Genomic DNA, 144,179 nt, shown 5'->3' on the forward strand with positions numbered 1-144,179 from the left:
ACAGAACCCTTGCACAATGTTGGTGGGGATATAAATTAGTACAGCCATTATGGAGAACAATACGGAGGTTCCTCAAAAAATTAAAAATAAAAACTACCATACCATCCAACAATCTCACTACCAGGTATATATCCAAAGGAAATAAAATCAGAATCTCAAAGAGATGTCTGCAATCCATGTTCACTGCAACATTATTCACAATAGCCAAGATATGGAATCAACCTAAGTGTTCATCAATGGCTGAATGGATTATATATATATATGAATATTATTCAGCCTTTTTAAAAAAAGAAGATTTTGTCATTTGCAACACATGAATGAATCTGCAGGACATCATGCTAAGTGAAATACACCAAACACAGACAGACAAACACTGCATGATCTCACTTATATGTGGAATCTAAAATAGTCTAACTTACAGAAACAGAGTAGGATAGTGGTTTTCAGGGGTTGAGGAAGTGGGAGAAATGGGGAGATATTGATCAATGGGTACAAAGTTTCAGTTATATGCAGGATGAATAAGTTTTGGAGATCTAATGCACAGCATCATGGCTGTAGTTAATAATACTCCATTATATGTTTGAAATTCACTAAGAGGGTAGATTTTAAGTGTTCTCAGCACACACACACACACACACACACGCACAAAGGTAACCATGTGAGGTGACGGACATGTTTATTAGGTTGATAGTGATAATCATTTCACAATGTATACATACATTGAAAACATCAGGTTATATACCTTAAATATATACAGTTTCTGTTTGTCAATTATACCCTGATAAAGCTAAAAATAAAACAAAATAAAATTGACATTTAAAATATTTTCCAAAGTTTAAATAGTGGCCAAAAATGCAATTTTTAGGGTTTAATGTTGACATCTAATAAAATGTTAAAGGCATCCAGTGAAAACTAAATATCATAATGATTTGATAACAGCCATTATTCTTTTTGAAAGTACAAACACAGGTTCCTTTTGAAATGTTACATCATTTTTTTTCTCTTTGAATTCCTACTGCCATTTCATGTTCCTACTAAGTTTTATCCTATTAACACATTTTTATGCTTGAAAATATTTTCTTGATCACAAATTATAGTTCTCTCTGATACAGATTTGTATATAAATTCAATTTTTTAGTTTTTATTTCTTGAGACCATAAAGTTCTAAGTGATTGATGGAAGGAAGGGAAGGAAGGAAGGAAGGAAGGAAGGAAGGAAGGAAGGAAGGAAGGAAGGAAGGAAGGTTGGTTCTGGATTGAGTTATTACAACTATTACTATACAATTAATAAAATAATATTTTGATAACTTTATTATTGAGAGTAAAATGTTATTGAGTGTGCATCTCTTCTTATTAAAGTGAATAGGCTCCCTCTCAAGTAGTTCATGTATAAATAAATAAATATTTCCAATAGTCATGTTTAGGTGATCCATAATCAAAATTATTAGTAATGTTCTAGTAGCTGACAATTTAGGATGATCTTCATTTTGACAAAGGCAAAGAATTGGAAACTATTTAATTTTCAAAAATATTTGTTACATAGTCACTAGTCAGTTTCTTTCTCAATTTCTGGGAAATATGCTAAAAAATTTTTTTACCAAGTCTTATTAAAGGAACTCTTAGTTATACCACTTTCTCTTCTACCTAGAAGACCTAAAGAATGAGTGTTGAGATTAACTGAAAAGAATTGCTTCAGTTTACCTACATAGAAGGAGAAAAAGTAATTCATTTAGGCATTCATAATTCTTTTTTTTTTTTTTTCACTTTAATTTTTATTTTAAGTTCTGGGGTACATGTGCAGGATGCACAGGTTTGTTACATAGGTAAATGTGTGCCATGGTGGTTTGCTGCACCTATCAACCCATCACATAGGTAAGACCTGCATGCATTAGCTATTTTCCCTTATGCTCTTCCTCCCGCAATGCCACACCCAACAGACCCCAGTGTGTGTTGTTCCCCTCTGGCATTCGCATTTCTGACTGAGGCTGTGTTTGCTTTGTTCTTACTGACTCTAGAGGATAGAGTCTTGGACATTTTGAAAATAGAAGAGATGAGGTTATTAAATGATCATCGCTATCATTCCCACCACCCCCTCTTCGATATTTCTAAATTTAGAACATTTGAATACCTTGTTTTCTAACCCATGTTTCATCCATAACAAAAATATGTGTAAAACGGGCATAAACAGGAAGCCAATGGTGAGATTATAGTTTCTCAATGATCATTAAGGAAGATTTTCCTGAAACCAAGTTTTAGAATTGTCCCTTTGGCATCCTGTAAGTTTCTGAGTCTGCAGATTTGGGATGGGGGAAGGGTATGGCTTCCCACCACTTTTATAATTAAGGGGAAAGGTTGCTTGCAAGCATAGCAGTGGGGAGGCTGAACTGGCAAGTCAAGAACTGCATACATGTGGTAATTCAACATCTGGAGATTGATACCTTTAAAACATCTGTATCCGTGTATACATCACCCTTGGAAAGCCTTAGTTAGAAACTCTAGTGAAGCCCATTCACAACATTCAGGGTGGACCAAACTCTGCTTCAATATCCTGTATCTCAGGGAACTCATCTTCTCGCCAAGAAGTTTGTTTCACTTTCAGGCTACTGTAATCATTGGAAAATATCACAGGAGCCTCTTACCAAGTGAAAAATCAATCAAATGATAAGTTAAATTTGAGTGTTAAATTTTTTTAAAGTGTGGACTTTATATTTGCCATTAAATTCTAGCTTTGCTTCATAACTGTTGGAAGATTTTGGATGAGTGTCATCATCTTGCATAATCTCAGTTTATTCATCTGTAAACAGAAATGATAACACCGACCTTTCAGAGTAACCATTCTTAAAGATTACAGATGATGTGTGAAAAGCCCCCAGCACAATGCGGGGCGTGATGCAAACACTAAATAAAGAATTATTGTCACTTAACTAATTCCTGAGCCTTCTAACTGTCCCATCATGCAGCTCACATTTCTTGTACTGTTCCAGGAAATGGTAAAACGCTTAGTCAAACGCCTCACAGCAGTGCAGATACACTATTCTGCAGTATCCTCCAATAGTCCAGCACAGTAAGCCTTCTCCAAAGGAATGGAGTTTGTAAGACATGGCTTATTCTTTGTGAACTCCTGTTAGCTGCTGGTTTTCATAACTTTTATTTATTATTTATTTGTTTGTTTGTTTTTGAGATAGGGTTTTGCTCTGTCACCCAGGCCGGAGTACAGTGGTGTGGTCATAACTCACTGCAGCCTTGAACCCTTGGGCTCAAGGGATCCTCCTGTTTCGGCCTCCACAGTAACTGGGACTACAGGTGCATGCCACCATATCCAGCTACTAGTTTTTTTGTTTTTTGTTTTTTGTTGTGGGGGTTGGTAGAGACAGGGTCTCACTATGTTGCCCAGGCTAATCTGAAACTCCTGAGCTCAAGCGATCCTGCCACCTTGGCGTCCCAAAGTATTTGGATTACAGGCGTGAGCCATCATGCCTGGGCACCACTTTTTTTTTAATACATGCTCCAGGTGACCATGTTTATAGTTCATCTTAAAACTTTGCCCTGTATTAACATTAAACTCATTGGTTAATAGTATAAAAAATTCATTTTCTCTTTCAAAAATTCATTCTTCCATTCATTTCAAATTCATTCCTTTCATGTTTCACTATTCCCCAAAATTATCAACACGGATATGACAATCCTGTGCACAAGCTTCTTCCATTTGCTTGGGTGTCACTTATTGGACTAAACATGCACTTCTCCACTGAGTGAGGAATAAGAAATAGTGAGACTTTTGAGGGTTGTTTTATTTTTACAATAATTGCTTTCAACCATATTCTGACAAATCTCCCTTTGCTTTCTCTTAATCTTGCCTTGGACAGACCAAAGAATTTCCTTGTCATTTTCCACAAACAAAAATTCAGTCTATTTAAAAATGTCAATCTCCTTTCTCATTTAAAACTTTCCCCATCCTGTCATCAGCTAAAATGTGGGAGGAGGACTTGGGGGTCGGGGGCAGTGGGAAGGAACATTGTCTACCCTTCAGCTCCTCTTCCTCCTCCTCCAGCACCTTGGAAGGTCTGGGTGGGGATTCATGTTTCAGGCCAGTTCTGAGTCTAGTATTCCTCCACGCCTTCCCTTCCCAATGTTAACTACGCTGGCATTGAGGACGGGAGAAGAGAGAAGAGGGAAGGAAACATCTTCCCACATAAGTTGGGGGAGGCTGCCAGGAACCCGCGTTCTCACTTTGGCTCTGTTTTTCATCTGCTGCGGGAGGCCTCTGCTGATGTGATGCTTTCGAAGTGGGTGATGTGCGTGGTATTTTAGGGGAGATGTTCAGTTTCATCCTAATCCCCTGCATTTCCAAGAACCACACCCTGCGAAGAGAAGGAGGTAGCTGTTTCCCTTCAGCTCTGACAGCAGCTCAAGCTTCAAATCCACTTTCTATAAATCCTGGAGCCTCATGCAGCCACTGCAATCCCTCATAAAACTTTCAACTCACCTACTCCGTGCCGGCAGGGGAGAAGCTAGGCCACTCCTCATCATGACCATGATCTCCTCATCATGACCATGATCTCCTTTCTCATCCCTTTCCCCATCTTCTTATGTGAGCTGGGATGAGGTTCAGCTATGGGGGCTATTGTTGAACATGGAAAGGATAGTTTAGGCTCCTATTAAAAAACCCTGTCAGAAATATTGGGTCCCAAGTGGATTTGGGTTCCTTAGAATGTGAGGTACTTACCGCTTCTGTGCACTCAGCTTATTACCGGACAACAGAAAAAGCTGTACTCAAAATCCTGTTACAAACCCATGGCTGCTTGATGGCCAGAACCACAGTCAGAATTACAGGCCCCTCCCCATCTCAACCCCACGGGTCTCTGCCCTGTGTGAGGATGTGGGTCTCCACCTGAGAACCTCTGGCCTCTGTTTTCATAAGACCCTCTCTTTACGTACGGAAACGAATAATTTTCTAGTCGCCCTTCAGCCTCCAACTTACCACAAACTGTATGTTAGTTTCTTTAATTTCTTCACGTTTAGTCTAAACGCTTCATCTGTGTTGCTGTCCTATAAACCCTGAGTGGTATGTACTCTGTTGTTGTAATAGAACTTCTGTCTTCTCTCCATTTTTATGAATACAGTTCACTGGGTGCGATGGCTCACGCCCGTAATTCCAGCACTTTGGGAGGCCGAGGCAGGTGGATCACCTGAGGTCAGGAGTTCAAGACTAGCCTGGCCAACATGACAAAACCCTGTCTCTACTAAAAATACAAAAATTAGCTGAGCGTGGTGGCACATGCCTGTAATCCCAGCTACTCAGGAAGCTGGAGCAGGAGAATTGTTTGAATCTGGGAGGCGGAAGTTCCAGTGAGCTGAGATTGTGCCATTGCACTCCAGCCTGGGCAACAGAACAACTGTCTCAAAAAATAAAATAAAATAAATAAAAATACAGTTGCTGTGCTCCCCCACCCCCATCTCAAAGGTTGTACTAAAATGGGGGAAGATCAAAAACACTGAGACACCCTAACTGGAGAGAAGGTGGAAGTGAAGATAAGTTGAAAGCCTGTGTCGTCATGAGAGTGGGGGCTTTTGTGGGGAATATAAGAAAGGTGGTTGGATGCAGTGGCTCACGCCTGTAATTTTAGCACTTTGGGAGGCTGAGGCAGGCGGATTGCCTGAGCTCAGGGGTTCAAGGCCACTCTGGGCAACACAGTGAAACCTCGTCTCTACTAAAAATACAAAAATTAGCCAGGCGTGGTGGTGGGTGCCTGTAGTCCCAGCGACTCAGAAGGCCGAGGCAGGAGAATTGCTTGAACCTGGGAGGCAGAGAGCGAGACTCCACCTCCAAAAAAAGAAAAAAAAAAGAAAAGTGACCAATATCCCTACATTCCCACTAGGCACACAGTGGGAATAAATAAGTAAATAAATAAATAAATAAATAAGGAAATAGACTTGAAGAATGATGTTTGAGTTTGCTTTTTTAAAAAGCAGAATTTTGGCTGGATGCAGTGGCTCACACCTGTAATCCCAACACTTTAGGAAGCCAAGGTGGGAGGATCGCTCGAGTCCAGAAGTTTGAGACTAGCCTGGGCAGCGTACCAAAACCCTGTCTCTATCTAAAAATAAAAATAAATTAAATTAAAATAAACAAATAAAAGCAGAATTTTATAATAGAGAAGAGGAAGTACTGAAGTGAAACATAAAATTACCTTCCCTGGGAGTACTGAAGGTGGGAGCTGGAGGATAAAGACCTGCCTGTCTGGATCTCTTCTGCTCTGCTTTTTTTTGTTTTTGTTTTGTTTTGTTTTGTTTTTTATGACAGAGTTTTGCTCAGGCTGGAGTGCAATGGTGCAATCTTGGCTCACCAGAACATCTGCCTCCCAGGTTCAAGCAATTCTCCAGTCAGCCTCCCGAGTAGCTGGGATTATAGGCATGTGCTACCACACTTGGCTAATTTTGTTTTTTTGTTTGTTTGTTTTGTTTTGTTGTTTTACTAGAGATGGATTTCTCCATGTTGGTCTGGCTGATCTCAAACTCCCGGCCTCAGCTGATCCACTGTCTCTGCCTCCCAAAAGTGCTGGGATTACAGGCAAGAGCCACCATGCCCGGCTGCTCTGCTTCTTAATGGAGACTGAGGGGGTGGGTAGGATTCATTCACTCATTCAACAAATACTTACTGAGAGCCTCTAATGTGCTAGACAATTTTAAGTGACAGAACTGTAGAAGTGAACAAACCAGGCAAAAACAGACAATAAACAAATAGTCAATGAAATATCTATTCTGTCAGATCATGCTGGGTACGGTGGAGATAAACAAAAGAAGAAAGGCAGGTGGGAGAGGCGAATGTGGGGATGAGAGAGTGACAGTGGGATGATTGCTTCAAATAGAGTTGTAAGGAAAGACCTGGTGGGAAGGTGACCTTTGAGCAGAGCCCCAAGTAGAGTAGAGATTACAGATAGGTTAGCAGACCACTGGGGGAAAAGCATTCCAGGCAGAGGGAATGGCCAATGCAAAGGCCTGGATATGCAAACATGTAGAGCACGTTCCCACAACAGCAGAGAGCAAGTGTGGCTGGAGCAGTGAGGAGGGGTGAGTGGCAGGAAATGAGGTCAAAGAGGATGACCAAAGTCTCAGATATGTCATTCTTTAATTTTATGATTCAATGCTGCATTTATGGAACATTCCTAAGCACCAGATACAAAACCATGCTTGGTGGAGGTATTTTAAAAAAACAAACAAAACTAAAAGTAGCTACAGAAACTGTTTAGGTATCAACTCTATCAGAGGTAACCGCTAGTCTCTTTCTGGCTAAAATATAACGTTTTCAAGTCTCTTCTGCTACATCAAGCCATAGATAACCTACCAACAATCTATGATTAAGAGTTTTCCAATTTACGCATGGTCTTTTAACTTGACAGTAACAAAAAATATCACCGTAGGAGTAAATTCAATGGGAAATTTTACAGCCAAACTATAAAGAAGCATAATGTGGCAGGAGGTAAACGCAAAATCCAGAAACCTGTCTGTGTTCCTCAGACCCATTTCTTAGGGACATTTGTTTACCGTGAATTTTGCTGGGATTTACAGGCTCGGGGGAACAGTTCTGTGGCAAGTGCCTGTCAATACCTACAGACAGCTCAAAAAGAAAGGCCTGGGTTTCTTTTTCCTTGGCTTTCTTCTCGCCTCTCCCCACCCCCACCCCAGAGCAGAACGCTGAAGGATCTGAGAGAAAAGCCCTGCAGCTCATCAAGATCAAGGCAGGCATTATATTTCAAGTTGAAGTTCAAAACAGCTTGCTTTTTGCTGAGACGTCTTACTTCCTGAAATCAGATGGCGCCTTTTAGTGCTTCAGTGTGCTGAGTCACAAACGAGCTACACACTCGCTCTTTCATTTCAGGCTGCCAGGCTGAGAACTCATCTTCTTCCTTGGTAAAGGGAACACAAGGACCCAGTCGAGAACACCTTTGGAAGAAGTTTCTGTGAAGCAGAAACCTTTCTGCTTGCTTTATTTTACCTTGAGGAAATTGCACAACCCAGAAGTAATTTTTTTAAAAACTCTGTACATAATCTTTACATAGTATCACCTACAGCTGCCTAATGACTACAGTGTTGATTTTATTTTAGCTTATGTTTACCCATTTATTGTAGCATATTCAAACATGGATGACAAAGATATTAGAAAATTCTAGCCCTCCAGAGAGTCATTCAGTTTAGAGCCCTGGAAGCTGAGAAATAGTTGTTGCCCATGGTTCAGTCTTGCTGGAAGACAGGTTTTGGTGAATTAATGACCCACCAATAAAAATTGGACAATTTCACATAAAAAATTCAAATTTGGAGATGCCCTTGGAAACTTGAGAGATCTGCTAACGCTGGGCTAAAATTTCTGCATAAGAACAATTGGCGAGACCCTTCAGCCAGACTTGGAGACAGAATGGGTGCTAGGAACATGTGATGTCCTCCCTGGGTCATCACTCACCTGATACCACTGCACTCCTCCCCGGTAGTGCCTGTCCCTGTCACATGCACCTGGAACCCTCACCCAGTCCAGCCACTTTATTTGACAGATGAGGAAAGTAGGGTTCAGAGAATCATAATGACTTATCCAGTGTCACCCAATTAGATAAAAGTAGGAGCCAAGATTCTGGTCCCCTTTCCAAGATGCTCTCATTCCCTGGGACTCCAGTTGTGAATGAAATTGGGCCACATTTGAAGCAGTATCTCAGATGATATTAGTTCTGAAGTGATTTTAATTATAAATCATCACTAGAAACTAATGAAGGCATCAAAGCTATGATACTGGTATAGATGGGAAGGACTGGGGAAAAGTATAACTAGGAGATAAAACATTTCCTGAGGGATTTCAAATTTAAGTAATCTATATTTAAAATATCATGATTTTTGTGAGTCACAGAGTAGAGCAATGAAAACCTGGATAAAAATCACATCCTAATTTAACTAGACTGAATAAATTGGAAACAATTATTTCTTGGATTTTTAGAGGCTTTTTTAAATACAAGAATTCTGCTCATCTATCTACTTCATCATATTAATTCACGGTAATACATTAAATGAAAATAAATCAGTAATTATTGAGGCCTTTCAAGATTCTTTATAACCAATTATTTATTTTCCTTATAAGGTAAACTTATGCATTCTCTGAAAAAAATCTTGTTTACACTGGTAGTTGTATTATAAATGTACATGTAATACAAAAAATACGCTGGCCCTGATAACCCTGGTGTTATTTTTTCCTTGTTGCATCAATTCCAAATAGAAATGTCAGTTTTCCTAGATTAATTTTTCTATACACTATTGGTACGTAGTCATACTCCATCCTGCTTCCTAGGAAGCTCACACTCCACCTGCACCATCCTCAGATACTTTTCACCTTGAAAGGGCTTGAAAAGAAACCAGAATATTTCCATGGAAAAGTATGTGATCTGGAAATGATCTGCCAGGCCTCCCGCTAAAAGAAAAAAGTACTAACCAGATATAGCTATCATTGATGAGACAAGTGGAACATGCTACATGTTTTACAGTCCCACAGCTCTTTCAGCATAGCCAGCAAACAAGAGGCTTCACTTCTTACCACATTAGCAGCCATCTAAACCTATGTAACAGTAAGAGATAGTCGAAGTACAATGCTGTTCAGTAATGCTGTAATGTCATTGGAAATTGCGGTTGCTAAAATTAAACTGACACTTGGCAGAAATTAGCATAACACTTTCCATCACAGCCTTATGACAGAAAGAGTGTCTGCGTGGCACAGGCAATGCTGAGAGCAGAGCTGTGCATCACCAGAGGGATCAACGTCTGAGGCCATGCAGAGAAAGCTTTGAAGGGATTGGAAACCCACAATCACAAAAATGCCACAGTCTCCCATCCCTTCACAGGGACACAGAAGTCGATGCTCAAATTCAAAGTCCAAACTTCTCTTTGCCTTTTGACTGCGTTTTTTCACCAGATGGGAGGAGGAGCTCCATGTTTGGGCAAAGAAAAGGAAGGCTTTATTTCATCATCTGCCAGCATGAGTTTTCTCCTTCTCCTCCCCACCGCCCTCAGGATCAAGGCGAACTCCTTAGGAACACTCCTTAATTGGCAGAGGGCTACTTTTAAGGCAATGGGAAGACACTCCTCTCCCCTGGGGCCCTGAATATGTCCTCCATGCTGGCAGTGTTTTGTTCTAACCTAAAGCATATGTCAGCTTCCTCACTACACAGCTCAGGAGTCCAGTGCAACTAAAGAGTTAAATTCCTTGGAAATAAGACCAGTGAAGACTCCTGGAACTGTGCAGGTGCAGAATTACAGCCTGCCACTGCTCATCAGACCACAGATTCCCAAGACCCTGCACAGGGTCTCAGGGATAGCAACATTTGGGTCTTCTTGTTTTGCCATTTAAAAAAATAAATAAAATAAAGAAATTTCCATCCTCTCGCATAGAAATGAGCACGCAGTAGGTACTCTGAGTAAATATTTGTCAAACAGTCAACACGGTTTTACAATATTTCACCCAAGCTCCTGTAAGTCTCAGTCTGATTTCAGCTTTCCTAATCCACAGATGGCCAGTTTAGGGCCAGCTCATCTGACGTAAGAGCAAAAGGGCTATGTCCCCTTGTGGGAGGCAGGGCAAAGCTCTGCATTGTAATGAAGTCACCTTATTCAATGGCACGAATTCACAGTTTAGAAGTCCAAGAATAATGAAACTGGTAAACATACAAACCAATCAGGCAAAATGAAAACCAAGGAAAGTTTATCTTTTCTTAGCCAAGAGGGGGAAAGGCCAAGGTATGTAAGACATACACCACAGAATACTTTGTTCTTTCTTTTTTATTTAGTCACGACACATCAGTACAACAGAGGTCAAACCCAGTTCAGTGGAGGTCGTTTAACTACACCTGCTAAAAGAATAAACCTGAAAAATGATATTTTATAGCCCAAATCAAATTAAATAAATCAAAGAGAAGGAGGCAGGAAAGCCCTTTTAAATACCTTGGCAACCACAGTTCCATGCACCAAAAGGAAAACTCACGTAAAAATTTCCAGTTAAAAGAAAACATGGCAGTTCCAGGAAAATTAGGTTATGCATTTAACAGGTTCCACTGTACTACTCAATTGACCACTTGCACACCATGATCACTTATCCATGTTAACATTTGTGAATTTGAGATCCGTGTGATTAAAAATTCATTGCATTGCTGGGGCTGGTAAATGCAGGCGTATTCTATTCAATTACCTTCAGTTTCCTTTCCACCAACACTCCAAATGAGACCTAACCTATCAGCGGCTCTCTCCTAACTAAATCAGAACTGCCAGTCCTGGCAGACACCAGCAGCTGGTCAGATGGATTCAGGGCCACGAATAGTTTGTACATTCACCTTTCTGCTATAGGAAGCAGAGAATTTATTAGTCTTCTTTCTTGGATAAAGCTGATCATCTGATTTGTCAACGCTTTGTTCAGAAATATAAAATTCAATATAGTTCCCCTCCCCCCAAAAGAATATTATTTATACAACACCTTAATCTGTCAAAATATTAACAAACAGAATCATGTTAACATTAAGCATAGTGGTTTGGAAAATTAATTCTAAAAACAGACCATAACTATACAAGGAGAAAAACAGACCAAAAATACTAAATGTTAAGATTCCCCAAATTTTGGGGCAAAAACGGAATCATTCTGGTTTACAAAGTAAATTAGGCACAGTAAAAACCTATCACAAAGTGTTGGCTTATACTCACTATTTCAATTTACTGTCTTGAACAAAATTTAACAACTAGTTTTTAAAAACTGCTAATACATGACATGATGAAAAAAACATTAAAAAAGAAAAAAGTAAACCAACAAACCTTTAGTCTTTAAAAAAAATTTATCTGAAAGTGTACCTTTTTCCTTTTTACTTTTACTGACGACTTTAAGGTGATGTTGGCAACAGTCCAGCCCAGCTGGGATTTTAAACTTTCCCCTCCCTCATTCTACATCAGTTCTTTAAAAAGCTCCAATCTCCGTCCCCCAAGGTCTATAGGGCTTGCCAAGGTTTGCAGCCTGCGTGGGTGCTGAAGGGCTCAATGCATTGGGAGATAGTAAGTGGAAGGAGCCGAAAGAGAAGGGGAAGGCCGACAGGGAGGCCACTGAGGAGAGCAGAGGCGGCGACAGTTTGGAGGCGGAGGTGACCACAGGGAGCACCGGTCCGAGGCTGCCGCTAGGGGGCGCTCGCAAAGCAGGCGCCTCCGGATGTGCTGAGCCCAGCCTGCCCTGGTGGTGCGGTTCCGTGGGTGAGGCAGTGGTGGCCGCGTTGCCGTGGCCGTTCTGGGGCAGTAACAGCGGGTGAGCGATGTGCGGGTGATGTCCAAAGGCGGTCCCCCAGGGAATGTGTCCGAGGCCCGCGTGGGCGCCGCTCGCGGCTTCCCGCTGGGAGGCGTAGTTGTTGAGATGTGAGACCAGTCGAACTCGAAGCGGGTCAGAGGCATCTAGTCCTTCAATGATGCTCAGATAACGGGCAACTTCTGCCAGGCATTCCCGAAATCCCAAACTCCGATAGTCCATAGCAAGGGCGTGCGCATCAAAGTAGCCTAAGGAAAAGAACAAAAGAAAAATCTCAGGGCTTTGCCCGTTTCCCGCATTTCTTCAGTCCCAGAGACAGCCCTTCCTGGCAGATACCTGCATCCCTTAAAACACGACAGTCAAGGGTTCTTCCGAAAGTCTAAATATTTTGGAGTCGACCAAAATCTTTGCATTAATCAACATAAGCAGAATGTGTTTGCTAATGCAAGTTCAAAGCCCAATTAGAAGCTGCAGAGCAGAAATTGGAATTATACCCTACCAGCAGATGAAACTATGCTCATTCCTTTAATGTTTTCCCTCAACAACAACAAAAAATACATCAAGGACAGAGAAACCACAGAGCAGTGAAATTCATTAGACACACAGATGTAAGTTATCATCGTGGAGCTTTTAGGCACTTGGACCTCAGTAAAGCATTTTCCTGCTGGAGACAGACACACAGACCTTGGTCTCCTGTTAGGTTTCCTCTACTTAACCGCAATACATTTCTTTCCTCAAGAGGCATGTGGCAGCGCATTTTTTTTTTAAATCCCATATACCAAAATAAGACCACATATTGTTTTTAAATGCTTTTTCTCAAAATAGCAATGGACAAATGTGAGAGCTACCTGATCTGAATCAGGGCTGTCACAACTTCGGAAGACCTCACAAGTAATAGGTATTTTCCAAAAGATGCACTAGTTCAATCTGCAGAGAGTTGGGGTGGTGAATTCACTGGAGAAGATTCTATGAGCATTTGAAAATGTACTGACAGGGAACTGCACACACCACACACTGTTGTCTCCCCACCCCCAAAGAAAAATCAGGCAGCTACTGCACCAATCCTGGCCTTCAGTCGCTGCTCACTCTATGCCAACCACTCAGAGCCCCCACTAGGTCTAGGAGATGTACCTTTCCCTCCTGCCGTATGCAGCATTTTCAGGTGATCCACGGTCATCTGCAGGATCTCGGCTTTTTCTAGCTTAGCAGATCCCTAAAGATGAGAATGGCAAAAAGATTGATTTGGCACAAGTTCCTTTGGAAAACAACTTAAAATATGCAAACATACATACAAAGATATATGCTTTGTAAAGCGTAAAGTATGGACTAAAGAAAAATCAGTTGTCTTCACAAAATACGCTGGCATCTGTACGAATTCATCTAGGCACAAGCAACACAGCTATTTTCCAAGGCGGATGAGATTAATGGAGGGAAGATTCAGAAGGTGCGGACAGCGACGCTGAGAGCTTTACCTACTTGCTCCATTACCTGCTTCTCAAAAGCACTGGGTACCAGCCTTCTCAGCTCAGACAAACTGTTATTGATCCGGTCTCGTCGGCGCTTCTCAATTATCTGCAGAAGGCAAGCAAAACAAAGAAAGGTATTACCATTACGACTGTAAATTTCAAATACAAAAAAAGGTGGCTATTTCCGTTAATTAATAACAAAAATAAAACGAGATTGTAAAGAGACTCACTCCTCTCCGTCTTTTTCTGGCCAAAATTTGGGAAGACGTAGTTGGGGACATGGAACCTAGAGCTGAACTCAAGTTTCTGAAAAGAGAAAAAGCACAAACAAAAACTGAAATCGCCGTTAAACGAGGACAGGTGACCTGAGAGGTCGCCCCCCACACCCTCCCCGCACTCAGACTTTTTTGCCACTTGGGCTGGAAGGCGCCCAGGGGTTCCCTGGCCGCGGACTGCCGGCAGCCGGCGACGCGCGGAGGTCAACGCAGAGCACCGGCGCGCCAAGGGTCCCCGCCCGCTGTCACCGCGGCGGGCCTGCACTCGCCTCCCGCTCTGGCTCCGCTCCGCCGCCGCCAGCTCACCCATTCTCGTCCGCACTCTCCTTCTCCACCTCGATAGTCTCGTCCAGCTCGCTGTCCGAGGAGCTGTACTCGGGGTGAGCTCGCTTCATGCTGGCTGCCCGGAGGATCCAGGGGAGGGTCGGCGCGGCAGGCAGGGAGGAGTTAACTACAGCAGCACGTCTCCGCGCTCGGCTGCTCGCGTTCAGCACACACTGATCCCGCTCACGCTTTGCCTCTGGTTAAAACTCAACCATCCTTTCCCACGCTGAGCCCCTTCCCAGGGCCCTGGGGAGGGCGGGGGAGCGGAGAAGGCGGGCGAGGGGGCGGAGAGGCGGGGCGGCAGCTCCAGGGCAACAGCCGCCCCCCAGCCAATCCGGTTTCTTCGCCGCTGACTGGCAGCCGCTCCGGGGAGGGGCGGGAGCTAGGCCGAGGGCGCGAGCGGACCGCGCCCCCGCCCTCGCGCCCTCCCCTGCCCGGCGGCGGTGCGTCGGCTCCGCGGGGGCTCTGCCCGGCCTGCACTCAGGGGAAGGAGGAGGTGCGGGAGGCCGGGCCGGGACACAAGCCCGCCGGCGGCCGCGGCTCCTCCCCGCCCCGCGCGCCCCGCGCGCCCCGATTGGCCTGGCCGCGCGCCAGGGCCGCGCCTGCAGCGCCTCCGGTGAGCCGCACGCGCCGCGGGCCGTGGGAAAGTGCCGGCGCCGCGGCCGCCAGCCAATCCGGGCGGCCGGCGACGGCGACGGCGGCGGCCGCGCTGGCGGCGGCGGCGGCGCTGGGCGTCCGCATGAATGGAGAAGAATGGGCAGGCGGGGAGCCGGGCCGCGCGAGGGCGCGCCGGCGGGGGCTGGGCGGCCGCGGGCCGGGCCCCCAGTGTGAACCTGTAATCGGAGCCTGGGCGCCGGCCGGCCTCGGAAGCCGCCGCCTAGCGCCACCGTAAATCTCGCCCGCGTGGCCGCCAGTTCCCGGCGGCTGGAGGCGCGCGCTGTTGGCGGGGCTGTGCCGGGTGCACCTGGCCAGGCCGCGCGCCTGCGGCTCCGCGGATCCCGCGGGGAGAGGGGGCGCCGGGCGCGTCCACAGTGGCCACCAGTCCAGGGGCGGTCACATGGAGGAGCAAGCTGTGGGCTCAGGGAACGCTCTTTTTGGATTTCTGGGACCGAGGCCGCACATGCAGCCAGACTCGTTTCCGCAGGGGCTTCCCAGCCGCGGGATGGAATGAATACCCCTGTGCATCTCATTTCCGGGGAAGTGGAGCACTTGTTTTCTCGGCTGACTTGGGGGGGAAAAAAAAACCAACGGTCCCTGGGGATAATCATTATGCTGGGGTTTTTTGTTGTCTCTGCACACGCCCCCCCCCCCCCCCCCCCCCGGCTTTGGCGGCCAGATCCTCTCAGCGGGCGACAGGGTGGCGGTGCTGGCGTTTGCGTCTGAGGCCGGCCTTGCTGAGGGAATGCACGTCTCTGGCCCCAGACACACACCTCTGGCTTCGGTGGCTTGACGTGGCGTGTACTGGCTGCTACGTGAAGTCGCCCCCGAGTCCACCAAGAAGACAGATTTTTTTTAAATACAGTTGTAAATCTCGAAACTGACTTCTGATTCCAGAAACAGAATGATTGTTTTAAATTTGAAAATCCGGTCTTCTGTCCCTTACAAACGTGCAGAGCAATTCGCATTCGTCTCAGATCCACTCTGGAGGTTGTAGTCCTGTCTGTGAGGGAAAGCTTAGTACCTACCGGTGAGGATAACAAAAGGCTTTTCTCTTTGCAAAATGCTTCCTGGTTTCTAGACTTCCTTATTGATCTCAATGCCATCTTTCTTTCTTTTCTTTTCTTTCTCTCTCTCTCTCTCTCTCTCTCTCTCCCCCTCCCCTCCCTCCCTCCCTCTCTCTCTCTCTCTCTTTCTTTCTCTCTTTCTCTGTTCCTTTTTCTGAGATAGAGTCTCGCTCTGTCTCCCAGGCTGGAGTGCAGTGCTGCGATCTCGGCTCACTGCAAGCGATTCAAGCGATTCTCCTGCCTCAGCCTCCCCAGAAGCTGGGATTACAGACGCGGGCCACCATGCTCAGCTAATTGTTTTTGGTAATTTTAGTAGAGACGAGGTTTCACCATGTTGGCCAGGCTGGTCTCAAACTCCTGACCACAGGTGATCCGCCTGCCTTGGCCTCCCAAAGTACTGGGATTACAGGCGTGAGCCACCGCACCCGGCCTCAATGCCATCTTAACACACCCTGGATGCCAAGCACTCTGAATGGCCGGCCTGGGCCTAATCCATAGTTCCTCTCTGGGTACCCCCACCCCTCCACCCCTCCACACACACTGGAAATACAACCTCCTGGCTCCCACTGAAGCTTATACCCCGTCACATCACCTCCAGCCCTCAGCCCTTCCATGCAGCCCCTCTGCTTCCCTGTCTAGGCTGGGCCCTTCCATCAGCCATCCTGGGTTTGTTGTTGCTGGCACCCCAGACCTCTGGCTTCCTGAAACTCCACCACATGCTGCCTGTCAGTTGTCAGTCCAAGGTCAATCCCACCACCCGGCTTTCTCTCTGAAGTGCAAATTTTAAGGCTCCTTCCTGGCCCTCCCAGTCTTCAGTCCAGGGCATCCATCACTGCTCCCTGCCTCTTCCCTCCCAGAACCTGATGGTTCAGGCATAGGAAACCACCTCACCTGCTCTCCTCTGCCTTCCAGAAGTCCCTCTGACCTTCAATTTATTTCCCCAAAGGGACAGGCCACCCTTCCCCAGAACCAGTGTGTCTCCTTCCCCTCTGGCTCTAAATTTTCCCTGCCTCTGGCACCTACAGTGAGTCAGCCTTTCCTGCTTTGGCCCATTTCTGCTGCTGTGGAGAGGCATAGACAAGCTGCAGATGTTGAGTGAGATGAGACCAGGTGGGGTTAGGGATGCTTAACTCTACATTGGCATCCAAATGAAATATTGCTCACATGTTCATGATTACTTTTCTGTCAAAAAGGAGGTTCTCTGTGGCCAGGCGCAGTGGCTCACACCTGTAATCCTAACACTTTGAGAGCCCAGGCAGGAGGATTGCTTGAGTCCAGGAGCTCCAGATCAGCCTGGGCAACATAGCAAGACCCCTATTTCTTAAAAAAGAAAATTAAAAATTACCCAGGCATGGCATGCACCTATAGTCCTAACTTCTTAGGGAGCTGAGGTGGGAGTTTTGCGTGAGGCCAGGAGTGCCAGGCCAGACTGGGCAACACGGCAAGATCCCCATCTCTAGAAAAAATTTAAAAATTTACCGGGCATGGTGGCCAGTGTCCTAGTTACTCTGGAGGCTGAGGCTTGAGCCCAGGAGGTTGAAGCTACAATGAGCTATGATCATGCCACAGCACTCCAGCCTGGGTAACAAAAGGAGACTCTGTCTCCAAAAAAATTAAAAATGAAGTTGTCCTGCTTCTTAACTTTGACTCTGATTTTTCAGTGCTTCCAATAAATACGTATTCTTCTATGTGCCATGTGCTGTGCTAGGGCCTGAAAATACAAAGGTGACCCAAAAGTCATCCAGCCTGCACTCCTAGAACTCACATCCTAGGGAGAAGACAGAGAATACACAATAAAATACTTATGGATGCTCCAATGCTTGGAAGCACTCCTTGGTAAGGAAAAACAAGGGGGTGAGGATTCTTTATGAGGTCTGGGAAGGCCTGTTCTGTGTTTGGAAGGGACTTAAGATCAAGAAGAGGTGAACTAGGTGGTTCAGTAATAACCAGGAAGGAAGGAGTGGAGACCCCTCCCATGAGTGGTAGGATCAGAGGAGAGAGTTACACTGAGGGCACCAGGCCCAATTTTCTCCCATCTGCTATGTAGAGGGGATTTACCCCTGGAGGCTTTGAGCAAAGAACGACTTTTAACGTCTTTGCTACCCTGAATGCAAGGTACCTCCTGCAAATTGACCCATTCTGAAGCTTACATGGGACTGCCCAGGCCTGGCCCCTCAAGAAAAGGACCTTTTTACCATTTGAGGGTGGAGAAGTGGGCAAGTGTTGCCTTTTATAATTCATCTGTCCTGAAGAATCACCCTTGTTTATTTCACTCAAAGGCCCATTTTCTTGCCTGGTTTGTAGAGTCTGGGTTCAGTTACTTAACTTACCACTCTGCAGGCTGCTTTTATCTGCATTCCCTTGCCGAAGAGATACTCCAGATGTCCTGGAGGAGAGAGACACTACTCCAGATTTAGGAATTCACTCGCAAGGCCAGGCCCAGGTGGAGGCCTCCCCAGAGGAAAAGTGGTAGAACCTCCAGGAAGAAACAGCTCATCCTCAAACTCCAGCTGCAGCGTTTCTCTGTGAACGAGGCTTAGGGTGGTCAGCTTGTTGGAAGGGGTGCAAGCAGTAGCTGTGTGTGAGACTGCCCTGGAGGAAACGCCAAATTGTCAATTATTCATTCATGAGAGCTTTGGCCACTGTGGAGGTCCCTACTTGGATACCCTTCATGAGGCCCTGTCTCTGTCAGTTTGCTGGCGGGTGCAGGTGATCTCAGTTGAACAGGCATGGGCCATGGTGCTCAGGAGGACCAAAGGCTACACCTGCAGCTCTGAGAAAGAAGGGGCTGCCTCTCTCTCTAACCTCTTAGTCTAATTGCTGTATCCATTCTGAGGCAAAGGTCTTTGTCAGAGCAACTTTAGGTAAAGCCAGCCAGGGGCTAGCTGAAACCTTTAGGGCTTGCTTGCTTATGTACTTGCTTGACAAACTTGTATAAAGCCCCTAGTCTGTGCTGGGCACTGAGCCAGGCCTAGAGCAATCAGGCTGAAAAGCCACAATCTCTATGAAGCTGCTCACAAGTTCTTAGCTACATGACATTTAAGCCTCAATAATCTTATCTGTAAAATGGTGATATTGGCTGGGCACAGTGGCTCACGCCTGTAATCCCAGTACTTTGGGAGGCTGAGGTGGTTGAATCACGAGGTCAGGAGTTCAAGACCAGCCTGACCAATATGGTGAAATTTAGTAGATATTTTTATCTACTAAAAAATACAAAAATTAGCCGGGCATGGTGGCGCACACCTGTAATCTCAGCTACTCGGGAGGCTGAGGTAGGGGAGTTGCTTGAACCTGGGAGGCGGAGGTTGCAGTGAGCCAAGATCACACCACTGCACTCCAGCCTGGGCAACAGAGCGAGACTCCATCTCACACACACACACAAAAATGGTGATATCAATAATAGTTACTTTCCAGTGTCACAAATTAAATATGACCAATTATATGAAGCACTTTACAACAATACTTGGCCACTAGTTAACACCAAATAAACAACATCTGTTATTATTGGCTTTTAATATACCTGCTCTGCACATGAGCATATAAACTCTGAGCACTAAGTTACTTCTATGTTTTCTTCTGATACTCTTTGTTATACATCTAATGAGGTTGAAAGGCAGTATAAATAATTATGTACCAATTGGATATATTAAAAGAGTCTCTAGAAAGTAATATCCTTTTAACATCAGGAGAAGGAAATAGTGCTTCTTGTTAAGAGCACTAGATTATTTTGAGTAATATAAGCATCTGCTATTCATTATTAGTGAAAGTTGTGCTTTTTGAATCTAAGAAACATCTCCTGAGCATGTAGTGCTATAAATACATGTATAAGTGAGGAGTGTACTCATGGTGTTCAGAGGTGGCTCCTTCTTGAGAACACAAGGAATTTTGACTAAGTGCCAGTTTTCCTTTGTTCCTGATGCTTGCTGCTTTCTCTAGATGCAGCATCTCAAATACCAGATTGCTTTGTGGCATGTCATGCTATGCAAAACTGCACTTCCACTATTAGCTTTCCTAATTGAGGTCAGATGTGAGGTGCCTTGGTGTTTGCCTTGAAGGAATTGTTTAATTGGAACCCTAACAGGCAGTGGTATGGTACAGTGAAAAAAGGGATTTCAAGTCACCTGCCTGGGTTCAAGTCACTCTTTATTAGCTGTGTGACCTTGAGCTTGTCACCACACCTTTACCCTCTGAACCTCAGTTTCCCCATCTATAAAATAATAGCTCAGCGTTCATTTTGTTTTTCAAAAGACAAAATGAGACAAAGCATTTTTTACAAGTGCCAAACAAATGTTATGCCTTATGCTTTTAAGTTATGGCGATGATGATGATGATAAGAATACGGGATGCTTCTTCCTGAGCCTTGCTGGACCATCAAGCTTGGAACTCCTGGCCTTCTCCCCTGAGCCTTCCTGAGCCTCTTGTGCCCACCAGTGAATTCCTTCACAATGAGCAACTCCATCTTTTAAATATATATATATATATATATATATATATATATATTTAAAATACCAACATACATTTCACAGAACATTAATTTCTCAAGATGCTTTGTAAATAAAAGAATCTGTTTCCAAATACATCTGGAAAACTACCTGTAAGATCTCAGTGCACATTACAGCATGAAAAGCTCAGAGACATTCTTAGTAAAGAAGCCTTATTTACATTTGTCTAACCCAGCACTTCCCAAACTCGCCACTTACAGCATCTTTTTTTTTTTTCATATAATGTGCTAACATTCCATTGAAATGGCATATCAAGGAACACACTTTGGGAAGTTGTCATAGTATAAGGGTGGATGCATTTTGCTTTTGGTTAAAGACGACTGACCCACAAACATTTAATCACAAGTGAAAACCAACTTAATACAAATTATTACTAAGTCAAGTGCTGAAATATAACTTTTGCTGAGTAATTTCTCATCACCCATTCCCCTCCCATCCCCTAACCCTTCTGAGTCGCCTATGTCTATCATTCCACACTCTGTGTCCATGTGTGCACATTATTTAGCTCCCACTTATAAGTGAGAGCAAGCATCTGACTTTGTATTTCTGAAAGTTCTTTGCTGATTAATCAAAGAGACCAATTACTTAAAAGTAATTTGTAATACCTTTTAAATACTTGTAATAACAAACACCTTCATAGCACTTCATGGCACCATATACCAGAAACGGTTTTAAGAACTTTACATATAACTGATTGAATTCTCACAGCAACCCAGGAAAAGGGAGGTATTATTTTCTCCAGTTTTAGAAAAGGAAACCTACGCAAAAGGAAGTAAGAGATTTGCCCAAAGTTGTATCTGAATCTCTGCCGTTGGTTTGATTCCATGACACCCTCTTTTCCTCAAAGAATAATTTACAGTGTATTCTTTTCTCAGTTAAAATGATACAAACATTAACATACAGCATACTTTTCTCAATTAAACTAATTAAAATAGTAATTTGCAGAATATTTTCATACTTTAAATAATTTAACTAGTTTTTATTTTTACACGTCCAAGACCGCTCTAGATATACATGAGATAAATCTTACAGTGTCACAAAAGCAAGCTGGGGAATATCACTCCCTGGACCTTGTACCAAGTTGCATTTAGTGGAAGTAAAGGCTTATTTCCTAGGTAGTCTGGATGCTGAGATAATGCTGCAACAGTTGGGGTATACGACTTCTTTGGATTTGGTTTTCAAGTATTTCATAATTTACTACTTTTTATGTTCTTAGATATTTATTATAAATAAATCCAAAATGATTTTAAATTATTAAAGTTTAAAGTATATGCCTTTGGCACCACTAGAAAAAAAAAAAAAAAAAACTTCAAAGTATAGCAGGAAGTTCCATGTGAGCCCCAAACTGGAATTCACAGAACCTACGTCTTTGAAACCAGAGGGCTGTTAATCCACTAAGTGATCTGTTTGCCTGAACTGATACACACTGGAGCTTTGGTTTTAAGTTGAAAAGGTTTTGTTGTTGTTGTTGTTGTTGTTAATATTTTTACCTTTTGATTCAGGAGCACAGGGCAGAAAGGAGGGAGAAAAGAATTGAGGGAACAGATTTTTTTCCCTTTTCTTTAAAGTGTATAAATTTAAGGGGTACAACTGCAATTCTGTTCCATGGCTATATTGTGTGGTGGTGAAGTCTTGACTTTTAGTGTATCCATCACTCAAGTAATGTACATTGTACCCAGTAAGTAGTTTCTCATCACCCATCCCCCTTCCATTCCCCTACTCTTCTGAGCCTCCTATGTCTATCATTCCACACCCCTTGTCCATGTGTACACATTATTTAGCTCCCATTTATAAGTGAGAACAAGCATCTGACTTTCTGTTTCTGAGTTGTTTCACTTAAAGAGAATGGCCTCCAGTTCCATCCTTATTGCTGCAAAAGACATGATTTCATTTTTTATGGATGAATAGTATTTCACTGTGTATATATACCACATTTTTTAATTCAGTCATCCATAGATGGACACTTAGGTTGATTCCATATTTTTGCTATTGTAAATAGTGCTGTGATAAATATATGTGTGCAGGTATCCTTTTGATATAATGATTTCTTTTCCTGAATATATACCTAATAGTGGGATTGCTGGATCAAATGGTCGTTACTTTTTAGTTCTTTGCGCAACCTCCATAGAGTTTTCCATAGTTGTACTAACTTACATTCCCACCAACAGCATATGAGTTCTCTTTTCTTTATATCCTCACCAACATCTGTTATTTTTTGACTTTTTAATAATAGCCATTCTGACTAGTGTAAGATGATATCTCATTGTGGCTTCAATTTGCATTTCTTTGATCATTAGTTATGTTGAGCATTATTTCATATGCCTGTTGTGCATTTGGATGTCTTCTTTGAAAAATGTTTATTCATGTCCCTTGCCTGCTTTTGAATAGGGTTATTTGTTTCTTCTTGTTGTTGTTGTTGAGTTCCATGTAAATTCTGGATATTAGTTCCTTGTTGGACGCATAGTTTGCAAATATTTTATCTTGAGAGGATGGATTTTTTAGTCACATTAGAGAAAAGGCTTAGGACCAAAAGCCAAAGGAGTTATTTATATGGGAGATAATTCTAGTAAAAAATAGCAATAATAATAATGTTACATCAGCACCCAGGTGACAGTATGCTACAGAGAACTGGGACAGGTTAATTCTGTGCCACCACCCCATGCCCCCCACACACACGTGCATACACACTGCCAAATGGCACTCTGAGGGTACATGGTGATGACTGGGACTTAGCTACAGAGGCAGTGCACAGGCCTTCAAGTTGAAGATGTCATTGACAAACAGCATTGAACATCAATGAGGCATTACCCAGGCGGGGCTGAAAACTTAGAAAGGGGCCAAAGTCGTATAGTCTGGCAGAAAGGGTTAAGAATCATTAGAATTTAGGCATTAATGTGACCTCATTTGTAGTCAAAGGCTAGTGGGGCCAGGTAACATTCTAGTTACAAGACATGAAAGAAGTGAAACATGTTTAGATATCATTCCTGAATTGTGTTACCCCAAAATTAATGTGTTGAAACACTAACCCCCAATGTAATAGCATTTGGAGTTGGGGCCTTTGGGAGATAATTAGGTTTAGATGAGGCCATGAGGCTGGGGTCTTTACAGTGGGACTAGTGCCCTTATAAGAAGAGACACCAGAGAGTTAATTCATTCTCTTCCAGTGCCATCTTTCCATCCCTCTCCCTCTGTCTTCCTTTCCCTCTCTCTCTCCCTCTCTGCCCCATGTGAGGACACAGTGAGAAGGCAGCCATCTGCAAGCTAGAAGGAGAGCCCTCACCAGAACCTGGCCATGCTGGAACCTTCATCTTGGACCTCCAGCCTCCAGACCTATGAGAAAATAAATTTCTATTGTTTCAACCACACAGTCGATAGCATTTTGTTATGGCAGCCTGAGCTAAGACAATTCCTACTTCAAAACTTGTATAAAATCTTAATGTGTCTTCGTAAGTAGGCATTTTTGTTATAGCTAAGTGTTCTGGTTCCCAGCTTTTAGAATGTATTCTATTTTACTTGCCAGTAACTGAAGGAGCAAAATAAAAAATACAAATTTTTGCCACTTAAAAAGCCCTATTTTTAGAGCATAAGAAAACAGGGCAGGAGTGGGATGGCCCGCTGGAAAGTGATTATGAAGCCCATGAGGACAAAGAATGTGAAATGGAATAAGACAATCTAGTTAGGTTTATAAACAGAAGGAGGAGACTTTGAACGTTCATCATACATAGTTGAGGTGATATAAAAAGAATACCCACATAGAGGGAAAAAGTCCTGGAGTTGGGAATCTGCTAGGAATGAACCTGGATTAAGCCTATGGCTTCAGGAATGGAAAGAATAAGGGAAAGGAATTATGAAAACATATTGAGCAATACTTGGCATATTATTGGATGGAGAAAATACTGCCCTGATAGGTAGTGAGTCAAAAATCATTCCCAGTTTTCTTGCTCTAAAACTGGTTCTCAACTTGTAGCAGCCATCAGAATCACCTGGAGGAGGAGACGCTGCTGCTGGTGGTGGCCCAGAGACCACACATTGAGAACCACTGCTCTAGAAAACCATCTGTCTTTGCTGATGGAGAAACCTGGCTCTAATAGAAAGCAACTGAGGAGGAAAGGAGTTGCTTGGCTTCAAGGCTATCCATCAAAAGATCATGATGAGTTATACAGTATTCAGCTATGTATCTCTGAATTCAGCCAAGCTCTTTTACATAAGAACTTTGCAATTTCCTAATTAATTCAGGATATATGTTAAATTCCTAAATTGAGCTATATGAATTTTTAGGTGGTTTTGTTGTTGATGGTAATGGTTTGATGTTTAAGACAGTTGCTGCTTATCTTGAGAAACCATGAACTCTCAAAATGTTTCCCAAGGGAAGGGCTCCAGAGAGAAGAAAGGAAGCCATTATTTCCCCTATGTCAAAATGAAATGCTCAGACCTCTGAAACCTAAATAAATGAACAAATAAAAGACAAAAGCATAGATGAGATCAGCCTTCAAATCTACAAAGGCAAAATAATCAAAACTAAGGTGTAAATTACAATGGTGATAAGAGAATTTAAGAATATAGAAAAATTATTTTAACAGAGAAACTGTGTTCCTCCAGGGCCTGTAGTTCAAAATTTTGTAATGCACAATGATCCACCCCCAAAAATTGAATATATATTCAGACCCTAGAACTGCAATATTTAAACCAGTGGTTCTCAACTATTAGTGAGCATTAGAATTACATGAAGAGTTTAATAATAAACACAGATTTGGGGGTCCCCCTCCCCCTTAGAGTGTGTGAATCAGATCTGGGTGGACTCAGGAATTTGTAGTTCACACAATTCCCAGATGATGCTGATGCTGGATATTTGGGACCATACTTTAGGAATTGCGGTTTTTGCTCTATGATTCACAACTTGGTCACATACTAGAATTATCTGGAGAGCTTGCTTTTTAAACTTCAATTCATAGGCCACACCTCAAAACAATTAAAATTATAATCTCTTGGGGTGTGAACCCAGGCATCAGTAGTTTTTGAAGTTCTCAAGTGTCTCCCATGTGCAGCCAAAGTGGAGAATTTCTACTTATATTAGTAGTTGTCAAATTTCAGCACACATTACCTGAAAGACTATTAAAACACAGATTCCTGGGCCCGTCTCATGGAGTTTCTGATTCTGTAAGTCTGGGTTGGGCCCAAGAATTTGCATTTCAACCAAGTTCCCAGATGATGCAGTCAGTCCTGGGATCATACTTGGAGAACCACTGGTAAGACCAACTTCAACCCTGGCTGTATTTGGAATCTACTGGAGAGCTGGCAAAAAAAAAAAAAAAAAAAAAAAATACGGAAGTTGGCTCCATTCTCAAAAACAAAAGAAAACCAGATTGGGATATAATTAGTTTGGGTTGGGGTCTGGCATAAATATGTTTTTAAAACTTCCCAGGTGAGTCTAATATGCAGCCGAGACCTGGAATCACTGCAAAACCAAGCAAGGTTTTGCAGTAAATGTATCACCTGTCATGTTTGCTTGTCATCTGAATTTAAAATGACCTATTCTAACCAGAATATATTTCAACCGCTATATGCAGTATCTTTATTGAAAAAATATACTACATTGAAATAAATGTAAGATCATGTTCATTTCTGAATTTAAGAAACAGGGCCAGGCACAGTGGCTCACGTCTGTAATCCCAGCTACTCAGGAGGCTGAGGAAGGAGGATCGCTTTAGTCCAAGGATTCAAGGTTATGGTGAGCTATGATTGTACCACTGCACTCCAGCCTGGGCAACAGAGCAAGACCTATCTCAGAAAGGAAAGGAAGGGAAAGGGAAGGAAAGGAAAAGGCTAGGTTAAGCCAGGAGGGGATTCTGCCCACCCCTTCTATTGCTATAAATGCAACATACTGTCTGAATTTTTTTAATGTTACATGGTAACCCACCGCTTTGGTGATCTGCAGCCAATCATGTAAACAGAAACATTGTAACTGTTATTATAAAAGCAGTTTCCTTTAAATGAGAAATTACACTTATATCTAAATAAACTTGAAATCTGATCAAACACCCTGGCCCCAAGAAAATAACTCTGGGTTTGGACAACACAACCTAGAGTAACGTTTTACTGCCACTTGATGTTTCTGAATATACAGGGTCATTTTAAATCACATAATATGGAAATAACTTGTCTGCTACGGACAGTAAAAGCTGAGATTTGGGAATGGAGTTGGGGTGTGGATGGGGAGAGTATCAAAAGGAGTCGTCTTTTAACTGGGGCTTATTCGGACAGCTTCATGATACCAGTTAGATACATATTTGTAAATAGTTACTTTCTACTTCAATTTTCACAGAAAATAGTGATACTATTGTGTTTTGGCAGCTGATTTAATAAGTTACCATTCACCACCCTGCTAGAATATACTATGCAAGGTCCACTTCTTGTGCCTCAGAAATTTAGCACTGGAAAATAGCTTAGAGCTCATTGAATCTCCTAATTTTATAGTTTAGGACTGACTTTACACCCGCTAGAGTGGCTATAACCAAAAAGACAAACAATAGCAAATATGGGTGGGAAGCTGGAGAAAAACTAAAACCTCACAGTTGGGAATTTATTGCCAATTTGGAGCAGTTTGGCAGTTTCCTTAGAAGTTAAATATAAATTTACCATCAACTGAGCAATTCTGCTCCTAAGTTATCTATTTACCCAAGAGAAATGAAAACATGTTCACACAAAGACCTGCATGTAAATGTTCATAGCAGCATTCTTCATAGTGGCCAAAAGGTGGAAACAATTCAAATGCCCATCAACTGATGAATGGATAAACAAAATGTGTTTATACCCAGCAATAAAAAGGGAAAACTGAGGATACATGCCACAACCTGGATGAACCTTGAAAACATGCTGAAAGAAACCAGACACAAACGATGACATATATGATTCCATTTATATGAAATGTCTAAAACAGGCAAATCCGAAAATAAATTAGTGGTTGCTTAGAACTAGGGAATGGGAGAGGTTAGCGTTATGGGGTGGATTAATAGCTAAAGGGGACGGGTTTGGGGGATTTGAGGACGAAAATGTTCTAAAATTGGTGATAGTTGCACTATCTGTAAATATGCTAAAAACTGTTGAATCATACACTTCTAAAAATATTTTTATTTTTATTTATGTATTTATTTATTTTTGAGACGGAGTCTCACTCTGTCACCGGGCTGGAGTGCAGTGGCGCAATCTCAGCTCACTGCAACCTCCATCTCCCGGGTTCAAGCAACTCTCCTGCCTCAGCCTCCCGAATAGCTGGAATTACGCATGCGCACCATCACGCCCGGCTAATTTTTGTATTTTAGTAGAGACGGGGTTTCACGATGTTGGTCAGGCTGGTCTCAAACTCCTGACCTCAAGTGATCCGCCTGCCTTGGTCTCCCAAAGCGCTGGGATTGCAGGCGTGGGCTACCACGCCCAGCCGAATTATACACTTTAAATAGGTAAATTGCGTGGCATGTGAATTCTAAATAAAGCTGTTATAAAAATATATATATATATCGGAGTGTAGCGTCCTGGGAAACTTCAGACGCAAATTTCCATCAGCCTATCTGTGAAATCACCTTGGCCGAGGCGACCGCTAGGCGCATGCGCACGGGGCAGCCACCAGCTAGTTAGGGTGAACCCAGGTTAGACGCACCCAGGCTAGAAGCGCCCGGCTCTTGGCCCTCGCTGTTCTGCCCGCTGTCGCCGCTGTTTGGCGCCCCGCAACAGCCCCCTCTCAGCAGGACGCGGAAAGGGCAGAGTCCATGTCTCTTGCATATACTATAAAGAAAGCGCGTTCTCCGCGGCGCCCCGACAGCCCTTAGGCAGACGTCCCGCAGAGTCCCAAGTCCCCACGGTGGGCCCGCGGGCTCCTGAGCTGTCCAGGCCCCTAAACTATCACAAGGAGGATATTTGATGACCGTCTTTCTTCCCTCGCTCTCTCCCAACAAAGGGTAACTGACCTCTCGCGTGACCTGGCCAGCGCTGAGGTTCCCTAAACATGCTTTCCCCTTATTGTGTGCAGACCCCCACAGGGCGGAGGCGAGAGGCGCGACCCACTGGACGGACGCGGCCCGGAGCCCCGGGCGCCCGGACCTGGCGGGCCCTCCCTGGGCGGGCGGGTGGCGCGTCGCCCGCGGCCGATCCGGGCGGGGGAGGGGGGCGCTGTAATTGCGGCGCAGCTCGGGTTCCCACGCTCCTATTGTTGGCGACTTTGTTTCCAATTCCCATCACGTGTGCTAATTAGTTAGAGCTGCTGGCTGGCTGGGAGGCGTGTGGCTGGCCTAAAAGCAGAAAGATCACTTCCTGTAGGGAGCCGGACAGGCTGAATACTACTGGGGCTTCTTTCTCTCTCCTCCTCCTCTGCGCCTCCTTCTCGGCCTCCCAGGAGGGTGGGAGAGGGAAGGGAAGGGGAAGAAATGCTGATTGCCGAACAAATGCCACTGAATTGCAATAGCAACCAAAAAGCCGGGGTTAGCGGGTGGGTTGGGGAATGGAAGGGGGAGAGTAAGAGCGGGGAATAGTGGAAGAAACAGGATTAAATGAGAAATTCACATTAGATCTCTAATGCTTTACAAAATGCCGTTCACAATTTTGATCAGTTAATCTCGTCAAGATTGGGTTAATGGAGGAATTTTTTTCATTTCCTCCATTCATGTTCAGTTTTTAAAAATCTGTGTTTACCCTCTGAATAAAGCAAGCACAGGCATCATTGTACACTAGGAAAAGAGAAAAAAAGTGAAGCAAGTCATGACTTTTGAGTCAGTGACTTGCCTCTGGACCTAAGCTTCTGAGTTCTATTCATTTTGGCACTACACTTTTAGAAGGGGTGCAGTGAGGTGTCAGAGACTAACGGAGGATGGTAGAAGTTTGAAAAATATACATGGGCCCATTACAAGACAATGGTGCTGTTTTTTGGCTTATTGTTGGGTTGCAAGATTTAGGAATGCTCTGATTCTCCTTATGGAAGTCTCTACTTTGAAAATACCATAATATCCATACTTCCCTATAAACGAGAGGAAAGTGGGCATTTGTAAGAACTCACCTTATATGTGGTAGTAATAAGGGAGGAGATTTTGTCCTTTCTTTTGGAAAGTAGTGGAGGAATGAGGTCAAGAGTAACTCCATTCAACACGCATTTAGCAAGGATGCTTTGAGCATCTCCTGTGTGCTAGGCACTGGGCTAGGTCTAGAGGCAGAGAGATAAAACATCCAGAACCTATCCTTAAGTAGCTTACAAATCTAGTTGAGGAGACAGATATGTATGTAGAGCAACAATTAAGGATGACTCAGAAATGGAGGTCTGTACTTGAGACTATGAGGCCAGAGAAGGGCCACGGACCCAGGCAGGGGAATTTGGGAAAACTTTCTGGAGAAGGGATGATTCATTTATCTGACACTTACATGACAAGTAACAATTGTCCAAGAGAAGAAGGGAGGAAAGGGCATTCCAAACAAAGAAGTAGCAGGGTGTACAAAAGGCCTCCAGGTCAGTGACGGAGTATGAGGCACTCTGCAAGCAGGTGTGCCCAGTGGCAGCACAGGGCTCCAGGGGTAGGCGTGGATGAGCCAGAGAGACAGGAACCATGAAAAGTCTTGTTGAGGAGTTTGGACTTTATCCTAATAGACCTAAAGCAAAGGAGCAAAATAATTAAATTTGTCTTTTAGAAAGATTACTTGGGCAGCAATTTAGAGACGGGATTGAAGGGTCTCAGGCTAGGGCAGGGAGAGGAGATTGGGGACGAACACAATGATCTAGCAATAAGAGATACCATAAGAGACTGAAATGAAGAATGAGGTGAGCCCGATTCAAGAGACACTTCGAAGGTGGAACTGACAGAGCATGGGGACCAACTTCACTTTGGCAGTCAGCAACTGGAAAAAATGCGAGATGATTCCAGGTTTCCAAGTTGTACACCTAGATGCATGATGGTGGCATTCACTGGGATAAGCAACCTGGAGGACAAAGAATAGGCTTGACATGGAGTGAAATGATGAGTTTAGTTTGGGCCATGTTGTGGTAGAAGTGACTGGAAGGTATCCAAATAGGGATATCCAAGAGGCATGTAGATATATGTATATGGAGCTCACATGGGAAGGGGTGGGACCAGAGATGGAATCAGTAGCAATAAGAGACAGGAAGGCGGTATAGTTTGCCTGTCCTTACCAAGCACCTGTGTGACCACCGCTTTGCAAATGCAGTAAGTCCTCACTTAACATAATCAATAGGTTCTTGGAAGCTGTGACTTCAAGTGAAATGCATAAAGAAGCCAATTTTACCATTGGCTAATTGATATAAGCAAGAGTTAAGTTCCTACAGCATGTTTCCGGTTACAAAAACATCAACAAATTTCTAAATAAAGACCCAAAGTACTTGTAATAGTAAACATCGAATAAATGTGAGCTATACATACATCTAAGAAAGATTAATATTATTCGCAATAAGGGAGAAAAAATAAAAAGAAAGATGGACAAAAACTAATAATTATTTACCCAATTATTCCAATTCAGTGTCACAGGCTACTGGAGCCCATCCAGGTAGGTAGTTCAAGACACCAAAAATACTGGGGAAAAATGAAGACATTAGATACATTTTTTTTTTTTTCTTTGAGAAGGAGTCTTACTCTGTCACCCAGGCTGGAGTGCAGTGGCTCGATCTCAGCTCGCTGCAACTTCCGCCTCCTGGGCTCAAGCGATTCTCCTGTCTCAGCCTCCTAAGTAGCTGGGATTACAGGCACCCGCCGCCACACCTGGCTAATTTTTTATTTTTAGTAGAGACAGGGTTTCACCATGTTGGCCAGGCTGGTCTCAAACTCCTGACCTCAAGTGATCTGCCCGCCTCAGCCTCCCAAAGTGCTAGGATTACAGGCCTGAGCCACTGCACCCGGCCTAGATATACTTTTAAAACTAAGTGTTCAATACTAGAAAAATAAATAATTAAATATAGTGAAATACCACAAAACTATTACAAATTTTTACCAAAAAAAAATGGATAGAAACATGGGAAATACTTATAAAGTTAAATGAAACAAAATTCAGAATACAAAATTGTATCTATACTTTGATTACAACTATGTCAAATATAGTCTATAAATACAATTTTAAAACCTGAAAGAAAATATTCTAAAATATTTATAGCAGATATTTCTGATTCCCTAGTATTATTTATTATATAAGTGATTTATAAATATATGAAAGGCAAAAGAGGGAGAAATAATCTTCCAGTAAACAATTTTAAAGGCTTTGAAGTTTCCTCCTCCATTCGAATCTCTGTTTCTTTTTGCTTTTCTTCTGTGGGAAAAAGGAAGCAGGGGATCTTAGCTTCAGGAAGTGATGTCAAACATCTTAGCCAATTCTAAGTGCTAGGAAGACAAATTAAGACCTTCTCTTTAATTGGATGTAATCGGTTAAACAAGGCCACCTGTGGCTGAGATGGAGCCAAGTCCTAAGGAGCCCCAGAGACGGCAGCTTTGGTGTTAAGCAGCCCTAAAGGTCAGCACCACCCTCTGGGATGGGCTTTTGATTCTATATCAAGTTACAGGGCTGTGCTAAAAGAAACATTCTAATCAAAACCTGAGCATGAGATTGGGTTTAGAAAGTGTTGATAAAAGGAAGAACGGTATAGAATTTTACCTTAAGGATTTATTTATTTAAAAATAATCAGCAACCTAGCTAGCAAAGAGTGCCTCCTGTGAGGCAGGTACGTTTTTAAGCATTTCACATATAATTAACTTGCTAATAAACCCGTGAAATAGATTCTACTGTTATCACAATCATCTTCACTTTGCAGATGAGGGAACTAAGGTACAGAGCGAGATTAAGCAATTGATTCAATGTCACACAGCTTATACAGGTAAAGCTGAGACTTGAACTCAGACAGTTTGACTCCATCATCTGTGTTCCTAACCACTACACTATGTTGCTTCTCAAGATCTAATATTATTCTTTGCTAGGTAATTGTGAATTCCAAACACACCTTAAATTAAACCTTGCATTTGGAGCAAATGTTTGCAGTGCATTGCGATCTCCTCATGATAGCATAATAATTGCACAAGCAGCATTTGGGAAGTGGGAAGGTCCAGTAAAGACTGAATTAGCAAAGCTGAAATTACCAAATGACAACAAATGTCACAGGCACTTTACACATTCAGTATTTCATCTGAGCTTCCAGCATAAGGTTGAGAAGATTTTGTAAGGAGTAATTGAGCATTCCCTTGGAAGCAGAAAACTGTTCACACATGGCTTTTTCACAGTGTGGCAGGACTGTCTTTGCCACATCTAGGATAGAATCCGGGTTGGCAATGGGAGAAGACTCCTAAAAGAGTGGATAGCCCATATTCTTTTTAGCCAAGAATTATGTCCTCAGAAATTCTCCAAAGGTACCAGTACCCTTTGAACTCCTGTATGAAGTGACAACAAACATCATGATGCAAGTCTAAAAATAAGCTCATCTTCTCCCCAAACAAATTCTTCATTCCAGATCCCTTTACTCAGTAAATGGCACTTCCCTTACCTAGTTGTCTAAGCTACCAGACATTGTGATTGCCTCTCCCAATATCCATCCTCCCCCAAGCCATGATTGTGAGTCCACCATGGTAATGTCATCTTCCTTGCTAGTGATTGGTTGAGGTGGGCAGCTCCAAGTCTGTCTAGCCAATGAAGCATGAGGAGAGACTTGCCCCAGACTTCTCAGAAAAAAGAGGCTAATTTCTCCCCCCATTCTATCTGAACAACATCAAAAAATGTCACTGGGGGTGGCCACAAATTGATTTGATGGAAAAACCAGCCTTAGGATGAAGCCAATGCTAGGGATGGCAGAGTAGAGACAAGGAATGTTGGGCTGATGAACCCATAAGCCCTGAAGCTGGTCCCAGTGGTAAATCTGTTATTTGAGATAATACATTTTCTTTGTTTTCGCCAGCACAAGAAAGGGTTTCAATTTTTTTTGCAACAGAAAGCACCCTCACTGATATATTTTGCACATTCAAATAATCATCAAGTCCAGTTGTATTAGTTCGTTTTTCACACTGCTATAAAGAATACTACCTGAGACTGGATAATTATAAAGGAAAGAGGTTTAATTGACCTACAGTTCCACAGGCTTAACAGGAAGCACGGCTAGACGGCCTCAGGAAACTTACCATCATGGCGGAAGGCGAAGGGGCACCTTCTCCACCAGGAAGCAGGAGGGAGTGAAGAGCAAGTGTGGGGGAACTGCCCTTTATAAAACCATCAGATCTTGTGAGACTTATTCACTATCACAAGACCAGCATGGGGAAAATCGCCCCCATGATCCAGTCAACTCCCACTGGGTTCCTCCCTTGACACGTGGGGATTATGGCGATTACAATTCAAGATGAGATTTGGGTGGGGACACAGAACCAAACCATATTACCAGTCTACTCTCCTTCCTAAGTATTTTGAAACCTATACACCTCTGTCCATCCCCATTACTAATAATGATCCTGATCAGGCTACCAATGAGGTCTCTCATCTGAATTACTCCAAAGTCTCCTAATTCCAAAATGCCTTCATTCATTTCAGTAGGCCTGAAGACAAAGTAAGAAAAAACATGGGCCAGATGTGGTGGCTCATGCCTGTAATCCCAACACTTTGGGAGGATGAGGCAGGTGGATCACCTGAGGTCAGGAATTCAAGACCAACCTAGCCAACATGGTGAAATCCCATCTCTACTAAAAATACAAAATGAGCCGGGCATTGGTGGCACATGCCTGTAATCCCAGCTACGGAGGAGGCTGAGGCAGGAGAATCGCTTGAACCTGGGAGGCAGAGGTTGCAGTGAGCCAAGATCACACCATTGTACTCCAGCCTGGGCAACAAGAGTGAAACTTCGTCTAAAAAAAGAGAGAGAGAGAGAAAGAATATGGAAGGATGATGCTATGACAAGCACAAGATTTCCTTATCTAGTCATAGGGCAAAATTTGAGTGACACCATGCCTCAGTTCATCCTAAAAGACACAAACCTCCACTCTCAGCTCCTCTGACCTAATGGATCATCTACTGAGTGGGCTTTTGGAACCACCTCAAGGTGGTCATATCACTTCATTCATATCCTCATCTCTGAGACATCCTTTGCACTGGTTGCTTGCTGCCTTGGCAGTAATCCCAAATGACAGCAACTTCAGTTGAGTCCAAGTTATTCCCATCAGTCTCTGGACCAACCTTTATGGTGTGGCTTCACTTGGATACACTGGGGCCATCTTTGTAGGAAATGCAGCTATTTCCATCCGTCCTGATTTCAGTTAGACTCTACAAGTACTTGGTGATTGTCTACTCTGCTGTGAATGTGCCAGACCTTAAAAAGGGCAGACAGCGAGTGTATCCTGTTATCTGTACCCCTGTATTTAACGCATAGTTAAATACCCAATATTTAACACATAGTTTTAGTGGTACTCAAAGCTATTTGTTAATGAGAGTTCCCTTTGCCCCACATCCTTGCTAGCATTTTTTATTTTTATTTTTATTTTGAGACACAGTCTCACTCTGTTGCCCAGGCTCTAGTGCAGTGGTGCCATCATGGCTCAATGCAACCTCTGCCTCCCGAGTTCAAGCAATTCTCGGCAATTTTTATTTTTTGTCTTTTTGATATTTTTTTTTTAACTGGAGGGAGATGATATCTCATTTTGGTTTTGATTTGCATTTCCATGATCGTTAGTGATGAGCATTTTTTCATATCTGTTGGCCATTTGTATGTCTTCTTGTGATATCGGTTCAGATCACTTGCCCATTTTTAAATCAAATTATTTAGTTTTTTGCTACTGATTTGTTTGAGTTCCTTATATGTTCTGTTTATTAAACTGTGGTTGGGCAGTTTGCAAATATTTTCTCCCCCTTTCTTTTTTTTTCGAGACAGGCCTCACTCTGTCACCCAAGCTGGAGTGCAGTAGTACAATCATAGTTCACTACAGCCTCAAACTACCAAGTAGCTAAAACCACAGTCATGCACCATCACACCTGGCTAATTTTTATTTTTGTAAAGATGGGGTCTCATTATGTTGCCTACACTGGTCTTGAACTCCTAGCCTCAATCAATCCTCCCACTTCAGCCTCCCAAAGCACCAGGATTACAGACATAAGCCACCTTGGCCAGCAATCTTTCATTCTTTAGGTTTCATTCTTTAGGTTTCTTAAAGAATAAAGAAAATCTCTTTACTCTTTTGATTGTTTCTTTGGTGCACAGAACCCTGTTAGCTTGATATAAGCCCATTTGTATATTTTTTAATACATTGTTGATAGGAATGTAAATTAGTGCAGCCACAATGGAAAACAGTAGGGAAGTTCCTCAAAAAACTGAAAATACACCTGCCATATGATCCTGCAATCCCACTGAGATACATATATGTGTGTGTGTCTGTGTGTGTGTGTATAATATAAATGAAAAATATATATATAATACATATATATATATTATATAAAAGAAAGGAGATCAGGTCAAAGAGGTATCTGCACTCCCATGTTTACTGCAGCACTATTCACAGTAGCTAAGATACGGAACCAACTTACGTGTCCATCAATGAATGAATGGATAAAGAAAATGTGTATCTATATACACATCGATATGTATATATACAATAAAATACTATTCAGTCATAAAAAATAATGGAATTCTATCATTTGCAGTAGCATAAATGAGCATGGAGGACATTATAAAAAGTGAAATAAGCCAAGCACGGAAAGACAAATATTGCGTGTTCTCACTCATATGTGGGAGCTAAAAATGTTGATGTCATAGAGGTAGAGAGTAGAATGATAAAGGGGGGGTTGGGCCATACAGAGGTTGTTTATGGGTAAAAACATGCCATTAGATTGAAAGAATAAGTTCTAGTGTTCCATAGCACAATAGGCTAACTATAATTAGCAATAATTTACTGTGTATTTCAAAATAGCTAAAAGTGAACATTTGGAATGTTTCCAACACAAATAAATAATAAGTGTTTTAGATGATGGATATCCCAATTACCCTGATTTGAACATTACATATTGTATGCATGTATCAAAATATTACAAATACCCTTAAAATATGTACAACTACTAGGTATCAATTTAAATAATTGTTAAACGAGTCAAAGAAAGATATTTTGGTGAACATATGTTAGTCAGTACTCCAGCAACACATAATCTATTGAAGAGATAAACATGAATATAGTTTACCACAAGGCTTAATGGTGTATAAAATGCAAAACAAAAACATGTACTGATGCTTATTAAACTCAAGTCCCTCTTCTAAGGACTTTATATGTATTCCTCTCTTATCTGCAGTTTTGCCTTCCATGATTTCAGTTACCAGTAGTCAACTGTGGTCTAAAAATATTAATTGAAAAATTTCAGAAATAAACAAAAGTTTGAAATTGCAAACTCTTCTGAGTAGCATGATGAAATCTCATGCTATCCTGCTCCATTGCGTCCAGGATATGAGTCATCCCTTTGTCCAGCTTATCCACATGCTACCCGCCTGTTAGTCACTTCATCAGATCAAAACAACATAGTACAATATGTATAGGGTTCAGTACTATCCAAGGTTTCAGGCATCCACTGGGGGTTTTGGAACATATCACTCACAGATTAGAGGGGACTACTGTATTAATTTATTAAATCCTCACAGCGACTCTTGAAATACGTACTAGTATTATCTATATTTTTCAGAATAAGCTGATGCTCAAAGAGGTTAAATATGTTGCCCAGGATTGCACAGCTGGTGGTGTGAAGAAGCAGATGAATTTGAAAATGCAGGAGGAAGATATTTATTTAATGAAGGATCTGAGAAAGCATCACATCATGGAAAAATGGGTTTTGAGCTAGACCTTCAGGATGAAGTAGGTATTCAACGTGCTAAGGGGTGGGTGGCATATTAGATTGAGTAAGACATAGAAGTGGATTTTCAGGGAAAAACAAATAGTCACATGTGGCTGTTGTGTATGCCTACACCCTGGGTATAGGGTGGGAATTAAGTGAGTGGATATGATGGAAATTATGACTGGGCAGATGGTCATTAGCTCAATTGTGGAGGGTCTCTAGTGGCCCACCCAGCTTCCAATCCCTCCTATATCCTCATAGATGTTCTGTAATCTTCCATCCCTAATTAGCCTGGGTACTTCTGGTGAAGTTAACCCTATACCCAGGGGCAGAGTAGCTCCTGATTTGCTTAAGCCAATCAACATTTTCCATTCCCCTGGCCACAAGATGAGTTTGAGGTTGGGCCTGCGACCCAGCCCCGTCCAATCAAGTGAATGTCCTTGATCCAATCAAGGACTCTTGCCCAGCATTCTGGGACAGAACTCTCTCTCTCTCTTTTTCTCTCTCCCTTTGAAAGTGTGGAAATGTGTAGTCTACAAGCTGTGGCCTCCTTGCAAGTACAGGGCCAGCCCCAGCCAGACTCAGTACAGAAAGACGCTGGCACCTGAGGAAGCATAGTAGGGAGACACAAAGAAACTTAGTCCCTGGTCACGTCATTGAGCCACTGGATTGAACCATCCTATAGCCAGTTCTCCCATCTCTGGACCTTCCTGTCACATGAACCTAGAAAGCACCTTTTTTTTTTTTTTTTTTTTTTTTTTGAGACAGAGTCTCACTTTGTTGTCCAGGCTGGAGTACAGTGGCATGATCATGGCTCACTGCAAGCTCCACTTTCCAGGCTCAAGCGATCCTCCCACCTCAGTCTCCCAGCTAGCTGGAACTACAGGCACATGCCACCTTGCCCGGCTAATTTTTCAATTTTTTTGTAGAGACAGGGTTCTAACTGGTTGCCTAGGCTGATCTCAAACTCCTGAGCTCAAGTGATCTGTGTGCCTCAGCCTCCCGAAGTGCTGGGATTACAGGCATGAGTCACCGTGCCCAGAAAGTAAATTTTCTATTTAAGCAGCGTGAGTCAGGTTTTCTGTTACTTGCAATATAAAGTCTTCAATAGTAGGATGTGTGGGGGTTTTTTGTTTGTTTGTTTTTTGAGACAGAGTCTCACTCTGATACCCAGGCTGGAGTGCAGTGGCACAATCTCAGCTCACTGCAACCTCTGCCTTCCAGCTTCAAGCAATTCTGGCACCTCAGCCTTTCAGGTAGCTGGGATTACAGGTGCGCCTCACCATGCCCAGCTAATTTTTATATTTTTAGTACAGACAGGGTATTGCCACGTTGGCCAGGCTGGTCTCGAACTCCTGCCCTCAAGTGATCCGCCCGCCTAGGCCTCCCAAAGTGCTGGGATTACAGGTGTGAGCCACTGTGCCTGGCCAGGATGGTGGTTTTAAATCATTGTTAGGTAAGTGGTTTAAAAAGCTTACTCCCTGGCCACATGGAGGGTAAATTGGTTGGCAAATCTCAAAGCAAGGGGATGGCTGGAAACCACTGCAATATGCCCAGTGAGAATCAGTGCAGGCAAGAGTTAAAGAGTTGACAGTAGACAGAGAAGATTTGAAAGAGGAAGCATGTGTGTGCAAAACTTGTTTAAAATGGGTTGTTAAATTTATCTGGGATTGAAAGCTTCATTTGTTCTTCTATTTAATCCCACTGCAATAAAGGATTGTTTGGGAAAAAAAAAAAACTTCTAAGATTGTGTCAGGTACCTGAAGTCTGTTACTACTCTCATCCCTAAGAGAAAGGAAAAGAGGCCATCTAGGGTGGCTCACGCCTGTAGTCCCAGATACTCGGAGGCTGAGGCAGGAGAATTACTTGAACCTGGGAGGCGGAGGCTGCAGTGAGCCCAGATCACACCATTGCACTCCAGCCTGGGTGACAGAGCTAGACTCCATCCCAAAAAAAAAAGGAAAAGAGAATTACCTCCATTAGTTATTGCTCATTCATTCATTATATCCCATATTCCATACTAAATAGTTCATCTTTCCAGGTATTTCTGTCCTTCACATGCTTACAGCCTGATGTCATATCCCTCAAAGTCATCAAGTAACTCAGTTCCACCTACTTAGCTCCTTTAAATCTTTCTTCATATATCAGATCCTTTCATTCCTCTGCACATAAGAACTTATACTCACATATATTCCCTCCATTCTATTTCACAGCTCTTTAGTGGCAATGGCCCAGTGTGTACAATCTGTTCCATGTGTCCAGACTCGGCAGGAAATAGGGAGCGGGAGAACAGGCAGTGAAATTCTGTAGGTCAAACAGAAGGCTAGGATGGATGCCATTATTGTATTGTGCTTGGAGTGAGAGGACCAGGTTTGCAGCCTATCTGTGCTCAGCTGCATGACTTGGGACAAGCCACTTGACCTTTTGAACCTTGGTATCTTCAGTTATAAAACACAAATGATTTTTAGCCCATAAGGGGCTCGAGTCTATCTTATATTCTTCCTTCATCCCCTCTCCTTTATTCCTTGAGGAGAATGAGGGCTGGCAAGGATGAATCAAGGGCTTGTTCCTGGGCCAACTGGTGAGTAGTGTGGTCTCATCCTCTAAAGAATTATAATCTCTTTGAATTGCAAATCCCTCATGGCTAGTAACTCTGGATAGGTCCTGGGCTACTCCAGCCTAGGAGCTATTCTGCTCTGATAAAGTAAAATAAGCCAGGCTTGCTGTAGGCTTAGAAAGAATCGCCTTTTCCTCTCCTTTGCTTATCTCATATTTTCTTGAACCAGCCTCTCCTTGGAAAAACTCAGGGCAGAAAAACTGAGGGCTGAGAATTAAGTAAAGCTTGGTGGCAGGCAAGTGAAGCTTGGGGCCTACTTACCACATTGCTGCCTCTGCTCTGTCATGAGGAGCCCTACAAGCAGTCCAGCCTGGCTTCCGGGCATGCCCCTGGGTTCAGGGGCAAAAGACTTTGCCTTGGCTTCAGCACATGTCTCTGGGGACAGAGGCAAGGCACTATGGCACTTCACGCTTTCAGCTTCTCCTAATCTTTTTCCACCTCAATAGAACTAATCCTAATAGCACCCTCTTATAGGATTGTTATGACAATGTAATGAGATCATCTAAGTGAAAACTATTCAAAAATGGAAAGTAATAGTCTTGAATTTTAAATTCTTCCTATTTTAGTTTCTTCATCTGTTAAATGTAGTTTTTAAAAAACTGAAAAACAAACATACTCGTGAGTCTTTTGAGGGATTGCAAGAGGAAAAAAAACGCAATCCAGGAGGGGCGCGGTGCTCACGCCTGTAATCCCAGGACTTTGGGAAGCCAAGATGAGTGGATCACCTGAGATCAGGAGTTCAAGACCATCCTGGCCAACATGGTGAAACCCCATCTCTACTAAAAATAGAAAAATTAGCCAGGCGTGGTGGCATGTGCCTGTAGTCCCAGCTACTCGGGGGCTGAGGCAGGAGAATCACATGAAGTGAGGAGGCAGAGGTTGCAGTGAGCCCAGATTGTGCCATTGCACTCCACCCTGGGAGTCAGAGCAAGACTCTGTTTCAAGAAATAATAATAAAAAAAAAAAGGCAATTTATAGTCATGGAAATTATTTCATTTTAACTTTATTAACAGTTTTGGCACTGAAATCCTCTATAAAGTGAATATATGGTTAGCCCTCTTATAGGTCTTATGCCTATTAATGATCTTGTCAATCTGCAGAAAATGGGGCCACCCATTTACTATAATGTCTCACTGAGAAGATATAGTTGGTTTTACTCTTAACACTGCACCACTGTTTCAGTTTAAATTCCTGGTAATTACATAAGTCCTAGCAGTAAGAAGCCTCTTCTGATTCACAGTGACCCTACCCCATAAGCAAGATCTGTCAGTCTATTCTATAGTTCACATGTATTGTATTGTGCACAATTGCTGACCCTCATGTAGTTCACAAGTAGAAAGCATGGCCCGGCCCTGTAGGAGCTATACTCCAGGCAGCAGGCATTGATCTTATAGATACAAACAGATACATATTTCAGCCAATCTCCTACATATGTTCCAAACATCATGTCTTCCCTAACATAAAGAACTAGACATATTGGGGCTTTAAATAAGGTCTAATTTCCTGAAAGCACAGCCAGCATGTCAGGGGGAAAAAACAAAAACAAAAAAACTTCAAGAGTGGAAATGCTATTTAAAAAATCTGGGAGTTTTTCTATCTTTAAGGCAGTAGATGAATGGGTGCCTAAAGATAATTATACCAGACTGGAAGTAAAAATCAGCCAAATAACCATACGACTAAGAGCAGATCTCGCCAAAGCCTCAGCATTATCATAATGCAGGTGTTACTGCACCCCATCTTCCTTCCTCAAGGGGTGCCTTTGCTGAGCCCTGATGCTATGAAAGGGCTGAGTCTTTCTCTATTCAATCTCTGCGCCTCTAGTTGGAGGATTCCAAGGGATTCCGTGTCAGAGCCCACACCAGAGGCTGGAAAGAAAGAGGTTGGACACGCATTTGCCCCTTGCCCTGGACACCCTGATGCTGGGGAGCTGGCACCATCTGGGAGGAGAATCACAGTGTCAGAGGACAGCAGAGACCTTCTGCATCCTGTCACCTGCCCTCATGCCGCATAAAGAGAAAGCTGCCAGGCACAGGCCTCCCAGGAAGGGATTGATTCCAACATATCTCTGTCATTTGTCCCATATCTGCTTTTTAAGTACGCAGACTAAGCCAGACCCTCATGACTAAGTATGTACACTGGTGAACAAAAAGACTTCCCAGGTCCCAGAGCAAAGATGAGGATGAATCCTTCCATTTGGGTTTAAGTTTCTCACCAAAAGAGATCCAGGCCTCCTGTTTCCTCACTAGTGGATCTTAAGGGCATCTCTGCCTTGACAACCCTAACACTAATATCTAACACTCAAAACATTCCTTTTTCTCAGCATAATGTTACTGGTAAAATAAATTTTTTATATATTAGCCCTGCCCTTCTTACATGGGGGTGCAGTGGGCTTCCTCCGGCTAGTTTGAGGCCACTAGCCTCAAACACTTTGTGTTCACTCTCTGAATAACCCAAGGAAATGGCCACTACAAATTCTTTGGATTCAGCTTCTGCCTGACAGAGGGAGGTAAGAGTAGTGGTCGAGGTGCGGGAGTTTCACTTTCTCAATGCCCGAACCTCAGTTAGCACTTTAGAGGACAGAGAGAAGATTCTGAAATTTTCTGTGTAGGAATTCAAAATGATTACTTGACTAAATTTGCATTTCTGAGACAAGCATTTGTAATCACCCCTAAATAAATTATAAATTTCATTCTGTCACAGAGTCTGAATCAATGAGATTTTGACGGATTTCTATTTTGTGGGTGGAGACGGGGAAGATGCCTTGAGGCTGAGGGACTTGCAGGAGTTGACTCTGCTCACGCAGACTCTTGACCTTTCACCAAGGATGGCTTGGGCGTGCCGGGTTAACAGGCTCCTAAACCTGCCTGGAGCAGTACGAAAACAAACATCAACATTCTCTGCACAGGCTGAAGCTCTGAAATGTTCCAGCAACCCACATTACAGAATGCAATTTCAATTCCAATTAACCATATCACTAAATCATTCTAAAGTCACCTGGGGCAGTGTATTGCAAATTGACAGCCACTGCCCACTCAGTTTAACAGGCAATGACCAGTGTTTTCTAAAAATAAGAAAAAGAGTGTAATAGAAAACATTAGAGTACTTTGCACATTATGAAGTATTGTTTTATGAAATACTTAGTTCAGGCAGGTAAGTAGGTGATGCATCATTACTGTGGGCTGGATCATAATACACAATGCATTTTTACTATGCTCTTGGTCGAGTAGACAAACAATGGCTAAAGTGTGCTCTCATCATTTAGTCCTCCCTTTCTTTCTTTCTTTTTTATTTTTTTTCAATGGGTCTTTACAGCAAAAACTGGAAAGCCTGCTAGACAAATTCTGCAAGAGTTGTTAACACTTTTTTTTTTAACTCTTCTTTTTCAGTGCTGCCAAATAAACAGTGTGCTTCCTTATCATTCCCTTGCATTCATATTCCCCAGAGATACCAAATAGCCTCTGCATACCCATCAGGGTTTTACCTGCCTTGAAGGAGTGATTGCAAGACATATATTACTTTTTAGGATGGGAACAGCATGGGTAAAATGAGAGTCACTCATGAAAATTCCACGCATTTTGCAGAACTTAACAAACTGATCACACACACCTTCTCTTTTTCTGGTCAAGGTCATAAGTTGTTTTCAGGATTTGGTCTGAGATTCATCAGAGTCCCATGCATCGTGACACCTTCTGTTGCTAGGCTTCTAAAACCCTGTGTATTTGCACAGGTCCTCTGTGGACAGTGAGCTGGACTGACCTCACAACCCTCCAGAATGTTCAGTGGCTGAGAATGACCCACTCCCAGCAAATTTCTGCAGCCAAGGGGTTAATCCTCCCTGAGCTGAAGCCTGACATGGTGTGAACCACAACCTCCCCCTCACAGCTGTTTTAGCATTTCATGTGCCTGACAAGAAGCATTTATGTCTGACCTAAACCTCACCTGTTGCAACGTGACTCCATTCATTCACTCTGTCACCAGAGTGACGGTCACCAGATATTTGTGGAGCCCCTGCAATGGGCTTGTCATTGCACGAGGTGCTGCAGAGCTCACAGTTCCGCCACAGAGACAACACACTCATAAATCACAATGCCAGGCCACATGTGCGGCAAAGGCCATGAGGCTCTAGGTGTGCAGAGAGGGGACAAAGAGGGTTGGCCTTAGAAGGTCTGGTGTGGCTCACAGAAAGGCTGGTTATGACTTGCAGTCATGTAAGTGCAGATGAAGAATAGTTGATATCTTCCTCCTATGATTAATTCTCCCCAAACTTCTCTTTTGACTCTTGATGAAACATTCTCAATGAATTTTTCTTTTTATATCCAACTGTTAGTCCTTCCAGCAATTTTATCGTCAAAGTCTGTTAATTTTCTATCTCTTCTTGCTGTCGGGTGAATGTTGTGTCGTTTGTTAAAATCCTAAACCCCAAGTACAATGATATGAGGAGGTGGGGCCTTTAAGAGGTGATCAGGTCATGAAGGTGGAGCCCTCACAAGTTCATTTAGTGCCATTATAAAAAGACCCCCAAGAGACCCTCGCCTCTTCTCCCATGTGAGGATACAGAAAAAAAGACAGTGTCGATGAACCAGGAAGGAGGGCCCTCACCAGACACTGAATCTGCCAGCACTTTGATCTTGAACTTCCCAGCCTCAGAACTGGGAAAAATAAATTTCTATTGTTTATGAGTTATCCAGGTTATGGTGTTTTGTTATAGCAGCCCAAATGGACCAGGACTCTCCCTGTATAATGTAAGTTCTATGAAAGTAAGGACTTTGTCTATTTTGTTCCTTGCTCTACCTTCAGCATCTAGTACAGTGCCTGGCAGTAAATATTTGTTCAACAAATGTATGAGCCCACTTTCTATGGGCTTCATTAGGCTGAGATGGGGATGGGGGCTAATGTTTAAAATGGGTTCCTATTACAAATAATGAAACCAACATCTCAAGCTCTCCTTCCTACCCATTGTTGTAGGACCTCCATCCCCTCCAGGTCTCTCCTGCTTGTTTCTGAGCATTCCTGGAGACGTTTTCAGTGTGCACAGGAACAAGTGCTGAAGATGTGGCTACCACACTGGAAATCTCAACAAGCTGAGGAGGTTCTGTGTTCTCTAAAGCCCTCTGTGCATCACATGGCTGTAAGCCATGAAGAAAGGGAAAGAACACCTCCTTCTCGCCTTGTATAACCTCTTCTCACACAGGCACCAAAGCACTATGACGCTGTGCTTTGTAGGTGGAGGTTTTGTATTGAAAATGTTTCCCATATTTACTTACAGGTCTTATTTCCTCTGGATCCAGACATGAGTACAGGAAGAGCTCATCTGAGGACAAGGAGCAGTATTCAGACTCTCTCCTTCCTCCCTGCTGGTCATCAAGACATTCAGATTAGCTGAACTTAATAGGCCAGCTCTTCCTTAGGGTGAGGGACTCCCATGAGGCTATTCAGCGCCCTCTGCAAAGGAGTCTACTCTCTTAGCCCACTAACCATTACCAGGCTGTCTAGATTCCAGCAGTGACCATGTTCAACCTTGAGCTTGAGAGCCACTACAAAATCCTTTCTTATAAATAGAGCTTTGGATTGGCATAGAAATTTGGCATGTACCTGACCAAGCCTGTGTATGTATCATTGGTATTTTATGTCATATTCTAGAGCTTGCACGTGTCCAGGAAGTCTAGTGAATTCGACCATGAATCCAGACATGGCCAGTGGCTACATCCTGTGGGAAGACACTGTGCTTCTCTCTGACCCATGAACACTCTGCTAGTCAAGCTCTCTGTCACAAAGACAACTTGAAGAGACAGTGTGGACCTCAGAGAAGATACCATCATCACTCTTACCAATACAACTGTAGTGAATAGGACCCCTATTATTCCTTAGATCAAAAGGACAGCTCATTCAACAGTGTCTTCATGGCACGCCAGCAATTTGCATAGGATGTTCATAATCGCACTTTGATTATCTAGTGCTTTGTGGATGTGTTGTGTATTATAGAAATCCATATGCAACATGAAGGCAAATTTTCTCTTTTGTTTGTTCGTTTGTTTATCTGAAAATCAACAAATGGTTATAGAATGCCTACTATGTGCCAGGGACTTCTGGTCACAGCCTCAAACAAAAGCGATTTTTCTGTATTCTATTCTTCTGTACCTTACCATAAGTAAGAGCATTACATAGGTAAGATAACAGTTAAATAATAAGATAATTTCACAGAATCATAACTTTGGGCCTGGTGTGATGGCTCATGCTTATAATCCCAGCACTTTGGGAGACCAAAATGGGAGGATCACTTGAGCCCAGGAGTTCAAGACAAGCCCTAGCAACATAGTGAGACCACTCCCCCCAGCCCCGAAAAAAATGGAAAAATTAGCCAAGAATGGTGGTGCACACCTGTAGTCCCACTTACTCTGGAGGCTGAGGTGGGAGGATTGCTTGAGCCTGGGAGGTAAAGGTTATGAGCCCAGGAGGTGAAGATGAAGGTTATTGCTTGAGCCCTGGTGGTGAAGCTAAGATGGTGCCACTGCACTCCAGTCTGGGCAACAGAGCAAGACCCTGTCTCAAAAAAAATAAAATAAAATAAAAGCTAAATTTTATGAAAAAATTATACAAAATAAATTCTATGAAAAGAATTATGCAGAGCAATCTGACACAAAAGGTGGCTGGGATTTGCTGGCCTATGTCATTCACATCACCTTGTCCCTTGCAGTTTCTAGAGTACCTGCCAGAAGGTGAGATGCTTGTTTCCCCATCCTCCCTTACTGCTAAGGGAGTAGCAACCTGACACAAATCCATGGCTCCAAACAAAATACCCTGAGGAACACTTTCCTGCCCAATAAAATGCAGAGCCAGAGCCACATAAGAAAAGACTTTGATCCTTTAAACTCTCCCTTCTCCTTGTTTGAAACAAAGACATAATGCCCAGAGGCACAGCAGCTATCTTGCAATCATGGAGTGATCATCACATGGAAGAATGTTATGATGTTAATGACTACCGCAGAGTAGGAAGCAAGAAGGAGCCTGCATCCCTGCTGTCACCATTGAGCCCTGCAGAGCCTTCGCCTAACTACCCTGTACATCTTCATCTGTGTGAGACAAATAAAGCTCCATCCATTTAGGCCTTTGTTAAGTTTGTTCTTATTTGGAGCCAAACACTTTACTAACTACTAGAGAGACGTACAGCTGTGGGTCAGAAGCCAATTTAGGCCAGGCATGGTGCCTCACGCCTGCAATCCCAGCACTTTGGGGGTCCGAGGTGGGCAGATCATGAAGTCAGGAGTTCGAGACCAGCCTGGCCAACATAGTGAAACCCCACCTCTACTAAAAATACAAAAATTAGCTGGGCATGGTGACACGCGCCTGTAATCCCAGCTACTCAGGAGGCTGAGGCAGAAGAAGAGCTTGAACCTGGGAGGCGGAGGTTGCAGTGAGCCGAGACCACGCCATTGCACTCCAGCCTGGGTGACAGAGCGAGCCTCTATCTCAAGAAAAAAAAGCTAAAGCTAGTTTAACCATGTGGTTATGGAAGTCTTCTCTGAGGAGATGACATTTTAGTTGAGACCTAAATGATAAAAAGGAGCCAGCCATGTAAAGATCTGGGGAAAAGAATTCCAGCCAGAAAGAATAGCAAGTGCAAAGGCCCTTAGACAGAACTAGGTCAGCCATGTTTAAGGAACAGAGAAGATGTGCCTGAAGCACCATGAATGAGGGGGATTTCAACCATGGTGGAGGCCCCAGAGGGTGGGGGCTAGACCTTGGGTAACCCTCTACGCCTACCCAAAACTCCAAATTTTATTTTAATACCAAGGAGCAGATTTGAGATAGATGGATTTGAGATATGTTTTGGCAGTAAACCCTTCAACAGGACTCATTGATGGAGCAAATGTAGAATAAGGGAAATACAGGTGACTCCTAGATCTTTGTTCTGAACAGCTATGTGGAAGATGGAGCCATTGCATGAGTGGGGAAGAATGTAGGAGGTCCGGTTTGGGAAAAGGGAGGGAATGCTGAACCAATTGTATTTTATGTGACATTTGAGATGCCCATTACAATTGCAAGTGGCAGTGTCATATAGGAAGCTGGATACATGAATCTGAAGCTCCAGGGAGAAATGAGGGCTAGAGACAAACATTTGGAACTATCCACATACTGATGCCATTTAAGTCATGGGTCTGGATGTGATTTCCTGGCCGGAGAATATAGAGAAAGAAGTTGAGGCCAGGTGCAGTGGCTCACGCCTATAATCCCAGCACTTCGGGAGGCTGAGTGGGGAGGACTGCTTGAAGCCAGGAGCTGGAGACCAGCCTGGGCAACACAGTGAGATGCTATCTCTACAAAAAAATAAAAATAATTAGTGGTGGTGCATACTGTGGTCCCAGCTACTCTGGAAAGTGAGACCGGAGGAGAGCTTGAGCCCAGGAGTTCAAGGCTGCAATGAGCCATGATCATACCACTACCTTTCAGCCCAGGAGACAGAGCAAGAACCTGTCTCCAAAAAAAAAAAAAAAAGTTGAGGCCTGTGATACTTCAACATTTAGACTTAGAATGGAGGTGACAGAACCAGCAAAGGGGACAAAGAAGGAGCATCCAGAGAAGTGAAACAAAATCAGGGAGCTTTGAGAAGAAGCTTTAACAAAGAGGGAGTGATTGGCTCTGTTGAATGATGCTACAAGGTTCAAAAAAAATGAAACAGGAAAGAGCTGTTGGATTGAACTTGTTGGGTGTGTTTGGTTATCTTGCTAAGAGCAGTTTCAGAAGAGAGGAGAAGCAGAAGTCTCATTTTTGTGGGATCAAGACCAAATGGGAGATGAGGAAAGGAAGTACAGACATCTCTTCAGTACAGAGTAATTTTGCTGTGAAGGGAAGCAAGAAAAATGGGACAGCAGCTGCGGGGTGTTTGGGTTAATAGAGGATTTGGGAAGAGTTTTTAGTTAGAGGACAGATCCCACAGCACTTGTCTGCACAGTAATATAAGTTGTGCAGAGTGAAGCGGAGGGTTTGATATTTATTGAGCTCCTACTGCATATTAGACACTTTACAAATTCCCATTAATTCCTCTCAACAAGCCTGAGAGGTGGGAATTTTTATCCTCTTTATAGAAATGAAGGAGGCTATATAATATATTGGTTAGTACTTCAGGTTTGAGTACAACAAAGTCAGAGCTCACTGCTTGTTAATTGTGTGAGCTTGACCAGTTACTTAACTCTCTTTGCCTCACTTTCCTCATCTGAAAACTGGGAATAAAAACAGTACTTACCTCACATGATTGTTGTGAGGATTAAATAAAATAATCCATCTAAAACAGGTAGCGCAAGGCCTCACATATAGTAATTGCTCAATAAATATTAGTTCTTTTTAGAGATGAGGAAAGAGAACCTCAGAGATTATGTCCATTTATTTAACAAATATGTTGAGCTTCTACTTTTTGCTAAGTACTGTGTGAGGCCAGAGAGTACAGCAATGAAAAACTAAATAACCTTGTCTTCATAGAACTTAGAATCCATAATAATCATGGTCATGGTAATAACAATAAGAGTAAAACCAACAATACTAACATGTACTGACTATGTGCCAGAACACAAAGGTTTAATCGTTTTGAGCAACAAAAGCGGAATCTGTGTTGCTCCATTTTGTCTTTTTATTATGTCATCCTTCCCAGGGGTATCATTTTGCAAGCAGAAGGAAACCCAAGTCTAACGAAATAATCCTCTTGTATGAGGATGTGTGATTGAAAGGAAAACATTAGAGTTGATGAATAACCTCTCTTGCTTTCTCCACTATTTCCCCAAGATCGTATGGGAAACAGATTTCAGGGATTAGTTTTCTCTACTTCCTGACTTGTTTCCCCTTCCCTGGTTTCTTCCCAGGTTGTTTAATTAATTAAGGACACAAACGTGGCTGGCACCATGTTACATACTGTGTGCTATCAAAAATAAGTGTTGTGGGCTGAACTGTGACACCACCCCCAGCAAATTCATCTGCTAAAGCCCTAACCTCCTAGTACCTCAGAATGTGACTATATTTGGGAAAAAAGAGGTCTGGTTTTTTTTTTGTTTTTTGTTTTTTTTTATTCAGAGTCTTGCTCTGTTGCCCAAGCTGGAGTACAGCAGCGCAATCTTGGCTTATTACAACCTTCGCCTCCCGGGTTCAAGCGATTCTCCTGCCTCATCCTCCTGAGTAGCTGGGACTACAGGCATGTGCCACCATGCCCAGATAATTTTTGTATTTTCAGTAGAGATGAGGTTTCACCATGCTGGCCAGGCTGTTCTTGAACTCCTAATCTCGTGATCTGCCCAGGTCAGCCTCCCAAAGTGCTGGGATTACAGGCATAAGCGACCGAGCCTGGCCAAAAAAAGTCTTTAAAAAGATAGTTAAGTAAGGCCAGGCGTGTGGCTCACCCTTGCATTCCCAGCACTTTGGGAGGCTGATGCAGCGGATCACCTGAGGTCAGGAGTTCGAGACCACCCTGGCCAACATGGGGAAACCCTGTCTCTACTAAAAATACAAAAATTAGCTGGGCATGGTGGCGGGTGCCTGTAATCTCAGCTACTTGGGAGGCTGAGGCAGGAGAATCACTTGAACTCAGGAGGCGGAGGTTGCAGTGAGCCGAGATCAGACCACTGCACTCCACTCTGGGTGACAGTGCCAGACTCTGTCTCAAAAAAAAAAAAAAAAAAAAGATAGTTTAGTGAAAACGAGGTCATACGGGTGTGCCCTGATCTGTTCTGACTGTGTGCTTATAAGAAGAGGAGATTGGGACACACACAAACACAAAGGGAAGACGATGTGAAGACATAGGGAGAAGACAGCCATCTGTAGCCAAGGAGAGAGGCCGTGGGAGAAAACAGCCCTGACAACACCTTAATCTCAGATTTGTAGCCTCCAGAACTGTGAAAAATTGATTTCTGCCACCCAGCCTGTGATCCTTTGTGATGACCACTCTAGCACACTATTATACAAGTAAAACAGACCCTTGGCCTGCGAGATGTCACAGGGATGTGAAGGACATGGGACACGCTCATGGCTAACTGCCTAGCAAGACAGGGCAAATACAGCACCACATGAGAAGCACTAAGGTTAAATTCCTGGAGTACCAGGGATAAAGAGACCAGTCACATCCATGGAGGTGGACAGTCAGGAGAGATCTGAGAAAGAAGCCGATTGTAAACTGGGATGAGAATGACTCACTGGGACCTACTGGATATCAGATGTGAGATAAGGGCATTCCAGAGAGATGGAATGAATCCTTTTTTCTTTTTGTCCATTATGAGTTCACTCTCTTTGCACCTCCTTTTATGTATTAACCTTACCAGAATCTAATCAAATTATCATTCTGTTATTATTTCGTTATTAAGGAGCAAAAGCATCATTATCCCTATTTTTCAGATGAGGAGGCTGGGGCACAGAGAGGCAGGTAACTTGTCCAAGGCTGTACATCTAGCAAGATGGACAGCAGGGTGCACGCCTGGGTGGTTCTCCCGCATTGATCCTGTAACTGAGACCAAGTGTGGTCAAGCAGCAGGTGGACATAGATCAAGGCAGTGTGGAGCAAGCGGTGCACAAGAAGCAAGTCCAGCTCCTTTTTCAAGACACACAGGTGGAATTGAAAGGACAGAAGTAGGACAGCAGCCTGCGAAGAAAGGGAAAGCAAAGGAAGTTGTTTTTATCTTTGAACCGGGGGAGATTAGAAATTGTAAGTGAAGGTCGGGTGCGGTGACTCACGCCTGTAATACCAGCACTTCAGGAGGCCAAGGCGGGTGGATCATGAGGTCAGAAGTTCAAGACCAGCCTGGCCAAGATGGTGAAATCCAGTCCCTACTAAAAATACAAAAATTAGCCGTGGTGGCTAATTTTAGGGTGTGGTGGCGGGCACCTGTAATCCCAGCTACTCGGGAGGCTCAGGCAGGGAATTGCTTGAACCTGGGAGGCAGAGGTTGCAGTGAGCCAAGACTGCGCCACTGCACTCTGGCGTGGGTGACAGAGCGAAACTCCGTAAGAAGAAAGGAAGGAAGAAAGAAGGGAAGGAAGGAAGGAAGGAGAGAGAGAGAGAGAGAGAGAGAGAGAGAGAGAAAGAAAGAAAGAAAGAAAGAAAGAAAGAAAGAAAGAAAGAAAGAAAGAAAGAAAGAAAGAAAGAAAGAAATTATAAGTAGGTCAAAGGGAGGAAGGAGGAAAATAGTGAAGATAATAAAGAAGATAGTTGGCAAAGAAAGGTCATGAAGGAGAGCAGAGGCCTAGGATTTAGTGCCTGCTCAGGGCAGGGAGAGTTTGGGGTGGTGAGGTCAGCATTGGAAAAATGCGGGATGCCTTGGGATGTGAAAGTGTAGGAGGGCTGAAGGGAAGAGATTAGGAGATGCAGGTGCCGCAGGACTGAAGGTCGCTGGCCCTGTTTTCTTGTTTGTTTGTTTTGTTTTGTTTTGTTTTGTTTTACTTTTTTTCTTTTTCCTTCCTTCTTTTTTTCTTTATGTTTCTTTCTGTGACATGCAATGCAAGTGGAGGTGGTGGAGTAGGAGATCTGATGGTAGGTGTGAAGTTTGGGGATTTGGAGAGATAGGACAAGAAAATGACAGCAGAAGAGTCACCACCTTCACGCAGCACAATTCTGTCCAGGAAAGCTCCACAGCAGAGGTGGGGGGTAGAGAAGGCAGCCAGTCATGGGAATCATTGGGGGCTGGGTGTGGGGCAAAGTCAAGGAGAGCAGAGAACCAAGGGTAAGGAGAGATGTTGAAGGAACTGAGCGGGAGAACCAGGCTAGGGACGTGAATAGAATAAGAAAGTGAAGGCTTAGGAGAAACAAGGAGGGTTTCTAGGACTGAGAAGGATCTCATTCCAATAGCCATTGTCAGTTCCTTACTAGAGCTATCCTTTATATCTTTTTGTATAGATTTTTTTAAAATATTTATATGTTTTTTATAGATGTGGTCATGCTCTGTTGCCCAGGCTGGAGTGCAGTGGCTATTCACAGGTGAGATCATAAATCACTGTAACCTGGGCTCCTGGGTTTGAGTGATCCTCCTGCTTCAGCCTCCTGAGTAGGTAGAACTAGAGGCACATGGCACTGTGCCTGGCTAATTTTTTTTTTTTTTTTTTTTTTGAGACAGGATCTCACTCTGTTGCCCAGGCTCTCATTTTAAATATTTATTTATTTTTATTTGAGACAGAGTCTCTTTCTGTCACCCAGGCTGAAGCGCAGTGGAAAGACCACTGTTCATCACAGCCTTGACCTCCCAGGCTCAATTAATCCTCCCACTTCAGCCTCCCAAGTAGCTGAGACGACAGGCACACACCACCACCACACCCAGCTAACTTTTGTATTTTTCGTAGGGACAGAGTTTTGCTGTGTTGCCCAGGCTGTTCTCAAACTCCTGGGCTCAAGCAATCCACACTCCTCGGTCCCTCAATATGCCGGGATTATAGGCATGAACCACCACACCTGGCCTCAGATACTTTAAATGAAGACTTCTAAGCAAATGAAGCATGAGCAGAATTTTGTTCTGTGGCAACGTTCATGATCAGCCTATGAGAAGACATCATGAACAAGGCATGACTAGGTGGGAATGTACCTTTTTACCCAAACATCAGAAATTACGTGGCCAATATGTAAGTTCTTCTTGGGAGGCCACATTTATTTCTTGGAGTCTTCTTGGGAGGCCACATCTCTTCCAGGGATGCAGCTGTTATCCCCAATATTTTTTTATCTTCTCTTGGCACTTTCCTTCACATCTCCTCAGTTGTGCCATATCATCTTTCCTTTCTTTTCTTTTCTGTTTCTTTTCTTTTCTTTCCTTCTTTTTTTTTTTTTTTTTTTTTTTTTTTGACAGAGTCTCACTCTGTCACCCAGGATGGAGTGCAGTGGCATGATCTCAGCTCACTACAACCTCCACCTCTCAGGCTCAGGTGATCTTCCCACCTCAGCCTCCCTAATAACTGGTACTACAGACCCGTGCCACCATACCCTGCTAACATTTGAATTTTTAGCGGAGGATAGGTTTTTGCCATGTTGGCCAGGCTGGTCTCAAACTTCTGGCCTCAAGTGATCCACCCACCTCGGCCTCTTAAAGTGCTGGGGTTACAGGCGTGAGCTGCCACACCCAGCCAGCCTACCATTATTCTTTCTGTGTGGATTTGAAGTTGATGGATTTGATTTTTGGAAAAAAAACAAAAACCAGTAAGCATTGTTTGATTCGGCTGAAGTTTTTCCTTTAACAGAAAGCAATGGGGAGATGATTCCCTATTTAATAAATGGTGCTGGGAGAACTGGCTAGCCATATGCAGAAAATTGAAACTGGACCCCTTCCTTCCTACACCTTACACAAAAATTAACTCAAGATGGATTAAAGACTTAAATGTAAAACCCAAAACTATAAAAACCCTAAAGGAAAATCTAGGCAATACCATTCAGGACATAGGCATGGGCTAAGGTTTCATGACGAAATTGCCAAAAGCAATTGCAACAAAAGCAAAAATTGACAAATGGGATCTAATTAAACTAAAGAACTTCTGCACAGCAAAAGAAAGTATCATCAGAGCAAACAGGCAACCTACAGAGTGGGAGAAAATGTTTGCAATCTATCCATCTGACAAAAGATCTAGTATCCAGAACCTACAAGGAACTTAAACAAATTTACAAGAAAAAAAAAAATTAAAAAGTGGGCAAAGGACATGAACAGACACTTCTCAAAAGAAGACATTCATGTGACCAAGAAACATATGGGAAAAAAAGCTCAACATCCCTGATCATTAGAGAAATGCAAATCAAAACCACAATGAGACGCCATCTCATGCCAGTCAGAATGGCAATTATTAAAAAGTCAAGAAACACTGCTGGGTGCGGTGGCTCATGTCTAAAATTCCAGCACTTTGGTAGGTCGAGGTGAGTGGATCACTTGAGGCCAGAAGTTCGAGACCAGCCTGGCCAATGTGGCAAAATCCTGTCTCTACCAAAAATATAAAAATTAGCCAGGCAAGGTGGTGCACACCTGTAATCCCAGCTACTCAGGAGGATGAGGCAGGAGAGTTGCTTGAACCTGGGAGGCAGAGGTTGCAGTGAGCCAAGATCGTGCCACTGCACTCCAGGCTGGGCGACACAGCAAGACTCTGTCTCAAAACAAAACAAAACAAAAAAACCTCCAGAAGTCAAGAAATAAGAGATGCTGGTGAGGTTGCAGAGAAATAGGAATGCTTTTACACTGTTGGTGAGAATGTAAATTAATTCAGTCATTGTGGAAGACCATATGGTGATTCCTCAAAGATCTAGAACCAGAAATATCATTTGACCCAGAAATGCCATTACTGGGTACAGACCCAAAGGAATATAAATCATTCTATTACAAAGATACATGCACACATATGTTCATTTGCAGCACTATTCACAATAGCAAAAACATGGAATCAGCCCAAATGCCCATCGGTGATAAGGTGAATAAAGAAAGTGTGGTACATATACACCATGGAATACTATACAGCCATAAAAAGGAACAAGATCACGTTCTTTGAAGAGACATGGATGAAGCTAGACACCATAATCCTCAGCAAACTAACACAGGAACAGTAAACCAAACACCACATGTTCTCACTTATAAGTGGGAGCTGAACAATGAGAACACATGGACACAAGGAAGGGAACAACACACACTGAGGCCTGTTGGGGAGTAGGGTAGGGGAAGGGAAAGCATTAGGTAAAATAGTTAATGCATGCTGGGCTTAATACCTAGGTGATGGGTTGATAACTGCAGCAAACCACTGTGGCACTTGTTTATCTATGTAACAAACCTTCACATCCTGCACATGTACCCTGGAACTTAAAGTAAAAAAAGTTTAGAAAGCATCGTTTGATAAATGAAGTAGTTGACCAAACTGAGTAATGTATTTTTGGCCCATAATAAAATGACAAGGCTGGGTGCAGTGGCTCACACCTTTAATCCTAGCATTTTGGGAGGCCAAGGCGGGAGGATCACTTGATGCCAGGAGTTCGAGACCAGGCTAGCTAACCTGGTGAAACCCCATCTCTACTGAAAATACAAAAATTATCTAGGCATGGTGGTGGGTGCCTGTGATCACAGCTGCTCAGGAGGCTGAGGCAGGAGAATTGCTATAGCCTGAGAGGTGGAGGTTGCGGTAAGCAGAGATCAGGACACTGCACTCCAGCCTGGGTGACAGAGTGAGACTCTCTCTCTCTCTCTCTCTCTCTCAAAAAAAAAAAAGGAAACCTAATCCCAATTTAATAAATTTTCTTCACAGAAAAATACACATGGCCAAATAAAACAAAATTAAAACATCATCTTTGATATTGAGTTAGAGGAAAAATCAAATTTTCTTAATTGTATTCAATTTATTTTCACTCAAGATGTTATTTTTACTAGGATGCTTAATGTGTAAGGGAGGTAATAAATGTCAGTAGGTAATAAATCTGAGATAAATTTACCAAAAAAAAGTTTATCTTCTAAAAAGAAGCTGCTCCTTAGTATAGTCTAGAGAGGGTCCCAGTGAAGGAGTCAGCAATCCTAACAAATCCAGGAGTCTGGCCTCACCCTGTCATTAAGCCACCATGGGTTTCCAGGCAGGTGCCACAATCAACCCAGCCCCTGAAAGTTCCTGCCCAGCTCTCAACACATGTAATAGTTTCTTACTCTCTCTTACCTGTGCTGCAAAATTCCCTTTCTAAGCACTTCAGTGAGCATCTTTAGTCCCTGTATTAGTTCATTTTCATACTGCCAGGAAGAAACATCCAAGACTGGGTAATTTATAAAGAAAAAGAGATTTAATGGACTCACAGTTCCACATGGCTGGGGAGGTCTCACAATCATAGCTGAAGGTGAAGGAGGAGCAAAGGCACTTCTTATATGGTGGCAGGCAAGAAAGCATGTGCAGGAGAACTGCTCTTTATAAAACCATCCGCTCTAATGAGACTTATTCACTGTCTCAAGAACAGCATGGGAAACCCCCCCCCCCGATTCAATTACCTCCCACTGGGTCCCTCCCATGACATGTGGTGATTATGGCAACTATGATTCAAGATGAGATTTGGGTGGGGACACAGCCAAACCATATCGGTCCCTAATTTCATTATGGAACTGAAATATGTCACTTATTTCTACGTAAAGAAATACCTTAAAAGTTACTTACTTTAGTTATCCTTCACCCATTAAATCATGAGAAAAGATAATAAATGATAAATGTGGTTCACTGTTGTAAAATAAATTATCTTCCTAGCTAGTTTGTTTTATTTGCTCAATTCAAAATTTGAACAGTATAATCAGTATATATTTTTGGTATTTATATGAAATTAGTACTTCATAAATATGAATCATGCTATTAACTGGGTATACTGTGATGTTCTCTAATCACTGTCATTTGCATACTACACAATTCTTATCTTCAATAGTCAAAGGATTGAAGAAAATTTTGGAGAGTGTACTGCACATACCGTATTACAGTTTGATCTTTAAACACGCGTAAGAAAAGCTGTCTACAGGAAAACATTTCCACCTCCATCAAGCTAACAAATTCCAGGAGAAACTCATTTTTAAAACCCCATGGTGTAGAAAGAAGATTATGAGATTGCTTTACTTCAAACAGAATGAAGACGTTTAAAAAAAGTTTTCAAATTTGGGCATCTTTCACCCCTCACCCCCACATTCATCTGGATTACTTCTTTTTTCTATGAAAATAGGGGGGAAAATAAGTTTTTATTTAAATATGCAAAAGCAAAAAGATAATGTAATAAGGGTTATAACTGCTATTTATAAAACATTTGAGATAATAAATGATGTGGATCTCTTAGGAAAGCAATGAAATAGTGCATCATTTTGCTATGTCTCTTTGGTCAGTGTTTTTAACACTTGGGTTTTAAGGGGGTTGGCTCTGACAGTGGCCGTTCAATGTGTAAAGCTCCTTAACACCAGTCCCATAACAGACCACACTTCCTGGAAGAGGTAAAGCTATTTAAGAATATGCATCTTGCAGAGGGATTCATGGAACCCGTCTTCTGAAATGATATCCAGCTTTAACCGTGGTAGTTTCTTCTGGAGGCATAAAACCGTGATTTTCTTCTTTCTCAGTAATTCATGCTAAACCAAGAAGTCATTTGGGAGTAGAAAAAGTCAAGAGTGTTTATGGTTTTGTTCAGATGAGGAATCAACCATCAGGAAAATGAAGAGAATTTACAGCAAACTGATTTTTAATACTTTTCTGGTGGACTTCCCTTGTACAGTCTGATTTCCCACTATTTTCCCCAAGTAAATGCTTGTGCTCTGGGCATGCTGATCTGTCCACAGCAGTTCTCAAAGTGTGAGTTTCCAGACCAGGTGCACCAGCATCACTAGGGAGCTTGCCAGAATGCAACTCATCACACCTCATACTAGACCTGCTAAATCAGAAAGTCTGCTGTGGAGCTCAGGGACATGTATGTTATTAACACGTTCTCTGAATGAGTCTGATGCACACTGAAGCTGGAGAACCACTAGTCTGTGGCATGTGGCCTGTCTTGTTCTCAGTTCATTCATTTTCTCCTTTCTTTTAATGACTTTCCTTCAGCCCTAAGCATCTAACTAAACATCAACCCCCTCAAATCTGGTCTCGCTATTTCACCAAACTTCGACAACTCTTTACTTGAAATTATGTTTATTTATCACCTACATACCACAATTAAATGTTACCTAGGTCTGCAGTGATTTAAGATCATACATGTCTTACATCGTTCTCTAAGTTATTTCTATCCTGTGTTTGTTTCATCACTTCAACTCAAATGAAGGCCTCTTGAAGGCAGGACCTATGTCTTACAGATAGCCCCCAACTTACAATGGTTCAACTTAACATTTTCCAACTTTACAATGGTACGAAAGGAATATACATTCAGTAGAAAGCAGTGGGATTCTCTTTCTCAATGCTGGGCAGTGAGCCACAGCTGCCAGGCAGCTACAGGATCACGAGGGTAAACAACTGATATTCTACAGTGCACTGTGTTGCCAGATGATTTTGCCCAACTATGGGCTAATGGAAGTGTTCTGAGCATGTTTAAGGTAGGCTTGGCTAAGCTATAATGTTCACTAGGGTAGGTATATTAAATGCATTCTTTTTGTTTTTGTTTTTTGGTTTTTGGTTTTTGGTTTTTTTGAGACGGAGTCTTGCTCTGTCGCCCAGGCTGGAGTCAGTGGTGCGGTCTCGGCTCACTGCAACCTCCACCTCCCGGGTTCAAGCGATTCTCCTGCATCAGCCTCCTGAGTAGCTGGAATTACAGGCATGCACCACCACACTCAGCTAATTTTTGTATTTTTAGCAGAGATGGGGTTTCACCGTATTGGCCAGGCTAGTCTTGAACTCCTGACCTCAGGTGATCTGCCCCCCTAGGCCTCCCAAAGTGCTGGGATTACAGGCGTGAACTACCATGCCCGGCACCTAAATGCATTTTCATCTCACAATATTTTCATCTTACAATGGACTTATCAGGACATAACTTCGTTGTAAATTGAGAGGCATCTATACATTATTTTACTTCCCATAGCGTGTATCAGTGCTTAAGCTACATAAGTACTAAGAAAATGCCCACATTTTTGTTGCTTTTGTTCCCCCTCCTAAATGCTTCTTTCTTCTTTCCACCAACTTCCATGTATCCAAATTCCACCTATTTTTCAAGTTTCAACTCAAATGGCAATTTCTCTGATCTGGCTTATTCTCTATAAAGAAATATTTTTCTTGCTTGGAAAAACCATAGAATGTAATGGTATCTTTTTGTTTTTCTGCTTCATACTACAGTCATTTGTACATGTATTATCTCTCTCATCACTGAAAATGGAAATAATTGTTCTAACCCACTGCTTTTTTTTTAAAGGAAGAAAATAATTTTAGCATGCCTCAGGGTATGGGCGTATAATTAGTTTATTTTCCCTAATATTTATACCTCTGATTTTTTGTAATTCGTCTATTTACACAGGAAGTAACTCTCACGTTTCAGAGAGATAGTCTTTTTCCTAGGTACACTGAGGGTCTTGAACAGGATCTGTGTGCTGGAGACAATTGTTCCAATTTGTGTGGTCTAATGAGTGGTCTCAGAAGATTAGACATGAAGTAACGGGAATCTGCAGGAAATCGAGCCACAAGGAAACCAGGGCAACTTTAAGTCACATTGGTAAAAAGGAAAAGAGCCTCACCTCAGGGTAAGGACCAGTAGCAGAAGGCTTAATTGTTACCATGTCGCGGTGTGAACCCACTGGTGCGGCTGCCTGGGCTAATGGGAACCTGATGTAGCCAGCTTCCCGAAACACACCAGTCCCGACTTCAAACACTGCAGCCCAGTCTTTAGGAGGGAGCAGACTGGATTCACAGTCACAGGTTTATTTCTTCTCCAACAAAGGAGATACCTCCCCGCCTCCACCCCATCAGCTACAACGGGCTGCACCAGGACCCAAGCAGGACTCTGAAACCACCCCTCCTGTTTTGCCCACTTAATACTTAATTCTAACCTCCCACTCCGTATTCTGCATAAAAGTCTTCCGGACTTAGCAACCTCCAAGAGCCCCTGGCTTTCTGAGCTTGCAGACTCAAGAGTGAGAGAAAACTCACAGGTCATTTGCCAGCATATCCCACTTGGCCATCTGGGAATGCATCCCAGGTCTACATATGTGTGTCATGAAAGCAGGTATTGAGAATTCATCTTGGATGAGCATGGACAATGCCAGGACGGAGGGTCCATGGGTGAGCCAAAACCTTCCACGTCTGGCTCTCCTGTTCCTACCTGCATCTTTCACTTCTGTTTTACCACCAGCTCTTGACAAGAAAATGCCAAAGTAGCAGGCAATGAAACCCTCAGCTTATGTGCCTGGTAAAGGGTTTCCAGTCCCTGGTATTTGAGGTCAGCTCAAGGCCTGGGGCAGGCCAGCATCGCCCCAGGGCTCCTCTCTGAAAAGAAGGGGTGTTCTGGAACTTAGAGCTTCCTGAGCTCTTATTCCTACTCCAATCCCCGGAGACAGCCTCGGTGTTTTTCCTCTGCTGAGATTTCTCAAGTTCCCTTTTTTACATCCCTTATCGACATGTAAACTCCACACTAGGGTGAAAAGGTAGGTGTTTAAGATAGACGGCAACAGCTGGGATCAACTGCCTCTTAAAAGGCTGTCTTGATGAAATGCATCTCTTTATATTTGGGGCATTTGTAAGCAGAATGGGAATGAAACTTGAGAAGATTATGTGATAAGCAGACCATATCCTGTCAAGAGCGGGAGTGTTTCTCTAATAACACAAAGATGAGCTTCTAGATAGCCCACCAGATAGCCAGCCGTCTTCCGCCCAGCGTCTCCCATCATAAATCTTCATTCTTACTCAGGTTTTCTGTAGATTTTTGAGGATAGAGCTCATTTCCCTGGGGAGACGGGCCTAAGGAAAGATCTGGAATTCCTCCAGTTAAAAAAAAAAAAAACACCATTCTGCTTAATCAACGTTTACTCCATCAGAATCAATATCCTGCAGAGGGTGGTTTACATTGTTCTCAAGTCTGTTTGCAGGTGGCTGGGCAAAGATACAGTTCCTGACCTGGATTTTCTGAAAAGGAAAAGAAAATATTCCTCAGAATAGAAAAAAAAAAAAAAGCCAACCGAACTCCACTTTTTACAAATAAGCTTCCTTTTGCGAGATATTCTGCCTAGGTTTGCACTCCTAACAAATTTCAGTAAGCTGATATAGTTCAAGAACATCTTTTCTCCCAGAGTTCCCTGTTATTTTTCACTAGCAGGGCTCAATCATTTGCCAAGCATCTGTTAAGTTATTGGTCCTCTTGGAATCTTCATTTCTTTATCCTTGATAATAGTTCCCAACCTGTAGTTTCTAAAGGAAATAGTATGTATAAAATTACCTAGCCCGAGTTGAACACTCAAGAATAAGTTTCTCACCTCTTTCTTGATTTATCCATTGAGTGGATAAGAGGAGAATGGGTTTTGGAAGTTGAACTAGGTTCAAGTTCTTGCTCCTTTACTTTTCACAGGCTGCCTCTAAGGCAAAACCCTTAGCCTAGTATGTTCCCTGAACTCCAGTCTCCTCATCTGTAAAAGTAGGATAATGATAGTTTTCTTCATTTCAGAGAGGGCTAAAGAGAACCAAATGAGCGAATATAAACTTTGTAGGAGGCATTTGAAACCATAAAGCACATAAAATTTGTTACTTATAATCATTAATACTCTTTGCAATGGAATAAAATGCATCAAATACTATTATACATAACCACAAATATACTTAAGAAATCAAATACTATCATACTTAACCACAAATATGCTTAAGAAGTTAAAAATCAATTGTTTCTTAATTCATAGAAACCAATTATGATGCATCTTGTTCTAGTTTTGCTAGATTCTTTAAGATTTTGACTCTTTTGAAGGAAGGCTTTTGTAGAGGGGCTGCACCAACTGAAATGCTCAAAGCACGTACTCTTTGAGCTACAAGGAAGAAACCCAGAAAATAAAGGTCTCTTGAAGTCAAATATATGGATACTCAAATAATTTAAGAAAGTCCGAGTAGACTTATTGTGTTCATGATGCTCATCTTTCCGTTTGAGCTCCCCGTGCTTCCTGAGCAGGATCACGTGCCCTGGGACCCAGTGTAGGTGGAACAGCTGGGGATCCTCCCAGTCTCCTGATGTCATAGCTTATCAGTGTTGACGGACAGAGCACACAAGGCCTTTCCTGCCTTGCTGACCAAACAGAAGACACACTTCTCTGTTTCCACTATGCTCTTTTCTTCTTGCAAAGGAAAGAACAACTTTGTTTATGACACTGAAATATATAGGAAGCAATGGATGCATTAATGTCACTGGGGAAATTCCATCCCTGAATGTCAGTGTGACCTAATTGCATTACCTACCTAGTTCTTGCGAACTCCAAATTCCAAGGCAGGCAACTGTTGATCATCTGCAGAAGAAATACCATAGATCTTACGAAAATCATAAACACTCAAGACCCTCCTTTTTGTTTATTTTAACTGGAAGAGTAGGAAGTTGGAACCATCTGTGAATTAGAGAATGTACATATTAGATAAAGCAACTACACATGCTACAAATGGAACACACACGCACACACACACACACACACAAACACACACACACACACCACAATCCGTTTGTTGTAAATTTGAAAGAAATAAGTTAATCTTATGTAAATTTTGGTTTGGGGTTGACCATTTCACAGATTTCCAAATATATATATGTGACAAGGTTTTAGTGGAATCTCGTTTTTGCTAATTTACATCTCAAAAGCAAAGGTAAGCATAACCCTGAAGAAGTCTGAATTCACTTCCATATAATTAATAGATAAAAATCAATAAATTCATTTGTTGTTTCTTCCATAAATATTCCGTGAGTGCTGGGCGGTAGTGGCACATGTCTGTAATCCCAATTATTCAGGAGGCTGAGGCAGGAGAATCGTTTGAACCTGGGAGGCAGAGGTTGGGGTGAGCAGAGATGGCACCACTGTGCTCCAGTCTGGAAAACAGAGTGAGAATCTGTCTCTAAAAAAAAAAAAAAAAAAAAAAAAAAAGGACTTTAAAGGCTCAGCTCAAGCTCCCTTCCTTTAGGAAAATCTTGCCCCTGACTGCCAACAGTCAGGTGTCCCTCCACTCTGTTCTTCCAAAAGCTGTGCACAGCTCTAACCCTTGATTGCACACTGAACTCTAATGGCTTACTTGTGTGTTTCCTCTCACCAGAGGGGCTCCATCAATGTTTGTTGAATGAATGGATGAACGCATCAGTGGAAGGAAGGAGTCAATCTGTCTGGGTTGAACCGGGACTTCTCCACTTCCTAGCTGTGTGCTCTTGGGCAAAATACTTGATCTCCCTGTGAATCTGAAAAACAGTAGTAATATTTATACACACCTCATAAGGCTGTTGCCATGATTAACTAAGTCAAAACACATAAATCCATTAAAACAGTGCCTGGAAAATAGCAGGTGTTCAATAAATGTTAGCAATTGTTATTCTTATCTGACCTTATCTCTCATCATGGCTCTACACACAGTCTAGAGCCCAAGCAGGGTTACTTCCCTTCTTGGCCTCTGCCACAATTTCCCCTGCCTACTTCTCCTCTCCACCCCCCAAAGCCCATGCTTTCACACATGGTATGAGAACCTGGACAGCCTTACCATTTCTTTTCTTCCTAGCAAACTTTTCTTGTATTCTTAAAGGCTCAGCTCAGGTGCAGTGAGTCACGACTATAATCCCAGCACTTTAGGAAGCGGCGGTGGGTGGATCATTTGAGGTCAGGAGTTCAAGACCAGGCTGGCCAACATGGTGAACCCTGTCTCTACTAAAAATACGAAAATTAGCTGGGCGGTAGTGGCACACGCCTGTAATCCCAATTATTCAGGAGGCTGAGGCAGGAGAATCGCTTGAGCCTGGGAGTCAGAGGTTGGGGTGAGCCGAGATAGCACCACTGTACTCCAATCTGGGCAACAGAGTGAGAATCTGTCTCAAAAAAAAAAAAAAAAAGTTTCAAGGCTCAGCTCAAGCTCCCTTCCTCTAGGAAAATCTTGCCCCTGACTGCCAACAGTCAGGTGTCCCTCCACTCTGTTCTTCCAAAAGCTGTGCACCACTCTAATCCTCGATTGCACACTGGACTCTAAGGGTTTATTTGTGTGTTTCCTCTCACCAGAGGGGCTCCATCAATGTTTGTTGAATGAATGGATGAATGCGTCAGTGGAAGAAAGGAAAGAAGGGAGGGAGTGTCCCTGGAACAATCTAACTGGGATACTGAATTTTAATGTGTGGAGCAGGCAGTGAAGAACTCTGAGCCCAGTGATTATTTCCACTTCCTAAGGCTACTGCTCTCTGCTATTGGCCTGAAGACATAAGGGCAGACAGAGATTCATTTAGAAACACAGAGCAGATAACTTATTTATGACTTTACAACCCATGAGCTCTGACCACACCAGAGGCCTGCAAGCACCCTTAAGATAGCATCTGCAGGCCAGGCGCAGAGGCTCACATCTGTAATCCCAACACTTAGGGAGGCTGAGGCTGCAGTGAGCTATGACTGTGCCACTACACTCCAGTCTAGGCAATAAAGCAAGACCCTGTCTCGGGGAAAAAAAAAAAAAAAGCATATGTACCAAACCTCTGTCTTTAAGCATGTGAATACCTGCATTTCTCAAGAGGGATGTTTATCCATTGTTTTAAGAAAGTTAAGTCTAGAAAGTTCGTAGCTTCCCTTAGTAGTATTTGCTTCAGGAATACTACTCAGCAGAAATGACCTTTCTTAAGCTGCAAATCAAGTCCATGATTACTGTCTTCAAAATTGGTTCATTCTTTCAATCTCTGGTTCACCAAAAGCATTACATTTGATGAACTATTTGCATTTCCAACCAAAAAAAAAAATGAATGTTACCTTCCCAATACCAAACACCCCAGACACATTAACATTTACCAAACACACATGCACTGAGGGGTTGGGGGTAGGAGGAGGAATGTTATGTTTGGATATCATTTGGATCACAGTGCTGGAAAAAAGTCACAGACGGACTCATTCACTGAGATCTCTGAAAAGGGTAGGTGTAATATTCATCAGGCAAAACTTTGAACTAGTAAGAGCTTTTAATTTCCCCAATCTGAATAGAAACAAGCATTAGAAAAACAAAGTATAGTTTTTCAAGTTTCAAAAACCATATCTCCATATCCTTGTCTTATTTTCGCTCTCATCTTTCTTAAGTCTTCTGCATAAGACCTACTTTGGGTGTATATTGAGCAATCCCCCTATCTCCATGTCTGGTTGCCAGGGTGAGCCACTTTCATTTTAAGAAGTAAGGCTTTCTGATGGCTGTCCTCAAAATAGGTTCACATTTTTACACACTAATTCATTCAGTAATTATTTATCGGCCTAAGACAAATATTCTATGAACAAAGGGGATAAAATAGGGAGCAAAATCTGCCCTCTGCCCTGGGAAAGTTTTGACTAGTTTATGAGACTACTTGAGGGGGATGATTTGCATGTGTGTACCTAACTTTTTTTGTTTGTTTATTTGTTTTGAGACAGAGAGTCTCACTCTGTCACCCAGGTTGGAGTGCAGTGGCACAATCTTGGCTCACTGCAAGCTCCGCCTCATGGATTCACGCCATTCTCCTGCCTCAGCCTCCTGAGTAGCTGGAACTACAGGCACCTGCCACCACGCCCAGCTAATTTTTTTTATATTTTTAGTAGAGAGGGGGTTTCTCTGTGTTAGCCAGGATGGTCTCGATCTCCTGACCTCGTGATCTGCCTGCCTCGGCCTCCCAAAGTGTTGGGGTTACAGGCGTGAGCCACTGTACCTGGCCATGTAAACCTAACTTTAACTGACAAGTATATTTTGAAAATATTCCACCAGAATTGATTATTTTATAAAATTTAATTTTTTACAAAATGACATAGTCATATCCCGTGACATACTATCTGGATACTATAGGCACTTGGTAAAACTTCATTCCTTTTTCTTTTTCTACCTTTGAAAATCAAATTGTGTGTAAGATGCATTTACGGTCTTGATATTTCTGGTAAAGCATCAAATCCCACTGCACGGAGGAGCTGACTAATGGAGAATTTAAGAGCATAGTCTTTGGAGGTAGACCGATCTGGCTTTCAAAGCTGGTTCTCTCTGGCACTTAGTAGAAAAGTAATCCTCAGGAAGGAGCTAAAGCTCTCTAAACCTTAAGTTCCTCATCTGAAGAATGGGATAGATAGTACACATTTCATTGTGTTGTCAGAATTGCTTGAGATAAAGTATGTAAATGAGTCCTGCATCAGTGGTAGCTACTTTTTTTCTTTTCTTTTCTTTTCTTTTTTTTTTGAGACAAGGTCTCACTCTGTCATCTAGGCTGGAGTGTAGTGGCACGATCACAGCTCACCGCAGCTTCAGCCTCCTCAGGCTCAAGTGATCCTCCCACCTTAGCCTCCTGAGTAGCTGGGACTACAGGTGCACACCACCATGCCCAGCTAATTTTTGTTTTGTTTTGTTTTTGTAGAGATAGGGTTTTACCATGTTGCCCAGGCTGATCTTGAACTCCTGGCCTCAAGCAATCAGCCACCTCAGTCTCCCATGGTGCTGGGATTACAGGCGTGAGCCACCGTGCCCAGCCAGTAGCTGCTATTTAATTTTTTTTTTTTTTTTTTTTGAGACGGAGTCTCGATCTGTCACCCAGGCTGGAGTGCAGTGGCGCGATCTCGGCTCACTGCAAGCTCCGCCTCCCGGGTTCACGCCATTCTCCTGCCTCAGCCTCCCAAGTAGCTGGGAGTACAGGCACCTGCCACCTCGCCCGGCTAATTTTTTTTTGTATTTTTAGTAGAGACGGGGTTTCACCATGTTAGCCAGGATGGTCTCGATCTCCTGACCTTGTGATCCGCCCACTTCAGCCTCCCAAAGTGCTGGGATTATAGGCGTAAACCACAGCGTCTGGCCACCAGTAGCTACTATGTAATGTAAATAATCACCACACCCAACTTCCCAATTCATCTGCTTTGGGAAATCAACTTATCAACACTGGATTTTCTTTTCTTTTCTTTTCCTTTTTTTTTTTTTTTTTTTTTTTTGAGATAGAGTTTCCACTCTTGTTGCCCAGGCTAGAGTGCAATGGCACAATCTTGGTTCACCGCAACATCTGTCTCCCAGGTTCAAGCAATTCTCATGCCTCAGCCTCCCAAGTAGCTGGAATTACAGGTGCGTGCCACCATACCCAGCAAATGTTGTGTTTTTAGTAGATACAGGGTTCCACCATGTTGACCAGGCTGGTCTTGAACTCCTGACCTTGTGATCCACCTGCCTTGGCCTCCCAAAGTGCTGGGATTACAGGCGTGAGCCACCGTTCCTGGCCTAATTTTTGTATTTTTTTGTGGAGACAGGATTTTGCCATGTCGCCCAGGCTGGTCTTGAACTCCTGAGCTCAAGCAATCTGCCTGCTTTGGCCTCCTAAAGTGCTGGGATTACAGGCATGAGCCACTGCCCTGGCCTAACACTGGATTTGTTTAAGGCAAAACATGCCCATAATTTGCATCCAAACATCAACTCCAGAAAGGGAAACTATGGGATTCTGGCATCTTTGTTATTGTTTAAGATGTATTATGAAAACCACCTTTCCCCCAAGAACCTTCCCTACCCTGGCAGAAAGGGGTTTGTACTCCCAGGCCAGTGTACACTCTTCCCATGTGATGGATGCAAATCTTGTTCTATATCTACCCACCTTTCTTATCCAAGAGGTTTATCAAGCCTGAACCCTGTAAACTCTTTAAGGTTCTCATTTATGCTCCTTCTTTTCGTTAATACATCCTCTCAGAGCACCACTTTGGGACTACGAATTCTGGGACAGAGGTATTAACAGAATAGATCCATCCAAGGGAGAGCCATACTCTAGCTGCAGTGTAACCATGTCAAGCAGTGACCCTGTGGGCACACCCTGCCTGCTCATGTGTGTCCTCTCCTAGTTACTGTTTACGTTGAGTTACATGAGTCAAGCAGCCAGGCTCCACGTGGCAAAGTATACAGTAGACAGCACATTGTACTTTGCAGAGCCTGTGATTGAGGGAAACCAATGCTCCCTCTTAAAATTACCTTTGCAAAATATTTAATATAAAACAGTAGTTCTTAAGTCTGGAAGAGTCTTGGCATCTTGAAAATCAGCAGATCTGTTTAACAGAATACATAGGGCTCTCTTCCTGGGGCTGGAGGAAATATACACAATTTTTACATATAAATTTTTCACCCCATTTCAGACGACTCAGACTCTGCAGTTTTTCTTTCTTTCTTTTTTTTTTTTTGAGATCGAATTTCACTCTTCTTGCCCAGGCTGGAGTGCGGTGGTGCAATCTCGGCTCACCGCAACCTCCACCTCCCAGGTTCAAGTGATTCTCCTGCCTCAGCCTTCCTGAGTAGCTGGGATTACAGGCATGTGCCACCATGCCCAGGTAATTTTGTATTTTTAGTGGAGATGGGGTTTCTCCATGTTGGTCAGGCTGGTCTCGAACTCCTAACCTCATCATGGTGGTTACATGATGATACACCCACCTTGTCCTCCCAAAGTGCTGGGATTACAGGCATGAGCCACCGCGCCCGGCCCTTCCTGCAGTTTTTCCACACACTCTTTTGGATATCCATCTAATCTAAGAGAATCTAAACCAGCACCTAAATTCTCATCCAGATTCTAATGGTCTCTTTTTTTCAGTCATGAGAAATCCAATGAAGTGGTGAGCTCCTAAGAATTCAAACATTGAGTCAGATCCCACAGTGTGGACTCTGTCTCTGCTCTGGGTGTTTCTGTCTGTTATCGGGGGATGATCGTTCCTCCTACTGGGAACATCCTGGCAGGTTTCCTCGGGCCCAGGAATTGTACAAAACTCCAGAAGCTGCTCAGTCCGACAAAAGCAGCGCTATGCAGAAAGCCCCCGGGATGGTGACAACATGGGACCTTCAGTGGGCAGTTGTTTGAGGTCATTTTCTCATCAGTAGCAGCAGGCTCAGAATGGATGTGCAATGCCAACCAGGAGATTAGGGAGCACCGAGCAGCCTCAGGGGTTGGTTTCTGCCTGGTTCAGGAGAAGCTGCTGTAGGAATTTTTGCCGCCAGCCTCTTGTTGAGTGACAGGAAGAGAAAAAAGGATCATTTGAAGGCTCCCTGATTCAAATGGCGTATACAGAATGCCAGGCCCTGGCTGCCCTGGAGAAAGTCACTCTGGTGCCAGCTTAGGGAACAAATGTGTTCCCACTGTCTCCTGGAAAGGCTTTCCCCACCCCTGCTGAGGGGGTGGATTTCAAAGCAGCTGACTTCTTGCCCTTTTTAATAGGACTGCAAGTGTTCCCATTTTAATTCTAAAACTTTCTCCCAATTTTCCACTCCTCTAAGGCCTCCCCAAGAAAAGCTGGTATTCTGGGTCATTGAAATGGCGTCAGGTTATTAAGCAGAGAAAGGGGATTAGAGGAACAGTTCCTAGCAGCAGCAGCGAACACAGTTATGGTATTGAGAGCTTGCATTGCATGTTAATAAAATGCTATAAAACATCAAACCCTAAAGGTAGCAGTGAAAGCCACGTAAATCCCTTCCGAAGTTTGCCTTCTGCAGCTGTGGATCTAAAAGTTCCCTGCCTTTCCTGTACTTTGATAATCACGCTTTTCCTCCTTTAGACACATGCAGCGTCGCTCCCAAACCACAGTGTGTTTTAAATGCTGACCACCCCATCTTTCCCTGGCACCATGGAGCCTTTCAGTCTAAAACCCCAGAGTCTGCAAAGTCTGGCCAGTATGCTGGGGAGAGGTAGTAGAGTAATTAAGTTAGCTGTTAGCTGCTGTGAGTGGACTTCGGTATTTCATCGCAGCTGCCTGCCTCTGTCTCCCCAGCCGCCCTCCCACATCTTCCTATGAGACCGGCTGTGTGTGTGAAGGAGGTGCTGTTTCCCACAGCTCTGATCTAATTCAGCTGAAATTCAATCTCCGTGTGACCAACCTCAGCCAGCGCTCTCCCACCCGCCGCCGGCCTCCCCTCTGTAGGCTGTGTGTGCTGCCCATTTACACCATCAATCCCACAGCCTCCCCTCCACCAGTCCCTGGGTATAGACTTACGGTGTCAGCGGGCCAGCCTTGGGGGCTCGCCTGCTGCCCGGACGCTCACCCCTCATCCCCAGTGCTCCAAGGGGAGACACTCTATACCTGCCACTCGGAGGCCTGAATGGGGCCTGTGAGTTATCGCAGGAGAAAGGGCAGTGGAGCCAGCTGAGGCTGAGAACCCAAAACAGATGTCAAAGACATCAGGCCACGTTTTCCATGGATCTTCAGTGCCCAGAAAGATTTATGACCTCTTTTAACCCCCTTTTAACGTGGGTTGAACTGGGCTTGTTTTATAGCGGGGAAACAAGTCTGGCAGTCATTCAGAAAGTCACCAGAGCGACAGGGTCTGCCCTGGGTCTGTGGACCCTTGCTTCCTTTCTTTGTCATCCCTCTCTTAAGCGCCATCCCTTAGCCTCTGTGTTTGGTGGGGACATTTCATCACAGACTCGTCACAGCTCTCCATCCCCTGACAGCCCAAAGCTGCTTGTGGCTTTGACCCTAAACGGTATTCAATTTGGGTTTGCATCTTCATACTGAACAAGGAAATAATAAGTATCTTTTAGAAGAGCAGAGATTGCAGAAGGCCAGCACTGGCCAGTGATGCAGTGCCCTGGCTTTTTTTTTTTTTTTTTTTTTTTTTTTTGGTCTAATTGTTACCTAATCATGTTATCCTGGATCAGGCGCACTCTCTTTTGACCAAGAAAGCTTTGAACTTTGCTTTGCACTTCCTGCAAGAGGAGGATTTCTACCTCGGGGCAGGGAGGCACAGGAAGGCAGAGGTTTGTGGGTGCCTTTTACAAGCCCTATGAAGCAAAAGGGAAGGGGTTTACAAAGGTGTCATAATTAGAAATGATGTGTCAGGGCAGGCAAGCACCACTCGAATGTGACCCTGCCGGTCTCCTCCCAGGCTGCCGCAGGAACACGGGAAATTCAGCATGGCTTCAGCACGGGCACTCAAGCCATTTTCCACTGCAAAGCGTCCCAGTCTTCCAACCTTCCATTCGTTTTACTGCACATTGGTAAGTGACAGGCAGGGTCACACCTTCATACTTTTTTTTTTTTTAAGAGAATTATAATTTGCATGAAGAGATTCCTTTTTGCTAACAACCCACCCGCTCGCTTATCTTGATCTACAGATAAAAACAGGCCAGTGGAGCTGGAAAGTGTTTCCCGCACCTCCCTCAGACTCCCAGACACTCAATTTGCATTCAGTCTCAGAGAGAGTTTAGAGCCTGCTGTGTCTCCATTTTTGGACAGTGGGTAGTTATGACCAGAATTAAAAGGAGAAAAGTCTCCAGCACTTAAAAAAATCAACTAACTTTTTTTATGAACTTCTGCTAACAGTTAGGCTGTGTCACGGAGGGAGGTGTCCTGGGAAGGAGGCTCACCCCTCCCTAGGGAAGAGGAAGCTTCCCGCAGCCAACCTCAGAAATCATCTTCTCCCTGAGTCCTGAGAAAACTGCCCCAAATGTTAACACATCAATCTTAAGGAAACGAGCCTGGCTTTTACCAACTTAATTTCATATAATTATTTCAGAGTTTAAGTCTTTACAAGAAAGAGGGAGTGGAGGGAAAGGATCAGAAAATTGAAGGGGATGAACAGAAGAGGAATGAGATTCCTTTGTTTTGAAGATTCCCATTTCTCTCCTGGTGTGCAGGGCATCTTCGTCTGTGCTTTCGTCTCTCAGGAGCAAATGCACAGCACACTCGACAGCATGTGGAGAGGCCTGGAAGGCACTGATTTCGGCTCAAGTCCATTTTTAAGGGACACTTTAATAAAGCTTCCTTTTGTGTGTTGGATCTTAGAACACCGAATGTACAGTGAAATGAGGTCAGAAGACCTGCATGCCAGTCCTGACTCCTGACCACTAAGTTATAATGTAGTTGGCACAAGTCATTAAGCTTCAGGGAGTTTGTTACATCTCTAAAATGGAGGTCATGAGACCTCCCCTGTCCACCTCTGGGGGGTTATATATAGAAAATAGGAAAACACTTTGAAAAGTTAAAAATGCTGCTATACAATCAAAAGTTACTATTCTTACAATAATAAAGTTTATTAAGAGCATTCTGTAAGTACATTTTTAAATTTCATTTTTTTAAACATAGAAACAAGTTCTCACTATGTTGCCCAAGCTGGTCTCAACCTCCTGAGCTCAAGCGATCCTCCTGCCTTGACCTCCCAAAGAGCTGGGATTACAGGCATGATCCATGATGCCCAGTCTGTAAGCAGTTTATTACCAGTATTCACATAAGAGTCAGCAGCATAGAATTCGTTAAAGAAAAAGCTGGGACACCGTCTAGTCCAATCAGTTTTAAGCACATCCATTTAAAATGTAAATGACAAAGCCCCATCCTCCAGAAATATTGATTCCATAGGTATAGGTAAGCCCAGAAATCTGGATTTTAGATCACCACCTTGGGATATTCAGAGATGGAATCCAACAACCTGACTTTGAGAAACGTTGTTTTGCAAAACGAGGACATTTCTCATTCTCCTACTCCCTGGCCATATCCTTCCTCCCACTGGGGCTGGGTGTGAGAATAGAGCACATTACTTTCATATCTCTTCATTAATATTTCAGAATCTACAACATGAAGGACTGGAAAAAAACAAAGCAGAATGGGGGATTATGTCGATGGGTTTGGTTTCCCTCTAATGATGAGAAAAAATGCATGTCTGCTCTGAGCAGATGATAAATTGATCCAGAAAATGTTGCACAAGTGTTCTTTGCTAAGCTTCAGGGTCAAAGTCAACAATATAAAGGAAAATATACCTCCGTTTAGTTGAAAAGGACTTACATTCAAGGCATTGCACAACAGGGCTGGTGTGGGTTACACTCTGTCAAATGGCCCTGTTCATTTATTCAGCTTTCCACAGAACTTTGCCAAGGAGGACAATGAGGGAGAGAGAGAGATTTAGCTGTTGTGGTTGCAGTTTGTTTTTGCACCTGGTGGGTTTTTTTTTTTTTTTTAATGTCAGCATTTAATGACAATAGTTTGAGAATACCATAACATTTTTAAAGATAATGAAATCATTTGTATGTGAAGTTGGGATAATGAAATGACAGGTCTCTCATAAAAGGAATCTCCTTTTAGTAACCATGGCCTATACTTGCATTAAGTGAAAAAAAAAAAAAAAATGAACTGAGGAAGAACTTTCTAGAAAAATAGATAGCTCCTAGAAATCTGGGAGCTTTTCATCATTATTAAACTCATCTGTCTTGCAACTTTCTATTCCTAAAATGAGCAAAAAATTTAACAAAAGCAGTCTCTGGAAAACCAAAACAGAGAACTCATAACATATTCCATTTACTCATAGGAAACTCTCAGGCACCTCCTCACACCTCTTTATACACAGTTCTGATGCACATCTGCATGGACACGTGTGTAAGTGTGTGTCTATGTTGGTCTTCTATGCTCACAGTAAACATTGAACATTAGAAAATTAGGGTAGAAGAATTTCTGAAAATAGGTACATTGATAACCAGAGTGATAGGTCAATGGACTGATGAAAAGCAGAGAGACGAGAGTCTATTTAAAGTTTTCAAAATAACTTCAGAATCAGAAAATTTTGGACCCTTTATATGCTCCAAAAGACCCCCAAGGCCCTATTGCATTGCAGCAGAGTAACAAAATCTTGTTCACTGTCATGATCCCAAGGCATCAAGAAAAAAATTAAATTTTGCCCTATTTTCTCTGTTTAAGAAGGTACTAAATAATGTATTTTGGAAAGATTTTCATCAAAATGTTTAAAATTAAAAGGTGCCCATGCTGAAAGAGACAAATCCTTATGTTTTGAGAATTCTCATTTACCCAAAAATCTTTTTTCCCAAAGTTTCTGAATAAGCAAAGTTTGTCTAAGGAGTAAAGATTGAGAGAGAAGAGGAGGGGGAGGCGGAAGGGGAGGAACAGCTGTTTTGAGTTAAGAAGCATGTTAATGACAGCACAGGAGTCAGAAAGATGCTCGGGTTCGCCTGCTGGTCTAAGAGGCAATGTATTAAACTGTCTAATAAAAACAATTGTTCTAGGCCTGTGATAATGGACATGAGGAGAAAGATTCAGAAGACAGCATTGACGAATGAAGTATCTGTGGCATAAAACCATCCTCCCCCGCGCCCTCAGTCCAAGGCTATTATCAGAAGTAGGTGACACTGCACAGGCACGGGGTGACAAGGAGCATGCTGGAAATGGCCCAGTCTAACTCACTCACATTTTGGCTTCACAGGGAGTGTTTTCTGAGAGGGTCGATCACCTGAACTGCAGATGGGCCAGGGCAGGAACAAGAGGGCAGAAAAGGGGATGCTTTCAACGGAAAGATTAATGATAAACACGAAATAGCGTGATGACTGTGAAGGTTTCAGACACCGGAGACACTAAGAAAAAAGAAAACAGAAAGTCGTTTTATCTTTACAGTGGTTCCTATAAAGGGGTCAGCAGGTCGTGGTAGAAACTATCAGTTAATTATCTCTAGGTCAGCAGCATGCCTCTAGTCGGAGAGCCCAGCCCCCTTGCATGGAGACCGTGAGCTCATTGATGCCGAAAGGCCAGGGGTGGCGGAAGGAATCTTCCCACTCACCTTCCTGAGCAAGGGACGGAAGCTGCACCAAGCCCCTCATCCTGCTTGCCTCTCACTCCTGCACCTACATCACATGGACACTGAAAACGTTCCCCAAACCTGCCACTGACTAGGGAACTCTGTCTGAATAGAAATAGAACTGAGACTAAAGTGTCCCTATTTTAGAAATGGAGAGATACACCAGGAACACAATCAGAATCAAAAACTGCTATCTCCAGAGCCTAACCCTGACCTTGACTTCAGCCCTCACCTTCTCCCCGGCCACTTGACAAGACGTAGTCACATTTAGGACATTGAAAACATGTAAACCCTTCAAAAATTTTTAAAAATTCTATGTTATGTCATCTAATTGGTGCTGTAGATAAGACATATAAATACACATGCATTATTATGTTTTTTAAAAAAGGCAGAAATCCTAGATACCAACAACTCCCTATAAACAAATGACTCCTAAATCCAGCTCTTTCCTCAGCCCTGGACTTGGATTTCCAACTGCCTGCTGGAAATATCCACCTGGCTATCCCATAACTTGTAAACGATTTGTTTGTGAACAAATTTACTTTCTTGCAGATGCAGGTCTGTTGTCACCTTTTCTGTTTGGCAGGTTATTGAGATGAAGTAAGACTAACAGGATGAATAGTCACAAACACATCTGTCCCATCTCACAACAGAGGTAAAGACGTGTATTGACTGGTTCTTAAGGGCATGTAAAAGATTTAGAAGCTGATTCAAGAATGTGTGCGTCATGGTCTTACATATCAGCAATTCTGAATCATGAGTAGTTGAGGTAAATTGTATTAAGTCAGCAGAAGCACAGAACAGGCATTAACAATAGTTTTTATCACTGTTATGATCACTTAGGTATACAACCCCAGGAGTTTCCTTTGACAGAAGTACACTCTGAGAAAAGTTTGGCATTGGGTGCCCATATCCCCATTGCTGGCCCTTTGCTCCAAGCGTAGAAACCTGCCCACTCAGATCCCATCCCAAAAATGGTCCTACCCATATTGTCTTTTCTCATAGACTCACAGAAAGTTGAACCTAAAAAAAGACATTAGAGATCTTCTAGTTCGCCCCTTTATGTTCAGATGAGGTCATGGAGATGGAAAGAAGGGCTATCCCCATCAGTCACAGAAATCCAGTGGTAGAGCTGTAACTAGAACCAAGATCATCTGTGGTGTTCCTCTTTCTTTTCTGCTTTCACAACTATAATGAAGAAAAATTAATACCTTTCCCAGAGATATTTACATTTTAACAGGGTTCAAAGAATCAAGCTAACCCAGCGATAAGAGCAGAGCATTAGGGATCAACTGCAAAACAGAGCAGGTGTTTATAGACTAGCTACCTATGAGACTGAGTATTCTGAAATACATTCCTTTCAACATCACAGAGGTCTGACGTGTTTACAAAGCTTCCTTGTCTCTGAAACTCCTTTCAATATTAATGCCTTCATAACTGGAAAGGAAAACACCTGAAGTGATTACATTGTATTACTTACTATACAGTGTGCATGTCATAACCAGATTCGTCATGTAATGTAGGGCTTCCTCTTATATGTGCAGTAATCTGCAGTATTTCCCTTGAAGAAAATTGAAGCTAATAAGAAATTCTCATTTCCTTTTCTAGTTGTTCTTGGTATTTTGTTACCAATCTAGTGATGGCTCAACTATAAGTTTGAGCAGGAGGAAGGACTAAAGGTGTGGAGCAAGGTCATGGACATGGGCTTGGGTCCAAGAGATGTCTGTGTTTACTCTCTTTGATGATTGTCAAGTCATTTCCCCTGGGTATCTTAATTCAATTGCAAGAGAACCAACATGTCTAGTCCCAGGCATTGCTTCTGTAACACTATCTCACTTCCTTATCACTTCCCCATCCTTCCCTCTTTCAAGACTGGAAATAGCTTTGTCATTTCCATTTACCTTCACCTCTATCTTCCCCACTTCCTTCCCATTTATCTTAGCAAGATAAACACAAAAGAAAATATATTCAGAAGACATACTTGACCTAGCACGTCATAGGTGTGCAATAAGCATGTTGAGATTAATCCCATAATTGGTATCCCTTCCTCGGTGCCTATGGATAGATGCCCTGGAGAAACTGCCTTAGTATTCATGAAAAATACACACATAAGTTGTACATGATACAGATTGAAGTATTACTTAAATGCCAACAAGGTGAAGATTATGATACTAAATAAGATTTTTGACATTTTTCATTGAGTTTTCCAGGGCTTCTTACAAGGAAGCTACAGGAATTTTTCCACAAAGGATCCATCCACCACTATGAAATCCAAGTCCTGTTCCATGTCCTCAAAAATCTTGAGCTGTTTTGCAGTCTATTCCATCATACATTTATGTTTGTTTTAATATAAAATTTCCCCAAAACGTCTTGTAAAATGGATGCTTCAAGAAGATGCACCATGTTTATCCTATGACTTTCAAAACCGCTCTAATACCACTGCATACTCCAGCTTGAGAAATCAAACTTAACCATCAAAGGAACCATGAAAAGAGCCATGCTCTTTGAAGGCCTCTGACAAGTGTTTCTGCTGAATAAGTATGCTCAACTTTTTTTTCCTTTCTTTTTTTTTCTTTCTTTCTTTCTTTTTTTTTTTTTTTTTTTCCGAGACAGGGTCTCTCTCTGTCACCCAGGCTGGAGTGCAGTGATTTGACCTCGGCTCACTGCAACCTCCGCCTCCCAGGTTCAAGCGATTCTCCTGTCTCAGCCTCCCAAGTAGCTGGGATTACAGGCACCTGCCACCATGCTCGGCTAATTTTTGTATTTTCAGTAGAGAAGTAGTTTTGCCATGTTGGCCAGGCTGATCTTGAACTCTTGACCTCAGGTGATCCACCCGCCTAGGCCTCCCAAAGTGCTGGCATTACAGGTGTGAGCCACTGCACCCAGCCAGTATACTGAACTTCTGAGGTGCTCTCCAGTCCATGTGTCATTGTTAAAATCTATTTTTGTCCACAGCTCTGTTAAAGGGATAGACCAGACCTTGTTAATTCTATGTGCCAGCAATTTCCCAGGGTTGGACCCGACCCAGGCTGATCAAATCAGACACTCCTGAGAATTTAGAATTGGAACCCAGGGGTTACCTGGTTTGGGGCCCCAGAGCTGAGAGGTCACACAGAGCCAGGGCTGGAGCAGTCTTTTTATGTCTAGAACTTTCTGAAGCAGAACAAGTCAGTCCAGAGAGAAAAAGAGAACTAAGCAAAATTGCTTTAAAAAGAAAGGAAGCAATAATAAATAAGTTAATAATATATTTTTCTAGCAAAGGATGGGAAGATTGGGAATAAATTTTTTAAAAATCTAGTCAAAATGGGATTAAATTAGAAATAACAAAAGAGTATATTAAAAACTACCAAATTTATAACTTAAATAGTAATGCTTATAGATAATTCACAGATCAAAGAAAAAATCATAAGATAAATTCTGTATTTTGAAGTAGATGAAAATGAAAACAGCATAACAAAATGTATGAGATGCAGCCGAAACAGCGCTGTGAAGGAAATTTATAGCATTAAGTGCTTACATTAGAAAAATAGAAAAAGAGCCAGGCGCGGTGGCTCACACCTGTAATCCCAGCACTTTGGGAGGCCGAGACGGGCGAATCACGAGGTCAGGAGATCGAGACCATCCTGGCTAACACGGTGAAACCCTGTCTCTACTAAAAATACAAAAAAAAAAATTAGCTGGGCGTCGTGGCGGGCGCCTGTAGTCCCAGCTACTGGGGAGTTGGGAGGCTGAGGCAGGAGAATGGTGTGAACCCAGGAGGCGAAGCTTGCGGTGAACCAAGATCGCGCCACTGCTCTCCAGCCTGGGTGACAGAGCGAGACTCCATCTCTAAAAAAAAAAAAAAAAAAAGAAAAAAAGAAAAAGTCTCAGAAACTATCTAAACCTTTACCTTAAGATATTTGAAAAAGAAGAACAAATAAACCCAACTCATGCAGAGGACATTATAATAAAGGTAACGGCAGAAATCAATGAAGTCAAAAACACAAAAGCAATAGAGAAAATAAAATCAAGAGCTAGGCCAAGTATGGTTGCTCACACCTGTACTCCCAGCACTTTGGGAGGCCAAGGCAGGTGGATCACCTGAGGTCAGGAGTTCGAGACCAGCCTGGCCAACGTGGCGAAACCCCATTGCTACTTAAAAAAAAAAAAATGGGCATGGTGGTACACACCTGTAATCCCAGCCTCTCAGGAGGTTGAGGCACGCGAATTGCTTGAACCCAGGAGGCAGAGGTCACAGTGAGTCAAGACAACACCACTGCACTCCAACCTGGGCAACAGAGTGAGACTTTGTCTCAAAAAAAAAAAAAAAAAAAAAATCAAAAGCTAGTTCTCTGAAATGATCAATTAAATTGAGAAACCTTTCATGAAATTAAACAGGGAAAAGAAAAGAGATGACAAAAATTACCAATGTCAAGAATGAAAGTATGAGCAGACTCTGCAGACATTAAAAGGTAATCATGGAATATTATGAAAAATATTATGCATGTAAATTTCACAGCTTCAGTGAAATAGATAAAGTCCTTGAAATACACAAACTATCACAGTTCACTGAAGAAGAAATAGTTAATGTAAAAAGTTTTATATCTGTTAAAGAAATGGAATTAATATTTAAAAATTTTTCCCAAAATAAAACCCCAGGTCCAGATGGTTCCACTAGTAATTCTACCAAATATCTAAGAAAAAAATTATAACCATTGTATACAAACAATGAACTTTTTAGAAAATAAAAAAGGAGATGACGTTTAGAACTATTTTATGAGTTCAGAATTACCCTGACACTGAAATAAGACAGATATTACACATAGAAAATGTTACAGATTAATATTCTCATGAGCATAGACACAAATATCTGTAACAAAATATTAGCAAATGGAATCCAGCAATGTATAAAGAGGATAATGCATCATGACCAAATGTGATTTTTCTTAGGAATGCAAGGTTGTTTTGACATTTGAAAATCAGTCAATATAATTTACTATATTAACAAATCAAAAAAGAAAAATGATAATCATCCCTTGACAAAATTCCATACTTATTTCTGATTAAAAAAAGAAAATCACAAGAAACTATGAATAGAAAGGACCTTCCTCAACCTGATGAAAGATGTCTACAAAAAAATTGAAAGCTAACAATATATTTAATGGTGAAAGACTAAATGTGTTTCTCTGAAGGTTTAGAACAGTGGAAGGATGTCTTTTCTCCCCACTTCTAATCAATATTGTACTGTAGGTTTTAGCCAACAAAATAAGACCAAAAAAAAAAAAAAAAGGCATGCAGACTGTAAAGGAAGAAGTAAAACTGTTGTTATTTGCACATGACATGATTGTGTTGTCTAGATTCCCAAGGACGCTACAAAAATGTTATAAAATAAATAATAAAAGAGCTGATAAGTAAGTATAGTAAGATAATATATTAAAAATCAATTGCATATTTTTATATACTAGCAAACAAATTGGCATAATCCTTGAAATAATAAATTGATAAGGCTGGGCACAGGGGCTCATGCCTGTAGTCCCAACACCTTAGGAGGCCAAGGCAGGAGGATCACTTGAGAATATGAGACCAGCCCAGGCAACATAATGAGACTCCCTCTGGATGGATAGATGATAGATAGATAGATAGATAGATAGATAGATAGATAGATAGATAAAGCTGGACTTCATTTAAATTAAAAGCCTCTTCTCTGAGAAAGGCACTGTCAAGAAAATGAGAAGACAAGTCACAGACAAGGAGAAAATATTTACGAAACACTAATAAAACACTGTTATCTAAAACATATAAAGAACTCTTAAAATTCAATGATTTTAAAAACCTGATTTAAAATGGACAAAATACCTGGACACCTCACCAAAGAAGATATAAACAGGTGGCAAATAAGCATATGAAAAAATGCTCAATATCCTATATCATTATGAAATTACAAATTAAAACAACAACAAGATACCACTACACATTTATTAGAATGGCCAAAATCCAAAACATTGACGACATCAAATGCTGGTGAGGATGTGGAGCAACAGGAACTCTCATTCACTGTTGGTAGGAATACAAGATGGTACAGCCAATTGAAAAGATAGTTTGGCAGTTTCTCACAAAACTTACAAACTCTTACCATATTATTTTGGCAATTGTGCTCCCAAATGAGTTGAAAACCTATGTCTAAGCCAAAACTTACATAAGAATGTTTATAACAGATTTATTTATAATTGCCCAAACTTGAAAGTAACCAAGATGTTCTTCAGTAGGTAAGTGGGTGGACTGTGGTATATTCTGACCATGAAATATTATGAAATGCTAAAAAGAAATGAGCTATTAAACCATGAAAATATATGGAGGAAACTTAAATGCATGTTACCAAGTGAAAGCCAGTCAGAAAATGCTACAAGTTGTATGATTATGACTATAAGATATTCTGGAAAAAGCAAAACTATGGAGACAGTAAAACAATCAGCGGTTGCCAAGAATTAAGGAGGAGGGAGGGATGAATAGGCAGGACACAGAGGATCTTTAGGGAAGTGAAACTATTTTGTGTAATTCTACAGTGGCAAATACATATCATTATACATGCATCAAAACCCACAGAATGTACAACAAGAGTGAATCCTGATAAACTATGGATTTTGTGTGGTGGCAATATGTCACTGTAAGCTCATGGATTTTATCATTACCATTCTGGTGTGGGAATTTGAAAGTAGTGTAGCTGTGTGTATGTGGGAGCAGGGGATACATAAGAAATCTCTATACCTTCTGGTCAATTTTGCTGTGAATGTAAAACTGTGCTAAAACATAACGTCTATTAAAAAATCACAAAGTGAAAATGTTTTCTTACCATTTATAGTGGTGTGAAAAATAAAATATTTAGGGATAAATACAATAAGTGCAATATTTGTATTCTGAAAACTATAAAACATACCCAAGAGAAAGTAAAGGCCTGGTACCATGGCTCTTGGCTGTAAGTCCAGCACTTTGGGAGGCTGAGGCAGGTGGATCACCTGAAGTCAGGAGTTCAAGATCAGCCTGACCAACATGATGAAACCCTGTCTCTACTAAAAATACAAAATATAGCTGGGTATGGTGGCACACACCTGTACTCCCAGCTACTCGTGAGGCTGAGGCAAGATAATAGCTTGAACCCAGGAGGCAAAGGTTGCAGTGAGCTGAGATTGTGCCACTGCACTCCAGCCTGGGTGACAGAGTGAGACTCCATCTCAAAAAAAAAAAAAAAAAAAAAAGAGAAAGTAGAGAGCTAAATTAATCAAGATATATCCCCTTTCTGAACTGAGTGATCAGTATTATTAAAGCATCAATTGTCCCCTAATGATCTACAGGTTCAGATTAGTTATTCCAGTTAAAATCTTGGCAGGCTTTTGGTAAAAATTGACAAATAGATTCTAAAATTTATATGGAAATGGAAAAGTCCTACGATGGCCAAAACTACATTTAAAAAGAAGAGCAAAGTTAGGGGATTTAAACTACTTGATTTCAAGACTTACCATAAATCTACAGTAATCAAGACAGTATGGTGCTGGTGTAAGGACAGACATATAGATGCTTAGAATAGACAGAAAACCCAGAAACAGACTTACATATGTATGGGCAATTAATTATTGACAAAGCATAAGAATAATTCAATGGGAATAAAAGTAGACTTTTCAACAAATGGTGCAAAAACAACTGTATATACATATGGGAAAGAATGAACCTCAATTCAAAACTCCTGCTATACACAAAAGATTAACTAGAAATCATTCGTAATCAGATCAAAATATAAAGTCTAAAACTATAAAATGTCTAGGAGAAAACCTTAATAACCTTGGGATAAGCAAAGATTTCTGAGGACACAAAAAGCACCATAAAAAAATGATACAATTTTCTTCACTAAGATTCAAAATGTTTGCTCTTCAAAAGACACCAACAAGAAAATGAATTGACAGGCCAAAGACCAGAAGGAAATATTTGCAATGCATGTATCTAACAAAGGACTGCTATTCAGAACATATAAACACAACTTAATAATAAACAGGCAAAAAAAATGGGCAAAAGATTTGTACAGATACTTCACAAAAGAAAATAAACAAATGACCAATGAGTACATAAAAAGATGCTCAATATTCTTAGTCATCAGACAATGGAAATTAGAACCACAATGAGAAACCACCACACACCTATTGGAATCACTAAAAATTTAAAAGTTTTATACAACCAAGTGTTAGTGAGGATATAGAGCAACTAGAACAGTCATACATCACTATTGGGAATGTAAAATAGTATAACCACTTGGAAGGTTGGCCATTTCTTACAGTTAAACATACAGCTACTATGCAACCTAGCAATTATACTCCTAGATATTTTCCATCCACAGTGAAATATATGTTACACAAATTATTTTACCCAAATGTTCATTTGTTAATAATAGCTAAAAACTGGAGACAAGCCAAACATCTACCTTCAGAATAATAAACAAGCTGTGCTATATTCATGCAATGGACTACTATTCATCAATGAGAAGAATGATCTACAGATACATATAGGAACATTGTTGTCTCAAAAGCATCATATTAAGTGAACAAATTCACACAAAAACATTATATATGTTATATGTATAAAATTCTAGAAAAGGCGAAACTACTTCATTGTTATAGAAAGCAGTTCAAGGGTTGCTTGGGGCTGGGGTTGGCAGGTAGGGGCACGCAGCAGTCTTGTGAGGTGATGAAAGTGCTGTGTGTATTAATTATGATGGTAGTTAAACTGATGTATACAAAACATATCAAGCTAAGCACGTGGAATAAGTGCATTTTATTGGATACAAATTATAACTCAATAAGTTTTTTTATAAAATTAATTTGCTAGAGCTAAAATAGAAAGTATTTATGGACAAAAATGGCTTGGAATAAGACTATACAAGGCAGCAGGAGTCAGACCATGAGGGATTTTCATCCCACAGGCATTGTATATTTTGTTTAAAATATGTTTTTACACTATGCATTAAAAGCACTTTTTGTAACAAGTTTAATATCCTAAAAGGAATGCCAATTAAGTTTTGTTAACTGTGTCATCAACTTATCCTAGTACCTCAGTGTTCATTCCTGTTACCTGCATACCTTCTTAAAAGAAATAGCTGTTATTAATGCCTTTTTGTTTTCCATTGAGTGTACACTACTGAATAAGTGTAGGACTTTTATGTTAACCATGTGAGTCCTGCAACACTAAAGATATTTTGAGTATCAGTCATGATGGCAATTTCTGTATAAAAGAGCCTTAAATGGAACATTGTTTTGAGATCAAACTCCCCACCCTTACAAACATGGCCACGTTGCAATAAAAACGGTGGCATATTAAAAATAATAATAATAATAAAATAAAATAAAACATGTTTTTAAAAATATATATTCCGAAAAATGACTTGAGCTGAGACAATTTGGTAATGAGTAGGGAATCTTTTTCTGATCATGACCTGGAATAGGAAGAACATTCTACGTCAAGACCCAGTGCACAAATACACACACGTGTAACAGTACTAACCCTTTCCTACATGCAATGAATATGTATATAAATAGTCATAGAAATAGAAATATTTTCTGTTCTATTCTTTTTTAAATGCCGGTGTCAATACTTTAAATTAATTTCATGACCCATTAATCGGTTGTGGCCTTCAGCTTGTAAAACACTATGTTAAAAACCTACCTGGCATGACTAAATTTTAGTTAAGCAATTCAATATTAATTTCTAGATAAGATCAAGCTTCAAAACTGAGGTGTTCTAGAAGGAAGAGGCTGGGGGAAAAATGAGAGTTAAGAGGATTTGGACATAAACATTGCTATAGACCAAAATTCATGTGTTGAAACCTAATCACCAATGTGATGATATTTGGAGCTGGGATTCTGGGGAGATGATGAGTTCATGAGGGTGGAGCCCTCATAGATAGAATTAGTGGCCTTGTAAAAGACTCCAGGGAAAGCCTTCATTTTTTTGCCATGTGAGGGCACAGTGAGAAGATGCCATCTATGAACCAGAAACAGGGCTCTCACCAGACACTGAATCTGCCAGCACCTTGATCTTGAACTTTCTAACCTAACGAACTGTGAGAATAAATTTCTGTTACTTATAAGCCACCCAGGCTATGGTAATTTCTTATAGTAGCTCAAATGCACTAAGACAAAACTCGTAGGGATGGCCCTGTTTTTTTGCTTCTAGCTGTATAGAGGAAGATGACTCAGAATCAATAGGCCTTGAGAGTCAGACAGACCTGGGTTCACATTTGGTTATGGCAATGACTGTGTGATTTTAGGCAAGTAATTTGACCTCCTGAGTCTCCGTTTTCTTGTTTGTAAAGTGGGGTTAGCAATAGTAAATATTTATCTCAGAGGATTGTGTGAGGATCAAGTAAGATAAAAGGTAGACACTCAGGGCCAAGATGGCTGGCTAGAACCAGCTACAGAGAGGCTCTCATGGAGAGGCTTTCATGGAGAGGAACGAAAGGGGTGAGTAAATATAGCACCTTCAGTGGAAACATCCAGGTACTTGGATTGGGATTAATCAGGGAAACAGCTCAACCCATGTAGAACTGAGAAAAGCAGGGCAGGGCAACGGCTCATCTGGGAGTGACACAGAGCCAAAGGAACATCCCATTGCCTAGGGAAGTAGTAAGTAAATGTGCGACTCCGATAAACCATGCTTCTCCCACAGATCTTTGCATCCCTCAGGTCAGGAGGTCCCCTCATGAGCCCATTCCACCAGGGTCTTAGGTGTGACACACAGAACTACATGGAGCAGCTGCTCAGGCATGCACAGAGACCCAGGAGCTTTACATACCCTGGTTCTGGGCTCCCCAGCAAAAACAATTGCAGCTCAGGCAAGGTGGGAGGTTGGACCTCCATACCCACAACTAGGAAGGGGGCTGAATCCAAGGGCCAAGCAGTGATGGTCTGTGGGCTCCACTTCCGTGATGCCTCACAGGATAAGACCCACTGGCTTGGAATTTTAGCCAGCCACTGGCAACAGTGTTGTGCTTAGTTGGGACAGGACAGAGTTCCCCGGGGGAGGGGCAGGTCACCCATCTTTGCTGTTTGAGTGATTCAGTCATTCCAGCCTGTGGGTTTGGAGATTCCAAACCAAACCAACTGGGGACAGAAGGGATCCCCCAGCACAGCACAGCACAGCTGCTCTACCAAAATGTGGCCAGACTGCTTCTTTCAGCAGGTCTCCAATATGTCCCCACTTACTGGGTGGAACTGCCTCCCAACTGGGGCCTCCAGCCACCCCTGCCCCTGTTCTCCAGCCCAACAGATATTTGATTTCTTCCTGGGATGGAGTTCCCAGAGAAAGGAGTGAGCTGCCATCTTTGCTGTTTGGGTAACTTAGACATTCTAGCCTGTAGCCTTTGGAGAGCCCAAACCAACCGGAGACAGAAGTGGTACCCCAGCATAGCACAGCTGCTCTACGAAAGCATGGCTAGTTCTGCTTCTTTAAGCAAGTCCCCAGTCCCATTCTTCCTGAATGGGTGAGACCTCCCAACCAGGGTCTCCAGCCACCTCCTACACGTGTGTTCAGGCTGGCAACAGGTCTGTACCCCCTGGGATGGAGCTCCCAGAGAAAGGGGAAGGCTGCCGTCTTTGCTATTTTGCAGCCTTCACTGGTGATACCTCCAGGTGCTGGAAAATCTGAGGTGACTGGGGACTAGAGTGAACACCCAGCAAACCGCACCATCCCTATAGAAAAGTGGCTAGACTGTTAAAAGAAAAAAAGCCCCATCTGAAGGTCAACAACCTCAAAGATTTAAGGTAGATAAACCCACAAAGGCGAAAAAGAATCAGTGCAAGAATGCTAAAAATTCAAAAAGCCAGAATGCCCTGTCTCCTCCAAATGACTGCATCACCTCTCCAGCAAGGGTTCAGAACAGGGCTGAGGCTGAGATGGCTGAAATGACAAAAATAGAATTCAGAATATGGATAAAAATGAACTTTACTGAGCAAAACGAGCATGCTGTAACCCAATTTAAAAACCATGATAAAACAGCAGGAGCTGACAGACAAAATAGCCATTATAGAGAAGAATGTAACTCACCTGATAGGGCTGAAAAACACCTTACAATAATTTCATAATGCAATTGCAAGTATTAATAGAAAAACAGACCAAGTAGAGGAAAGAATCTCAGAGCCTGAAAACTGTCTTTCTGAAATAAGACAGGCAGACAAGAATATAGAAAAAAGAATGAAAAAGAATGAACAAAACTTCCAAGAAATATGGGACTATGTAAAAAGACCAAATCTATAACTGATTGGTGTACCTGAAAGAGATGAGGAGAATGGAGCCAATCTGGAAAACATATTCCAGGATATTATCCATGAGGATTCCCCAACCTAGCTACACAGGCCAACATTGAAATTCAGGAAATCCAGAGAACCCCAGTAAGATACTCCATGAGGAGACTATCCCTGAGGCACATAATCATCAGAATCCTCAAGATCAAAATGAAAGAAAAAATGTTAAGGGCAGCCAGAGAGAAAGGTCAGGTCACCTACAAAGGGAAGTCCATCAGACTAACAGTGGACCTCTCAGTGGAAACCCTACAAGCTAGAGGAGATTGGGGGCCAATATTCAACATTCTTAAAGAAAATAAATTCCAACCCAGAATTTCATAACCACCAAAACCAAGCTTCATGAGCAAAGGAGAAATAAGATCATTTTTAGACAAGCAAGTGCTGAGGGAATTCTTTATCATCAGACCTGTCTTACAAGAGCTCCTGCAGGAAGCACTAAATATGGAAAGGAAAAACTGTTACCAGTCACTACAAAAACACGCTGAAGTACATAGACCAGTGACACTATAAAGCAACCACATAAACAAGTCTGCAAAATAACCAGCTAGCATCATGATGACAGTATCAAATCCACACATAACAATACTAACCTTAAATGTGAATGGGCTAAATGCCTTCAATTAAAAGACACAGAAAGGCAAGCTGGATAAAGAACCAAGAACCATCGGTATGCTGTCTTCAAGAAACCCATCTCACATGCAATGATACACATAGGTTCAAAATAAAAGGATGGAAGAAAATTTACCAAGCAAATGGAAAACAGAAAAAAGCAGGAGTTGCAATCCTAGTTGCCAAAAACAGACTTTAACAGAAAAAAGCAGGGGTTGCAAACCTGGTCTGACAAAACAGACATTAAACCAACAAAGATCAAAAAAAAGACAAAGAAGGGCATCATATATAATGGTGTAGGGTTCAATTCAACAAAAAAGAGCTAACTATCCTAAACATATATGCACCCAACACAAGAGGACACAGATTAACAAAACAAGTTCTTGTAAACCTTCAAAGAGACACTCCCACACAATAATAATGGGAGACTTTAACACCCCACTGATAATATTAGACAGATCACTGAGACAGAAAATTAACAAAGAAATTCAAGACCTGAACTCAGCTCTGGATCAAATGGACCTGATAGATATCTACACAATTCTCCATCTAAAACAACAGAATTCACATTCTTCTCTTCACTATATGACACTTACTCTAAAATCAATTACATAATCGGAATTAAAATACTCCTCACAAATGCAAAAGAACTGAAATAATAATACTCTCTTGGACCACAGCACAATCAAATTAGAACTCAAGACTAAGAAATTTACTCAAAACCATACAGTTACATGGAAACTGAATAAGCTACTCCTGATTGACTGATATGGTTTGGCTGTGTCACCACCCAAATCTCATCTTGAATTGTAGTTCCCATAATCCCTACATGTCATGGGAGGGACCCAGTGGGAGGTAATTGAATCATGGGGCAGTTACCCCCATGCTGCTGTTCTTGTGATAATGAGTGAGTTCATCATGAGATCTGATAGTTTTATAAGAGGCTTTTCCGCCTTTTTCTTGGCACTTCTCCTTGCTGCCACCATATGAAGAGGGATGTGTTTGCTTCCCCTTCCACCAAGATTGTAAGTTTCCTGAGTCCTCCCTGGCTATACTGAACTGAGTCAATTAAACCTCTTTTCTTTATAAATTACCCAATCTTGGATATTTCCATATAGCAATGTGAGAACAGACTAAGAAGATGACATTTTCTTTTTTGAGACAAAGTCTTGCTCTGTTGCTCAGGCTAGAGTGCAGCAGCATGATCTCAGCTCACTGCAACCTCCACCTCCTGGGTTAAAGTGATTCTTGTGCCTCAGCTTCCCAAGTAGCTGGGACTACAGGTGCATGCCACCATGCCCAGCTAATTTTTATATTTTTAGTAAAGATGGGGTTTCACCATGTTGACCAGGCTGGTCTTGAACTCCTGACCTCAAATGATCCACTTGCCTCAGCCTCCCAAAGTGCTGGGATTACAGGCACAAGCCACTGCACCCAGCCTACATGATTACTTTTCAGTAAATAATGAAATTAAGGCAGAAATCAATAAGTTATTTGAAAGTAATGACAGCAAAGATACAACTTACCAGAATATCTCTGGGACACAGCTAAGGCAGTGTTAAGAGGGAAATTTATAACACTAAATGCCCACATCAAAAAGTTAGAAAGATCTCAAATTAACAACGTAACATCACAACTAAAAGAACTAGAGAACCAACAACAAACAAATCCCAAAGCTAGCAGAAGACAAGAAATAACTAAAATTAGAGCTGAACTTAAGGAGACAGAGACATACTACACACACACACAAACACACACACACACATCAACACACACACACACACATCATTAAAAAGATCAACGAATCCAGGAGCTGATTTTTGAAAAAAATAAAATAAAATAGACCACTAGCTAGAATAATAAAAAAAGAAAAGAGAGAAGATTCAAATAAAAGCAATCAGAAATAAGGGGGATATTACCACTGACCCCACAGAAATACAGACAACCATCAGAGGATATTAGGAATGCCTCTATGCACGTAAACCAGAAAATCTAGAAGAATATGGATAAATTCCTAGGCATATACACCCGCCCAAGACTGAACCAGGAAGAAATTTAATCTCTGAGCAGACCAATAACAACTTCTGAAATTGAAGCAGTAATAAATAGCTCACCAACCAATAAAAGTCCAGGACCAGATGGATTCACAGCTGAATTGTACCAGATATGCAAAGAAGAGCTGGTACGATTCCTACTGAAACTATTCCAAAAAATTGAGGAGGAGGGACACCTCCCTAACTCATTCCATGAGGCCAGCATCATCCTGATACCAAAAAACTGGCAGAGATACACCACCACCAAAAACTTCGGGCCAACAACCTTGATGAACATCAATGCAAAAATCCTCAGCAAAACACTGGCAAACCAAATCCAGCAGCGCATCAAAAAGTTTATCCTCCACTATCAAGGAGGCTTCACCCCTGGGATGCAAAGTTGGTTTGAAATACTTAAGTCAGTAAATGTGATTCATCACAGAAACAGAACTACAGACAAAAACCACATGATTATCTCAATAGATGAAGAAAAGGTTTTCAATAAAATTCAACATCCCTTCATGTTAAAAACTCTCAATAAACTAGGATTGAAAGAACATACCTCAAAATAATAAGAGCCATATATGACAAACCCACAGCCAATATCATACTGAATGGGCAAAAGCTGGAAGAATTCCCCTTGAAAACTGACACAAGACAAGGATGCCCTCTGTCACCACTTCTATTCAACATATCATTGGAAGTTCTGGCTAGGGCAATCAAGCAAGAGAAAGAAATAAAGGGCATTCAAATAGGAAGAGAGGAAGTCAAACTATCCCTGTTTGCAGATGACATGATACTATATCTAGAAAACCTCCTCATTTCAGCCTCAAAGCTTTCTAAGCTAATAAGCAACTTCAGCAAAGTGTCAGGATACAAAATCAATGTGCAAATATCACTGTGTTTCTATACACCAACAGTCAAGCCAAGAGCCAAATCACAAACAAATTCTCATTCACAATTGGCACAAAAATAATGAAATACCTAGGAATGCAGGTATTTTACAATACCTGTATTGTAAGGGTGGTGAAAGATCTCTACAAGGAGAACTACAAACCACTGCTCAAAGATATCAGAGATGACACAAACAAATGGAAAAACATTCCATGCTCATGGATAGGAGGAATCAATATTGTTAAAGTGGCCATACTGCCCAAAGCAATTTATAGATTCAATGCTATTCCCGTTAAACTACCACTGACATTCTTCACAGCATTAGAGAAAACTATTTTAAAATGTATATGGAACCAAAAAGAGCCCAAATAGCCAAGGCAATCCTAACCAAAAAGAACAAAATTGGCAGCATCATGCTACCTGACTTCAAACTATACTATAGGGCTACAGTAACCAAAACAGCATGGTACTAGTACAAGAGCAGACACATAAACCAATGAAACAGAATACAGAACCCAGAAATAAGACCACACACCTACAACTATCTGACCTTCAACAAACCTGACAAAAACAATCCTTGTTGAAAGGATTCCCTATTCAATAAATGGAGCTGGGATAACTGGATAGCCATATGTAGAAAATTGAAACTGGACCCCTTCCTTATACCATATACAAAAATTAATTCAAGATGGATTAAAAACTTAAATGTAAAACCCAAAACTATAAAAACCCTGGAAGACAATCTAGTCAATACCATTCAGGACATAGGCATGGGCTAAATATTTCATGATGAAGATGCCAAAAGCAATGGCAACAAAAGCAAAAATTGACAAATGGGATCTAATTAAACTAAAGAGCTTCTGCACAGCCAAAGAAACTATCAACAGAGTGAAGAGACAACCTATAGAATGGGAGAAAATTTTTGCAATCTATTCATCTGACAGACTCTACAAGGAACTTAAATCCAGTTATATACTCTACAAGGAACTCATATCCAGACTCTACAAGGAACTTAAATTTAGAAGAAAAAAAAAAAAACCCCATTTAAAAAATGGGCAAAGGACATGAACAGACGCTTCTGAAAAGAAGACATTCATGTGGCCAACAAACATTTGAGAAAGAGCTCAACATCATTGATTATTAGAGAAATGCAAATCAAAACCACAATGATGTCTCATATCAGTCAGAATGGCTATTTTTAAAAAGTCAAAAAATAACAGATGCTGGAGAGGTTGTAGAGAAAAAGGAATTTGTATACACTGTTGGTGGGAGTGTAAATTAGTTCAACCATTCTGGAAGACAGTTTGTTGATTTCTCAAAGACCTAAAGACAGAAATATCATTCAACCCATCAATCCTGTTACTGGGTATAACCCAAAGGAATATAAATCATTCTATTGTAAAAACACACATATGCGTGTGTTCATTGCAGCACAATTAACAACAGCAAAGACATGGAATCAACCCTAATGCCCATCAATAATAGACTGGATAAAGAAAATGTGGTACATATACACCATGGAATACTATGTAGACATAAAAAAGGAGATCCTGTCCTTTGCAGGGACATGGATGGAGCTGGAGGCCGCTATCCTTAGCAAACTAATGCAGGAACAGAAAAACAAATATGGTATGTTCTCATGTATAAGTGGGAGCTAAATGATGAGAACCACACGGACACATAAAGGAGCAAAACATACACTGGGGCCTACCAGAGAGTGGAGGGTGGGAGGAGGGAGAGGATCAGGAAAAACAACTAAAGGATGCTAGGCTTAATACCAGGGTGATGAAATAATCTGTACAACAAACCCCCATGACACACGTTTACCTGTGTTACAAACCTGCACATTCTGCACATGTACCCATGAACTTAAAAGTTTTTTTAAAAAATAGGTAAAAACCAAACGCAAAGTAGTTTTTCTTTCCAATTTTTCATATCATAAAGCAGAAAGCCCTTTCTCCTTTATAAAACAGAAAAGTACTCATAGTCAGTAAAGAATGTTCACAGCAAATCTGAAATGCCCACAAGGCACAAGAGTCCCTTTTATTTCCAGGAGGGTTTGTATTAGTAAAGGCTGGAAAAAGCCATAAATCCAGCTCTTTGTTGACCAGGGACCCTGGAACATTGTATCTCTGAATCCAGAGACAGAGAACTCATGTGTCCTAAAATGCACTGATTCTCAGAAAAGATGGAGCCAGGAAGGATTGTTTCTTCTGCATCTGAGATGAAATTAGAGCTAGAACAGGCAAGGTTAAGTAATGGTTGAATTTCATGCAGATATCAAATTGTATCTTTTTGTTTACACCTGATTCTAAATTGAGCTACTTTCTTATAAATGTCTATAATTTGCAATTAGTAATTATCCAATTGTAATTGCTGATCTCTGTGAGCTACGAACAAGTGCCCTGGAAGGCCTGCCCTTCTTATCTTCATCACTTCCCCCATTCAGTTCTCCCCACTGCACTCTTGCTTCCCCTACCACCCATTCCACTGACACTGCCCTCACTGCAGCCACTGCAGTTAGTCCAGTGGCTCTAAAAGGGTGGTCTGTGCACCCAAAACGGGATGGGGATGAGAGGCGAGAGCCAGATCCTTTCAGAGTCTGCCAACAGAAAAGGTGTCTTAGAGGAACTCAACACTGTGCATGCCAAAGAAAAAATTTTGAATGACTTTAAACCTTTTAGATTAATATCTTCTAAGACTTTTAAAAAATCACATCTGAGAAATAGAAGCAAAATGATATAAAATAACAACAAAAAGAAACATCCAAATAGCAAAAATTTGCCTTTTGAAATTAAATAAATATGACGTTATTTAGCCATCCCACAATGCATACATACATCAAAATCATCATGTTGTATACCATAAATATATATGATTTTTATTTCCCAAGTTAAAAAATAAAAAACTGAATTCAAAAGTTTAAAACATGTGAAATTAAAAATTGTGTAGAAAGTTTAGATGTTAAAGCTATAGAAATCTCCCAGAATAATACAAAACTAAAAAGAGATGGAAAAGGCAGGGAGTGGGGAGAGAAGACAATTAAGGATCAACCCAGGAGGTGCAATATGTGAAAATTTAAGTTCTAGAATAAAAGAACTTCAGAGGAAAAGAAAGAAAATAATCAAAGAAAGAGTTCAACAAAATTTATCTGAGTTTCTGGTTGAGAAAGCCCTCTAAGTGCCAGCACAATGAATGAAACTAAATCCACATGAAAACATATCACAGTTAAATTTTAGACCGAGGACAAAGATTTTACAAATGGCAACGGGGAGAAACAGTTCTTGTCATAATGATTGCTGATCAGAATGACTTCAAACTTCTCAATAGCAACAGGGCAAGCAACCCAAAACGGTAAATGGAGTGCTGACCTCCAAATTCCAAAAAAATTATTGCTCACCTAGGACTGCATACCTTCTCAAAGTAACAAGAAAATATTAAATACAATAAAGGTTTCCTTTATAAAAACACACACACACGTATTATGAACTGAATGTCTGTGTCCACCCAAAAGTCATATGTTGAAGTCCTAACCCCCCAGTGTGGCTATATTTGGAGACAAGGCCTCTAAGGAAGAGTTAAGTTTAAATGAAGTTGGATTTGTGTTCTTTTAAGAAGAGATTCAGCCGGGCGTAGTTTGGCACACCTGTAGTCCCAGCTACCCAGGGAGGCTGAAGTGGGAGGATCACTTGAGCCCAGGAGTTCGAAGTTGCAGTAAGCTGTGATTGCTCCACTGCACTCCAGCCTAAGTGACAAAGCAAGACCCTGTCTAAAAAAAAAAAAAAAAAAAAAAAAAAAAAAAAAAAAAAAAAAAAAAAAAACTCGTGGCGGCAGAGAAATTCCTTCTTCTCGCTGTCTCTATCTCTTTCTTCCATCTCTCTCTCCCTCCTCAGGCACATGTTCCAAAGAATTGCCTTGTGAGGACATAGCAAGAAGGCTACAAGCAGGAAGACAGTTTACACCAGGAACTGAATCAGCTGCCACCCTAATATGGAACATTTAGCTTCCAGCACTGTAAGAAAATACATTTGTGTTGTTAAGCCACTCAGTCTGCAGTACTTTGTTATGGCAGCACAAAGCCGAAGCAAACTCACGCTACTAAAATTCACCTCCCACTTACTCTTTCTCAAAAAGCTAGTAGAAAGTATTCTGGAGCAAAGCAAGAGAACAAAATGAAAAGGAGGAGATGAAAACCAGGACGCTCAACATTGAGAGGCGATGGGAATCCGGGGGAATGGGGATCTGAGATGGCCGCTGTGCACCAGTCACAGAGGGCACCAGCCCAGAAGCAGCAGGTCCCGCCCCAGAAGAAACTTCTTTAAAAAGATGGGCTTGAGCGAATGAACATCTCGAGAAGCAATTCAACAAACGATGGAAATTCTGGGATTGAATTCCTAAATCTATGAAAAGAAAAAGAAACAAATCCATGCAATGGAGAAAAATAAAACACTTGTTAACCAGAGAAAATGATAAATTGTGTAGAAAATTAATCATGGTTTTCTTAAATGCTTGAATGGCTCTACTATGAATAGCATACACGTTCATTAATTATATTGCAATATTACCATTTTGAGAAAGTTAGGCATGGGGAAATAGAAAATTTATCTGGGTGGGGTGCAGTAAAGAGCATTAAATCTTCATCTTCCATAGTGGGAAGTTAATATTCAATTTTTTTTTTTTTCTTTTTTGAGACAGAGTCTCGCTCTGTTGCCCAACCTGGAGTGCAGTGGTGCAATCTCAGCTCACTGCAACCTCCACCTCCTGGGTTCAAGCTATTCTCCTGCCTCAGCCTCCCAAGCAGCTGGGACTACAGGTGCATGCCACCATACCCGGCTCATTTTTGTATTTTTGGTAGAGACGGGGTTTCAACATATTGGTCAGGTTGGCCTCGAACTCCTGACCTCATGATCTGCCCGCCTTGGTCTCCCGAAGTGCTGGGATTACAGGCGTGAGACACCGCGCCTGGCCCAATATTCAATTCTTAAAACTGAAGGAAGAATCAAAACGTAGCTCTGTGATCATGTTAGAGTCATGGAGGCAAACAGAAAAAGTCAACTGAAAGAGGAGAGTGACTCCATTTGGGGAAGGGGAAAAGAGGGAAGGGAGATTGGAGACTTTTTCTCAGCAGACTTTGTTGAACTAGCTGACTTTTAAACTACAAGTATGTATAAAGCTTTGAAAAAAATAAAAGCTTACAATGTGTACTTTCAAAACCAAATGTCCAAGTCTTTCAATCCTCCATTACAAGTTAATTTCATAATGCCCTATTTTCTGCAGGGACACAAACTCCAGCCATTCCCCCTGAGTCATTTTATGGCCTTTCATAATCTTTGTTTGGTTCCAGGGTTGCTCCTAGTAAAAGACAGCACATTGTAAAATGAAGATAAGGACAAGGACAAAGTAGAGTCCAAAATTTTTTTCCTTACTATATTTGAAATGTCCAAATTGACTTAAAATAGAAATTATAGAAAAACAGGTAGGAATAAATCTAAATATGCCAGTAGTCATAATAAATTTGAATAGGTTACTAATTTCACAAAGCAAAGGCAGAGATTCTCAGCTCGAGTTCAAACCAAACCAAACAGGCTGGGCGTGGTGGCTCATGCCCGTAATCCCAGCACTTTCGGAGGCTGAGGTGGGCAGATCACCTGATGTAAGGAGTTCAAGACCAGCCTGTCCAACATGGTGAAACCCCATCTCCACAAAAATACAAAAATTAGCCGGGCATGATGGCAGGTGCCTGTAATCCCACCTACTCAGGAGGCTAAGGCAGGAGAACTGCTTGAACCCTGGAAGCGGAGGTTGCAGTGAGCTAAGGAAAAAAAAAAACAACAAAAAAAACACCAAACCAAACAATCAAACAACTGTAATAGCATCACACCAAACACACACACACACACACACACACACAAAACACACACACACACACACACACACGACATTCATACTAAAGTTTCCTCTGTTGGGGTTACCGTTATTCCACCTCCATCTGCGTCGCCCTGGGGCCCACTCTGGAGCAACTTCCTCTCCTCCCTCAAGCTCAATGTTGGGATAGCCTCCTCTGGAAGTTGCTCTGAGCTGCCTGGCTGAGTTAGTTGCCCTCCTCTGTGTTCCCATAACCCTCTGTTTTTATGTCGATATCCACACCAACTGCTTTGACCACAGTCCCCTCTTCTAGGGGTCTGTCCAAGAATTCCCTTCAGGGGAGTCACCCTGTGTGCCTCTCACACATAACCTGCAATGCGCGATGCCCAGCCCCGTGGCCACAGCAGACAGGACCATGCATGCATCAGAAGCCAAGGAGATTTGATCTATTGGTAGCCTCTAAGTGGTCAGGAATAAAAACTTTGCCTAAAAGAGATGAGCTGATTTTATATGAGACTATAAATACTATAGATGCTCTCATTTGGAGCATCAGATTGGATACTTGGTATCAGGGGGAAAAGCTGAAAGATGTAAGAGAGAAGACAGTATTCAGATCTCCCAAGGCAGTCAGGGGAAGCCACAAGTGAGCAGCCAGGATGAGTAAGTCAGAGCCATGCCATAGAGAAGATACTCTGGTAGAGTGAGATTAGGAAGCGGAAGTGGGAAAAGCAGAGAGGAGCTGAGTCACAACAACCAGTGTGGCTGAGTGAAGCGTAGTTATTAAAACTGCCCAGTCCAGGCGCTCACGCCTGTAATCCCAACACTTTGGGAGGCTGAGGCTGGCAGATCACCTGAGGCCAAGAGTTCAAGACCAGCCTGGTCAGCATGGGGAAACCCTGTCTCCACTAAAAATAAAAAAATTAGCCACATGTGGTGGTGCACGGCTGTAATCCCAGCTACTCAGGAGACTGAGGCAGGATAATCAATTCAATCTGGGAGGTTGAGGTTGCAGTGAGCCGAGATCTTGTCACTGCACTCCAGGCTGCTAGACAGAGCAAGGCTGTGTCTCAAAAAAATAAAATAAAATAAAACTGCCTGGGATCCTACACCTCTTTTTCACTTTGACATGGCATTTCAACTTCCCCAGAGACCTGTCAAGAAAACTGATCCTGGTTCCATGCGATTCCTGTTGCCCTCATATGAGCCATTTGTGTGGCATTCTGCTCCCTGCTACTCAGGAAAACCTAAAGACACCACCTCTCCTATCATTTAACAGTCTGCATTTCATTCCCTGCTTGTGCCTCCCCTTCTAGACAGAGAGCTCCCGGAGGGCACTTTTTTCTGTTATCATTCTGTATGCCTAGTACTAGGCACAGTGCCGGGATCATAGAGGCGGGTTTTACTTGCTATTTGAGCGAGTAAAAGGATGCATGGTTAGTCAAAAGTCTTACAAGCCCATGTCCATGTTGTGGGTCTCACAGAGAAACTTTCCAAAGAGCACAAATTGACTTCTGTTAATTCTTCAGGACCAAATGCTAACAGATAAAGGAAAAACACTTCCTGGTGATGTGGCCCCCAGATTACCAGCTAAATATGCAGAAGGTTTAGGAAGCTGATATCTGTGCAGAGATCTAAATCTCTCGGCTCAGCTGTGCACCTCTGCACATAATTAAGGGTTAAAGAAGTGGTGTGTGGGTTTTTATAGAAATCAAAAGTACATGCAATTCTTCTGAAAGCTTGCTGATTACTCTTAGTGCATTGTGTTTTAATTTTGATCTCTGGAAAATATCAGGAACAAGGAAAGAACTTCCCACCCCCACCCCACCAACCTCTGGCTCCATAGGAAAAACAGTATTGAAATAATACAAACATCTTGGATTGACCCTCTTTTAAAAGTAAGAAACTCGCCTCACCCTCCCAACAGGCCCAATGTCTGCACACTTTGTCCGCCAAAGAGTGGGATTTGGCAGCACTCCTTGTAAACTTCAACCACAGGAGGCCTCTGATTGAATTGAAATTGTTTCCTCAGGTCAGATTTTGTTGGTGGTACACCCCCTCAGGATGTGAATTCATCATGTTTGCCGTGGGGTGAGACTACAGCGGTGGTTGGGGCATGTGAGGGTGAATGTGTGTGTGTGTGCACAAGCACACTTAAACGCCTGTGTGTACACACGTGTACATACATTCATTTATTCCCTAGCGTCCCTAATCAGGACAGGGATGCAACCCAAAAGAATCCTGGAAGGTTATATTCATTCTTGTTCATCCTTGATTTTTTTTTTTTTTTGGTCTTATTATTTTCCTTTTTTTGAGGCAAGTATGTATAGCACATTCTGCTTCAGGAAATTGGATGCTTACATTTACATTTAGTGGAAATATGGATTTTTTAATTTTTTTAATTTTGATTTTAAGTTCAAGAGTACATACGCAGGTTTGTTATCTAGGAAAACTTGTGTCATGGGGATTTGATGTACAGATTATTTCATTGCCCAGGTATTAAGCCTAGTATCCATTCGTTATTTTTCCTGATCCTCTCTCTCCTCTTACCCTCCACCCTCTGACAGGCCCCAGTGTGTGTGGTTCCCCTCTATGTGTCCATGTCTTCTCATCATTTAGCTCCCATTTATAAGTGAGAACATGAAGTATTTGGTTTTCTGTTCCTGTGTTGGTTTACTATCATCCTCAATTTTTTTTATTATTATACTTTAAGTTCTAGGGTACATGTGTACAATGTGCAGGTTTGCTACATATGCATACATGTGCCATGTTGGTTTACTATCATCCTCAATTTTTTTTTATTATTATACTTTCAGTTCTAGGGTACATGTGTACAATGTGCAGGTTTGCTACATATGCATACATGTGCCATGTTGGTTTACTATCATCCTCAATTTTTTTTATTATTATACTTTCAGTTCTAGGGTACATGTGTACAATGTGCAGGTTTGCTACATATGTATACATGTGCCATGTTGGTTTGCTGCACCCATTAACTCGTCATTTACATTAGGTATATCTCCTAATGCTGCCCCTCCCCCCTTCCATCCTCAATATTTTTTTAAGTGATTAGAATTTAATCAGCAAAAGCAAGGCAAGAAGATTGGAAATGGTGAAACGCAAAAGGCAAAACTGGCAGCAGTCTTCCACAAGTCATTAACCTGACCTCCTCTGACAGCACACACATATTTTAAAACCTTTGAGGGGCCAGAGCTATTCAGAGGGGCCAGGGCCATGTCCTCTGGGTTTACGGAGAGAGGAGGAGTGGGGAAGGGGAGCAGATTAGGGTTGTGATGAAATTCCTCCACCACGGCCAGGTACTGTGTAATCCCACGTTCATGCCTGTAATCTCAATGCTTTGGGAGGCTGAGGTGAGGAAGATCACTTGAGGCCAGGAGTTCAAGACCAGCCTGAGTAACACAGTGAGAGCCCTATCTCTACAAAAAGTTATTTGTTAAAAAATTAGCTGTGTGTGGTGGCACACGCATGTAGTCCTAGCTACACTGGAGGCTGAGTCAGGAGGATCACTTGAGCCTGTAGGAGTCAGTGGCTATAGTGAGCTATGATTGTGTCACTGCATTCCAGCCTGGGCGACAGAGCGAGATCCTGTCTCTAAAAATGAAAATACCAGATCTGGACCAGTAGCTCTGCTTGTTCTTCTTCAAGGGCTACCTTACCCTTCAGTTTCCTCCTGAGAAAACTGAAGCCCCATGAGGAGGTAGGAGGTGAAGGCAAGTGGCAGGGGTTGAGGGGAGCGTTTCTTCTTTCTGGTCACTAGATCTAGGACTTGAACTTCTACATTGAAAAACATGCCAGCCTAGGTGAATCCTCATGACGTTCCCAACCCGGACTTCTCACAAGTGTTGCCCAGGGTTAGAGCAGCATACCAGAAAGTAATCGAAGCCGTAGGATAAAATGTGGTATATCTTCCAGTGCATCAGTTTTAGTCAGTGGTGTGTAATTTACAGCATTAGTTTTGTATTAAAACAAACATACATATATTATGAAATATAAGGCATATATGAATTTCTTAAAATAAAACGCAAAACTGGCCAGGCACAGAGGTTCATGCCTGTAATCCCAGCACTTTGGGAGGCTAAGGCAGGCAGACCACAAGGTCAAGAGATTGAGACCATCCTGGCCAACATGGTGAAACCCCGTCTCTATTAAAAATACAAAAATTAGCCAGGCGTAGTGGCACACGCCTGTAGTCCCAGCTACTCGGGAGACTGAGGGAGGAGAATTGCTTGAACCCGGGAGGCAGAGGTTGCAGTGAGCCACGATTGCGCCATTGCACTCCAGCCTGGTGACAGAGCAAGACTCCATCTCAAAAAATACAGAACTATACATGAATCTCCTGCCTGCAGGGGAATGCTTTAAATCACATACACGACAACCCTGGAAGGCACAATCTCTTGTGTTCCCTGCCACTGGAAAACTGGTGGAAAGATTTGAAAAGCGCTACCACATCCCACCCAGGACCATGGAGCATGTTTTCCTCTTCCTATTTATAGAATTTTGTGGGCAAAAAAAACCATGAGAGAACATCTTAACACCTGCTGTCATTTTACACACAAGAAAACAGAAGCCTGAGCAGTGGAGGCCTTGCTCACCTTGCCAATCCACGTAGATGTGTGTGATCCAGGCTTAGAGGATTTAAGTTTCTGAGAAAACGTTGCAGGGATAGAGGGACCACAGACACTCACACTGCTCCTCAGACATGCAGAGAAAATGTGTTTATTGTTTCCGCTGTATTTGATTTGATTTGGCCCCAGTGGCTAGGAAGTGAGAAAATGATAACTAAATCTCTGTCTTAGCTTTAATTCAGTGCAATACCACTTAACCAGTTCGTTAGGTTAGCCTCTCCCTTCTTCCTTCTCCTCTGTCCTGCCCAGAAGGGTGGCTTGTGTACTGAGCAGCCCCCTGACCTGGTGGAGGCAGGGTGACTGGGCCTCAGGACTGGCCGGCTGTTCTCCAGACCAGCTGCACAGTGGCTGTTCCAAGGTCCGCCGGGGAATCATTGGCTTGAGTGGTTCCTGAGTATTCAGCTGGTGTCCGTTGCTAATATCCTGCAGCTGATAAACTTGCAGTCTATTCTTTCGCAGCCAGTCGGGGTGTAGGGACTCTTCCCTGCTGAATCCGCCTCCCTTTGGCTTTTGTTGGCCACTGACTCCCCCAGGTTTCTGCCCCATTCTCCACCTGGCTTCCCAGTCTCACACGGTCATTGCTCTAAGACCCCCTCACCCTCCCACAGCAGGCCCCTTGGGGACTCACTGACTCACCCGGGGCAGCTCCAGGTGCACCCTGGACCCTCTCTCCATCTAACCACACTGCCCCACTGACTAAACTATGCTTAATGGTGGTACTGGGCCCCAGCAAAGTGAATTGTTTCCAAGTCCCAGATGAGAGGCAGGAAAAGAGACCCCAGAACTTGGTGGTTCTCAACTTTATCTAACTTACCTATCCCTTTCAGACTGAAACATACAGAGGGAGGGGAACACCCATCTTCACTCTTCTTCCTATCCCCTTTCTCCCTCTTTCCTTCTCCTCCCCAAATCCACTGGTTCAAAGAGGCAACCTTTCTCTGAATTTAACACTTCAGTCTTTTGGACAGGAGTTTAAACTATGGGGCAGTCTTTATAATCTGATGGGACAAGCTCACTCTCGAGGGACTAATGAAGAGCCAAAAGAACCTACAACAATCTCCCTTTCTTCTTGGTTTTAAAGCCTGTTTTTTGTTTGTTTGAGATGCACTCTCACTCTGTCAACCAGGCTGGAGTGCAATGGCTTGATTTTGGCTCACTTGCCTCCTGGGTTCAAGTGATTCTCGTGCCTCAGACTCCCGAGTAGCTGGGATTACAGGTGCCTGCCACCACACCCAGCTAATTTATTTTGTATTTTTAATAGAAACAGAGTTTCGCCATGTTGGCCAGGCTGGTCTCGAACTCCTGACCTCAGGTGCTCCGCCCGCCTTGGCCTCCCAAAGTGCTGGATTAAAGGCATGAGCCACTGCGCCCAGCCAAGCTCGTTGTTAAGGGCTCACCCTATCTGTCTTCTCACTTGGCTTCTTAGGGGTGGGAAACTATCAGGTGGTGGGAGATGCAGAGAAGGGAATTCAAAAGCATTAACTGAATGTTCATAAAATATATTCCTGCGGCCGGGCGCAGTGGCTCAAGCCTGTAATCCCAGCACTTTGGGAGGCCAAGGTGGGCGGATCACGAGGTCAGGAGATCTAGACCATCCTGGATAATGCAATGTAAACTCCATCTCTACTAAAAATACAAAAACAAAATTAGCCGAGTGTGATGGTGGGCACCTGTAGTCCCAGTTACTCGGGAGGCTGAGGCAGGAGAATGGTGTGAACGCAGGAGGCAGAGCTTGCAGTGAGCCGAGATCGCGCCACTGCACTCCAGCCTGGGCAACAGAGCGAGACTCCGTCTCAAAAAAAAAAAACGATACTCCTGCTACATAGGTATGTTTATTATAGAGTTGAATGACCAAAGTATAAATGACCTCTGTAAATATATAATCCAAAAACTTTGCTTCAAAATGCTTCCCAATAATCAAAATTGCCCAGTGTTTTCAATAACAACTTTTTCTTGCCTCTCTCTGTGCAGCACCATGTCATCTTAATAGAAGACTGGAGTATTTGATAACTTCTCCTTCCTCCTTAATGGAAGAACAGTCCTGGAAGAAAGAGGCAGCTCTTGATCTCAGAAAGAAAGGGGATGGAGATGTCCCCCAATATTACTCCATCATTTGAAATTTACAGAAAGTTGTCCTATGAGTAACTCGACAGACCTGACCCATCCTAAACTGTGCCCCAGTGGGTGGCAGGACCTCTGATGGAGCAGATGAGTGTCTGGGAACCTTAGAATGTAATAAATGGTCTGATAGGTTTGTTAGGACACTACAATGGCACAGAAGAGCAGTCCTGAGCCCCGCTGTATATCTCTATTTTTTTCAAAATAAGGAAAATAATATTTTGCAGCCAACAAAATCATGCAACAAAGCTGGCAAATGTTCTAAAAACAGAAATTGGATTAGTGAATCACATCACAGAACTGCTATTCCACAATAATTTGGTTTTGATTTTTGTCATTGTTGTTTGTTTTTTTGAGACAGGGCCTCTCTCTGTCTCCCGGGCTGGAGTGCAGTGGAAATGATCACAGCTCACTGCAACCTCAAACTCCTGACCTCAAGGGATTCTCCCACCTCAGCCTCCTGAGCAGCTAGGACTACAAGCATGCACAACTACACTCAGCTAATTTTTAAAATTTTTAGTAGAGATGAGGTCTCACTGTGTTGCTCAGGCTAGTCTTGAACTCCTGGCCTCAAGCGGTTCTCATACCTTGGCCTCCCAAAGTGCGAGTGTGGGATTACATGTGTGGGCCACCACGCTGGGCTAAAGCAGAATACCTTAATAGGGACTTTTTTAAAGCAAGGACACTAATGACATCATTTTAAATGTCAGTCACCAGGAATTCAAGATTCCATAGAGTTTAACCAGGACATTGCACAACAGAACTTTGGTCACAAACACCTCATTCCAGGATTTAGAATAATTTAACATTGTCACAGGTGTGGTTTGAAAGAAGTCACCTGTAAGCCCTCCCCTCCTCTGCACAGAACAGGTGGGAGCATTCTTGATTCCTAATTCCACCCTCTATGCCCCCCAACCTCCAGCCTTCCTCCAGGGCAAAGAGCGGGGAATCACGTTTTACAAGGGAGAGCTAAGGGAACTCTCCGTGATCATTTCTCTTAGATTACAGGAGGTATGGCCAAGTGAATCTCAAACTTGCATTTCTCATCCTGGTTGTTAGGTTTCCAAGAGACCTTTTAGGTCTAGCATCTGAAACTTGTCACTCAAGGGATATGAACCTGTTTTATTGCAACAGCCCACTTTTTTTTTTTTTTTTTTAACATTCCAGACCCATGCTTATTTATCCACTTTTATTTAATTTTGAACTGAGTAATTGTAATCAAAGACTGTTCCAATTATACAGTTAAACTTTCTCTTAGATCCATAACATTTTATGTACAAAACAGAGAAAGAAAAAAAAATTCAACCTGAATGTTAGTTTCCTAAAAGAGAACAATATATGATAAAAGGAAAATCAATTAAGAGGTTATTAAGAAAAGATTTTCTTGTATAACTGTTTTAATTTGTTATAATGTGGCATTAGTTTTTATATCATTCTTTCAGTGTACTTTTCTGGTCTTACTTTAATGTCTATTGTATGGAAAGTTAAACTGTTAAATGCATCTTCAAAGACTAAAGTTTCTCTGAAATGTTTATATTATTGTAATGGATTTTGGTACTTTAATATGAACTCTCTGCTCTTGAATAGTCAGTGGTATTACTAAAACACTGTGGGGTTTTAGTTTGCCTGCATTCAAATGGTTATTCTTGCACAAAATTTCAGATAAAGACATAAATGATAGTGGAAAATTGAAAGCAAAACATCTTCATGTAGATTTTATTATTATCGCTAAGCAGAAAATCTAGAGGGGCGGGATTTTTTTTTTTTTTCTTGACAAGGCCTTTCTCTGTCACTCAGGCTGGAGTGCATTGTCAGCAGACTCAACTTCCTGCTTAAGGGAGGGCTCAAACAATCCTCCCACCTCAGCCTCCTGAGTAGCTGGGACTACAGGTGTGCATCGCCATGTCCGGCAATTTTTGTATTTTTTGTAGAGATGGGGTTTCGCCTTGTTGCCCAGGCTGATCTTGAACTCCTGAGCTCAAGCAGTCATCCTGCCTCAGCCTCCCAAAATGCTGGGATTACAGGTATGAGCCTCCATGCCTGGCCGGGGATTTTTTAAGTGCAATCCTATGTGAATCCTCTGACTAAAGTTCAAAATGTCTCAAAACTTTGGAAGTGACCATAAAACTCAGGTGGCACCAGCACAGGTTCCATCATGAATTACATGGGATGACTACAACTGAACCAAAATGATACAAAGCACGACTCTCATCATGACAAAAAAAATGTACATAAGGGCCGAGCGCGGTGGCTCACGCCTGTAATTCCAGCACTTTGGGAGGCGGAGGCAGGTGGGTCACGAGGTCAAAAGATCGAGACCATCCTGGACAACATAGTGAAACTCCATCTCCATTAAAAACACAAAAATTAGCAGGGCGTGGTGGCGGGCACCCGTAGTCCCAGCTACTCGGGAGGCTGAGGCAGGAGAATCACTTGAACCTGGGAGGTGGAGGTTGCAGTGAGCCAAGATTGCACCACTACACTCCAGCCTGGTGACAGAGCGAGACTCCCTCTCAAAAAAAAAAAAAAGAAAAGAAAAAGAAAAATTGCACAAATAATTTATTTCCAAATATTGCTGTTAAACTGTAATAACCCCATCCTATCTTCCTTTTCTCTTTCCTCTGGGACCAAGGCCCATAAACAAATGGGAACTGGGTTTTTCTGTATGTGTTCTTTCATGTGGGCAGCAAGATGTTGGGATAAAGCAGTAGTCAGTGCAGGCACAAAACTCAAAGAGAACCAGGACAAGCAGAGGTAGCAGAAGCCCCTCTCTGCCAAATCCTGTCAATAATGTATGGGCTGTCAGTGGTTTATCACTAGCAAGCCCCTCTCTCTCCTTGGGTAGGCTCCTTTCCCAGTGGACAGTCAGGCCAGCTGTCTAGGCAGCAGGAATAGCACTCCTTTCCCAAGCCCAGACCTGTGGGAAAATCTTCACTGGCCAGTAATTGATTCCACCCTGCCAGCTCCATTACTCTAAGCTACAGTCACACTGGCAGCAAGCTGGAGAAGGGAGCCTGCTGAGGGCTGAGGGCTGAGGGGTGGGAGCAAAGGCCCTCGAAGGCTGGGGGTGGCGGGGGGGAAGGCTGCAATTAACACTAATCTGAAAATTGGCCTCTGACAGCAAAGCCCAGCACCTGACAGCTAATTACTTGTGTCAGACTGATGTGCACTTCATATGGAAAGGTTATTTATCAGAGACCAGGGTTTTCTCTCCCCTCCCCTCTTTTTTTTCTGTTTGTCTTGCTGAAAACAGTGGGGAATTGTTCCTCGTTGCTTAGATCCTGGAAACCCTGAAAGTTCTCATACTTCACTCAACTGAAAGGCTTCTAAAGAACCCTCTATCTAAGACCTGATGCATGAGGGCTGTGCTGCTCACCTGTGCTGGAGACCAGAGAAAAACGTACGTATCCAAGACAGCGGGCCTCATTTCCTTTTGCAAATGAACCAAAGTGATGGAGACACATGCAATTCAAATAATCAGTGTAGAAACAATAAAAAATTCCAGAGGGGTCAGACCAATTTCATTTATCTAATTTTCAAAAAAACAATTCATAGTGGGGAAGATAAATAAATGGCTTACGTTGCAAACAAAATTGAAACTCTGTTGTCTTTAATCATTTTAATATATTTTCCCTAATCCTCATATAGCTATACTGTCTATGTGACACACACAGTTATATTGTCTTTATGTTGTTGATTTCATCTGTCTTACCAAAAATTAAAGTGGTTATCAATGAGGGAGATGAATTTACATGAGACTTTCTCCTTCTACCTTATACTTTCAGTTGACAAAATTTTTTGAGCACCAAATATTTTATGCCAGGCAGTCTTCCAGGTCCTGAGCACACAAAATAAACCTAGTCTTGCTCTTTGGAGGTTTAAGGTTTGGAGAGGAACACAGACAAGTAAGGAAATTACAATGTAGCATGATACATTTTAGATAAAGGGTGAAATACACAATTCGGAAGCACCTAAACCTGGACCTAACCTAAATTTGTGTGGTACAGAGAGGCGCCCCTGGGCTGAGCTCTGAAGAATAAACAGGAGTTAGGCAGGCAGAGGAGGGTGTGTGTGTCAATGAAGGATAAAGATAAAGGAAATGTCATGTACACAAAACCTGACATGAGAGAGAATTCAGCAGGCTTGAAGCCTAGAGCAGACATGACCCAGATGAGGCTGATAATTAAGGCACATGGTTAATTTGTCCCAAGGTTTTCCAAGCAGAAATTATAAGGCCTGTAGTTTAATGAACTTTTCACTATATGTTCTTAATATCCTTTCATCCAAACTGACCCCCAGCTCAAGTACCTAGGTATTGGACAAGACCATGCCAGAGAAAACATAGTGCAATTGAGAAGCAACAAGGTTTATTGGTTATTAGAGCAAATATCAGAAGCCCTGAGAGGTTGGACAGCTACAGGTTTGTTTGGTTTTCTTTGTTGTTGTTGTTGTTGTTGTTGTTGTTTTGTCCATCAAGCATCCATCTTTCCAACGGGATTCTCTCTCCCCTACCCCATGTGAGTCTGGGTTTTTGTAAGAATTGATTTATTTAGGCTGGGTGCGGTGGGTCACGCCTGTAATTCCAGCACTTTGGGAGGCTGAGGCAGGCAGATCATGAGGTCAGGAGATCGAGACCATCCTGGATAACACAGTGAAATCCTATCTCTACTAAAAATGCAGAAAAATTAGCTGGGCATGGTGGCGGGCGCCTGTAGTCCCAGCTACTCGGGAGGCTGAGGCAGGAGAATGATGTGAATCCGGGAGGCGGAGCTTGCAGTGAGCCGAGATCGTGCCACTGCACTCGAGCCTGGGCAATAGAGCGAGACTCCTTCTCAAAAAATAAAAAAAAAAAAGAATTGATTTATTTACTCAACAAAGGTTTTGAGTGTGTCCTCTGTGCCAGGTAATAAGAGGCACAAAGAATACCAAAATGAACTAGGCAGGCAAGGGCCCTGTCCTCAAAGAGCTACTACATACTAAGGAGAGGACAAACATAAAACAGTTACATAACAACTACATTGGTGGCACTTTTGGTAAGTGCTAAAAAAGTAAGAAATACATAATTGAAAATAATGATCTGCATGAAACTGTTATGAAAATTCTGTATAATAACTAAAAAGAAAAGATATTGTCATCAAGATAACTGTAATATAAAGTAATGAGGAAAAGACAGAGGAAAGAAAGGCACATCAGTCAAGTTCTTGCCATGTGTCTGGTGCTGGGATAATGCCCATGTGTTCTGTGTCACTGGTTTCTCATAACAAACTTATGAGGGTGTTCTTACTTCCCCGACTTTGCAAAGCAAGTTACTGAGATTCTAAAGAGCTAAATAACTTGCTCAAGGCCAGCCAACTGGTAAAGGATGAAATGGCAAGGCTGGGCCAAGCTTGGCAGCTTCCCTCCATCCCTCCCAAGTGAGAATGCAATCCCCTCAGCACCCCAGTGGACTTCATTCTTCAGGACTGGGGAACTAGTTCACTCCCAGGCAAGGGACCATATCTAGCACCAAAGCAAAACTGACTGGTATGTTCTATGGCTCTTGCAGGCTGCCTTTACTAATTTAGTAAAATTTATCAACTTATATCATCTTGGGACAAATATTTATCCTTTCCTGAGTACCATTTTTCACAGGACCCAGTAGACATTAGGACACAAATGTAATTTCTATCCCAGTCTTTATACTGCATCTACCACCCAGGAAGTCAGGCCCTTTAAGAAGTGTGGTATTAAATCTAGAACAACTCATCAAACTGACAGTTTTGAAAGACAGAGAAGTTGCTAACAAAGCAGAAGGGCAGGTTATTTGGTGTTTCTGAAAACAGGAAATCGGAGGAATAGACCAAAAAGAAAAATGAGTTTGCAAACAGGTGTCCTATCATATAAGTGTTGCAGGCATACTGCACACTTGTTGGTTTCAGATGGGCCCCGAATGGCAGAATTATTACTGTACAGTCAGTATGCCTGGTTATTATTTAGGAAGCATTATGGTTTCAATAGTCATGACCAAGTCTCTGGGTACCAGCAGGAAATAACTCTACTTGAAATAAGTGATGATCAGAGAGAAGCAGTAGTCTAGCTCACACAAAACACCTGATGAAAGAAAGCCACCCCACACTCTGTGTGATGCCCAACGGTCCCCAGTACTGAAGTTTTCTCATGGCGCCAAGCCCATAGCTCCAACTCAAGTGACCCCTGAGCTGGTGCTCTTGTCAAGACCATGTCAGCAGCAGCTTCTGGAAACCTCAGGCCCTGTGATCTCTGTCCATAACAGATCATTATGTTTGGGCTTTCTAATCACCCACTTGGAGGACAGAAAGAGAACACTAACCAGAGTGACCAGGCTGAGGCCTGTACTTGGCCCTCTGTACCCGCTTGGAGGCCACCTCCCCATAAAGGGTTTTTTTAGGAACTTCAATGGAAACAGATAGTCTCTTGGCCCCAAGTGAGATCTCCATTCCATAGCTCGTCCTGTCTGTTTAGCATGAAACCCAAACGTGTGACACATTCACATCCTCTTGTGTTTTCTAAATGCTTCTGTGGTCATCATTGAAAATGCTTAAGCCTTATCAAAGTCCTATTTTTCCTTCATCTGTCTGTCATTAAATATATCTTTATTTTTAGCTAAGTAAAAGAAAACAAAAGACCTCTAGTGCCAAGAATGAATATGATTTTTTAAGCTTTGACTTGGTTTTTGAAATGATTTCCTATCGATTTGTTTATAAAGGGCAAAATGGTATGATTTCTGATTAAAGGACAGTCCATACCATCTGTTTTATAAAGAAAGGATTCCTGTTTTCATCTTCTCAGAAGTGCTTAGTTTTTTCATAATAAATAGTGCCTAACACCATCTTCCTTCTAAGCATGGAGTTTCTTGCAAGCCAGCCCATGGAATGGCCAAGAGCATGGAATGCCAATATGCCCACCTGGCTCCCACCACCAATTTCCATTCCCCTCTGCTTACCACATATCACAAAACCATATGTTTGCCCAGGACCCCAAAATATTTCTGCATGAGGGGTTCCCCATACAGCCCTCTGGATTGCTGGAAATCGGCCATCGCTCTCAAAGCTTCCGAAGTCCCTGGCCACCATCAGAGTGCACCTCTGAGCCGAGTGACACCTGCTCTCTGCCTGTCTGGATGGGTAGAACCCTGCTGTGAGATCATTGGCATGGTGGAAGACCCCCAGAAAACTCCCTTCACCAAATGCTAGGCAGGTGGGCACCATGGCCACAGCTCCAGGGGCCCACTTGGAGCACTACATTCAAAATCATTGTCATCCAAAAAAAACAAAAAGAGTATTTTTGGCAGCCCGAAACATAAACTCTCATCAAGTTTAATAGAGAATTATTATAAAGACAGGTTTTCTTTCAATTCTCATTTGGCCATATTCTGATCTCTTTGGGGCCTATTTGGCACCCATTGACAACATGAAAATTGTTTCACCTGGAATTGCCTTTCTTAAGCTAAATTCATTGCACCAAGAAGCTAAGTACAGATCAACATTTTCTTAAGCATGAAGATGGTTTTAAAACAGTAACTATTGCTTTGGCTTATATGGTACTTATTCCAACAAAGAGAAATGCACATCTTTCATAATCACTATCTGGCACTAACTGGTATGCAAATTCCCCCTCCCACCCCTGGAGTACACGGAGTTGCATGCTGCACAGCTGTGAGTCATCAGACATTAATGTAGACTTAATTTGAACTGGTGCTGGAGGTAGTGGGCACAACTCAAATTAGACATGTGGTGGGCGTTTAACCACAATATTACCAATTCCCATTCTGACATCTGACAGCCCTTAATAATTAACTGCATGTAAATGGTCAAGCCTTCCCTCCCTGTTGGACCAGTCTCCAGCTATACCAGTCTCTGCATTGTAATTGCTAGTTGGGGCTGTCAATTGCACTTGAGACAAATCATAGGCAAGAGATCAGACAGCTTCAGGAGCCCTGCGTTCTCTGATCTATCTGCCTTTTAATTGCACTGGAAAGCCTTCCCAGCAGCTCCCATATGCTGCCTCTTTAGAAAGATATAATATTCTCTCTGGATAAGAGGGAAATTTGTTGTGCTTTGAGGCTTAATTGGAGGTTTTTGTGATGGGACTTGCTGGGTTCTCTAGAACACACCAGGCAGGCATGTTGCCCCAGACTCTCACCTTACTCCTCCACCTCTGAATTCTCATTTTTATCTAACTTCTCCTCCTTCTCCTTCGAAACTGTCTTATTCAGATTTGAGCCCCAGAGTCACAGGGCTTCTTTTGAGTCTTCCATTGAACAATGATTGGAGTGCTCTGTAAATCCAAGGAAAATATCACACGGCAGAGGTGATCAAACCCAGAACTATAAGCCCACTATCTCTTGAAAAAATGATACCACATTCAAACTTGGAAGCCCCTGAGTAAAACATTGTACTATTTCTGCTCAGCCAAGCTAAGGTCCTAAAGCTGAGTTTGTCCTTCTTGGACAACACAAAGATTCAATTAATTATGCAGGAATGTATGATTGTTCACAAAAAGATCATTATACCTATTAGTAAAGGAAATCTCGATTAGTGATGGCTGCAGCCCACGTACTGTAACCCGTATTCCACATAGGAACTAACGACACAATGATACTTACAATCGACATTTATGTAATGTGTATAGAAACAGAAGTGGCTTTTACTTTTGTATTATGGTTTAAAAACAAGCACTTACTAAACAAACAAGTAACATAAAACTGATTATAGAATTTGTAAAACAAGTCAAAACATGAAGTTTTCAGTGTTGTGAAGTTCTTTGATATGCCATTTAAGAATAGTTGATATGGCAATTATGAAGTTTGTTCTCTTTTTAGTAAAAGAGATCCTGTAAAAACGCGTTCTAAATAGTATTTTATTACTCTAGTTGAATGCTCTTCAAAACATTAAATTTGAACTTGTTTTATAAGAATCTAAAATTCAGGCTGGATATGTCAACTTAGGCTGCAGCAGAAGCTTTCACGGTGGAGCAGGAGGATATCTCACTCCAGCTGCTAGGAAACAGAGAAACAAGCCTGATATTATGTGTTAAATAGTAAGTAAGTAAACAATTAACGTGGCTGTCAGGCTCTGTCTGTGTTCTTAATCCTGTATTCACCCCACAGGCTGAGAAGGCACACTCAGAGAATCAGCCCAGCTACAACCTAATGGAATAAAAATGAGCTAAGCGAGAACAGGAGCAAGAAACAGATGCATTAAAGAGAGAGAGAAAAAAGAAAGCAGCGTTCTCTAAAAATCATGTATATTTGTACATAGAATACACAAAGCAAACAGATGTGAGGGCCCTTGGAATTTAATATATGGCTGTGTCCTGGTCATTTCTCTGTCACAGAAAAAAAATAAGCCCTTTCAAAGCCCTGGTCTGAAGGAAGAGCTAACATCAAACAGCCTCAGAATAACCAGGAGATTAAAGCCTGACGCTATTCAACTTCCTGCCTTGTAACTAACTAATCTCCTTAGAGATGGAAGACGACGAGGAGCCGCCATTGTATCAGAAAAGCTTTCCAGATCAGAGGCAGCAGCAGCGTGGTATATTAAAAGGAGCACAGGACCAGGAGTAAGAGGACTTGTACTGCTGTCCCTCCTAGGTCAGTCCCCAGAATCCTGTGCAGCCCACATATATCCCCTCTCTAGAGGTTAACTCGATGGCCATCCCCCCACACTGCTCCCCTGCTCAGCACACCTGAGAGTAGCCTTTGCCACAGTGAGCGCAGAAGAAAGGCTTTCTGGCAGAGGAAGAACTCGGCACCATTTCAAAGGCTCCTTGCAGCCAGCTCCTCCTGACCACTCATGAGGCCAAGGGCACCTCTAACATTTGCGTGACTCTCGACTGTTCCCTAGACTCTATCTTTAACCACTAGTTTCTAAGCACTCCCCGGTCCTGCCAGCTCCCGGGTCTGGCTCTCCTATTGTTCCATTCCCAGCCTAGCCTTGGCAGTCCCTGGTCCTGGCCTCAGATATCTGCCATAATTCAAGGGCCTGGCATGGCAACAGTACTTTAACTAGAAACCTAAAAGTATTTTGGAAAAATGACTGAGCAAATATGAGAGGGTAAAGCCACTTCCACAAACCAGTAATGCTGACCCAACTTCCACAAACCAGTAATGCTGACCAACAGACACAGCTTTCTGTTATTTGGTGAAACTTAGGAGAAACTTTGCAGAAAGTTTTAATACCGCTCCTGCCCACCCCCCCTCCAAAAAAAGTCAGATCTGTTTATCAGTCAGTCTTACATTCATAATCAGCTTGTGAAACTGGGGATATTATTAATATTTAAACTAAAAAATGAAGTATCTGCAAATATTCACCTTGCAGTACCCTCAAATACTCAGTACATCACAAAAAGTAAACTACAATATTATAATGTACTCAAAACCACCCAAAAGGTACTGATCTACGCAGTGAAAAAATACTGATGAGTTGTAAAAGCAAATATATCATCAAAACCTAGGGACTAATATTCCAAGGTAATGTACTATTGAAACAGAACCATAAGAATAATTATATTCTGCCATATATGTATGTATATATATACACATACACACACACTTTTTTCTTTTTCTTTTTTTTTTGGAGACAGAGTCTGGCTGTGTCATCGAGGCTGAAGTGCAGTGGCATGATCTTATGATCTTGGCTCACTGCAAACTCTGCCTGCTGGGCTCAAGCCACCCTCCCATCTCAGCCTCCAAGTAGCTGGGACTGCAGACATGTGCCACCACACCCAGCTAGTTTTTGGTGTGTTTTTGTAGAGATGGAGTTTTGGCATGTTGCTCAAGCTGGTTTCAAACTCCTGAGCTCAAGCAATCCACTCGCCTCAGCCTCCCAAAGTGTTGGGATTACAGGTGTGAGCCACCGTGCCCAGCCCTATATATTTTACAGTTAAAATATCCTGACCTGTCTGTCTCCTCTCCATCCCCCAACTGAATTCTATGCAAAGTCATAATCTTTTTTTTTTTTTTTTAGACAGAGTCTCTGTTGCCCAGGCTGGAGTGCAGTGGTACGATCTTGGCTCACTGCAACTTCCGCCTCCTGGATTAAAACAATTCTCCTGCCTCATAGCTGGGTTTACAGGCATCTGCCACCATGTCTGGCTAATTTTTTGTATTTTTAGTAGCAACAGGGTTTCACCATGTTGGCCAGGCTGGTCTTGAACTCCTGACCTCAGGTGATCCACCTTTCTTGGCCTCCCAAAGTGCTGGGATTACAGGCATGAGCCACCACGCCTGGCCTTCATAATCTTCTTTCTGTTTGTTGTTTCTCAAAAAACAGGCAATCACTTGAACAATAATACGAAGATTGCAAATATTCACCAAGCAGAATTTAGCACAAGGAATTTAGCACAATGAATGCCTGTTGAGTGATAAATAGATGAATAAACGAATGAATGAATGAATGAATGAGCAGACGAATGAAAATTCAACTCCTGTGATTGCTGCTGAAAAAAATTCAGAACCAGAATCTGATCTTTTTTTTTTTTTTTTTTAAACATCTGGTAGTTCAGAAGACTTGCCTCAGTGTAAGGTGGCATTTAAATAATAGTCCAGAGCTATTTTCAAAGTGAACAGAAACATATGATTCAGGTTCATTTTAAAAGTCAGACTGGTTTGACCAGGTTGGCTCTTTTCTTCCCGTGCACTTGACTCCTGCGCTCTTGGCGCTGGAAGTGATTAAGAGGTGTGAGCCATCCCACTGGAGCTGCTGTTTGTTCACAGTGATGACCCTGGAGCCCGCCAGGCTGTTTCTCTAGGCAACCAAACTTACAAAGAACTCAAGGAGGCAAACTCTTGATTACATTGTAATGTTTTCAGAAGCAACATAAGGCTTCTCTTGAAAATGTCTTTGTGCTCTATTTTTTCTTTTTTATTAAAACTTAAAAGTCAGTGGCTCCAAGAAGAAACAATGGAGAGCCTACCTCCCACCTTACTAGAGTCATTTATGGACCCAAGAAAGAAAGGCAGGGGGGCGGCATTCTGAGCATGTATTCATTTTATTAGACGCCCTGAACCAAGGAAGAGCCAGATCCGTGAGAATGCACATAGTGCCCACTTTTCCCCAGTTCCCCCAATTCCTCAGTTTGCTGCTTTGTTTATGCCTTCTATGTCATGAACGATTAGATTTCACCTCTAATACTTTCTTCCCACAGCATCAAATGTGTCTTGTTTTGTTTTCACTTTTTTTCCTTCAGATTCAACGGTTTCTATCAATATACTGATAAAAACCACAGCACAAACACTAGCTGTATAAGTAAATATACAGTTAAGATTTTACCTTAAAACAGTATACCATCTAAATTGTCCAAGGAGCACGTTTTGGCTTCAAGTAGATTAACATTACCACATTGTCCCCATAGCAGAGGGAGGGGTAGAAACTCTTAGACCATTAGAGCTGGTTTGGAATTGCACCTCTAGGACTGACTGACTGTGTGATCTTAGGTGTTATTTCATTACTGTGTGCCTTTGTTTCTTCATCAATAAAATAAAGATAATACCTATGTGAAAGGGCTAATAAGTATTAAATGAGTAATGTAAAGGAGGAGCAGAGAGCAATACTGGTACATGACAGGCATTTAATTAATACTACTAACATACTACTGTCAGTCAACTACAGACTTTGAAAAATATCAAGTCCTAAGCAAATATAAGACACTATTATAATGACCATATGCTTGGGTTGGGGAGCAAGCAGTGTAAAGAGTTGCCATTCTGAATTTTGAAACATACACACAATAATAACATGGAGCTATGCAAATAGATCAATGAAACACAATAGTCCAGCAATAATCCAAAAAGAAAAGTATTTTCAAGAAATATTTGTTGGAATAGATGAAAATCAGTATGAGGAAACATAAATTGTGATCCCTCTTTTATTCTGTATACAAAAATGAATTCAAGATGGATCATACACCTAAATATACATCCAAGAACTGTGAAGCATCCAGAAGAAAACATAGAATATCTTTACAACCTTGAGGTAGACAAAAGTTTTATAGACTAGATACAAAAAACACTAACCAAAAAAAAAAAATGCCAGACTGCAGTAAAATTAAAAATTGAATGGCCGGGTGCAGTGGCTTATGGCCAGATATGGTGGCTCATCCCTATAATACCAGCACTTTGGGAGGCCAAGGTGGGAGGATGGCTTGAGGCCAGGAATTCCAGACCAGCCTTGGCAACATAGCAAAACCCCATCTCTACAAAACATTTAAAAATTAGCAGAGTGTGATGGTGCACATCTGTAGCCCCAGCCACTCAGGAGGCTGAGGTGGGAGGATTACTTGAGCCCAGGAGTTCGAGACTGCAGAGAGCAATGATGGCTCCACTGTATTCCAGCCTGGGTGACAGAGGGAGATGCCATCTCAAAAAATATACATATATGTATATAAATGTAAAAAATTTGTTCACTAAAAAGCACTATTAAGAAAATGAACAGACAAACCACAGAATAGGAAAGGTAATTGCATACATAAACCCAATTTTAAAATTATATCTAGAATATATAATGAGCACAGTGGCTCACACCTCTAATCCCAGCTTTTTGGGAGGCCAAGGCAGGAAGATTGCTTGAGGGCAGGAGTTCAACACCAACCTGGGCAACATAACGAGACCCTGTCTCATTTTAAAAAACAAAACCAACAACAAAAAAATCCAGAATATATAATAAAGTCCTATACATTACCAATAAAAAGGCAAACAATACTTTAAAAAATGGACAAAAGACTTGAATAGACACTTCACAAAATAAGAAATATTATTGACCGGCCAGGCACGGTGGCTCACATCTGTAATCCCAGCACTTTGGGAGGCCAAAGAGGGCGGATCACAAGGTCAGGAGATGGAGACCATCCTGGCTAACACGGTGAAACCCCGTCTCTACTGAAAGCATAAAAAAAAAAAAATTAGCCAGGCGTGGTGGCGGGCACCTGTAGTCCCAGCTACTTGGGAGGCTGAGGCAGGAGAATGGTGTGAACCCTGGAGGCGGAACTTGCAGTGAGCTGAGATCATGCCTCTGCACTCCAGCCTAGGACACAGAGCGAGACTCCATCTCAAAAACAAAAACAAAAAAAAAGGAAATATGATTGACCAAGAAAGCAGATGTAAAATTGCACAGCAATATTCTCAGGGAGTTGCAAATTAAAACCTCCGTGATACACCATTTCACACCCCCTAGAATGGCTAAACCATAAAAGACTGACAACACTACCTGTGGTCAAAGATGTAGAATACTTGAAACTCTCATACATTCTAGTAGGAATGCAAAATGTTACAACCACTTTGGAGAACTGTTTGGAATTTTCTTATGTTGGTAGACTTACACTGATACTATGAACTAGCAATTTCACGCTTAGATGTTGAAATGAAAACATATGCCCCACTCCAAAGAACCTTATTTATAGTAGACAAATATTAATCAATCAAAATGTCTATCACCAGGAGATAAACAGAAGAATGGATAAATTGTGATACATTCATATGATGGAATATTACTCACAAAAGAGCAAATTACTGATACACATACCAATGTGGCTGAATCTCAAAAACATCATGTTAAGGGGAAGACTACATACCATCCAATTTCATTTATATGAAATCCAAGAACAGGCAAAACCAGTCTACAGCGATAGAATTCAGAAAGCCAGTTGTTTTGTTGGGGATAGGAAATGTGGAAGGCTAAAAAGGAGCACAAGGGAACCTTCTGGAATAATGGAAATGTTCTATATCTTGTTTCAGATCGTGGTCACATTAATGTATACAATTGTCAAAAATTGAGTGACTGAGTGCAATATAGTTGTCATCAAATTGAGTGGCCGGGTACAGTGGCTCATGCCAATAATCCCAGCACTTTGGGAGGTTGAAGGCTGGTCAGGAGTTTGAGACCAACCTGGCCAACAAGGGGAAACCCCACCTCTACTAAAAATACAAAAATTAGCCAGTCATGGTGGCATGCACCTGTAATCCCAGCTACTTGGGAGGCTGAAGCAAGCGAATCACCGGAACCCGGGAGGGAGGCAGAGGTTGCAGTGTGCCAAGATCGTGCCACTGCACTCTGGGCCTGGGCAGCTCTGTCTCAAAAAAACAAACAAACAAACAAAAAAACATCAAATTGAGCACGAAAGATCTGTAAGTGGTAATATATGTTAATTATGCCTTAATAGAACATATGCACACACAAGACCAGGTGACTCCATCTCTGCCCTCAAAAAGTTTACAATAGAGTTGAGGATAATAGATATTGCCCCATTAAGATTATTAGGGAAACTAAATTATAAGGTATTTGTGGAGTCTCATTCGTTCAAACAGCATGTGGCATGACACACAACAAAATGTCTCCCATGAAGCCTGTAAACTTCATAATTGGGATGAGGCTTTTAATGCATAAAGGACCTCTTTTGGCCTGCCTTCCTACCACTTCCAGGGGAGCTAGCAGGCGGCTGTGAAAGGGGCTGTTCTCCTCTAGCAAAAGAGCCCTGGGTTACTAAGTTCTTCCTCCTTGCCTCTTTCACCTTCACTGTTTATTGTTTTGTCTTGTGTATCTGCTGCTGCCAGCCCAAGGCAGGCCCCTGTCCTCTCTGCACTGTGCCCCCAGGGATTAGGCCTCACTCATCACTCCGTAATGTTTTCATTACTGATCCTAGAGCCGCCACAATATGACTCATAAAAGAGCAACCCTCCCCAACACTCACATTCTTGATCCTGAAGCCAGAAAGCAAAAATCCAAATTATTTTTTTCCTCTCTGTTTTATTTTTATGCTCGCTTTCAGTATCTGTATCCTAGAGCCATCATGCTTTTTAATTTGTGATGTTCCAATTGATAGTGACATTGGCCAAAACTTAAAAATCAGTCAACAGAAACCATTCCTGGCTCCCTGGGACAATGGATGGAGGGAAGTGTCCTGACACAGTTCAGAAAAACTCAGTGGGGTGCATGGAGGGAGAAGCCAAGAACAAGTCCTTTATGTGGGGCATTGTTTCCATTTCTAAACCATTCTATCGTGTGTCCTCTTTTCACTCACAAATGGAATATTGTTCCCTTTCTTTCTGCCAGCAGACCCAAAGAGGAGTAAAGAGGGGAGTTTAAGGAGTAGAGCAGGAAAAGAGTATACAAAATGGCTCGGGTTTTTTTTTTTTTTTTTTTTTTTTCCAGTTAAACTCATAGAAACTAGAGAGGGAAAAAGTCTCATTCAGTTACATTGTTCCTCCCTCATTTAGAACAGATTAAGTAGCACGGAGCAGGTGGAGATAGCCTGCAAGGGACGAACTAACACTTACAGTTCCGCCTACCCTTTTGCTTCTGTGCTTCCCATTCAGTAAAAACACAGTACACGTGATTAAAGGTAGAAAATAACCTAATTGACAATCCTCTGGAAACATCACTCAGTGTTTGCACAGGTGCTATTGCCATTTCACCCCTAATTCCTTAAAATCAGTGGGGCCTTCCCACTTGGAGATGAAATTTCCTTCTTGCTTTCCATATTGCAGTCTTTTAGAGAAGGAATCCTTCCAGCTTTTTAGCCATCTGACTTCCAAAACATCCACATCCTACTCATGTTTCAGCGTCTAGATCAAGTATCACCTCGTTCACCAATCCCCTGAGCACCTCTCTTTTCCACACCCCTTGGAAGTTCTTTTGCTTCCCTTTCTCGCTGTACCTGTGCTCTTCTCTCTTATAGCACTCAGCATTTTTCACTTTGTCAGTCTCCTTTTCTTCCTGCAATTCTTAGCTGAAGAGTTCAGCTGACTTTCTAGAGAAATAATTGTCATCTCCTCTAGCGGACTGCCTGGAGGAGCAGTGTGATTTCATCACACTTTATGTGTATTTCCATAAAGCAATGATTTCCTGTATTGTAGACACTCATTAGCTCCCCTGTCTCTGGGCTCCAGGAAGGCAGAAATGATGTCTCTACCTGTTTGATTACCCAGCATGTACCCTTGCTTATCATATACAACACATACTACATACACATGTTCATTGAACTTAGCTATGTTGAGGTCACTGTGAATCTTCTTTGTATTTTTATTATTAGTTATGGAAGTGGAGAAGTAAGAAACAATTCTGCAATGAGTACACGAATGAGAAAGTATAAAGAAAGTAGCAGTGGACAACTCATTTGAGCAACTTGATTATTAAAAAAGAAATAGAGGCCAGGTGCAATAGCTCACACCTGTAATCCCAGCACTTTGTGAGACTAACGTAGATGGATCCCTTGAGCCCAGGAGTTTGAGACCAGCCTGGGCAACATGGCAAAACCCTGTCTCTACTAAAAATACAAAAAAAAAAAAAATGAGCCAGGTGTGGTGGCATGCGCCCGTGGTCCCAGCTACTGAGGAGGCTGAAGTGGGAGGATCACTTGAGCCTGGAGGCAGAGGTAGAGGTTGCAGTAAGCTGAGATGGCACTCCGGCCTGGGTGACAGAGCCAGACCTTGTCTCAAAAAAAAAAAAAAAAAAAAAAGAGTTTGAGACCAACCTGGGCAACATAGCAAGACCTCATCTCTACAAAAAATAAAAATAAAACAGCTAGGCATGGTGGGATATGCCTCTAGTCCCATCTACTAGGGATGTTGAGGCAGGAGGATCGCTTGAGCCTGGAAGATGGAGGCTGCAGTATGCCGTGATGGTGCCACTGCACAACAACCTGGGCAACAGAGAGAGAGATCCTGTCTCAAAAAAATAAAAAATAAAAAAATACACAGGCTATTGGTGGCCCAGTGAAAGATGTCTATCTCCCCATTTAACCAAGTCTGGGTGCTACCACGTGCCAAGTGACTTGCCTTTGATGCTGTTGACAGATCAGTACATCCCCTCACTGTAAGCATATATTAGAAGTGACAGATATTAAGCAAATGCCAATTATTTAATAAACTTGATAAATACTACAAATAAAAAGTTTCAATGCTAAGAGAGCATATGAGACCTAGCCAGAGGGATCAGAGAAATTCTCTCTGAAGAATTAAAGGATATTAAGGAATTACCTAGACTAGGTGGTGGCAGGAGCCTTCCAAGTAGAGAGAAGTATATGCTGAAGGCCCTGAAGCAGTAGAAAATGGGGCATTTGAGAAACTGGGAGGATGGCAGAGTAGGTGGCACAGCACAAAAAGGGGAATAACACAGCAGGGTGAGGATAGAGAGGTGGGTAGACCTGACCTCAGGGAGCACTTTGTAAGTCATGTTAAGGAGTTTGGAAATGCAATTGGTTTTTTTAATTTTTTTTTTTTTTTTTTTTTTTTTGAGACGGGGTCTCACTATGTTGCTCAGGCTGGTCTCAAACTCCTGAGCTCAAGCAAGCTGCATGCCTTGGGCCCCCAAAGTGCTAAGATTACAGGTGTGAGCCACTGCACCTGGCCAGCCACTGATGGTTTTAAACAGATTAGATTTGCACTTCAAAAAGACACTCTGCTTGTAGAGTGGAGAGTGGATTGTTGGGTGGAAAGGGGTGGGGTGCAGTCGTCAAGATCAGATGCTGGAAGACTAGTTAGAATATTGCAGAAATTGAGAATGAAGGTGAATGTGGCTTGGTGTAGCATTGGAGATGGAGAGAAGATGGATTTGGAGAACTTTAGGGAGAAGGACAGACAGGACCAGATCATGGACATGATATGGGAATGGAGGGAGAAGCAGAGTCACCAAAGGGCTACTGAGTGGACAGGATGCTGTTAACTAAAACAGAAACAGAAGAGAACCTCCTTCTCCAGCCAGGAAGTGCATAAGGGCCAGTGTGAAAATCTCCCGTCAGTTGAGCCCTCACCACACAGTGAGAACACAGCCCTCTCAGGCAGCAACACTCTCAGTAGCATGGTCCGTGGTAATGAAAAGATCAGGCGGTTTTGGCTCATACACGTGTACTCGTGTGCTATCTGACAGGGTTTTAGTATTTCCTTCCGTCTTTCCCTAGCTGATATCTCACTCAGACAACAGGAACAAACAGAACTTTGTGATTTTATTTCTTTCTTTATTTATTTTGAGCTTCCAACAATCCTTTTTATATAATCTTCAACAATAACTGGCCTTTGAGTGTCTGGGCACAGGCTGTACGCTGTGCTGGGAGACACTGATCTTCCGTGGTAAGACAGAAAGATAAGCATTGAGCCTACAGATGAAGCATTAGGCAGCTATCACAGCGATGGCAATGCATTTACCCTTCTGCTTCTCTGTTCCCCATTGCAAGTGCCCAACCTCCGGATTTGCCTGGGCTGTCTTAATCCCACTTCACCTACTGTAGCTTTTTATTCTTGGTGATGGGCTTATACCTAACACAGCATAGAAGAGACACACCACCGACTTCTGTTTTCTTTACGAGGACAAGGCAGGGATTCAAAATTCAAAAGAAGCAGCAGCTCGGATTCTAGTTCTAAGGAGGATGTTTTCCTGCTGCATGAAGTCAGATGGTAGACACTTCGCCAGCCCCACCTAAGAAATCGGCACATCCCTCAACCCCATGCTTAAGGCTGCAGGAAGTTCGTGCAGGGTCCTCTGGGTGCCCCAAACCAACGCTTGGCCATAGAATTCCTAGGGCAGATTGTAGAGAGGAATCTAATGACCTGTTTTCTAGTCTTAGTTCGGGTACTAATTGGTCAAGTGACTTTGTACAAGTGACTCACCTCATCTTTCCAAAAATGGGATGGAATGGAGTAGAATGTCTCATCTCATAGTTCAGTTTAGCCTTCAGTATCTTGGCAGAGTCAAAATTACATCCAGATTAATAAGCTGCTGTTGAGGGTCTTGTTTTTTGAGTCATCTTTTGCTTTCCAACTGAATTTCCTAGACAGATAATTTACTGCTATTTTCATCATGCAGAGTTTACGAAGGGTGAGATGAAAAGGTAGGAAAGGCATAATACCCAGGTGATGAAATAATCTATACAACAAATCCCCATGACACACATTTACCCCTATGTAACAAACCAGCACAGCATGCACAAGTTCCCCTGAACTTAAAATAAAAGGTTTTTTTTTTTAAATGTTTAAAAAGGCAGGAATGTGGTTGGGTGCAGTGTCTCACACCTGTAATCCTAGCACTTCGGGAGGCTGAGGCAGGTGGACTGCTTGAGGTCAGGAGTTCGAGACCAGCCTGGCCAATATGGTGAAACCCCATCTCTACCAATAATACAAAAATTAGCCGGGCGTGGTGGCACACGCCTATAGTCCCAACTACTCAGGAGGCTGAGGCAGAAGAATCGCTTGAACCTGGGAGGCGGAGGTTGCAGTGAGCCGAGATCACACCACTGCACTCCAGTCTGGTGACACAGCGAGACTCTGTCTCAAAAACAAATAAAAGGCAGGAATGTCTGCTTATAGTTTATTCCATCTCTCTTAATAGGGTCAGGGCCCATGGGGCTGTCTTGTTTACCACAGTACAGTGTCTGTCACATAGTAGGCACTCAGTAAGTACTTGTTGAATGGACAAGTGAATGTTCAGAACAGATTGTCCTATATGGAGAATAGGAGGCTCCCCTCCAGTAAGGGCAAGGTGAGGGCTTAATGAAAACTGAAATTTCAGCAAGGAGAGGAAAATTCTTTATTTTCATGGAGAACCTACATTCCTGGACCACAAAGAAACAATTCTAGTTGCAGAACAGGAAGCACTGTCTTGGTATAGAGCTACACGAGCCTCAAACGGCAGCCTAAAGCAAACAGTGTGTTGCAATTATGTGAAACCTTCATGAACATCAGTTTTTCTGGTTAAAGTAGTACTAATATTGTTTTCATACTAAAGTAAAAATGTATATGTTATGAAGAAGAATGCAAAGTTAGCATGGCTTTGAAAAGTAAGAAGTGAGTCAGGGCGCGGTGGCTCATGCTCATAATCCCAGCATTTTGGGAGGCTGAGGAGGGTGGATCACTTGAGATCAGGAGTTTGAGACCAGCCTGGCCAACATGGCGAAACCCTGTTCCTACTAAAAACACACACACAAAAATTAGCCGGGCATGGTGGTACATGCCTGTAATCCCAGCTACTTGGTAAGCTGAGGCACGAGAATCGCTTGAACCCAGGAGGCAGGAGTTGCAGTGTGCCAGGATCATGCCACTGCACTCCAGCCTGGGTGACAGAGTGAGACTGTCTCAAAAAAAAAACAAAAAAAGTGAGACTTACAGATTTTGTGGAATAGCACAGTGGAGACAACAGTGGGCCACTAGAGAGGCCAGGCATCTACTCTCATGAATACGCAATCTGACTTTGGAAAAGTTACTTTACCTGTGGCCTCAGTTTCCTTACTTGTGAGAAGGGGATCCGACTAAGTGGTCTCTAATACCTCTTCCAATCTTAGAAGACTCTGATGCTCATTCCCCAGGAAATGACAAAAACCATTCTTATCGAGTTGTAGCTTCTGACATATTTTGTCATTGCTCTGACCTCCTCTCTGGCCTTAGCAGTGATGTTTACTAACTACAGAGGAAGGTAGGAAATCTCTAACAGCAGATCCTGTAAGATACTGCATTTTCCATTCCCACTCCCCCTGCCCTCTTCCCTCTCTCTCTCTCTTTCTCTGTGATATTATATACAACATATAAAAAAAATTATATTATAAAAATGTATTATATGTAGAAATAAATGCTTCCAATGAACCCAGCTAACTCTGGCTACCAGTTTGCCTGAAACCCCTTTTCTCCCATCATGCGCATAGTTCTGGGAATATCTGTCTGTCCTCCTTGCCTCTCCTTCCACACTGTTCACTCACCATTTGATTGCTTTCTGTCTGTCTTGCACTCTTACCACTCTGCAGAAGGTCTTCACTTCCTTTTGCTAAATGCAAACAGTACAATCCTGTGACTTCTGGTGCATTCCTCATTCTCCAACTTCTCCCAGCAATCCTCTCTATAGAGCATATACGAATTAGGCATGGCATATGTATTTGTGGAATTGAATTTCTGAATGTGTTATTTTATACTTAGTGTTACTGTTACTGAAAAGTAACCTACCCCGCTTACTAGAAAGCTTTCTCTTCAGAAGAGATAACCCCCTTTAGCCGAATTGCACTTAGGATAAAGCAAAAATAGCTGAAATAAAGCAAACTACTTCCTCCCCTACCAAAGAAAAACCCTCTAAGGATGATAAACTTCCACAAATTCAGCTAATAGCTTCTTTGTGTCTCAGTATCTGTCTCCCCCTGACCAATCCTAACCACACTTCAAGGCCTATCTCAAGTATCTTTTTTTTTTTTTTAATGAGATAGGGTCTTGTTTTGTTGTCCAGGCTGGAGTGCAGTGGCGCAATTGTGGCTCACTGCAGCCTCAACTTCCCGGGCTCAAGCAGTTCTCCTATGTCACCCTCCCTAGTAGCTGGGACATTTCTTTCCTCTTTCTTTCTTGCTTTCTTGCTTTCTCTTCTCTCTCTCTTTCTTTCTCCTTCCTTCCATCCTTCCCTCCCTCCCTCTCTCTCTCTCTCTTTCTTTCTTTCTCTCTCTCTCTTTCTTTCTTTCCTTCCTTCTTTCTTTCTTTCCTTCTTTCTTTCTTTCTTTTCTTCTCTCTCTCTCTCTCTCTCTCTCTCTCTCTCTCTCTCTTTCTTTCCATTTTAGAGATGGGGGTCTCACTATGGTGCTCAGGCTGATCTCAAACTCTGGGCTCAAGCAATCCACCTGCCTCAGCTTCCCAAAGTGCTGGTATTACCGGTGTGAACTGCACACCTGTAATTGAAATTCTTTTTTTTTTTTTGAGACAGAGTTTCACTCTTGTTGCCCAGGCTAGAGTGCAATGGCATGATCTGGGCTCACTGCAACCTCCACCTCCCGGATTCAAGTGATTCTCCTACCTCAGCCTCCCAAGTAGCCAGGATTACAGGTGTGCACCAGCACACCCGGCTAAGTTTTTTGTATTTTTTGTAGAGACGGTGTTTCTCTGTGTTGGTTGGGCAGGTCTCAAACTCCCAACCTCAGGTGATCTGCCTGCCTCAGCCCCACAAAGTGCTGGGATTACAGGCGTGAGCCACTGTGCCTGGTCTCTATAATTGGAATTCTTGACCACTGCTATTGAAAATATTGTCTCCATGCACTCTGAGAGCTAAATGTTCTTATGACTCTTTTTTTGTGCATATCTCTCATAGAGTATTACAGATATTTACAATCCTACTCAAAAATAAACTCCTTGAAGGGCAATCTCCTTACATTCTTTTCTATATGCACCAAAGCACCTAGTAGATGTCTATTAAATATTTTTCTGAGTGGCTGATGACCATGGTTTCCATAAGATGTTTTAGTGTCAGACTCTGGCAAAATGTAATCATTATTTTTCTAGAGGACTCTCTACTATCATAACAAATTTAGTCTCATAGGTCTTTTTGAGTAACCTGTTTGACTTTGAAGAAGGCCATTAAGAACAATTACAGATCTGTCATGAAGGGCTGGTATAGTCCCCAACTATCAGAATTTATTTGTCCTAAAATATTCATCCATTCCACAAATATTTGTTAGGCATCACTATGTACCAAGCACTATTCTAAACCCTGGAGATACTGCAGTGAATTTTAAAAAGTAGTGGGGGGAAAAAAAACCTGCCCTCATGGAACTTGCATTCCAGGGGTGAGGTGGATATAGAAAATAAGCAAAGAAAACAAGAATATGATATAATATAATAGGTCATAAATGCTATGGAGATAACTAAAACAGGCAAGGGGATGGGGATTATGAGAAAGGGATTATGAGAAAGGTTTCTCAGTAGGACCCCTTGAGAAAGTGGCATTTGAGGAAATGAAGGAGCCAGGCTAAGTGGAAGGGGGTGGGATCATTCCAGGCAGCAGACCTAGTGAAGGCAAAGGCCCCGAGGGCAGTGGGCTAAGGGGATTTCAGGAAAAATGAGGCCAGTATGGCTGGAAGGAGACATTGCTGGAGAAAATAATAGGAGAGGTTTAGGAGCTAAGGGGGTGGTATAAAGGGCAGATTGGGCAAAGCCTTTTCGGCCATTCTAGGGACTTTGGTGTTCATCCTGAGTGAGATGGAGCATTTTGATCCAATGAATGACACAATTTGGCTTTGGTTTTTAAATGATCACTCTGGCTTCTGTTTTGAGAATGTCTATCAGGGAACAGAGTTACAAACAAGGAGACTGCTTCGCAAGCTACTGCAGTAATTCAGGTTAGAGATGATGAGGGGTTGGGCTAAGGTGATGGAAGTAGAGATGGTAAGAAAGAGTTGGATGCTGGATCCATGTTAAAGGTAGATCCAAAGGATTTACGGAGATATCAGAAATGGGGTATACATGAAAGAGAGGGGCCAAGGATGATTTCCAAAATGTTTGGCCTAAGCAACTGGCCAGAGTCGGGACAGAAGGCTGTGGAAAGTGGGAGGTGAAGGGGATCAGAAGTTTATTTTAGGAGATACTAAGTTTTGCAACGCTGTCTGGACATTCTAATGGAGTAGATGTTAAGTAAAGGGGTGTGTGTGTGTGTGTGTGTGTGTCTTGAATTCTGGAAAAGTTCAGGCTACAAATCCAAATCACTTAAAGAGTGAGTGTAGATAAGAGAAGATAATATGTGTGAAGGACTGGTTCCCAGGTACTCCAACTTTAAGATGCAGGGAAAATGAGCAGTGAAAACATGCTTGCATGTTTTGAATCATTTTCTACATTATATTCTCCAAAGGTAACATTCAGAAGCTCCGCTAGGGCCCCTCTTGTGGGTTCCTTCTGCACTAAGCCAACAGCTTCTATAACTGGCTGTGCAATCCCTACATTTTTCTAGGAAGTCACCTCAGAACTGGCTACTAAAATTGTCTGTTGGGCTTATGGGCCTTATATTGGAATCACACCTTCTCTCTTTTGCTTTTGGTAAAAAAAAAATTTGAGAGGAATGGAGAGGGGGCATTACTTGATCTCTTCAGTAATATTTCCCAGAGCCAGGCAGTTCTGGCATGCCCAACTGCAAGATGCATACTTGAACACCAAGATATGTACTTATCTTATCCTGGCAATTAAGACCCTGTTCACTTTTGTTTAGAAAGATAGAAACCAATGCAATGATCTTTGGCTAGATTCTTCACAGAATACATGGAAACCTTGAACCCTAAAGTCAGCGAAACCAAAAATTCTCTTATTTCAAATGAGGCCTTTTAAAATGTATTTTTTCATGTGTTTATGCCTGACTCTTGAGGTCTTAACATCACGAACATTTTTTAAATATGAAAATTATATAAATAAAAATTTTGAGCTTTTGTCTGACTGCCCCCAAGCCCAGCCCCACCACACATTGGGAAGAGAGAGAGGTAGGAAGCAAATAGTAGTCCTTTAGGTAGCTCATTTGAGGAACAAACAGTATTATCTGGAAAGAAATCATGGGAAATGTAGATTTTCTTTTTTGGAAAAAAAAAAGGAAAATTTGATACCATGGGTTAAGTGCTTCCTAATTTTCTTTTTCACATACCTCATCTTTGTGTTATTATCCTATTGTACCTCTCAGAATTGCTGAAACCTCTAAACAAAGAAGTAGAAAGTACACAACTACAAAAGACTCCAAATCCTTTTTCTATGTCAGAACACAATACCAGCCTCTAGTCCAATTACACAGGACTATGCCTTCTTCTCTTTGAGTTGCAGAAAGAACACACTCATGCCTCTTAGCTTGTACTTATGTTCATCAGGCAGCTCTAAATGCATTTTAAGACATTTAATAAATGAGATGCAGACCCCTGACTCAATTTCTAGATTGATACTTTGAAAAGTTTGAATCTCTACTGAAAAGGGGGTAAAAAGAATTCAAAATTTCTGACATGTCACTGATACTCAAATTCTCAAAACATATTCCATAAATTTGTAGATGCCTAAAGATTTCTGTGCATTCAGACCTTGGAACAAATAAACCAGTTCAGCAAATGGAATCTCATTCCTTTGGGAAGTCATATGGGAGGGGCACCTGCTTTAGAAAAACACAGAACAGACTGGGCTTGAAGACTAATTCCATCATTTTCATTACTTGTGTGTCCAAAGGCAAGTTACCTTATCTCTTTAAGCTTTTAGCTTTCTTGTCTGGAAAAAGAAGATAATAAATGCCTTCCTCATTGGATTGTTGTGAATATTAACTGAGATAACTTAGGTAAGCACCTAGAACAGGGCTAGTGCTCAACAAATGTGATACCCCTAAATAGAAATGTAGAGAAATAGACTCAACCATAGTTACTGAAGAAAGGAGATATTTTGAGTGTGTTTTGAAATAGACATCAAATAACAAAGGGAAAGCACACAATTCTTTTTTTCAAGTGATTATATATTGTGATATGCATCATCCTTTCTTAAAGCAAGGAAAGTCTTGGCACTGCCAAATCTATTAATATAGCTTTATAATTATTACTCCGGGGAAAGAGATGAGCTTTTAAAATTTTTTAATTGGAGCTCAGATTTTAGAAATTTCCAAGATTTTGCAAATTCAAATACTAGAATCAATTTTGGAAACATCTACCAGTTATCCTTGCAACTTAGCTAAGACAAATGAAATCTTAATCTTGAAATTTCATTTCTGATGCTCTATTTCCATTCACATAAATTCTTTTCCTCTTTGTATGGCTCAGGAATAACCAAGTTCTTTTGATCTTGTTTCCTTATTTTCGTGTTCTCTAGAGAAACCCAGATATTCTTTTGTTCATATTTGTTGGACCATGACCAACAGTGGTCTGACGTGCCCTGTGCACCTCTAGTATAAGTTTCCATGTAATCCTTGTGGTCAACTCTGAATTTGCCTTTCCCAGATATTTTCTGTAATTTTATCAAACTGCCTCCCAATGCTTAATGACATACACAGAGAATTTGACCCAAATCTAACATGCCTAATGCTCTTTAGCCAGCCTCCTCTGGATTGGGATCTCACGACTAAGCAAAACCAGGCTTCAACTCTTCTTGGATGGAAAATCCAAGGGAAAGAGGATGTAAACTGAATGATAATATTTCCTGCAATCAGCACTGAACCAACCACCCGTTATAGTCTGAGGTTTAACTGGAGCACATCCATTGGAATAACACATAAAACTAAGCTGCTGTTAATTTTTCCACTAAAATGCTTCATTTACCTAACATTCTTGAGGAATGAAGAATTCTACTTATCTATTTCACAACTAACTAAAGCTTATCCCCTTACATGCTAAAATCTTCTATTTTAAATCAAAATCCTTATAATCCTTATACTTGCCTACCTTTCTAAACAGTGCAATACGTGTAATTTCAACTTGTCTTCAATATTAAAGTTCATAATTATTGTCATTTATATGGAGAATATTAATGGCCTTTTGTGCTGAAAAGGAAAGGTTTGTTGTTGTTATTGCTGTTGTCTTGAGACAGAGTATCGCTCTGTTGCCCAGGCTGGAGTGCAGTGGTGCAATCTTGGCTCACTGCAACCTCTGCACTCCCAGGCTCAAGAGATTCTCATGCCTCAGCCTCCGGAGTAGCTGGGAAATTTTCATATTTTTAGTAGAGACAGGGTTTTGCCGTGTTGCTCAGGCTGGTCTGGAACTCCTGAGCTCAAGTGATCTGCCCACCTCAGCCTCCCAAAGTGCTACAATTACAGGCATGAGCCACTGTGCCTGGCTTGGAAAGGGAAGTTTGCTCACACATGCAACGACTCCATATGAACCTAATTGTTCTTTAAATTACTTGGCACTTCTTTTCTGAAGTCTGAAACTCTCTTCAGGTTCTCAGTTACAGTCAGTATTCTATCTTTTCCATTCTAATGGTCTATTGTGAGGTGGATTAAAAGCAAAGAACAACAAACCAATACTATTAGGATTGTGCTTCAAGAAAAAGCAACTAGGCCCTGAGTGGATGTCTGTGGGAATCTCCAAATAACAAGGTATATGACCTTCAGTGCATGGCCGTATAAGTCTTTTTTTTTAAATGCTTTCTAATTTGATAGTTGTGTGTCTGAGAGTTAACGTTGGAGTCATTGTTTGAGTCAAGTGTTACCTCACCAGAGCATTTCCTTATTTTAAAAAAACACACACACAAAAAGTATTTAGTTCTCATCACTTCCCAGGCAGTTTTATGACTGGTCCTGCTTTCCTGTTTTTATTAATGGGAGCGGACAAGTGAAGTGACTTATTGAAGGCTAGCAACACTAGGGGTAGAATCAGATACAGAAGTTTAGTCTTTTAACTTCTCTGATCAATTCAGTAAACGCATCATGATCTACAGGACTTACACTTACCTGAAATTTTAATTGAGTAGTTTTTTGGTAAATCAAATGTTATAATGATAGTATATTTAGTGATGTCTCTAAATGATTTTTCATAAACGGAAGGACTGAGGGAAGCCTTATAGAAAGAGAAGGCAGAGCTTTTACAGTTGCCTTAATGGACTGGATGCCTCAGGATGCCTTTTTCTACCACCTGGGATTTGGTGATCTAAACCCAGTTTAGAATTTTTAAAAATGAAAGTTACTGCCAATCATGTGGCCCCTTGAGAATACGTAACAAAATGAAAGGAGATAGATGGATGTTTCTTGTCAGGTGTCTATAATTCCACCTGATACATAAAAGGCATTAAGTTGGCTGGGTGCGGTGGCTCACGCCTGTAATCGCAGTACTTTGGGAGGCTGAGGCAGGCAGACCATGAGGTCAGGAGATCAAAACCATCCTAGATAACACAGTGAAATCCTGTCTCTACTAAAAATACAAAAAATTTAGCCGGGCATGGTGGCGGGTGCCTGTGGTCCCAGCTACTGCAGAAGCTGAGGCAGGAGAATGGCGTGAACCCAGGAGGCAGAGCTTGCAGTGAGCCTAGATCAGGCCCCTGCACTCAGCCTGAGCGACAGAGCAAGACTGCGTCTCAAAAAAAAAAAAAAAAAAAAAAAAGCATGAAATTGATTTACTTCGTTTTGAGGAGAGTAAAATCCTGCATACAAATCAACAGCTCTTTTAGACTAAATCTTTAGAACACAAAGTTTTTTGTTAGAAGTGAAGCAGTATCTACAATTAACAGATTCATCAGGCTGTATTTTTTGTTTTAATGCAAGCATGAGCCACATAGGCCTCTGCAGGGTAGTATGCTAAAGGCATTATCAGCCCAGATGTTTCTACCTTACCCTTGGCCATTCTGATATGAGAGATTTTGGGCTGTAGGTGGGCGGGAGGACCCCAGGTTACAGGAGTGGGAGGATGGCTGAAAGCAGGCAAACTTCTAAATGCCCTTCTGTGACTCTCCCAGGCTGAGTGGAGTACTATCTGGATCAGAGGGTTTCATTGTACCCAGCTCCACACTAAACTTTCAGCATTGGCCAGGGAGAATTGGTTAACTTCTTGTTGTCCACAAGGCATAAGGTAGTGTTCTGTGAGTTTCACTCACTGCAATTATTTATTTCTTACATTAAATTTTGCTCAAGTCCCTTACAATTTTTCAAAGATAGACATGTGGATGTGGGCAAGCAGGCACAAAAGCAAAAAAGCAAACAACAACAAAACCTCTTGAATTTCATTTTGCTTCTTTTGATTATTCAGAGAAAACTTCTGAAAGTTAATGTAGCACAGATAGAAAAATGTGAAATACAGAGTTGAAAGAAGACAGTGCTTTCATCTGTCAAGCTTTAGGGGTTTCCCAGCCTGGAATGTACCTGGCTTTAATAGTTTTTAAGGGATTGGTTTTTATTCTGAACCCAAATCCCACCCCACCTCCCCAAACACACAAGCGTACACGCAGGCACACGCTTATACATATCGGGTTATACAGTGATGCCAAAACAGACAAGGAAGGGAAGTCAAGATTAATAGCGGTGAGCAGGGCGCTGATTTCAGCCAGTTCTGTTTACACAGCATTTTCCTTCCAGAACCGCAGAGCTCTACACAGATACTATCTCACTAATCCTCAATGGAGCTTTCTCAAAGCGCCTTTATCCAGCCTCTCTCCTAGGAGAAAGTGAGGCACGGCGGGCAGAGGTGGTGAATTCCTCGCAAAAGCTGGAAACATGACCCCGGGCTCCTGACGCACGGGCCATTGTCCTTTGCACTCCACCGCGCCACCTTCCTGTCAGGTGTCTGGTAAACAGGTTAACTGATCACTGATTGGGGCCTCCCGCCTACGTGCCGTGAGTGGCGGAAAGGAGCTTTTCCTTATCGATACGAAAATCTTTGAGTACAAAATCGATAAAGCTAGAGATTCAAAGACTGGCTTTGTAAAACTGGAGAAGATGCACTCTGGCCACAGGCGGAGGGGGCGGCCCGGGGCCCCTGTCAGGAAGCCAAAGCGGCCCGAGGCACCCCTGGAAGGTTGCCGAGTGGGCAGCGCCGCCTCTGGGGACGGCTTCGTGGCGAGTCCGGGACGGGCGAGAAAGAAAACCAAGCCCCATTTGTTAATTTTTTTTTTTTTTTTTTTTTTTTTTTTTTTGTACTCTCAAATGCCACCGGCACATTCCTTTAAAAAAAAAAAAATGAAAGGAAAGAAAGAAAGAAAGAAAAGGAAAATAAGAGAGGAAAAGGTCCTGAGAAATGACGGACGCTTGAACCTCGGGCTCGGGAAGACCAGCGCCCTTCGGCGGCTCGGCCTCGGGGGCGTGCGGAGGGCAGGCCCCGCGCGACCGCCGCTTTCCCAGGCCGCCAGGGGTGAGAAGGTGACGCCGCAGGCTTGGTGGCGGCTGGTTTTTCACACAGGAATCCCGCTCGCCACAGCTCACTCGAAGGCCGCCTCCCCGCTCCACCCCTAGCGCTGGGCGCCCGCGCCTTCCGACTCAGCCCGCCGCCGAGCAGACGGCGCGCCGCGGTAATTGGGCACAGGGGCCTTTTTCAGAGTCGCTCAGTCGATAAATGAAACGTCAGCTCCCCTGTGATCCCGCGTGTGTGGGGCGGCGGCGGCTGCGAGCCGGGGCGCGGGGCCGGCCGGCAGCCGCTGCTCTTTCACAGCCCCAGGCCCTGCGCGGCCTGCAGGCTGCTGGCGACCTCCCTTCCCCTCCCGTGGCGCCTGTGGCCTCCCGTCCCCTCCGGGGGCGTCCGCGGCCTCGGACCCCCTGCCAGAGCGCCCCAAGGGCCGCTGCCATACCAGAGGCTCCTGCGGTCTCCTGATTTGGTTCTACGTCTCTGAAACCCAGAGGTGAACAGGAAACCATGGAGGAGAATCCGAAACAGTCTTACAAATCAGACCTCCAAAATAACTGAATTCTTCTTGTTAATCATTAGATTCTCCCTTTTATTTAATGTGTGAGTCCAAGGGGATTCCCTCTGCTTCCCCATTCAATTAGACAGCAACCGCTTCCTCTAAAGTTCTCTCATCTGAAACCATCTGAGCAGGAGCACTTTGACCAACCCAATTCTGCTCTGGTCTGGACTACTTCTCCCAGTTTAGGGATCAGTAAATTGCCAAACATTTCCCAATTTATCCCTGAAGGAACCCCTGAAAAATGATGGCCTTTATTCTCCCTCAGAGAGGGAGCTTGAGCTCTTGAGGAAGAGATGAAGGCCCTTGCCGCTCTCGGCATCACTTATTCCTCCCTAATCCGGTCAGTTAATTGCTGAGTGCTCGCTTCCTGATCTGCGTGATGGCCTCGGAACGGGGCTGCGTGTAGACCTGGGTGACTCTCAACTCAGATCCCGAGTGGAGGGCCTGGGAAGACGCTCTGTGCTACCTAATAAAAAGCACGAGGTAACAGCCCTTGGTACTTTCCATGGGATTTTATTATTATCTTGTTTACTCTTCACAACGGTCTCTTTTATGGGTAATCAAACAAGCTGAGGGAGGTTCAGAAATCTGCCTGAATCTCACAGTTCATATACGTGGCAGATGTGCCTGCCTCCATGATCTGAAGAGCTCCTCAGTCTCAGGCTAGCCGGAGTTGGATCAATATGGTGTGATAAAAAGCAGCAGAAAGGCAGGAGGGCAATGGGACCTGAGAAGGCATTCTACTTTTTATTAGATACTAGTTTAGAAGCTCAGTTTGCAGAAGCGGCATTCGCATTCTTGCTGGAGGGACCCGGCCTTCGCTTTTACCTCTGAGGGATTTCCTCACAGGCTTGATGCTTTAACCAGCATCAGAGAAAGTCATATGCTCACCATGGTGAGACGCACGCTGTCATTCCTCACTCCTTGGACTTAATGTGAAACTCCTAATACAGGAAATCCTAAAAATTCAACCCTGTTCCAGAATTCAAAGATGTGACAGCTTCAACAGCAACAATTAGATATTGGTTAATGCATTGATATTAATGGAAATGGAGTAAGAGAGAACCAAAGTGATGTCCTTGTTGCTGCCCTAAGAATAGTTTTACAATTTAGAATACGTGGCTTGATATTCATTATTTTGCATATACTATAAAGTGAAGCTCACTGGCATCTTCAGGGTCTAATCCCATGAGACCATCTTCAAGATGGAATTGTATCACAATGCCTTGTGACACTTCGAAAACTAGATTTCTTTCAGGAAAGCTAATGAAGAGTCATTTTATAGAGAATTATATTTGAGAAAGATTCCCTTGTAACTGGAAGCAACTTACACAAATATTTTTACAGGGTTAGAATCATTTATTGAATAGAACAGCTTTGGTTCAAGCTAACATCAGTGGAATGCCATTTTGGTATGGTTTTCCATTATTTCAAAAGCAAGTCTAGGGAAGCCAGATTAATCAGGAATCTGATTATGTTTCTCCATATATGAAAAAAGAATAATCCTATTGAGAAGGCTTATCTTGGTCAAGCATATGGGGAACAGAAGCAATGTAGCTTTCTAGTGACATCTGTGTAGGGTTGGTTGATTGTGGTAAAGAGCTGGGAACGGGGACTGCCAAGTTCTAATAAAATTCCTCTCGCACTTCAGTCTTGCAAAAGAAAAATGATGCACTTTACTCAGAGTAGCCAAGCACAACAAGAAGTGACAGCCATAGTACTGGCCTAAAGAATTGCCACCTATCAGCAAATCCTTCAGTCATGAACATCTTAGTATGAATTTGCTTTCCTCTTAAGTGAGAGACAGAATCAATACATTTTCCCACAGTTTATTCTTTTGCAAATCACTAAATGTTTTATAGTAAATAGTATTTCTTTTCATGATCCACACCCCTTCTGAAAGCCTGTTATTAGACCACTGGAAGGTTTGATGGGATGGAGTAAGAAGTGAAAGTGGGGATAATTCCGATTAATTGTGCCTGGCCTCCTGGATGGTGGGCCTGGGGCTGGGATGGCGAATTGATGGCAAGAGGATTAGAGCTTCAAAACTTCAGTACTGAAGGCACTTAGTGCTCAGTGGGAAGAGGAAATAAGATTTCAGCAGATGGAGAAGAGGTATAGAAAGGAAATCAGGAACCAGACTTAATTTGTTTTGTGGTTTAAATAGATTAGGTCCTAGGCACCGGCAGCCACCTCCTACCCTGACCTGCAGACATGGCCCATTCTTGGTTAGGAAAACTCATGTGGACCATCACCACACTATTAAATCAAAAAGTAAGGTTACTTAACTGCTGTTATTATTTGTGACTGAGACAACTTTTGCTCAGAAATAATTAAGACATTGCATCCTAAATTATAACAATTCAACTTTCCTGGGCTATCTATACCCCTGGGTTCCTGGGCTATCTATACCACTGGGTTTCTACATTTATCTTTTGTTTCAATAGAAACAGGCCATATTAATTCAACAGGGCATATTAAGCCATATCTGCTGGAAAAACTTACACTTTATTTCTTGACCAACAACTACAGAGTGATTACTTAAATTTTTTTATTATGGTAAAATATATATAACATTATAACATTTATAATTTTAATCAGTCTACGTGTACAGTTCAGTGGCATTAAGTACATTCACATTGTTGTACACCCATCACCACCATCCCTCACCAGACTTTTTCATCCTACCATATGGAAATTCTACCCATTAAACATTAACTCCCTATCCTACCCCTAGCCTTTGGGAACCACTGTTCCACTTTCTTTCTGTATGTGATTAACTATTCTACCTTATATAAGTGGAATCATACAATAGGTATCCTTCTGGGTCTGGCTTATTTCACTTGACATAATGTTTTCAAGGTTCATCCATGTGGTAACATGTCAGAATTTCTTTCCTGTTAAAGGTTGCATCATATTCCATTATATGTACATACACATTTTGTTTATCCATTTATCCATGAATGAAAGTAATTATTTTTAAAAAGCACAGCAGTACTTACACATAAAAATGATGCTGTCCTTCAGAATAGGGCACTTCAGAAGTTATACTTACTCAGTGATGACTTGTGTCATGGGCTCTTTAGGGGAATTGTGTTCCCCTAAAATTCCTAGCCCCCAGAACCTCAGAATGTTGAATTCCTTACCCCCAGAACCTCAGAATGTGACTGTATTTGGAGACGGTGCTCTTTAAATAGGTGATTGAACTAAAACAAGCCCTTTAGGTGGGTCATAATATAATGTGACTAAAGTCCTTATAAGAAGAGGAAATTTGGGCACACAAAGAGACACCAGGGGTACACGCAGAGAAGAGGCCATGTGAAGACACAGCGGGAAGATGGCCATCTGCAAGCCAAGGAGAGAGGCCTCCGGAGACACCAAACCTGCCGACAACTTGATCTTGGACTTCATGCCCCCAAAACTGTGAGAAAATAAATTTCTGTTGTTAAAGCCACCCAGTCTGTGGTACTTTGTTATGGCAGCCCTGGCAAAGTAACACAACTTAGTACAAAAGACATTTTGGGTGCTTTTGCTGAAATTGTCTCAGAAACAGCATAAGCCCATGCACCCACATCAGCCTCGTTACTTTACAGTCACAAACACCATTCAGCTTGATCACTAGCTTTTTTCATCATATTGGGCTTTAAGTGGCTTCTGACTCTTTAACAAAAAATTAAATCCTCTCTCAAGGGATAAAGTGCCTTCTCCTGAGAATATGCAAAAGAGTACCCTGCCAACTTTGTAGGCAATTCCAAAAGGAAATTGCTTTGAGCAATAGCAGCAGAGTAAGAAAAAGTGTTTTGTCTACTATGGTAACTTGCACTGAAGAAGACAGCACTCCTTAAGATAAATATGCCCTGTTGTATTTGCTAAAGAATCTGTTGCTGTACTTTATATTGCTGTCTCCTCTATCAAAATGCAATATATGTACATTTTGGAACTTGCCTCACACCTTTTTTTTTCCTGCAAGAGCTCAAGCTCTTCAAAGAGCTCTATGACCTGACTCTTAAACCAAAGCTGCAGAGCCTTCTGTTTCTTAATCCGCAGCTGGATTGCTTTGATACTTTGGTCAAAAGGATCACTTCTCAATGGGGCTCAGTTCATAGGCAAGCTCCAGTACAGCCCTCTCACCCCTACCCTCAGCCCGATCAAGGAAAAGTGGGGGTCGTGAGGAAAGGACTGTGTGATGTGGAGAAGAGAGCAAGTCCCAGGAAAATAGGCTTTGGCGTCTTGAGGGAAAAGAACTGAGTTGGAATCAGGGATTGTATTAGTCGTTTTTTTGCACTGATCTAAAAGAATACCTAAAGCTGGGTAATTTAAAAAGAAAAGAGATTTATTTTCACTCATGATTCTGCAGGCTGTACAGGAAGTGTGGCCCCAGTATCTGCTTCTAGTGAGGCCTCAGGAAGCTTTTACTCATGGCAGAAAGTGAAGGTGGAGCAAGTGTGTCATGTGGCGAAGAGGAAGCAAGAGAGCTGCCAGGCTCTTTTAAACAACCGGCTCTTGTGTGAACTAATAGAACAAGAAGTCACTCATTACCATGGGGAGGTCACCAAGCCATTCATGAGGGATCCGCCCCTCTGACCCAAACACTTCCTACCAGGCATTACCTCTAACATTGGGGATCACATTTTAAGATGAGCTTTGGAGGGAACAAATATCAAACTGTAACAGGGACCTTGAGTTATTATATGCAGTTAGTTTGCCAGATACTTGTCATTTGTCAGGCATTTTCCAAAAAGCTTTCAATTACATTATCTTGAAAGTTATTTTAGAAGAAGAGGTTGGACTAGGAATCATGGTCACTGTCACGATTACATCAATCTCTGACTTTAAGAGGGGTCTTTGCAAATATCTCACTGCAAAAATGTCAAAAATGACACTGGCTAGGAATCTCATTTGTTTTCTAAAAAACAAAGTCCTATTTCTCACTGAGTGGAGCTCCTTGAGGATAGGGTCTGTGCCATCATCATCTTCACACATTTAGCACTGTGCAGGGCACCGAGTAGGTATTCTAAATGTTGAATGAATGACCTACAGCCCTTCACTAGGTTTCCAGCTCCTGTGATTCCAGTGTCTACCATCCTCTGTTGTGTTTCACATTTCTGCCCAGTTCCCACTTGATTTTCCCTTATTTGTATTTCTCAGGTTGAAGCCCAGATTTATTGTAAAACTGTGCCTATGACCAGAATAGGGTTTATCTTCACCATATCTCTGAATTTGAACTTGTAAGGAGGTCTAGAGGCTACAAAAGGTAACTGGATGCTACGTAAGCCTAGGTTTCAGTCTGTTGGAAATGAACTTGAACTTGGACTTGGACTGAAGCTTTCTGCCTTCCCCTTGTCAACCATCTCTCAGGCAAGTAAAGAATGGCATCAGAGCCAAAGGAACCAGCCATCAAAGCTCCCTTAATTTTTGATATCACCTGACTTTAAGATAACATAACCTTAAGACTTCAGACTTCAAATGGTTAATATAATTAGGCTAATGCAAGATAACTATCTGAACTAAGAAAAAGAAAATCTAGTGTATAATGACAATTCCTTTTATCAAAAAGAGACACAGACACAAAAAACAAAACACCTGTTAAAAGGGCTGCCTTTGTCTCCCACTCTCCTGGAGCTCCATGGCTGGTACAAAATTGAAACAACTCTTTTCCCTGTTCCTCCTAAAACATTCCTTGTATGAGACTATTTTCTGTGGGCAGAGATCAACAATGATGCCCCAACACAGTGAAAGAAGTTTGGATTCCTTCTCCTTAAGAAAATATTTCTCCAGCGAGCCCTCACTATTCTAGATGACCAGCTGGCAGGCTGGCAGGTGGAGACACTCTCTTTGCAGACCCCAAAGCCTTCGGCAACTTCTCAACTGTGCCTGAACTTGGCAATCATGCCTATGGAGAATGAGCTTTCTTTTTTTGAGAATGGAGGAATGCAATATGCACAATTTACCTTCTTTCTCAGAAGCTATTTTATACCTCATTAATGCCAGGAGAAAGGGCTTATAAGGGTCCTGACATGTAAATGTCTAATTAGGAAATTTTCAAAGCTGACAGTATGTAAAACACTCACGTTTTATTTAAAATAGAAAGAAATGAAAAGATAATTTATCATCACACTGCTAAGGAAGTCCTCCAATAGAAAAAGGAACGCTTTTACACTGTTGGTGGGAGTATAAATTAGTTCAACCATTGTGGAAGACAGTGTGGTGATTCTCCAAGGATCTAGAACCAGAAATACCATTTGACCCAGCGATCCCGTTACTGGGTATATACCCAAAGGATTATAAATCATTCTACTATAAAGACATATGCACACGTATGTTTATTGCAGCACTGTTCACAATAGGAAAGATTTGGAACCAACCCAAATGTCCATCAATGATAGACTGGATAAAGAAAATTTGGCACATATACACCATGGAATACTATGCATCCATAAAAAAAGGATGAGTTCATGTCCTTTGCAGGGACATGGATAAAGCTGGAAACCATCATTCTTAGCAAACTAACACAGGCACAGAAAACCAAACACTCCATGTTCTCACTCATAAGTGGGGGCTGAACGATGAGAACACATGGACACAGGGAGGGGAATATCACACACCAGGGCCTGTCGGTGGGTGGGGGGATAGGGGAGGGATAGCATTAGGATAAATACCTAATATAGATGACAGGTTGATGGGTGCAGCAAACCACCATGGCACGCATATACCTATGTAACAAACCTGCATGTTCTGCACATGTACCTCAGAACTTAAAGTATAATAAAATAAATAAATAAATAAATAAATAAATAAATAAATATGTTTTGTTTTTAAAAACACTACAGAAGTCCTCCAATAAAATGAACTTCTTATTTATATATTCCACTTAAGCTCGGCTCAGCCTGCTACCCTCATCCATTAAGTCCAATGTTCATGTTCTCCTTTCTTCCTTCCTGCAGGCATTTCGTCACACTCTTATTGCCTTAGCTTGGTTTTCCCTGAAGGAAGAGCCTGATGCCAGCGCTTTTGTGCAGATAGATAACTTTGGAGGTGGTCCTAGGGCAGAAGAGAGAGAGAGCAGGGAGAGTGAGATGGCAAGGCAGGGAAACGCACTACTACGGGAAACAAGGGTTTGATTCTGCCGAGACCACCTGAGAAGCCTGTTTAAATGCCTTCTTGAACTGTTCTCTTGAAAGATAGGAAGCAGGTCCATGGATTCATCAGTTCCCTTCCCATGGGTCAAAGGTTATTCCCAGGAGTTTTAACTTCCCGATCTATGCATATGCTTGGGCAAAGCCAACCCTCCTAGTATCTGTGGTGACCCAGTATAGAAAACAAAAATAAATGATGTATTAGTTATCCATTGCTACAGAAAAATATCACCCCAAAATTTGGTGGCTTCAAATCACAATGATTCCTCCACAGTTTCTGTGAACCTGGATGTCGGAGCAGCTGAGAAACTCTGGCTCAGGGTCCCTCATGATGTTGCAGTCAGGACATGAACCCAAGATTCCATCACCTGAGGGCTTGACTGTGGCTGGGGGATCTGCTTCTAAAAGAGCCCACACACGGCAGCTTCCTCGCTGGTTGTTGGCAGTAGGCCTTATTTACTGTCACAAAGGCCTTCCCATAGGGCTGTTTGAGTGTCCTTACTCTGTGGCAGCTAGCTTCTCAAAGAATCGATGGTCCAAGAGAGAGCAAGGCAGAAGCCACATGTCTTTTGACCTCACCAATAGTATTTATGCTATTGGTCATATAGACCAACCCCAGTGAAATGTGGGAAGGGACTACACAAGAATGGGAATGCCAGGAAGTGGAGACAATTGGGGCCATCATGTGGGCTGGCTACCACATAGGTTATGTGTGCAAGGGTCACATAGTCAGCACAAAATGTACTAAAACCTGCACAGAACTGTCAACCCTGACATGGCTGAAATAATATATGAGTCCATAAAGACGTGAGTCATGCTGAACGCAGTGGCTCACACCTGTAATCCCAGCACTTTGGGAGGCCAAGGTGGGCGGATGACTTGAGCCCACAAGTTCAAGACCAGACTGGGTAACATGGCAAAACCCAGTCTCTACAAAAAATACAAAACTTAGCTGGGCATCGTGGTATGCACCTATAGTCCCAGCTACTTGGGAGGCTGGGGTAGGAGGATAGCTTGAGCCCGGGAGGTGGAGGTTGTAGTGAACCAAGATCGCACCACTGCATCATTCCAGCCCGGGTAATAGAGCCAGATCTAGTCTCAAAAAATTAAAAAAAAATTTAAAGGATATGAGTCATGGTATTCCAGATGCCTGTTCCAGCTATGTCTCTTTCATGCTTCCCACCACTCAGACCCAACCATTTCCTTGGCTCCTCAAGTTGAACCCAGGATTTGCAATTAAACGAAGATCTCAGAAAATACTGAGGTGCTAAGCTGATCTAGAATTCTAACATTACAAGTACAATAAATGATCTGAAAATGGCCTACATCTTGGATTGATTAAATCATTCAGGAAGTTTATTTCTTGGTTTTCTTTTACTCCAAAGCTACAACAGGCAGGCTGCAGAAGCCAACACGTGACTGTCTGCCTTTCAACAGGGGAAGAGAACAGGTCAGATGCTCCAGCTTTATGGAACAGAACATTACCCTAAAGCAAACAAACCTGTGTAAAACATTTTCAACCTGAAAAATATAGAGAAATGAATCTCTAAGTATAACGGTTTTATTTGGGAATAATAGACAAGAAGTAAGATTGCAGTCTGGGACATACATACATGCAGATCATGATGGCCTCTGAAATGTCCAGAAAGCAAAGGAAAGGATTAGGGTCCACTGGGGAAAAAGATTTACTCAAGTTGTTTTGAAAGAAAGCTTATTGGCACTATATGTGTCTTACAAACGCTGGTGAGTTCTGATTGGTGAATGTCAGTAGTTGCTAGGTAGGACTTGTAACCTTGGAGTTATGGTTAGGCGCTTGTAGGTTTTTTTGTTTGTTTGTTTGTTTGGGGTTCTTTATGAGACAGAGTCTCACTCTGTTGCCCAAGCTGGAGTGCAGTGGTGTAATCTCGGCTCACTGCAACCTCTGTCTCCTGGGTTCAAGTGATTCTCCTGCATCAGCCTCCCAAGTAGCTGGGATCACAGGCGCATGCCACCATGCCCAGCTAATTTTTTTTTGTATTTTTAGTAGAGATGGGGCAGGCTGGTCTCGAACTCCTAACCTCAGATGATCCACCCGCCTTGGCCTCCCAAAGTGCTGGGATAACAGGCGTGAGCCACCCTTATAGTTTTTGACTGGGCCTAGTGAGACAGTTTTTAAAACAGGCAAATGTTCTTATATAAGTGGCTATCTCTCCTTGTGCTGCTAGCTGCAGTTTGAAAAAATTCCTTGTGATATTTCCTTTTGTCAGACAAATCATATGTGAGAGCCCTCCCTTCATGGCCTTCTCTGAACCCAGTGGCGAGTTTGACACAAGTGACTTTATTTTGAATCATACAACTTCCATGACATGAACATTAATTGAACACATTGA

At 42.3% G+C, this 144,179-nt stretch overlaps 1 protein-coding gene, 1 long non-coding RNA gene and 1 other non-coding gene across 5 annotated transcripts; all 3 read right to left on the reverse strand.

The window, feature by feature from the left end:
- Positions 1 to 10,790: 10,790 nt before the first annotated feature.
- HEY1 (hes related family bHLH transcription factor with YRPW motif 1) lies at positions 10,791 to 14,639 on the reverse strand. 3 transcript variants are annotated; one of them, XM_025394989.1, is made up of 5 exons: positions 14,351 to 14,639; positions 14,000 to 14,075; positions 13,792 to 13,875; positions 13,435 to 13,516; positions 10,791 to 12,551 (listed from the first exon to the last, which is right to left on the reverse strand). In XM_025394989.1, the coding sequence occupies exons 1-5, from the start codon at positions 14,437 to 14,439 to the stop codon at positions 11,968 to 11,970; spliced, it is 915 nt and encodes a 304-aa protein (XP_025250774.1). In that variant the 5' UTR covers positions 14,440 to 14,639; the 3' UTR covers positions 10,791 to 11,967. The 3 variants fall into 3 exon arrangements, with proteins under 3 accessions (XP_025250774.1, XP_025250772.1, XP_025250775.1); XM_025394987.1 differs by having other exon boundaries at positions 13,780 to 13,875; XM_025394990.1 differs by lacking the exons at positions 13,435 to 13,516; positions 13,792 to 13,875; positions 14,000 to 14,075; positions 14,351 to 14,639 and adding an exon at positions 12,988 to 13,259.
- A 1,608-nt stretch (positions 14,640 to 16,247) lies between these two features.
- Positions 16,248 to 113,482, reverse strand: LOC112630452. Its single transcript, XR_003120872.1, has 6 exons — positions 113,314 to 113,482; positions 111,769 to 111,903; positions 62,848 to 62,894; positions 45,288 to 45,374; positions 18,423 to 18,478; positions 16,248 to 17,860 (listed from the first exon to the last, which is right to left on the reverse strand). It is a non-coding gene; the product is annotated as an uncharacterized LOC112630452 (long non-coding RNA).
- On the reverse strand, positions 43,322 to 43,385 carry LOC112630852. Its single transcript, XR_003120983.1, has one exon. It is a non-coding gene; the product is annotated as a U7 small nuclear RNA (small nuclear RNA).
- Positions 113,483 to 144,179: the final 30,697 nt, after the last annotated feature.

The sequence above is a fragment of the Theropithecus gelada genome, chromosome 8, assembly GCF_003255815.1.
Source record: "Theropithecus gelada isolate Dixy chromosome 8, Tgel_1.0, whole genome shotgun sequence".
NCBI classification, from domain to species: Eukaryota; Metazoa; Chordata; class Mammalia; order Primates; family Cercopithecidae; genus Theropithecus; species Theropithecus gelada.

Excerpts from the sequence above, each read along its gene's own strand:
- HEY1 (XM_025394987.1), bottom strand. The coding sequence starts at position 14,439 with ATGAAGCGAGCTCACCCCGAGTACAGCTCCTCGGACAGCGAGCTGGAC. Across the intron at positions 14,076-14,350 it reads GAGAGTGCGGACGAGAATGG|AAACTTGAGTTCAGCTCTAG; the intron begins GTGAGCTGGCGG and ends TTCTCTTTTCAG. Across the intron at positions 13,517-13,779 it reads AGAAGCAGGTAATGGAGCAA|GGATCTGCTAAGCTAGAAAA; the intron begins GTAGGTAAAGCT and ends TCTCATCTTTAG.